This window comes from Bos indicus, chromosome 21, assembly GCF_029378745.1.
Source record: "Bos indicus isolate NIAB-ARS_2022 breed Sahiwal x Tharparkar chromosome 21, NIAB-ARS_B.indTharparkar_mat_pri_1.0, whole genome shotgun sequence".
Classification (NCBI taxonomy): Eukaryota; Metazoa; Chordata; class Mammalia; order Artiodactyla; family Bovidae; genus Bos; species Bos indicus.
This window is the reverse complement of record NC_091780.1, coordinates 37692294-37836472: the sequence shown is the minus strand read 5'-3', so window position 1 is coordinate 37836472 and position 144179 is coordinate 37692294. Positions and strand designations below refer to the sequence as shown.

At 37.0% G+C, this 144179-nt stretch overlaps 1 long non-coding RNA gene across 1 annotated transcript; it reads right to left on the bottom strand.

Annotated features, from left to right (window-relative positions):
• Nucleotides 1–29075: 29075 nt before the first annotated feature.
• On the bottom strand, nucleotides 29076–141599 carry LOC139178355 (uncharacterized). The gene is made up of 5 exons (XR_011562774.1): nucleotides 140502–141599; nucleotides 113279–113357; nucleotides 93296–93419; nucleotides 80172–80269; nucleotides 29076–30180 (listed from the first exon to the last, which is right to left on the bottom strand). It is a non-coding gene; the product is annotated as an uncharacterized lncRNA (long non-coding RNA).
• Between the last annotated feature and the right edge of the window lie 2580 nt (nucleotides 141600–144179).

Sequence of the window (144179 nt, the reverse complement as noted above, 5' to 3'; positions counted from 1 at the left end):
TTACTTTCTATATTTTTGCAGGAATCATTGTTGCTTACCTATTCATTTCTACATCAATGAACCCTTTCTTCCAGGTTCCAGTAATATATTGATAGCTTTATTTTTAGCCCTCACACATAGCTTTCTGAATTATCATCATTCTTCTACATAGTTTTTCCAAGCTTTTAAAACCTTCAACATTTTCCTTTTCAAAATCCTACTAGTTTTATCCACTGGCCAGTTCCAAAGAGATTCTATAACTCTGTCATGGCAGTATGAAGAACTACTTCCAGCTACTAAATTTTGTGTTGATTATGACCTAGTCTTGGAAGTTATCCTCTGTGATTTCCACTATATTCTCTTTGTTAGAAAGAGTCATAAAGTACAGCCCACTCTGAAGGAAAGGGGATCTAAACACAATCTTTGGAAGGAGGAGTGCTAAAGTATTTGATTTGTGGCTATATAATAAAACACTACAGGGAGGAAAAAAAACAGGAATAAGACACACCGTTTTAAAGCTTTTATAACTAGTAAAAGTAACAAATACATAAAAGAAGCATGATAGAACATAAAATATACTTGAATAGATTTATGGGAAATATTTTTTAAGATACAGAGGAAGGAATAATATATGTAGCTTGAATGAGTTTGTAAACTTTAAAGATGAATAGCAATTCACAATTCAGAGAAATGGGAAATGGTATTTTATGCAAAGAGAACAGCATGAGAGTTCAGAGATGAACTCTGGAAAGTTTGAACATGGGAATGTTGAACATGGAAACATGGGAAGTTTGGGGAATGGTACTAGTGGTCTGTCAGAGATAGCTCAGAGAATGAAAGTGGTAAGGAGTTGCAGGATATGGTGTTAGCTGGTGTCCAATTGTTAAAAGAATTATACACTATGATAAGGAGATTGAACACAAAATCCAAAGAAGATTGATTTTACAAGCATGACATTTCTTTGAGGCTTCTTCTCTTAATGTGAAAATCATATGGCATTTCACGCTATTCTATAATAAATCAGTATTTTTTTGTTTAAAGAGTTTATCCAACTTTTAAGTAAAATTACCATTCCCGGAATAGGTGCAATTGTTTATGATCTGGCTTCACATACTGTTCACATATTACAGGGAAATCTTAGAGCAAGCCACAGTAAAGCTGCTACCCATGGCACAGACAGCCAGCAAGGCTAAAACATAAGGAGGTATTTTTAAAGAGGGTATCTTGGTAAGATCTACATTTGAGAAAGTTAACTCTGGGGATAATAATGACTACAATCTGCATCTGGGGAAATTGGGAAGGGCAAGTTGAAAGTTATTGTAAAAGCTGATTGATGCTTAAACAATAAGAGTAACCTGAGAAAAGCAACAGCTTCAAGGGAGTAACAAAATAAGGGACTGCTTGCTGAAATTAACTGAATTATTTATATTTCATAAAATGTTTGTTTCCAAACAACTGGCTGAGATAACCATGTGCATAGAATGTGTTTCTCTTGGGGAGCCACTCATTCATTTCTTGGTCCATCTTGTAACAATACACAGTCAGAGCACATCCTACTCCAGAGATTCTGCTTCATTTTTCACTAATGACTAGCTATTTCCATAGCAAGTTTGAAAGAAGTCTAATTAAATGAACTTATCTTTATTTATTTATTTCGCCAGGAAAAATAAAGGGTGTAATTTGTCATTTTAAAGTTGGTGTGTTAAAGAGGCCAAAAATTAGTTCAGAGATGAGATGCTGTGCTTATATACTCCTAATCCATCAAAATCTTAATTCACGAGTTAATTTTCACAGAAAAGGAATTAATTTCTGTGGCTAACGCTCTACTTTCAAATGAAAAGGTAAGTTTTTTTTCCAAATAAAATTAAATTATAGATTATATTTAAAAAACTAGCTCTTTGTATACCCCTATAACTTCTACTTTAGCAGGTCACTTCTGGCCCTGGAAGAACTCAAGTAGAAAAAAAATCTGCTTCTCAATCCATCCCACACACCCAATTTCTGATGTGATGGAGAAAAAACAAACAACGCCCCCCCCCCAAAAAAAAACAGAATGACTGCTACCTAAATCCTGTTTTTTAAGAGGGTGATATAAATCATGTATACTTATTTACAGAAGACGCAGATGTTTAAATGCCTTACTTATCTTCCATTAACAGTCAATTAGCCTGAGGAGAAAACTTTTAGCGGAAGGTGTGGGAAGAATTGTTAGAATGCTTACTGGAGGCAGATCAAAAAGTAATAACGATATCTATGCCAGGATGCCTCCTACTCCCCAAATCCCCATGAAATTTCAGCAATCCCTGAGTTAAGCAAATGTAATTCTGTATGCTTAAAACAGAGAGAAGTAAAAGGGAAAAAAATAGAACCCTTAGAACTAGTTATTCAGAAAGAATTCACTTGGGGAGGAAGAAGTAACTTTAAACATTTCAGAATGGAAAATGAAGCTAAAACAGAAAAAGGTCTTTATGTTAGTGGTTTCATGAAACTGTAATTCAGTTCATTTCAGTCGCTCAGTAGTGTCTGATTCTTTGCAACCCCATGGACTGCAGCATTCCAGGCCTCCCTGTCCATCACCAACTCCCAGAGCTTGCTCAAACTCACGTCCATCAAGTCAAGGATGCTATCCAACCATCTCATCCTCTGTCATCTCCTTCTCCTCCTACCTTCAATCTTTCCCAGCAAAAGGGTCTTTTCAAATGAGTCAGCTCTTCGCATCAGGTGGCCAAAATATTGGAGTTTCAGCTTCAACATCAGTCCTTCCAATGAACACCCAGGACTGGTCTCTTTTAAGATGGACTGGTTGGATCTCCTTGCAGTCCAAGGGACTCTAAAGAGTTTTCGCCAACACAATTCAAAAGCCTCAATTCTTTGGCATCTAGCTTTCTTTATAGCCCAACTCTCACATCCGTACATAACCACTGGAAGAAACATAGCCTTGACGAGACAGACCTTTGTTGGCAAAGTAATGTCTCTGCTTTTTAATATGCTGTCTAGGTTGGTCATAACTTTCCTTCCAAGGAGTAAGCGTCTTTTAATTTCATGGCTGCAATCACCATCTGAGTGATTTGGAGCTCCCCAAAATAAAGTCAGCTATTGTTTCCCCATGTATTTGCCATGAAGTGATGGGACCGGATGCCATGATCTTCGTTTTCTTAATGTTGAGCTTTAAGGCAACTTTTTCACTCTCCTCTTTCACTTACATCAAGAGGCTCTTTAGTTCTTTTTCACTTTCTGCCATAAGGGTGGTGTCATCTGCATATCTGAGGTTATTGATATTTCTCCCAGCAATCTTGATTCCAGCCTGAGCTTCATCCAGCCCAACATTTTTCATGATGTACTCTGCATAGAAGTTAAATAAGCAGGGTGACAATATACAGCCTTGATGTACTCCTTTTCCTATTTGGAACCAGTCTGTTGTTCCATGTCCAGTTCTAACTGTTGCTTCCTGATCTGCATACAGGTTTCTCAAGAGGCAGGTCCGGTGGTCTGGAATTCCCATCTCTTTCAGAATTTTCCACAGTTTATTGTGATCCACACAAAGGCTTTGGCATAATCAATAAAGCAGAAATAGATGTTTTTCTGGAACTCTCTTGCTTTTTCCATGATCCAGCGGATGTTGGCAATTTGATCTCTGGTTCCTCTGACTTTCCTAAAACGAGCTCGAACATCGGGAAATTCAAGGTCACATATTTCTGAGCCCTGGCTTGGAGAATTTTGAGTATTACTTTACTAGTGTGTGAGATGAGTACAATTGTGCAGTAGTTTGAGCATTCTTTAGCATTTCCTTTTTTGGGGATTGGAATGAAAACTGACCTTTCCCAGTCCTGTGGCCACTGCTGAGTTTTCCAAGTTTGCTGACATACTGAGTGCAGCACTTTCACAGCATCATCTTTTAGGATTTGAAATAGCTCAACTGGGATTCCATTATCTCCACTAGCTTTGTTCGTAGTGATGCTTCCTAAGGCCCACTTGACTTCACATTCCAGGATGTCTGGCTCTAGGTGAGTGATCACACCATCGTGATTATTTTGGTCATGAAGATCTTTTTTGTACAGTTCTTCTGTGTATTCTTGCCACCTCTTCTTAATATCTTATCTTCTCCTTCTGTTAGGTCCATATGATTTCTGTCCTTTACTGAGCCCATCTCTGCATGAAATATTCTCTTGGGTCTCTAATTTTCTTGAAGAGATCTCTAGTCTTTCCCATTCTATTCTTTTCCTCTATTTCTTTCCATAGATTGCTGAGGAAGGCTTTCTTTTCTCTCCTTGCTATTCTTTGGAACTCTGCATTCAAATGGGTATATCTTTCCTTTTCTCTTTTGCTTTTCACTTCTCTTCTTTTCACAGCTATTTGTAAGGCCTCCTCAGACAGCCATTTTGCTTTATTGCATTTCTTTTTCTTTGGGATGGTCTTGATCCCTGTCTCCTGTACAATGTCACAAACTTCTGTCCATAGTTCATCAGGTGCTCTATCAGATTTAGTCCCTTAAATCTATTTCTCACTTCCACTGTATAATCATAAGGGATTTAATTTAGTTCATATATGGTGGCCAAAATATTGGAGTTTTAGCTTCAGCATCAATCCTTCCAATAAATATTCAGGACTGATTTCCTTTAGGATTAAATGCTTGGGTCTTCTTGCAGACCAAGGGACTCTCAAGAATCTTCTCTAAAACCAGAGTTCAACTGAAGCATCAATTCTTCAGTGCTCTGCTTTCTTTATTATTTTTTTTCTCCTTTTTTTAATTTAATTTAATTTTTTTAATTTTACAATATTGTATTGGTTTTGCCATATATCAAAATGAATCTGCCACAGATATACATGTGTTCCCCATCCTGAATAGGCCAACTCTCACATCTATATGTGACTACTGGAAAAGCCATAACTTTGACTAGATGGACTTTTTTTGGCAAAGTAATGTCTTTGCTTTTTAATATGCTGTCTAGGTTGTTCATAGCTTTTCTTCCAAGGATCAGGCATCTTTTAATTTCATGGCTACAATCACCATCTGCAGTGATTTTGGAGCCCCAAAAAATAAATGTCACTGTTTCCATTGTTTCCCCATCTATATGCCATGAAGTGATGGGACTCGATGCCATGACCTTAGTTTTCTGAATGTTGAGTTTTAGCCAAATTTTTCACTCTCCTCTTTCACTTTCTTCAACAGACTCTTTGGGTCTTCTTTGAATTCTGCATAAGGGTGGTGTCATCTGCATATCTGAGGTTATTGATATTTCTCCCAGCAATCTTGATTTCAGCCTATGCTTCATTCAGCCCAGCATTTTTCATGATGTACCCTGCATATAAGTTAAATAAGCAGGGTGGCAAACAATATACAGCCTTCACATACTCCTTTCATGATTTGGAACCAGTCTGTTGTTGCATGTCCAGTTCTAACTGTTGCTTCTTGATATGCATACAGATTTCTCAGAAGGCAGGTCAGATGGTCTGGTATTCCCATCTCTTTAAGAATTTTCATTATCTTCATTAAATCCACCATAGTTTGCTCTCAGGTCAATCAACAGGGAGGGAATACAACTCTACCCATCAATAGAAAATTGGATTAAAGATTTGCTGAGCATGGCCCTGCCCAACAGAATAAGACCCAGTTTTCCCCAAAATCAGTCTCTCCCATCAGGAACTTCCATAAGCCTCTATCCTAATCCAACAGAGGACAGATAGAATGAAAGCCGCAATCACAGAAAACTAATCAAACCTATCACATGGACCACAGCCTTTTCCAACTCAATGAAATTATGAGCCATGCTATGTAGGGCCACCCAAAATGGACAGGTCATGGTGGAGAGTTCTGACAAAACGTGTTCCACTGGAGAAGGGAATGGCAAACCACTTCAATATTCTTGCCTTGAGAACCCCATGAACAGTATGAAAAGGCAAAGAGACACTGAAAGATGAACTCCCCAGGTCAGTAGGTGCCCAAAATGCTACTGGAGACGAGTGGAGACATCACTCCAGGAAGAATGAAAAGATGGCAGCAAAAGCAAAAGCAACACCCAGTTGTGGATGTGGCTAATGATGGAAGTAAAATCCAATGCTCTAAGAGGATTATTGCATAGGAACCTGGAATGTTAGGTCCATGAATCAAGGTGAACTGGAAATGGTCAAACAGGAGTGGGCAAGAGTGAAAATCAACATTTTAGGAATCAATGAACTAACATGGACTGGAATGGGTGAATTTAACTCAGATGACCATTATATCTACTACTGCCCTTAGAAGAAACAGAGTAGCCCTCATAGTCATCAAAAGAATCTGAAATGCAGTTGAGTTCAGTTCAGTCACTCAGTCGTGTCCGACTCTTTGCGACCCCATGAATCGCAGCACGCCAGGCCTCCCTGTCCATCACCAACTCGCAGAGTTCACCCAGACTCAAGTCCATCAAGTCAGTGATGCCATCCAGCCATCTCATCCTCTGTCGTCCCCTTTTCCTCCTGCCCCCAATCCCTCCCAGCATCAGAGTCTTTTCAAATGAGTCAACTCATCGCATGAGGTGGCCAAAGTACTGGAGTTTCAGCTTTAGCAGCATTCCTTCCAAAGAAATCCCAGGGCTGATCTCCTTCAGAATGGACTGGTTGGATCTCCTTGCAGTCCAAGGGACTCTCAAGAGTCTTCTCCAGCACCACAGTTCAAAAGCATCAATTCTTCAGCGCTCAGCCTTCTTCACAGTCCAACTCTCACATCCATACATGACCACTGGAAAAACCATAGCCTTGACTAGATGGACCTTTGTTGGCAAAGTAATGTCTCTGCTTTTGATATGCTATCTAGGTTGGTCATAACTTTTCTTCCAAGGAGCAAGTGTCTTTTAATTTCATGGCTGCAATCACCATCTGCAGTGATTTTGGAGTCCAAAAAAATAAAGTCTGACACTGTTTCCACTCTTTCCCCACCTATTTCCTATGAAGTGATGGGAAAGTGATAGACCAGATGCCATGATCTTCGTTTTCTGAATGTTCAGCTTTAAGCCAACTTTTTCACTCTCCACTTTCACTTTCATCAAGAGGTTTTTTAGTTCCTCTTCACTTTCTGCCATAAGGGTGGTGTCATCTGCATATCTGAGGTTATTGATATTTCTCCTGGCAATCTTGATTCCAGCTTGTGCTTCTTCCAGCCCAGCATTTCGCATGATGTACTCTGCATAGAAGTTAAATAAGCAGGGTGACAATATACAGCCTTGACGTACTCCAAAATGCAGTACTTGTATATAATTTCAAAAATGACACAATGATCTCTGTTTGTTTCCAAGGCAAACCATTCAATATCACAGTAATCTAGGTTTATGCCCTGACCAGTAATGCTGAATAAGCTGAAATTGAACAGTTTTATGAAGTCCTACAAGACATTCTAGAACTGACACTCAAAAGAGATGTCCTTTTCATTATAGGGGACTGGAATGCAAAAGTAGGAAGTCAAGAGATACCTGGAGTAATGGGCAAATTTGGCCTTGGAGTACAGAATGAAGCAGGGCAAAGGCTAATAGAGTTCTGCCAAGAGAATGCACTGGGTATAGCAAACACTGTTTTCCAACAACACAAGAGAGACTCTACACATGGACGTCACCAGATGGTCAACACCAAAATCAGATTGATTATATTCTTTGCACCCAAAGTTGGAGAGGCTCTATATAGTCAGCAAAAACAAGACCATTAGCTGACTATGACTCAGATCATGACCTCCTTATTGCCAAAATCAGACTTATGTTGAAGAAAGTAGGAAAACCACCAGACCATTCAGGTACGACCTAAATCAAACCCCTTAAGATTATACAGTCAAAGTAACAAACAGATTCAAGGGATTAGAACTGATAGACAGAGTGCCTGAAGAACTATGGATGGAGGTTCCTGACGTTGTATAGGAGACAGGGATCAAGACCATCCCCAAGAAAAAGAAATGCAAAAAGGCAAAATGGTTATCTGAGGAGGCCTTCAGATAGCTGAGGAAAGGAGAGAAGCTACAGGCAAAGGAGAAAAGGAAAGATATATCCATTTGAATGCAGAATTCCAAAGAATAGCAAAGAGAGATAAGAAAGTTTTAAGTGAACAATGCAAAGAATTGTTAGAGGAAAACAATAAAATGGGAAAGACTATATAACTCTTTGAGAAAATTAGAGATACCAAGGGAACATTTCTGCAAAGATGGGCACAATAAAGGACAGACATGTTATGGACAAAAGAGAAGCAGGAGATATTAAGAATAGGTGGCAAGAATACCAAGGAGAACTATACAAAAATGATCTTCATGACCCAGATAACCACAATGGTGTGATCATTCACCTACAGCCAGACATCTGGGAATGTGAAGCCAAGTGGGCCTTAGGAAGCATCACTACAAAAAAAGCTAGTGGAGGTGATGGAATTCCAGTTGAGCTATTTCAAATCCTAAAAGAAGATGCTGTTAAAGTGCTGCACTCAGTATGCCAGCAAATTTGGAAAATTCAACAGTGGCCACAGACTGGAAAAGGTCAGTTCTCATTCCAATCCCAGAGAAAGGCAATGTCAAAGACTGTTCAAATAACCGCACAATTGCACTCATCTCACACGCTAGCAAAATAATGCTCAAAATTCTCCAAGCCAGGCCTCAGCAATACGTGAACCATGAACTTCCAGATGTTCAAGCTGGATTTAGAAAAGTCAGAGGAACAAGAGATCAAATTGCCAACATCTGTTGGATTATCAAAAAAGCAAGAGAGTTCCAGAAAAACATCTACTTCTGCTTCATTGACTACACTAAAGCCTTTGACTGTGTGGAAAATTTTTAAGTTATTAAACTGTAATTGAGGTAGAAAAATAGTTCTGTCCTTTAAAAACCTTTCAGGAAGGTAGAATATGACCATTAATAACGAAGATGTGCCAACAGGTACATTGGAGGCTTTCCCCTAGAATTCCATCTCAACACAGTTTATAATTTGTAGTGAGCACAGGAAATGTGGTTCAGGAAAGAAAAGAGGAATTCACATTTTACTAAGGTTATCATGAGCTTCCCTGTTGCTCAGATGGTAAATTATCCACCTGCAATGTGGGAGACCTGAGTTTGATCCCTGGAAGATCCCCTAAAGAAGGGAATGGCTACTGACTCCAGTATTTTTGCCTGGAGAATTCCATGGACAGATGAGCCTGATGGGCTACAGTCCATGGGGGAGCAAATTGTCAGACATGACTGAGTGACTTTCACTCACTAAGGTTATAAATTCAACTTACCACATAACATGGGGTTTCCCAAATGGTAGATCAGTATATCTCTTTAGTTACAGAATTTGTATACCTGATAATAAGTTTCACAACCTGACATTGTCCTCCTACCCCTACACCAGAACATTACTTGCTAGAAGTTTGGCGAGTATAGTAGGCGAAGAGCTCTAGCCCTGGAGAGGTTAGAAAGCCAGAAGCATCTTCTTCAAGCTATAAGCATGCTAAGTTGCTTCGTGTCCAACTCTTTGTGACCCCACAGGCTGTAGCCCACCCAGGCTCCTCTGTCCATGGGATTCTCCAGGCAAGAATAGTAGAGTGAGTTGCTATGTACTGCACAAGGGGATCTTTCTGACCTGGGGATCGAACCTGCATCCTTTACATATCCTGCCCTGGCAGATAGGTTCTTTACCACTAGTGCCACCTGGGAAGCCCTCTTCAAGCTATGTAGGATCTTAAATGAACTGCTGACAATTCTGAAAGATTTATTTTGAAAAATTATAGATGCACAGAAAGTTGCAGTGGAATGTAAAACAGGGTCCAATTTACCACATATCCAACACTCTCTGTGTTGGTATCTTATGTAATAATAGCACAATACCCAAATCAGGCAACTATTACTGGTTCAACTCAGAGTTTATTCATATTTCACCAGCTATACATGTACTTATTTGGATGTGTATGTGTAAATTCCCATGCAATTTTATGACATATTTTCATGTAACTGCCACCACAATCAAGAAATAAAATTCTACATCACATAGGGCTCCCTTGTGTTAATCTTTACAGCTACAGTCACTCCCACCTTTTAATAAACTCTGCCTACCACTAATCTTTTCTCTATCTCTATTGTTACATTATTTCAAGAATCATATACTGATTAGATTTTTAAGAAACCTATAATACGGTCTTCCCTGGTGACCCAGTGTTTAAGAATCTACCTTCCAATGGAGGGGACAGGGGTTCAATCTCCAATCTGGGAACTAAGATCCCACAAGCTGGGGGGCAACTAAGCCCTAGTGCCACAATGCAAGGTCCCACATGCTGCAACAAAGATCCGATGCAGTCAAATTAATTAATCAAAAAACTGTTACATGTAACATTATATATGTATTTTATATATATTCACTATATATCAGAGTTTGATATTTGGTTATAGTTTTTCACTCTGGATAATTTCTTTAAGCTTTATCCAAGTTGTTACATGTATCAGTGTATTTTCCCTTTTAACCACTGAGTAGTATTCCATGGTATTGGTATGTTACAGATTGTTTAACACACTGAAGGATATTTAGGTAATTTCCAGTTTGGGCCTATTACAAATGAAGTGCTACGAGCACAGGTATACATGTATCTTTGTGACTATAAGTTCTCATTTCTCTGGAATAAATGCCCAAGAATACAATTGCTAGGTCCTATGTAGTGTCCATTTTTAGATTTAAAAGGAACTGCCCAATCAGAATAACTGTGCCATTTTACATCCATACCAGCAATTATGAATGATCTAGTCTCTGCAAATCCTTACATGTATTTGATTTATATATATATATATATATATATATATATATATATATTTAATTTTAGTCACTGGATAGATGTGTAGTATTATCTCATTGTGATTCAATTGCATTTTCCTAGAATGGCAGTCCATGGGGTCGCTAAGAGTCAGACACGACTGAGCTACTTCACTTTCACTTTTCACTTTTATGCATTGGAGAAGGAAGTGGCAACCCACTCCAGTGTTCTTGCCTGGAGAATCCCAGGGATGGCGGAGCCTGGTGGGCAGCCATCTATGGGGTCACACAGAGTTGGACACAACTGAAGTGACTTAGCATCAGCAGCAAAATGGCTAATGATTTTGAACAACATTTTCACATACTTACTAGATGTCTACACATCTTCTTCAGTGAAATATTTTCTAACTGGATTATTTGTTTTTTAAACATTGACTTTTGAAGGTTCTTCAGGTAGTCTAGGTAAAACCCTCTGTTGAATATGTAATCTGCAAAATTTTTTCCCAGTCTGTAAATTTTATTTTCATTTTCTTAAGGGGAAAATATTTCTATATTTGATGAGGCTTAATTTATTAAGTTCTCTTTATGAATGTGTTTTTGGTATCAAATTTGAGAAATCTTCACTTAGTTCTAGGTTGTAAAGATTTTCTTTTTTTCCTCTAATATCTCATACTTCTATATTTAAATATGTTATCCATTTTGTGCTGCTTTATTAAGATGAGAGACATAGGTAGAGGGTTTTTTTTTTTTTAATATCTTTGGATGTAAAATTGCTCCAAAACAATTTTCCTCCATTGAATTGCTTGTGTAACTTTGTCAGAAATCAATTGAGTATACTTGTGTGGATCTATTTCTGGTTACTCTATCTGGTTCCATTGGTCTATGTGACATTCTCTGTAACAGTATTACAATATCTATTTTACTCTGCTGTACAGCTACTTTAACTATTCAGTGAGTCTAAACAGTAGAAGAGTAATTTCTTTCAATTTATATTTCTTTTCCAAAATTGCTTTCAGTACTCTCAGGCCTTTCCAATATACATTTTAGAATAAGTTTATCTACGTGTGCAAAAACCTTGCTGGGAATTTGATAGGACCTGCATTAAATTTATGTATCCTAGGTCAAATCCTCCAATTCTTGAGCATGATATGTATTTCCATTTACTCCGGTCTTCTTTTATTTCTTTCATCAACATTTTATACACTGTAGCCTATAGCTCTTGTATATGTTTGTTAGATATATGTCTAATCATTTTGTATTCTTTGGAGCATTTATAAATGGTACTGCATTCTAATGCAAGTTTAATGTGTCCCTTATTAATATATAAAAATGCAATTATTTTATGTGTGTGTATGTATTTTGTATTCAGCCATCTTGTTGAACCTACTTATACAAGCTTTTTTTGTTGTTGTTAAGATGACTTTTTCTATCTAGGCAACCATGTCATCTGCAAATAGGCATAGTTGTGCTTTTTCTTAACAAACTGACATTATTTCCTTTCCCCCCCTAAGTGTATAGGCTAGAACTCTTAATCCCATGTAGAATAAGAGCAATAAGAATGGACTTTACAATCTTCACAGTCTTACGGGGAAAGCAACCAGTCTGTCACCACTACCTATGATGCCAGCTGTAGATTTTATTTATAGATGCATTTATAAAGTAGAGTAAGTTTCCCTCTTCCTAGTTTCCTGATTTTATTGTTTATCATTAATGGTATTGGTTTTTCTCAAATATGTTTTCTGTATCAATTGATATGATCCTACAATTTTCTTATCCTATTAATATGATAGATTACATTTATAGGGTATGATATAAATAATTTCACTTCGTTGCTGTGTATAATTTTTTTCTCTATTTTATTGGATTCAATTTTCCAATATTTTGTTGGTGATTTTTATATCTAGATTTATGAGAGATTTTGATCTGTAATTTTTATTTATTTTTCTATTTTTTTTTTGTAGTCTTTTATCTGGTTCTGGAATTAGGGTAATGTTTGTCTCAGAAATTGAGTTTAGAAGTGTTTAGTTAACTTTATATAGACTTACCAACCCATCATCTTTTAAATGAAAGTAAGATTCATGATCTTTTTCTATCTGTAAAATAAACTTTAAAGTTAATTAGAATAAAAATAAAAATAGTGTTTTTAATTTTTTAATAAAAAATTAAAATAGCATTAAAAGTGTTAAATGAGGACCTTGAATAGAGAAAATGCTCAATGAATGGAAACTAGAGCTGTTTATATTGATCTAATACCCAAAATAGAGAGGGAAAGCTGAAACTCAACAGTACCCCTCCTTTCTGTACTCTGCTTTGGAGCTTCCTCCAAACTTCATGCTATATTTGCTTACAGGTTTTACTCATGATAATGTCAGAGAGGAAGAAAATTCTTCTGTCTTTCTAGGTTCTTTTAGCTGTTCTAAGAATTAAATTGACATGAGACAGATTAACAGTAGTAAATCAAATCTAATTTCATAAATACAAGAGCACCACATACATGAGAGTTTGCAAAACAGAAGGTAAAATAAGGTATATATACTGTCCTGAGCTAAGGAATGGGATGGAGGCCTACGGCTTCCAAGAATAGGAGGTTATTCACAGATGTTTGGTAATTAAGTGTTTGCCCTGCCATATATAGATTGGGCCACTTAGATAATATTTATCTCTGGTAACAATATTTTAGGGGGGGAAATCCACAATTAAAATTGTTCTAAGTAGTTAATGAAGGGGCAGTAGTTTTCTTAAGCCATGGTCTCCATTGCCTTTAGCTCAAAATAATCCATATGCCAAAATGGCACGTTAGGGGAGGCCTGTTCTGAAACACTACAATTAACCATCATACTGCATCACACTCTCCACTGCTCCCTGTTAATACCACAATTAGGGGTTCAAAAAAATTAAAGAGTAGAATATTTCTGGCAAAAAGATACATAAATCTAATGTAGAATGCCAAGATAAACTAGCCAATACTGAGAGGATTCACATGAGAATGAGGAGGTGGTAGATGGGCCTGCTGGGGTAAAGCAGTTGAAGATTGCTAACTTTGGACTGAAACTCCAAAGTTATCAATAGCAGGATGATTGAGAGAGGAGGCCAGACCACGTATTTCTCATTCTCGAAGTCAGGAGACCTCCCTGATTACACATGCACAGAAAGGCTCCTTGGAGGTCAAGAGGGGAGTGATGCTAAGTGATGTTCTACCCATAGGCCCCTTCGGTGAAATCCATCTTGGCTAAGAGATTCGTGTGCACACTTGGAGGATCCTGAGATATTGTAAATGTGGACTCTGAACCAGGCAAATGAGAATGACTGGCCAAAGGAAAGCAGGAAGAAATATCCCATAAAATAATTCAAAATACCACAAGGGTATGACTCAGCAACTCTCTCTGAGTCCGCCTGTGTGTCTATCCATAAGTACTGTACTCTGTTTTTCCTCCTAATGCATACTTTACTTGTTTGACTACTTTCTGTCTTTGTGGAAATTCTTGTTCTGCAAAGTTTAAGGGCCAGGGCCCGATCATTGACCACTGGTCTGGAGGTCAGGATTTGGTGGTGTTACCACTGTGACCTGACCTCAATCTCTGTCCAGGAACCAAAAACCTTGCTTCATGCTGCTGCAGGCTGAGGCTATCCATGATTGAGAACTACTCAAACATTAGGAAGACAGTGTAAACCAAGAATAAATAGTATTGCTCAGCACCCAGCTCTGTCATTGGCCATTGTAGTTACTGACCCACAGTGTACTTTGAGAGGAATTTGGGAAGAGAAACAGGATGAGGAGAACTGTGTTTTGGGAGAACAGGCCCCTTAGATGTGTATCTCAGGAAATACTTTAATAAACCCAGATTCTTGCATCTTTCCATACAAATAAAAGCACTAAAGTCATTAAGTTGAGTTAATCTCTTCTTTGTGAATAGCCGTCATCTTTTACCAAGATGTATGTTTGATTGTATATATTCTATTGCCAAAAAATCATATATAAACTAGGCTTCTCCCTTTAGAACTACTGAGAGTGTGTCTCAGGCTATAGTCCTCAGTAAGGTCCCTGAATACAACTTAAATCCACAACTTTTGTGTTGCTCATTTTTCTTTAGGTCAACAGCATCAAGAGAAGAGTAAAGAAACTAAGATAAGAGACCCTTGTGAATTAAAAGTGTGATCTAGGTCCAGAAACATCCCCATAACCTGAATAAATTAGAAATGAAAATCTCAGCCTCCCCGGTCCAGATTTATTTCATCAGAATCTGCATTTTAATAGAATCCCCATATGGTTCCTATGCATGTCAATATTTGAGAAAAAGACACTTGCTTAGACTACAGAAGACAGAAATGAATATATATATATATGGATATGGATATTAATTTCAACTTCAACTTTCTTTATTCTCTTCTGTTTGAGTTATGGCCGCAGTGGTTCTACTGGCTTAGCTTTAAAGAATGGGAGAGTATGAAGCTAAGCTGATGAACTTACTGCTGAGTTATTTAGAGCTTTTCTTTTTTCTTATCATTTGTAAAGTTTATGATAGCCAAATAGTATTTATGCCTTGAAATTTAAGTACACTGATAAATCCTCAATTTCAAACTCTAAAGGCTTATTAAACTTGGCAAATACTTGCTTCTCTTATCTCCAAAGAAATGAAAAAGAAGAAAGTTATTTTTTGCTTGGGGTAATGCACACCACTGAATGGCACTGGCAGTTAGAAATTTCAGAAATATGCTCCATCTAGGTTCTCTATTCTTTCCACGAATGAAGCATAAAAAGTGAACCTAAAGGCAGTTGTAGGGGAGGAAAATAATTTTCCTTCTACTTTTTAGGTTCTTGCTGAGACCACCCTGTATTAAAAGATAGATTAACAGGAAAAAAAAATCGGAAGTATGATAGCATGTATACTTGCTGCATAATTGGGAGAGACTCTGGAAAACTGATTGGCTCCCTAAAATAACCCAATCCACCTTCTTAAATATCATCTCCAGTTAAAAGACACAAGAAAATGCTGGGGGGTGGAGGAGCCAGCTGTCCTTGTTGGTCCTTTACTTGCAACACACACCTGAGCGACTAAATAACAACAGAGACTGAGCCACCCTTCTCTGCCTGCTGGGGACTTCCTAGGTGGCTCAGTGGTAAAGAATCTGCCTGCCAGTGCAGGAGATATTTGATCCCTGGGTCAGAAAGATGTGCTGGAAGAGGAAATGGCAACCCAGTCCAATATTCTTGCCTGGAAAATTCCATGGATAGAGGAGCCTGGTGGGCTACAGTGCATGGGGTTGCAAAGAGTCATTCACTATTGAGGGAATGAGCACATTCACACACACACACACACTTTCTGGTATATTAATAGTAAGACTCCCTTACAAATGGAGATTTCCTTTATAAACATAAATGTATCTTGCTGCTGCTGCTGCTGCTAAGTTGCTTCAGTCATGTCCAACTCTGTGCGACCCCATAGACGGCAGCCCACCAGGCTCCCCTGTCCCTGGGATTCTCCAGGCAAGAACACTGGAGTGGGTTGCCATTTCCTTCCCCAGTGCATGAAAGTGAAAAGTGAAAGTGAAGTCCCTCAGTCATGTCTGACTCTTCGCAACCCCATGGACTGCAGCCTACCAGGGTCCTCCGCCCATGGGATTTTCCAGGCAAGAGTACTGGAGTGGGGTGCCATTGCCTTCTCCAAAATGTATCTTACAAAAGGGTAGTTTCTACTTGGTTTTCAGAGCTTCTCCCCTGTCTGCTGTTTTTTGAAAAATAACCAAAGCAAAATATCCTATGACAGAGACATATTTTAGGGTGGCAAGTTCTGTTACCCTTCACAGTTTTGGGGGCTGGAAAAAACAAAGAGAAGTATAATTGTAAGATATTAATTAGCACATGAAATCAAACCATGTAAAATATTAATTAAAACACAGTTGACATGTTTTGTAAAGGAGTTACAGTTAAAATGTATGAATTTAAAAATAATACAAACTGCTGTACAATGACCTGTATTCTCCCTTTGGGTTTTCCATTTTAAATATAAATTTGTCTAATGAAAGTGGAATTGCTCAGATTTTCTGTGCTGTCTTTTTCATTGTTGTTCTTTTTCACCTTAATCTTCTAGAGGTCACCCTGGGAAATAATAATTAGAATAGCTAGGTTTTTCTAACCTTTTAAGCCAGAATCTGTGTGGAATCTATTGGCTAAACTTTTAGCAGAATAAACGGTGAACATACTTCATGTCTCTCCCGTGGTGTTCGTTTATGGGAAAAGGTTTAGAGTTAGTGTCGATTCTTTAACTAACAGTAACCTTGAAATAGAACTATACCTCTGCAAACTCAACTATTTTGTTTTCCAAGTTCCTTTTTTGTTCAGTAAGTCTAAAAGTGTCTGGTTCTGACTCTACTCTCTTTTTGCAAATGACCCTGAAAATATTTGTGTGTCAGTATCACTTAGCATTTCCAACTACAGCCTCAGTGACATGCTGGGCATTGATGGGTTTTTAATACTAATGATGTCAACTCTTCTCTCCTGCAGGGAATCAAAATCATACATCTAACTCCCTTCTTAATGGCAGATTTCTCTCTTAACTAAAACAAGCAACATATTTGTGTCCCAATGGACTCCTATTTAGAACTACGGTATTTTTGTGAGAAAATATGAGAGCTGAAAACCCTGCACCTTGAGCTTAACCTAACTTTTGTGTCTTTATTTAAATGCACACCTTGCAGTAAAATAAAATGTTACAATTATACCTCATTGCTGTATAAAATATGCTATTTAATACTCTTACCCAGTGCTTGCTTTATTTCTCAAAACTTCATTTGTGTTTTTGTCATTGAAACTCAAGTTACTTAAATTGACTATATCCCCAATTCTCTGCTAGCCATGAACTGAGTAATTTTAAAGAAATAAAAGCGTCCATGCTATGTATTTCAGTACATTGTGCTAAGATTAATACAACAATAAGGTCTTGCAAGGGATAATAGAAAACATCTTCTGAGAGACTCAAACAGCATCCTTCACACCAGAACAACATCCACTCCGGATAAGAATCTGCCAGAAAGAAGTGGGGCCCAAAACTTACCAAGCATCCTATTCTGCTGATGAGCAGTTTGAATGGATAGAAAGAATTTGTTTATATTGAATACTTAGACATTAGGCCATTGGTTCTATCTCTTAGAACTAAACAGAAAAGTATAATCTCCCTTCTGAATTCTACATTCTGAAATATTTAAAAATTTTTATAGGTTTCTTCCTTCTCTAGGATTAAGGTCTCATTTATTATTTGACAGATACTCAGTGTACAAAGTTCCTGGCACATAGTAGGCAGTTACAGATACCTGTTGGATGAATGTCAGGTTCTTCAAATCATGTAGAGTGGAAATAAAACTCCCTTCCTATGTTTACTATGCTTCTATTTTGTAAATTTGAATTTGAGTCATCTGACAAACCTTAGATTTCTCCTTGCTCAACTTTACTTTAGTCATTCCATATTTATTTCAATAGAGAGATTCATTATTGCAGAACAATAGGACTTTCTGAGCTGTGTCATTATGAAATTCCATAAACATGCCTTTATGATTCATCAGAATCACGATAAAGACTTTGAGAGTGCCAGCTACAGAACAAGACAACAGCAATCTGTCCATTGCCCTCACTAGTGTTTGGCAAAGAGGTCAGAATGCTCATGATTCTATTTACTCATCAACCTAAAAATTTGCTACAATATGCATTATATGAGAGTATGTTAAATTTTTTCAACTCAGAAATATAATTCCAGTAAATAAGTAACATTAGTTCAGCAAGACTGGTTGTTACTGTATTAGTGCTGGTTCTTAATACCCCTAAAATTCCTTTATGATTACTCTAATACCTTTGTTTAAGAGTTCATTTTCTAACATTTTTTTCCTAGAGATGATTATTTTGTTTAATTTATAAATCTTGGAATTCATATTTTTTGCAAACTGCAAACTTCAGTTTTGATTCTATTCCCAATCTCCATGATTTCTTTAATATTTCCAACAACCAAGTATATGATGTAAGAGAAAGAGAGGTACAGATATAAACATATATTTTTTATACTATTTTATTAATCTATACAAGCCTGGTGTTTATGATGAAATTAAATTATATATGTAGTCTCTTCATGTACCCCTAACTATCTCATTTGTTTTCCTCATTAAAGCGAGATGTTATTGTTCTCAATTTGAAGAACATCTTTGATGCAACAAAATAAAACTGAGTTCTGTTTAATTTTGTTTTCTATAAACATCGCCTCAATTGTTGGTCTCTCTTTTTTATGACCAAAACAAAATTTAAAAACCTTCTGTTTCTGGTTTCTCATTTATAGTCTAATCTCATTGTCAATATCCTTTGAGATTTAAGTCAGTATTTTTTATTTGCTTTTGTGTTTCTTGATCCTTTAAAAATCCAAACTGATGGAATAGCAATCTATATGATTCTGGAAAAATTTTCAGCTGCCTGTTTTCCTTTTATTATTTCTTAGATATTTTAACATTACTTTGTTACTTTGCAAATAGCTCTTATCTTCAATCTATCTCTTTTTATTATTTCAGTCCATGCTGTGATGCTTTTTATTCTGTGAAGTTCTTAACATATTTCCTGAAGTTCACATATCTGATTACACATCCTAATAGGGCCCAGTGTTAGTTGCTGTCGTGTCTAACTCTTTGCAACCCCATGCACTGTAGCCCATCAGGCTCCTCTCTCCATGGGATTCTCCGGGCAAGAATACTGGACTGGATTGCCATTCCCTTCTCCAAAGGATCTTCCTGACCCAGGGATGGAACCCAGGTCGCCTGCAATGCAGGCAGAATCTTTACCATCTGAGCTACAGCAAAGATCCTTTACATCCTACTACATATTTCTATTTTTTAATCATGATCAGTTGTGCCAATAATTTAGTTCCATGCTCTAACTCCTGTTTAGTAATCATTCATTAGTCAAACAGAACAGATCTTGAAATTCTTGACTTTCAGCCTTGCAAATAAAAAAAGATCAATTCTTCTGCTTTAATTGAATACAACTTCCAGTCAAAATGTAAAGTTTTATTTCACATATGTATTTTCCGTAATTGCTAAAACTGAGCTAAACTGTGCTTTCTATCATTCTAATAATCTTTACTAAGTTCATTCATGAATTTATCTTGATTAGGTGGTCATGTTGCACTAGTAAATTAACCATAACATGTAAATTGCTTATAAGCAACAACACAGAAAGTATATTTCCTTCTCATGATACATGCTGAAGTAGTCTGGTAGTGAGGAGAGTTTCCTTTTCCAGGTTTCAATCTCCAGGTTGATAGGATCTCTACTACCTGGAATTTCACAATTCACTGATTCACTATGTGCCAGCTAGAAAATCATATGTATATTTTCAGTGCTCTGTCTCAGAAACATTACACATCATTTCTGTCTGTAATTTATTGCTCAGAACTAGGTATATCATTAGTCTTGCCTAATTGCAAGAATTGGGGTATAAATTGGATATCTAGTGAGTACTACTGTCCCAACTGGGTTTGTAGATTACTTTGCATCTATGTACATCCAACTTCTTTGACTAGAAGTGTTTCTTCAAAGCAAGAGCCATATTCTGAGCTCTATTCCACTGAATTTCTGGCATAATACATACACTTACTTTTACAAAAATATCAGGTCTTCACTTCATTTGCATAGTTTTGGTAAACAATTACTGACACTCTGAATATCATATCTTTATATCTCTATATGACCTGTTCCTCACTGCCATGATATTTTATCTGACATATCTCCTTCTTTTATGAAACCTAGTTTGTTTTGAAAACTCTTTCCTCTGATATTTCAGCTAAAATTATTTTGATCAGACAGAAATGCTTTTCTAACTACATTATTCTGCGTACTGTAAGATCTAATGTCTTCAACAATGAGAATTTTAAAAACCTATTTTTAACTTCATATCCACAGCCATCTGTTCACTGCTCATAATACATGTTCTTTCAAATTTTAACCTTCAGTTGTAAGTGGCAAATATTCTACATATGTTCCCAAATGCTTCTATTTACTATTATATTTACTAATTTGCTCATCAATATCACTAGAAAGACAGTCAAGATTTCTTTGTTCATTTATTCATTCATTCTTCATGTGTTAGCTAATTTAGCAAATGCATATTGAGAATTAACTCTGTGCCAGACATTGTAATGGTGTTAGTATAATCTTCCCAATATAGTTAAAAAAAAAAAGCTGAAGGTAAGTATAAAGTAAGGATAGCTGATTGAAATTCTACCAAATGAACAATAATGTGAATTTTAAATAATTAACCCACAAAAATGAAAACAAAGAGAAAAAAGACAGTAGCATCACAATTGTGGAGGCTGGAAAACATTAAAATGAGTGAGAATATACATAACAAAGTTGAGAAACCTGAACAAAAAGGATCAATTCAGAGCCAATTTAATATTTTCCATAGAATCTTGAAAGTCACTAGGCAATCTTGGATGCAGGGTGAAGGACAAGGATAGAGTAAGGAAAACTATTAATAGCTGAAAACCTGTTCAAGAATCACTCGAGAATCCAAATTCCTTTCTCTGCTTTGCTTAGCAAGGTGATTTCTTCTCCATTTTGCAAAACAAATGTATGTTTATTATGGGGATAAAAAAGTTAAAAAGACTAGCAACAGAGCCTCATAATAGGCAAGTTAGGCACCATACTTTAGACTGAAGAAAATGTGAGCATTCCCATAAGGGGTGCTCATTTATATTTGGTACCCTTCCTTCACTGGGTGACCAAAACACTGAAGCCAGGTCTTTACTCTCCATGAAAAATATTTGAAGAGTCTTCTATCAGGAATTTTAGCAATCTAAGAGAAGGGAAGAGATGGAACAGTACTGGACAGAAAGGAAAGGAGAAAAAGGAGAAGAAAAGAAGGAACATGATAGTGCATCCTCAATTAAAATATCGTTAGATCACTCCAGACGAAAGCTTGTATCTGCATTTTCCACTCACAAGCTCAGCACTTTCACAGGCTGTATAGTGCTACAGTCTTAAATATGAGAAAGCAACAATGAATACTAGAAAGATTTGAAAGCTACTGATAGGCAAGATGCTAATCAAAAAAGATGAAAAGAAAGAAAACATAAAAAAAAAACTACATACAGAGGAAAGAAAATGTAAAAATAATATACACCAGAAATATATAAGATAAAGGAACTATGAACAAGAAAGAAATCCTTTGGTAAAGAAACATTCAGCAAATGTAAAAGGAATTTTTTACATTAACATTTTGATGTTAGTGCTAAAATACGCAATAATATGTTCTAAGTAAATGCTAAAGATATCTCCTAGATATTATGGGAAAGAGCGAAAGAGATGGATTAAAGGAGAGAAAAGAGCACAATATTAGGTCTTTCCAAAAGGCTCAAATAATGCCCCCAAACTGGACTTCTGGGTAGGAAAAAAAAAAAAGGAAGGGAATATTTTATTGGCTTCCCTGATAGCTCAGTTGGTAAAGAATCAGCTTGTAATGCAGGAGACCCTGGGTTGATTCCTGGATGGGGAAGATCGCCTGGAGAAGAGATAGTCTACCCACTCCAGTATTCTTGGGCTTTCCTTGTGGCTCAGCTGGTAAAGAATCTGCCCACAATCTGGGAGACCTGGATTCGATCCCTGGGTTGGGAAGATCCCCTATAGATGGGACAGGCTACCCACTCCAGTATTCTGGCCTGGAGAATTCCATGGACTGTATAGTCCATGGGGTTGCAAAGAGTTGGACACAACTGAGTGACTCACACTTTCACTTTTCACTTTCAGGGAAGACAGACCCAAACATCATGCGGAAATTATTGAAAACTGGGGGCAAAAAGAAGCTTCTAAAAGACTCTAGAGAAAGAAAATGAGTCCTAAGCGAAAGATCGGGAATCAAATTGCATTTACTTCTTTACAGTTCTAAAAATGATTTATGAAAGATGGTATTTCCTACCTAAAATTCTATAATGGCCTAATATATCAATTCAGCATTTCTGGAGAATAAAGATATTTTAATTTGTACAAAGTTCCAAAAATTTACCTATAAACATCTTTTCTCAGAAGGAGTCAGAGAACTACTTGGGAAACAAGAGTTAATTACTAATATTATACTTCAGACTATTTAGGGGGAAAAAGGTAAATATGTAAGATATAGTACCATTCTCTTTAATGCAAACTTATATCTAGCTTTGGGATTTTGATTTTGATTTCATGGATACTTGAAGGTGAAGACAATATTAATGGCACCTTTGCTTTTCTGTGTTTTTCTTTTCCTATTTAATTTTATTGGTATTTTTTTCCCTTCAGTACATATAAAACAAAATTATTTAAATAAATACATGTTTTCCATGGTCCTCAAAGTTCACATAACTCATTTTTAGTCACTAGAAAAGTTCATTAATACTTTTTTGTAGAAAAATCTTACTGAAGCTTCCAAAGTTTCTGAAAGAGATTTCACCTTTAGGGCCTCCCAAACACTATTGGGACAGTAGAGTAAACTCTAGAATGGACTAGTAAAGATGAAAAGTAAGGAAATTCTGTTGGATTTCTCAGATTGTTTTCTCAAACAGAACATGATAAACTCTGATCATGTATTTATCTACCAAATACCATGAGTCTCTATTTTTTTCTTGTACTTGGTATTAGGCATCCACATAGAAGCGGAGATTATTGAAGGTTATTCCCTTTTGACTGAAAGATTGAATCTGGGAAAGATTGAACGTGGGAGGAGAAGGGGATGACAGAGGATGAGATGGCTGGGTGGCATCACCGACTCAATGGACATGAGTTTGAGTGAGCTCTGGGAGTTGGTAATGGACAGAGAAGTCTGGTGTGCTTGCAGTCCATGGGGTCACAAAGAGTCGGACATGACTGAGTGACTGAACTGAACTGATCATATAATGCCAATGAGAGCGATGAATTTTGTTGCCTCCCCCTACCCCAGTATACAGTGCCTCCCAAATTGCTTACACAGTCAATAAATGTGAATACATGAAATAATGGATGGATAAATGAAAGAAACAAAGCAGTATGTTAAGAAGCCCTCTAATGATGTGCAAAGGAGATTCCAGGATGACAGATACATGGGGCAGCCCATCCAGATTGTAACATAGGTGAGATGATTCTGAAAGAGACTTCCTCATAAAGATTAAGTCTTCAGAAGACCTGTTGCACCAAAAGGCCTTGAGAGATGATATAGGCAATTGGCAAAAGTTTGGGCTGAATTAGAGACATGCACATATGAAAACTGAACAAACAACAAAGCAAAATTAACTCCAGAAGAAAAACCAGAGTAAACAGGGAAGAAACTGCTAAGCCCTTATTCTCAATAGTGAGAAGTCAAAAGGTAATGTTCCAAAACTAAAAATAAATGAACAAAAACCCAAAACAACAATAAAATACCAAAAAGAACTAATAATAGAGGGCCATTATCTGGATACACTGAGTCAATTTTCAAACTAATCAGCTAAAAGAAATAGAAGCAATTGCTGCTGAGAAAGAATGGCAGTGGGATGCTGTTTCTCAAAATTAACCTGTTGAAACACTTGACACTTTTTACTATGTGCAAGGATAACTGATAAAAGTAAAAACTTCTAAACAAATAAACAAAAGAGTATTAATGTGTTTGAGGATGGCCTCTGTTTGCCAGGCACATGCCCTCAAACTTAATTCCACTGCAGGAAAGTGTCTACATCCATTTTCCTTTGGAACCATCACTGCTAGTTACCTTTTCCTTCTGAGGTTAACACCATTTTTTTCAACCTTCTCCTGACTGCAGAATCTCATTATTGTTCCATTAGATGTTGAAGGGCTAGTTCTTCTTTATTTTGAAAATGTTTTATAATTTGTGATGAAACTATATTAATCCTTGACTCTTTTGTTTCCATTTTTTCTCATGGTTTTTCATCTACCAAGCTGCTGAGAATTATCATGGACTTTTTAAACATAGCATTCTTTCTGTATTTCATCCTGAATTACTTTTGCATCCAGTGGCGCTAAGAATCTGCCTGCCAATGCAGGAGACACAGGAGACACAAGTTCGATCCCTGGTTTGGGAAGATCCCCTGGAATAGGAAATGGCAACCCACTTTAGTATTCTTGCCTGGAAAATTTCATAGACAGAGGAATCTTGCTGGCTATAGTCCATGGAGTTGTAAAGAGTCGGACACAACTGAGCATGTGCAGGCCTGTGCATATGCACACCAGGAACTTTACTTGTTACCTTTTACATTTGTTTTACATCAAAACAAGCTTTGTTCCAAATCTACTAATTGATAACAATTCAAGTAGGAATAAAAACATAGCACCTACATTTCAAGTTATTGAAGTGAATAGATTTATGCATATTTTCTTGTGCTTTTTTCACACCTTTCTTTCCAAGATGGCCACAACCTATCGAGACATATTCTTGTCTTTTCTCCATATCCACTCCTTTCCATTCCTAGAGCAGTCTTGAGAAAGACATCCCAGTTCTGTACCAACTAGTGGAATACTTGAGCAATTTGTTCAATCTCTTTAAGCCTTGGTTCTTTATCTGTAAATTGGAGATAATAATAGCATTTAAATCATAGAATAAATGTTAATTGATGTAATACATGTAAATGGTTTTAGCCTATTTTCTGACACTGATGCATACTACTTTTATTCTTAAGGAAGTAGAAGACTAGAAAATATATTTCCAAAGTGAAAAAGAAAAGTAAAAATAGGTAAAATGACAAAGAAAAGAAAAAAAAAATTAGTATGTTAGAAATGGTGCAAACTCAAGATCTATAGAACATTTGCTTTTATCACTTCATCATGCCTCTGTGACTGTGATCAGATTCATTCTTTCACATGATATTTATGATTTTTTTTCCTCTCTTTGAGGAAACTTTTCAAAAATTACTTTCTTGCAGGTAGGTTACATTTAGTAATATTTTCAAATATTGTTGTAGTAACTTTTAAAACAGTTGCAATTCTACAGGCTAGACTAGAAAGTGAATTTCTGTCAAACAAATCAGGTTTTTGGATAGAATTCTAATTTAATTCAGGGATGTGTTTCCACCTTGCTGATGACAACGTGCAGTAGAAGATGCCAAGATCTCAGCTTCAGCTATCATCAGCACAAATCAGGAAGAGTCAGCGATGCAAGCGTCAGCTCTTCACATAATGTTTTCTTTTTTTTTTTTTTTTCCAGGATGCAACAGATGTGAACAGCAGGGAAACAACTTTTATGTCTCTAGCAGAATTCCATTAATTTAAGTCTTCAGAGACCACTTTTCAACTTTGTCATTGATTTTCTAATTCCTTTTTGGCAAGTATCTATAATGTGTATTGCCAAATAATAGGTTTACTCAGGTATATAGTCCACTAAAAAGTACATGCTGTGCAAAGTTATATCTTTATACTCCTTCACAGTAAAGAAATCAATTTAGACATAGGCAAAGCGGCATTTATAAAACATCATGTTGTCCTAAGTATCATATTTTAATTTCAAATGTGGACAGAAAGGCTTTATTGTTCAGTCTTGTGCATTTTCATGTTAGTTATTCACTGGAAAGAAAACAATGCTAAAATGTACACACTCTAAATATGTTCATGCACATTTCGATTTGGCTTAATTTTTATCTCATTTTGGGCTTTTTAATTGAAATTGATTCATCCTTCTAAAAATATTAATGGAAAGGGTTACAACTGAACTCAGAAAAGAGTGCTTTGAGGCTTTATAACCTTATAACCTTTAGCACTCCCCAGAACATTTTAAGATACTCTTTAAAAAAAGAAGAAATACAGAATGTTCTGCCCACACATAAGCATATGGGCCTCCCCAGTGACTGAAATCATGGGAAATTTTTCATTTTCCCCCCACAGCTTCAGTTAATACATGTAATAGAAATGGATATTAGAAATCTATTCTCATTTATTGTAATATGAATGCAAGCAGAGAAAACACTAAAAATCTGCAGTGTCTGCACATTTCCTAGCACTCTGGCTTTTGGGAGAGTAGGAATTATTTATGGACATTCTTGCACAGCTTTGATATTTAAAGGGCTCCATGTTTTTCTCTATCAGGAATTGCAAGTTTTAAAGTGTCCTATAGAGATTTCCATGAATTAACCTTCTTAAAAGTAAAGGGAAGACAAATCTGCTTTTTCATGGATTAAAAAGGACTTAGATCTGTGATGTTGGTGTAAGTGTTCTATTTGCATTTCTTTATACAAACTTACCATGTGATTTTATTAAAGAGAAATAGAGGTAGTTATCTTCAGTAGGAAAGATTAGTGAGAAACAAAACTATTCTGGCATTCAAGATTCCCTAAAATCTCGTGTTTATGCCTGTAGTTTTGTGTTATTTGTCCGCCACATACACTGAAAAGCAGAAAAGCAATACTTTTTTCCAAAGAACTAGCTTACCTTTTAAAAAATATGCTAAAAATAGTGGAATTAATACTCTCTTAAATAAGGAGTATCTTCCCTGGCCTATTAGAATAAAAGGTAGTTTAATTGATATTCTGCTTTTTAACTGATTATAAAGTGTGTCAATTTCTACATGCACATCCCAATCACCAATGGTGACTCACATGTGCATTTTCTTTTTTTCTTTTTTTTTTCATATTGAACTCTAGGACTATAGAATAGTATCTTAAATAAATCTGCCAAGTCATCTGACCTTAGGGACAGAGCCAAGTGTTACTATCAGAATAAAGATGAACAAACAAAGAAAACACAAAGACTTGAGCAAGCAGGTGAGCCTTCCCATCTTAATTCATACAACTGAACATATAGCAATACAATTTTCATTGGGAATAAACTAGAAATCTATGTAGAACAGAATATGAAAAAATGGGACAGGTAAGTAAAATATTTAACATTACTATAACATGTGTCTGGTCCCATCGCTTCATGGGAAATAGATGGGGAAACAGTGGAAACAGTGTCAGACTTTATTTTTTGGAGCCCCAAAATCACTGCAGGTGGTGATTACAGCAATGAAATTAAAAGACGCTTACTCTTTGGGAGGAAAGTTATGACCTACCTAGATGGCATATTCAAAAGCAGAGATATTACTTTGCCAACAAAGGTCCGTCTAGTCAAGGCTCTGGTTTTTCCAGTAGTCATGTATGGATGTGAGAGCTGGACTGTGAAGAAAGCTGAGCGCTGAAGAATTGATGCTTTTGAACTGTGGTGTTGGAGAAGACTCTTGAGAGTCCCTTGGACTGCAAGGAGAAACAACCAGTTCATTCTAAAGGAGATCAGTCCTGGGTGTTCTTTGGAAGGAATGATGCTGAAGCTGAAACTCCAGTACTTTGGTCACCTCATGCGAAGAGTTGACTCATTGGAAAAGACTCTGATGCTGGGAGGGATTGAGGGCAGGAGGAGAAGGGGATGACAGAGGATGAGATGGCTGGATGGCATCACAACTCGATGGACGTGAGTTTAAGTGAACTCCGGGAGTTAGTGATGGACAGGGAGGCCTGGCGTGCTGCAATTCATGGGGTCGCAAAGAGTTGGACATGACTGAGCAACAGAACTGAACTGAACTGATAACATGTGTAGTTGGGAAGAAGCAGCTATTTTGCTGAAGAAGGAGATTCTTTATCTAGATAGTAGAAACCTTTGTTGATTGACAATACCTTTAAAGATATCTGAGGAGGGGTTTGGGAGTGGACAGGTATCTATACAATTAAAATCTCAGTTTTCCATTGCCTTTGACAAAGAATAATTACTTTCATTGTCAATATCAACCTTCAGAGGAATCTCCCTGATATTAGAATAAAAGGAAGACTTCCAATCATATTCTTTTTTACCTGTATATACTTTATATTATACAGCATAGGCTTTTTACTTGGTATATGCAATACAGGTATGAAACACAGATTTAAACTTATTCAAGATATTGTCTGAGGAAAAAAAATAAACAAATTTAGAAGAGTAACAAAAATAGTGTGTGAAGCATTTTTGGTGCTTTTGGTTACCAAATTCTTTTCCTCTTTTGCAAAACTCAACCCACAGAATAAATCTTGTATGAAAATATAAGGTATTTAAAAAAAAAAGAAAATATAAGATATTCTCTCCAACTCTTACTGCTCCCATATTGTCAGTTACCCTAAATGGCCCTACTTCAAACTGGCAGTGTGTCTAGACAGTTATCTAAGGAGATTTTTGTCTTTCTTTGGTTATACTATAAGGCAAATTCTCTATTAATTTCCAGTAAAATACTACCTGAAGAGTGATACAGGCTTAGTATGTGATCTTCAAATTAGATTTACCTGTTTTGAAGGCAAATTACTCACCCACACTATCTATCTTTTCCCTTCTGTGTAGTCATGTCCTTATTTAATAAGACAATGGAAATATTTGGAGATTGCCTTTAGCGTAAGGCAAATAAACAAATACTACATTGTTAGAAAGAGGTGTGCAATATAAGCTTGAAACAGAATTATATATATTTAATGGACAAATAAACATATATTTGAAGAGTGTTTGAAATCATATTTGACATTTGCAGAATTAAACACAGGGGAAGTATCAGTGTGTGTTTGCCTCTAGAATGAATACATTTGATTTGATAAATCATAGTACAATTTCAGCTTTACTTTTTTGTAATTCTCTGATTATGTACTTTCAAAAATTGATAAACAAGGAGTAATTTGCAAAGTCCCAAATTATCATAAATTGTAGTTAATCTTTTGAATTCAAAGTTCCAGGAGATAGAGCTTACCACTGGACATTTTAGCTCTTAATTCCATACTACTGATTTCAGTCATTACAACCAAGAAATTGACCTTTATAAACTGTGATTCCACTTCTCATCTGGAGTCCAGAGCCTCGCATTTTTTTTTCCCCAACTAATACTTGTATTGATTATAGTCAATGTTGCAAATGGAAAACCTTCTAAGTCAAACAAGTTCTGTTAAATGATTTATTGTGTACCTTTATTATGAGAAAGTGAAATTGTTTGTTGCTCAGTCATGTCCAACTCTTTACAACCTCATGGACTATAGCCCTCTAGGCTCCATGGAATTCTCCAGGTGAGAATACTGGAGTGAGTTGCCATTCCTTTCTCCAGGGCATCTTCCCGACCCAGGGATTGAACCTGCATCTCTTGCATTGGCAGGTGGATTCTTTATTACTGAGTCACCAAGGAAGCCCTGACTTCTTCGCTAAGCTAGTTTCTTCCTGGAGAGTCATGCATTCGTGTTGTCTTGGCATTGATGCTTTATTACCTTACTGAGATAAGTTATGTTTTCAGTCATAACAAAATAAAGTAACTCCAAGTAAAATTCATTCATATATGGAGCTTTAAAGAATTTCAAGTAACAAATCAAAAGTAATAGAATTACTTATCTGAGAGAGAGGAAGAAAATAATAAAGAACTTTTCCTTGTTTCCATCCTTGTTCTTTCTGTTTTGGTCACTACTGTTTCCTCTGCTCAATGAATTTAACATAATCAGATATCGTAAGGATGTGATCTGTGCAAACTTCATTTTGCCTCTCATATAAATGAAACCTGTAATAAGTAAAATATTGTTAAAAAGATGGAGGCATAGGCAGGATAATATAAAATATTGTAAAACCTGAATATCCAATGAATAGTCATAGAGTTAATAATAGCTGCATCTTTCTAGAAATCAAGCAGACATCTTTAGCACAAATCTACAGAAAAAAAGGCACTGGAACTGAAATCATCTTCAGATGATGTCACCACCCTTCAATAAAACTTTAGAAGCAGGCAGATAAGTTAAATAGTCCATAAAAAATGTTCATCGTATTGCTTTGGCCATTTTCAGAGCTCTTTGAAATAACTGAAAACAATATCATATGGTGCAATGGCTAAATTAGAGAAAACTCACAAAAGGCAAATGTTGACAAACAGGAGGTGCAATAGCTAAATTAGAGAAAACTCACAAAAGGCAAATGTTGACAAACAGGAGGTCTGGAATAAGAAAATACATGAGAAACTCATTCTGAAAATATATCTCAGGTTAGAACAGTAGTTTTTGTTTTAATTCTTCTGAGTTCTTTGGTCTCTCTCTCTCTCTCTCTCTCTCTCTATATATATATATATATAAAATTCTTCACACATCCCAGCAGCAGACTTTGGCCTTGGGTCTGTCTCAGCGGAGTACAGAATGAGAGTGATTAGAGCAGTTGAAGATGGGGTGGATGACTGATGAGGCAATTTGCCCTTTCTATATCCGCACAAGCTTTCCGGAATCTAACCTTCTGTCCTGAAAAGAAAGGCAGCAAAATCCCTGAAATGTGACCTGAAAAACCCAATTATAATCGCATTCACTCATTCTTTCTTTCTACTACCCTCCTTCACCGTAACTAAAATCAGAGGTGTAGTTATACTCTCTCCATAGGACAGTCAGTTTCTAATTGCATCCATTTTCAATTAATGTTTGATGAACCAGCTTTCTTCAAATTTCCATCCAGTCTATGTAAAAACCAGTTGCATTTGATCTCCACATTCAAATGATAACATTCTGTCTTGTGCTCAATTTTAGAGGTAAATGCTACAGCAAAAGAGAATAGTTTGTGGTCAGAGAGTTTGCAGGATGAATATAATTTGCCCTGAGTGAAACAGGAATGAATATCCATGAGATACTCATCAGTCCTCTTTTTAGCTCAGTTTCTGACAAAGGCAGATAGAATAGTGTGAACACATTTATTTTCCATGTGACCTGGTCAGTTACTTGGTAATGGCAGTGGCTGACATTTCTCAGGGAAAAAAATCTAACAACTTAACTTTAATTGAGTGCACTGTAAGATAGCCACCAACATGATTTTATTTTTTGAAGATTTCCCAGGATGGGAGAAATGTTCATAGATAGACCTGACAAGCATAGTGATTGCTTTTCCTTTGGGTAATAAAACCAGCTACATTTTTCTTGCTTTTGCCTGTAGTTCCTAAATGCAAAAGAAAAGCAATTATCACATGAAATATATGCCTAAGGTTACCCTCCCTGCATTAGTCAATAAGCATCTATTTCTCTTTCCATTCCAAGTTTCCCTTTGAAAGGACAGTAAAATTCCAGGCTATGTAATATATGTCTCTCAAATAAAATATTTGTGAGACTCAGTGGGTTTCTTTTTAATCTGTTTTAGTGACTCTAATCTAGACTGAAGTCAGTTTTTCTCTAATTATAACAAGAGAGATTACCATAAGCCTATTATTTTAAAGGAAAAGGACGTAGAAACAAAAATTCTCACAATCACCTTCTAACAGTTATTCTCTTTCATTTTTGAAAGCTTAAATATAAAACAAGCATCTGAGACAGATAATTAACTGATTCAAGATTTATGTAAAAAATCTTATCCTCTGTTTAAAATTTGAATTTCTTACTTACAGATTTTTCATAGATGTTTCCTCTTTGCTTCAAACAGGAAATTTAACTTAATATGCCATTGTTTCCTACTTAATATCCATAAGAGATAAAAACAAAGTTATATTATGACTTAGGTTTTAACTATTTATACTAAATCTCAGGTTGAGAAGAAAAAGTGAAGTCACTCAGCTGTGTCTGACTCTGCGACCCTGTGGACTGTAAACTATCAGGCTTCTCCATCCATGAGATTTTCCAGGCTAGAGTACTGAAGTGGATTGCCATTTCCTTCTCCAGGAGATCTTCCTGACTCAGGGATTGAACTTAATATCCATAAACGATAAAAAACAAAGTTAAATTATGATCTGCTGCTGCTGCTGCTGCTAAGTCACTTCAGTCGTGTCCAACTCTGTGCGACCCCATAGACGGCAGCTCACCAGGCTCCCCTGTCCCTGGAATTCTCCAGGCAAGAACACTAGAGTGGGTTGCCATTTCCTTCTCCAATGCATGAAAGGGAAAAGTGAAAGGGAAGTCGCTCAGTCATGTCCGACTCTTCGCAACCCATGGACTGCAGCCTTCCAGGCTCCTCCATCCATGGGATTTTTCAGGCAAGAGTGCTGGAGTGGGATCCCATCGCCTTCCAAAATTATGATCTAGATTTTAACTATTTATACTAAATTTCAGGCTGAGAAGAAAAAATATACCTCAAATGCCTTTGAGAAAAAGTAATGAGTTTGATTAGGTAGTAAATATTCAGTTTCTATTTTGGCATATCGATCAGTAACTCCATTTCTCAATCTTATATGAAAGGCCACCTACCTGGATCTAGTGGATTTTTTAAATTTATAGAGTCTTCAATAAACATGTGTTTAATAAATAAGTGAAAAGATTAATTTGTGGAGTATATGCCACACAATACCTTTCTGAGTATTCACATATACTGAAACACACTTCTGCACATACATGAGGAACTGTATGCTAAAATGCAGAGAATCCAACGATGAATGAGACAAAAATTATCTTAGCTATGTCATTCCCAGTGAGGATGAGAAATCATAAACATATTTTTTAAAAGACAAAAAAATTACAACTTTTGATAAATTCAATAATATCAAATTAGTACAGAACTGGAGTGGGAGTGATCACATATTTCCTTTAGAGTTAGGGAAAGTCTTCTGAGGAAGTGAATCTCTAAGTTGAAATCTCAAAGAAAAAAGGAGCTAGCCAATCTCAAGGAAAAAAGGAACTAGCAAATTCTGGAACATTCATACTCTAGAATTACTCTTCTCCAGCAATGTTCTTCCTATGCAAGGCTCTTGAGCAGAGAACTGGAAAGGAGTCCAAAAGGAAGGTGAGAAAAAGTCCTGGCTTTCACAAATAAAAATATATTCAATTCTGAAAACTAAAGATGAATAAATATTACATGGATCCTAATAAAACTTATGCAGTACATTTTAAAATATATTGAATTTCACTTAAAAGAAAAATTAATCACTTGCAATTAGCATCTGTTCATTAATAACAAGTGTAGCCAAATTCAACTAAGTTTCTATATTGATCATGCTGTAAAATTGCCAAGGACAATTTCTGAACTTCCACAGGGCATTTGAAATCCTATAGTGTACATAACTGAGGGAAACATATCTCAGGGAATAATAAAGTTATGTAGATATATAATTGACAATTGGTAATAATGCTAAATTAAGAAGTTTTCTCCAGTGACATGCTGTAGAAGCCCACCTCCCTATTTTAAGTATTAAATAATAAACTCAGATAATGACACAGGCATTACTGGTAGCATCTATGACCTCTGGAAGGAACTAGAGCATTACCAGCTAGAAAGAATGTTTACCAACAGGTCTTTCTGTAGCTTTTACCTCTGCACTCCAGTTTGATCATCTGGAAAGGTACAGAATACTTTCAATCCTTCTTCAATGTAACATCCCCCTGAACATTTGAGGGAAAATATCAAATTGACACCCATTTTTTTTTTGTGGTTAATGATTCCTTATATCTTTGCCTCTTTCTCTTATTTTTTACCATTTTGGTTAAGCTTCTCTACACACATTTCAGTTTACCTATATGCAACTTAAGGTGTGGTTCCAGGCAGTGAGAACAGTATGCCCCAAAGATGGTCGGTCAGTTCTCTAATATTTCAAACTAGGAGCTAGATAATGACAAGGAGCTCAGTCACCAGTAAATTGGCTTCATAGCTTTTAAGGTCTCTAGCATGGTAAACTGGAGAAGGCAATGGCACCCCACTCTAGTACTCTTGCCTGGAAAATCCCATGGACGGAGGAGCCTCACAGGCTGCAGACCGTGGGGTTGCTGAGAGTCGGACACGACTGAGCAACTTCCCTTTCACTTTTCACTTTCATGCATTGGAGAAGGAAATGGCAACCCACTCCAGTGTTCTTGCCTGGAGAATCCCAGGGACGGGGGAGCCTGGTGGGCTGCCGTCTCTGGGGTCGCACAGAGTTGGACACGACTGAAGCAACTTAGCAGCAGCAGCAGCATGCTAAACATCATCCATTAACAAAATTCAATGAACATTAAGATTATGTGAACATAAGAATGAATTAAGTACTGTATAATTTGTTATCAGTAATTCTGAATCCACAGATACAGAGAAATATCAGGAAAGGAATATCAGATTAAACAAAAAAAATTTCAATTAAAAAATTCTACCAGTAATATGATATAGTGAAGCCTTTTTCACGTAAGTTTCTCTGTTCTTAATTAGTAAAGCAGTTTCCTATGTACTATTCTATGCTTTGGGTTAATGCTTTACCTCTATCGAAGCATCTACATTTGCTCATTGATCAGGATAACTGAACCTGGTTTATGGGTGTGACATAGCAATTAAAAACATTTTTAAATGTCACTGAGCTATTTCTAGGTGGGCTGAATTAATTTATCTTTAATGTGTATTATACTAAATACAACTGTGACAACTTTTCAAAAACATATTGGCACTGAGAAAATGTGATATTTATATCAAAATAGATCACATATCTTGAGTTTAGGCTCTCAATTCTTTTCTACCTTGATTTTCTCATCTTTGAAATATATTTTGAATCTATTACCATACTCTTCCCAGTGTAGTTTTGCAATTATTCCTTATCTTTTGTGAAGAAATAAAGATCTGAATGACAAAATGAGTGATTATATAAATAACTGATTGGATAAATGCAATGAGTATTTGTTGAGCACTTGGTTTCTGTGAGAGATAAAGCTCAAGAAAAACAGAGCCTTGAGATTTCACTAAGCAATTGTTACAAATTGGATACAGTTGAAGTCAATTGAATTTGTAATAGTTAACATATATTCCTTGAAGTGTATATTAAGGTTGCCAGTGGGAATCAGGAGGTCAAAGGGTCAGAATAGATGCATGATTATTCTCCAGTATGGCTCAGCACACACTCTCATAACTGTAGATTTTATAAATTCCTAAAGTCCTGAGAAAGGGATGGTTCTAATAATCATCTAATAATCATCTTATGAATTACAAAAGAATTTAGTACTGTGGGCATTTGAGAATAATTGTGAATTGTTTGAATAGCAAACTGATTATAAGATTGTCCTCATCATAACAATAATTGAGCATGACAGCTTGATAATAATGCATCTGTGAATTTGAAAGGCAAAAATATATGCCATGTATTTCACAGATGTAATTGCCTTTGTTCATACAAATACTGAAAGCAAGATTTGTTTATCTCCATTTTTAAGAAGTACAAAATTGGTGATTTTTTAATTATTATTATTATTTGAAAATGAACCCCTCCCATACACACAGATATGAATCCAAGAGTAAAAATTACCCATTGTAAATAAAAGGAGCAAATGAAATTTGCCTTGCTGTTTGTCCACCAAAGGAATAAGTTTTACGTTTTTGATATATATTATTTCATATTTCTCTCTAGGCCTGCAAAATTCATAGTTTTGGTATATTTTAAATAAAGTCAGATATACACGAATATGCAGTATATATATTACAATACATATATTTTTCAATGTTTTTCAACACAATAGAATCAAATTCTTCCTTAATGCTTTAAAAAAATATTTTTATGTATTTATTTTTGGCTACACTGAGTCTGTTGCTGTGAGGGCTATTCACCAGTTGCAGCGAGCAGGGGCTACTCTCTGGTTGCAGTATGCACGCTTCTCATTGTGGTGGCTTCTCTTTTGTGGAGCATGGGTCTAGGGCATATGGGCTTCAGTAGTTGTAGCACATGGGCTCAGTATTGCAGCTCATGAGCTCTAGAACATAGGGTCAATGGCTGTGGCGCAAGAGATTAGTTGCTCCGCGGAATGTAGAATCTTCTTGGACCAGGAGTTGAACTTGTGCTTCTTGTTTTGGCAAGCGGATTCTTTACCACTGAATCACCAGGGAAGCCCTTTTTAAATTCTTGTTTTCATTTTTTAATCTATTTGGCTGTGCTGGGTGCTGCACCAAGTCTTAACTGAGGCACACAGGACCTTCGATCTTCGTTGGGGGCATGTTGGATCTTCAGCTGCAGCATGCAAACTCTTAGTTATGGTAGTTCCCTGACCAGGGATCAAACCCAGCCCCCTGCATTGGGAGCTTGGAATATTAACCACTGGACCACGAGGTGTCTCCTCGATGCTTTTTAAAGCTAAAACGTTTTGTGTATGCCTTTTCAGGAAAGTGTATATATAAAGATTCATTCCTTTTTAATTGACATAGTATGTGGCATTTATGTTCATACTTCATTCAGCCAATTTCCTACTAAAGTCAATTTAGACAGATTCTAATGTTTATTAAAAACAAGACTGAAACAAATACTATGCACATATTTTTCTACTTAAAAAAATTTTTCAAGTTATTATTTTTGTAGAACCATTTCTTAGGATTGTTGGGTCAAAAAGTTTGGGAAATTTGTATAAAAACTGACTTGAAGTGTAAAGTGTAAGTCATTCAGTTGTATCTGACTCCTTGTGACCACATGGACTGTACCCCACAAGTTTCCTCTGTCCATGGGATTCTCCAGGCAGGAAAACTGGAGTGAGTAGCCATTCCCTTCTCCAGGGAATCTTCCCAACCCAGGGATTGAACTTAGATCTCCTGCATTGCAGGCAGATTCTTTACCTTCTAAGCCACCAGGGAAGCCTGTTCTAAGATATACACCTATCAAAATTATTACCCCCCATTCTTTCAAAAATAAATGTCCTTAAACTTTAATTTATAAAATTTCTACTTTACTAGAAAAACAAAATTGATAACCCGTCACTGTTTTTATTTCATGTTCAGAGAGACAATTTGTATTTAAAGTCAACATACAGGTAGTGAACAACTAGATTTGTCCTCAGGAGATGATTTTTGACTGATCTTTCAGACACAGACAGTGGGATTAGCAAAGAGCAGTGAATAATGAAATAATGACAATTTATTTGACTTTTGATTTCTCAGAACCTTTCAGTACCCTTTCATTTACTTCCTCTGTTGAGGGTGAGACTTAGGTCTTAAAAACCAAGGTTTGTGGATAAAAATGTTACTCACCCCTCTTACATCAAAAACAATCATTTTTACCCTTGAAATGTTTATAGTTTAGTGATGAGTCTCATATGTAAACCAAATAAAAATTTTAAATGTAAAACCATAGGGATGGCATTGTATAGAATTCACAGATACAGAAGTAAAGTAGGAGAAAATTAGTTGCAAAGCCCTCAGTTAACAGGACAGCTAAAGATTTGCTTTTGGTTTTAAATCAGAGAAAGCACCTTTAGATCTTCATGTTTATCCTTGTTATCAAAGAGAGCATTATAGGAAGTCAGAAAATTGTGCAGTCATCAGCAAGTAAGCTAAACTCATTGTGGCTAGTAAATTAGAAAGATAAGAAAGCAAAGTTTAGCCCACAAATAGAAACTGATAAAAGAAAGAAAGCAATCACTTTCCCTCAACACTGGTCACCAACAAAGAGTGCAAAGGGAAGCATTTAAGATCTGTGCAGTTTTAGGTTTGCAGCTATATTTACCATGCACTCTATCTCTGTTGTTGTTCTGCTGGCAGAATTTGACCTTCAGAACCACCTTTTAGAGATAATAATAATGATTTATACACACTTAAAAATCAGAGGAAAATAAGAGTTTTACACAAATAGTTTGTATCTTCAGAAAATTAAGCTCATGTCCAAATACAACACTATCAAGTAAGTAGGCAAAATGTAAATATCTTTGAAAAATACACCTCTAGCAGCCAAACTGAATATTTGGTGGGGAGTAGAAGCCGTCAACGGAGAAGGCAACGGCAACCCACTCCAGTACTCTTGCCTGGAGGGTCCCATGGGCGGAAGAGCCTGGTAGGTTGCAGTCCATGGGGTCACTAAGAGTTGGACACGACTGAGCGACTTCACTTTCACTTTTCCCTTTCATGCATTGGAGAAGGCAATGGCAACCCACTGCAGTGTTCTTGCCTGGAGAATCCCAGGGACGGAGGAGCCTGGTGGGCTGCTGTCTCTGGGGTCGTACAGAGTCGGACACAACTGAAGCGACTTAGCAGCAGCAGCAGCAGAAGCCGTCAAAAGCCTAAGCATGTACAATAATTCAACACATGGAGATAAACATACACATATACATACTTAGTTTTAGCCACTGAATCTCTCATCACATTGATCTCAAACATATATTCACACATCAGGTCATGTTTATAATATGGATGAATTTCTTTAGCTCTGTTTCAAAACTGAAAGACTGTCTCCTTGGAGCTAATCTGACCCTGACTTAAAGCTCCGGACACACACTGAAAAAAACCCTCTTCTGATGTGTCAAGTTCTTTTACCTGAATATCTGACTTGATAACCCACCAAATACCAAGGCTTTCTGGGACGGAGTATTTGTTTTCTGATTGAGTTGCTGCTTCAAGTGGGATGTGGGATCTTTTCTTGTAGCATGTGGGCTCCAGAGAGCAGCGGACCCAGTAGTTGCCACACATGGGCTTAGTTGCTCCATGGCATATGGGATCTTAGTTCCCCAAGCAGGGATCAAACGCACATTCCCTGTATTGCAAGGTGAATTCATAACCACTGGACCACCTGAAAAGATCTGCTATAAGATTTTTAATGACCTCTTACTGATTACCAAAGGCCAAGGTAAAGAGTAAAATCACATGGACCTTTGGATATTTTAAATTTAAGAAGTGTAATTAGCCTAATGGAGAAGAAAATGGCAACCCACTCCAGTATTCTTGCCCGGAGAATCCCATGGACAGAGGGGCCTGGTGGGCTGCTGTCCATAGTGTCACACAGAGTTGGACACGACTGAAGCAACTTAGCATGCATGCATGCATTGGAGAAGGAAATGGCAACCCACTCCAGTGTTCTTGCCTGGAGAATCTCAGGGACAGAAGAGCCTGGTGGGCTGCCGTCTATGGGGTCGCACAGAGTCTGGCATGACTGAAGCAACTTAGGAGCAGCAGCAGGGTCAATTAGCCTAAAGATGTCTTTATTTCTTAAATTCATACTCTTTACTGTATCAATATGAGCTTTTCTTTTTTAATTATGGAGGAGCAGATTGCTTTAAAAGGGGTACAGTTTAAACTCTGAAGTAATAGATGAAAGATTCACTGATTCAAAGCAAGATGCATGTTGTATGTGCTAAGGCACGTAAGTCATGTCTGACTCTTTATGACCCCACAGACTGTAGCATGCCAGGATCCTCTGTCCATGAAATTTTCCAGACAGGAACACTGGAGTGGGTTGCCATGCCCTCCTCCAGGGGATCTTCCAACCCAGGGCTCAAGCCCACATCTCTAGCATCTCCCGCACTGGCAGGCGGCTTCTTTACCACTTGCACACTACCTGGGAAGCCCATCAACTTTAGAGCACGGGCCTAATCCACCTCAAACATAAAAGGTGAGCGGAGATGGGGGTGTAGGGAAGGGATATTGAGTTGTCGTTCACAGGGGATTAATCAGGAAACCAGGTAAGGCCCAAGCAGTGTGATGCACACTTATGTTAGCACTGCATAGACTTTAGACCACTCTCTTCCAACAAGAGCAGGCGTGTACTTTGGAAAATTAAGAGGAATGAATGGAAAGAACACATTCTGAAAAAATAAAAATAATAAAAAAAAGAACACATTTCAAACTTGCACAATAGAAAGCACATAAAACAATAAGTGCCTATATAAACTGTAAAGATTTTCTTAGGACAGAAGCAACTCCACATTCTCCAAACAACTTCATTTCAAATGGTTGGTGAAGGTACATTCTTTATCTTCAATACTAGTTCATTTATTATAGGCAGTGTAACAATTGTCAGATATTTTAGAAATAGTGCTAATATGGGCACACACTAGAAAATCTTTAATGCTTAACAAGAGGAAAACTTTATAGAGTGTGAAAAAATCCTATTGCAATCATATCTTCATTTTTCCCTTGGTGATTTTTATGTTAGAATGACTGCTGTGATTTTAATACTAACACAATCTGTTCACCCAGACCTAGGAGAGAGTGATTAGAGTTTTATAATAATACACAAGATTCTTTATTAGAAAGATTTAACATTGTCAGAAAAACTTGAAGTTGCAGCTGTTTCACTCTACACAGGTTTATCCTCTAGGTATCCCTTTGCTGTGCTATGCTTAGTTGCTCAGTCATGTCCGACTCTTTGTGATCCCATGAACTGTAGCCAGCCAGAATCCTCTGTCCATGGGGATTTTCCTTGCAAAAATACTGGAGTGGATTGCCTTGCCCTCTTCCAGGGGATCTTCCCAACCCAGGAATCAAATGGGGTCTCCTGCTTTACAGCAGATTCTTTGCCAGCTGAGCTACCAGGGAAGCCCAGGTATCCCTTTATTCAAATATAACTGATTGAGGATAGAAGTGTAAACAAACATGTTAATTTATTCATTTTGCATTATGTTTTTCCTGACTTTGGGCAACGACCAGATTTAAAGGTTAAGTTTTTTTCAACTTAATTAATAATTCCTCACAAAATTCCAATATGATGACAATAAATGGGAAAAGAAGTAATTGAGCACAAAAGTTTTGTTTTTATTTAATTATCTGCTATGCATTTTGGAGTAAGACTGTCCCCAATAAAGGATACAGCTAAAGGATAAATTTCTTTTAAAAATAAATTTAGGATAAATATCATTAAGCATTAATCACTGAATCAATTAAAATTTCACATATGTATATATATGCATATATATCCAAAGCCTCTTTTGAGTACTTATGATGAACAAGTGGTACTGACGGAAAAGAAAAGTAGTGAATAGATTTGGATGTAAAATTTGCCTCTGCCTTTCAGGAATTTATATTCTATTACATTTTGGAGTAGTCCCAGACCTTAAAGAATGTACAGTCTAGCAGAGTGTTAAACTTAACACAAGTGAACAAAATTACAGGACAAATAACAGTTTAATGTAGTGTAGTAGAAAATACATGTGCTGCAGAAATTCAAAGACTGGTTGGTTTGTTAGAGGAAGCTTCTCAGAAAAGGTAAGACTTGGGTCAGTAGCATTTATCAATGTATTATTTATGTTTGGTTGTATGAAACAGAGACTTGATGGCAGTATAGCTTAACCAAAAGAGAGATTATTTTTCCCATGAAACAAGGAATATAGAGGTAGACAGCTTAGGGAAGTAGAAAGGCTCCAAGACACTGTTACATCCTGGATACTTCTCTCACTCTGCCAGTCTTACCATCTTTAGCCTACTGGTTATAACTAAGTCTGGCACTGCCAGCAGAGCATCTCTGTTCCAGACAGATGATAGGCAAAGGGAAGCCTGTTACTACTAATGTTAGTCACTCATTCATGTCTAACTCTTTGCAACTCCTTGGACTGTAGGCCACCAGGCTCCTCTGTCCATAGAGTTCTCCAGGCAAGAATACTAGAATTGGTAGCCATTTCCTTATCCAGGGGATCCTCCCAACCCAGGGATTGAAGCTGGGTCTCTTGCATTGCAGGCAGATGCTCTACCATCTGAGCTGCCAGGGAAGCCCAGAGAAAAGCCTACCTTTTCTGAAAGCTTCTAGTGAATTCAGCTCTCATTATCGAATCATGTCATACAGTCATCTCTACATACAAGGGATCAGGGAAAACGTGTTCTATTTTAACTATCTACAGTAGCATACTTATGCAACAGAAAAAAAGGAATAAGGGTGAAATGTATATTCAGAAAGCAACATGCATTATCACTTAAGACATGTCCAAAAGTTTCAAAAAACAAAATGTAATGTGATGGTGAAATCAAACAGGGACCTGTGGGGCTCCTGGGCATGAAAGGCTTTCCATGTCCCCCCCCCTTCTTTTAGGAAACAGATTCTAGCCTCCATGATCTTCCTTGAGTTCCAAAGGGCAGATGTGAACGGTTACTAGTCCAGGAAGGAAAGGGATAGAGAGTCAAGAGAGGAACAGCCAAGAAACATTAGTCTACCCTTGGGGAGGGTCCTGGTTCCCCCTCTAGGGATACACATAATAATGTCTTTAAGTTCTTCATTAATGTCCTTTCTTTATAGGGAACTGGAATGCAAAATTATTTTTCATTCCAATCCCAAAGAAAGGCAATGCCAAAGAATGTTCAAACTATCTCACAAATGCACTCATCTCACACACTAGTAAAGTAATGCTTAAAATTCTTCAAGCCAGGCTTCAACAGTACATGAACCATGAACTTCCAGATGTTCAAGCTGGTTTTAGAAAAGGCAGAGGAATCTGAGATCAAATTGCCAACATCTCTTAGATCATCGAAAAAGCAAGAGAGTTCCAGAAAAATATCTAATACTGCTGTATTGAACACTAAAGACTTTGACTGTGTAGATTACAACAAACTGTGGAAAATTTTTAAAGAGATGGGCATACCAGACCACCTTACCTGCCTCCTGAGAAATCTGTATGCAGGTCAGGAAACAACAGTTAGAACTGGACATGGAACAACAGACTGGTTCCAAATAGGAAAAGGAGTACATCAAGGCTGTATATTGTCATCCTGCTTATTTAGCTTATATACAGAGTACAACATGCAAAATGAGGGCTGGATGAAGCAGAAGCTGGAATCAAGATTGCTGGAAGAAATATCAATAACCTCAGACATGCAGATGACACCACCTTTATGGCAGAAAGCAAAGAAGAACTAAAGAGCCCCTTGATGAAAGTGAAAGAGGAGAGTAAAAAAGTTGGCTTAAAACTCAACATTCAGAAAACGAAGATCATGGCATCTGGTCCCATCACTTCATGGAGAATAGATGGAAACAGTGGCAGATTATTTTGGGGGGCTCCAAAATCACTGCAGATGGTGACTGCAGCCATGAAATTAAAAGACGCTTGTTCCTTGGAAGAAAAGTTATGACCATCCTAGACAGCTTATTAAAAAGCAGAAACATTACTTTGCCAACAAGGGTCCATCTAGTCAAAACTATGGTTTTTCCAATAGTCATGTTTGGATGTGACAGTTGGACTATAAAGAAAGATGAGCACTGAAGAATTGATGCTTTTGAACTGTGGTGTTGGAGAAGATTTTGAGAGTCTCTTGGACTGCAAGGAGATTCAACATGTCCATCCTAAAGGAAATCAGTCCTGAATATTCATTGGAAGGACTGATGCTGAAGCTGAAACTCCAATACTTTGGCCACCTGATGCGAAGAACTGACTCATTGGGAAAGACCCTGATTCTGGGAAAGATCGAAGGTGGGAGGAGAAGGGGAAGACAGAGGATGAGAATGAATCACCAACTTGATGAATATGAGTTTGAGTGAGCTCCGGAAGCTGGTGATGGACAGGGAAGCCTGGTATGGTGCAGTCCATGGGGTTGCAAAGAGAGGCTGAACTGAACTGAAGCTCTTCATGGGCTTCCCTGGTGGCTCAGAGGTTAAAGCGTCTGCCTGGAATGCGGGAGACCGGGGTTCGATCCCTGGGTCGGGAAGATCCCTTGGAGAAGAAAATTGCAACCCACTCCAGTACTCTTGCCTGGAGAATCCCATGAAGGGAGGAGCCTGGTGGGCTACAGTCCATGGAGTCACAAAGAGTCAGACAGGACTGAGCAAGCAACTTCACTTTCAAGCTCTTCATATAATTAAACCCATCAAAGGAAGATGTCAGCATTCATCATACCAGAGATTACCTGAGGTTAGACTAAAGGAATGGAGAAGCTTATCAAAAGATTATCTGAGACCAGATTAAAGGAGTGGAGCACTTTAATTTATCAGCAACCCCACCTTTGAACTATCCCTATAAAGTGAAAATGTTGGTTGCTCAGTGTGTCTGACTCTTTGCGACCCCAAGGACTGTAGCTGGCTAGTCCATGGAGCTCTTCTGTCCACAGAATTATCCAGGCTGTAGTGGGTAACCATTCCCTTCTTCAAGGGATCTTCCTGACCCAGGGATCAAACCTGGGTCTCCCACATTGCAGGCAGATTCTTTATCATCTAAGCCACCACGGAAGCCCATCCCTACAAAATGTCTCACTAAGTCCTCCCACGCTAGGACACACAGTTTTTGAGGCCAGGAGACTGCTGCATCCCCCTTTGCCTGTCAAGGCAATAAAGCTATTCTTTTCTACTTCACTCAAAACTCTGTTTCCTGGATTTGATTCAGCAACAGTGCAGAGGCATCAATAAGTAGTAATGAACTATTAGAAGTTCCTTAACAAGGCAATTTGGCAGAGAACCAGTGCTTCATAAAACTGAGTTTGGCAGCAATGATATGGAAAACAGAGAGGCAATCATGGAAGGATGCAGGAGAATGACCTAGAACAATGCTGCAGTCTCATATAAAATGTTAAGGAGAGTCTGTTTGTATACTGATAGAAATAAGGAAACAGTAGAGGAGATATTTCCATATCTGAACAGGATGCCATTTTACACAGGTGTTGAAGGACAGAGAAAAGTAAAGAGTACACATTTTCCAATCTGTGAAAGTTTTAAAGTATTAATAAGATTGGTCTGCTGATTTGAAAACTAAAACATAGGAAAGGTCAGATATGCGTCCAACTTTACAAAGCATCAGTGATACAAACTTGACCAAACTCATTTTCCAACTCAGTCTAGTACTACACCATTTTCATGTATCATTTTCATGATATATTATATTTTACATATATGTATTTTTAATAAGAATTTACATTTTATAGATATATAAATTCTTTTGACTTGCATGATGATTAGGAATCTAGAATCTAGTAAGTTTTAGATTATTTTTATGACTATTTCTTATCTTACAAAATATTTATGCTACTATAGTATAAGAATTTTGCTGGAAATTACATTCCTAGCCTGCAGGAACAAGAAGTAAACAAGATATATGGGCCTCCTGTAAAAGATTAGAGAGTGAAGAGAATTATCCTGTGCTGATAGAGACTGAGAATACTTTATTTGCATACTTATCATAGAAAAGTTGCTACAAGCAAAGAAATTATTATCGAGGAGTTATTTGAAAAGTTCCGGTGTTGACTTTTTGATAAAATGCCATTCAGTGTTATAGTAGTTACGTTATGAAAGTTTTACCCCTGTTTCCCAGCCCTGTAGTGCTCTCTGTATCCCTACAATTCTCAAGACCAATTTACTCTAAAGAGAGAAGACATTTCACAGAAGACATACCTCGCTCTCAAGGTTTTCCTACTACAGATTCTGACCAAAGTAGCAAAAACCACTGATTTCTCATCTACTTCTCCCACTTCACACTCATTAAAATTAACCTCTGCTATCTCCATTTTTTTAGGTCTTCACTTTTTTCTTAAGAATGGGTCAATAAATTTGGGTTGATATGTTTACTTTCAATAATGACATATTATTTCCTCCCTGATTATGTTTCTTTTTAATCATGCACCTTAATGGAATAAATAAAATGGTATTTCAGACTTAATAAGAAAATAGGAATTGTACATCTCTTCAGGTGCAATCACAACACATCATTCATTTATGCAATTAACAAATATATCTGAGTTATCTACTACATGTTAAACACCAAAGATACAAGTTCAAGAAAACTAGTCAAGATTCCTTCCCTCATGACGCTTAAAGTAGGGTGGAGACTAGACATTAACCACATAAACAAATGTAACATTCCAAACTGTGATAAATTCTATAAATACAAAGCACAAGCTTCCGTGAAAAATGGTAAAGGTGAGACTTCTGGGGGACAGAACAGGGAGAGAGATTTACTTATGAATATTTCTGCACTTATATGATTTTTAACCCCAAATTTCACTAAATGGTCTTTTCTGTTTCTTATTCTGGAATTATTATGACACTTATAATTTGATATAAATACCTTAAATTTGGTATTTATAAGGAGGCAATGGCACCCCACTCCAGCACTCTTGCCTGGAAAATCCCATGGATGGAAGAGCCTGGTGGGCTGCAGTCCATGGGGTCGCTAAAAGTCAGACATGACTGAGCGACTTCGCTTTCACTTTTCACTTTCATGCATTGGAGAAGGAAATGGCAACCCACTCCAGTGTTCTTGCCTGGAGAATCCCAGGGACGGGGCAGCCTGGTGGGCTGCCGTCTCTGGGGTCGCACAGAGTCGGACACGACTGAAGTGACTTAGCAGCAGCACCTTAAATTTATAGCTAAAACAGTTTCTCCTCTATGTGTGTTTGAAGACAGTGCATCGATTGCAGTTTACAAATAATACAGTAGTTTTTTTTTTGTTTTTTTTTTTAAGTTCATGCTGAAAAGAATTATCCTAAAAGTGATATAGCATATTTTAGGTCACAGTCTGAATTTTTCCAGTATATAAACTCTGGAAAGCATAATTTCTCCACTTGTTCATGAACGATGTTTAGCATTTTCAGAAAATCCTAAAAGTTTCTAATTTTGAGTGAGTTTAGAGAAGTAAACAGAGGCTATATACATGCCACACAAATGATTAAGGAGTTGGCAAATAGGTCTTTTGAGTAATGCTAAGATGAAAGAAACTGAAATAATTTAGCTTACAGTAGAGAAAATTTTGTGGTATATATTAATAGTTTTCAAATGTGTAAAAGATTAGGAAGGAAGAGATGGTAACCAGATGTTCCTGATCTCTACAGTGGAAAGAACAAGATTAAATCAGCTTAAAGTTTAACTAGAGAGATCAAGGACAGATATAACTTTCAGAAAACAAGGGACTATAAGCACAACAGCAGACCACCAAAGGAAATTACACAGTCTCTGACATCTGCCTGATACTGTTTATATACAGATCTGCTTAAGGGTTCCTCTTGCCTTATTTTTGCTCTGATTATTTGCATACAATATCGGGAACAAGATTTCCTGAGAGGAGTCAACTAAAAACCAAACTACTAGTAAGATTTACATAGTCAGAGAAAGAAGAAAAGCAACAGATTTCAAAATCATTACAATGACTTCATATTTGCCCTCAGGAAGCAGAACAGGAGTGAAGTCCAAAATCAACTGAGATCATGTCTCTAAACTCATTTATTTTTCCACCATGGAATCCAAGATTATTTGGAGGTTAATTCCTTTTGAGGCACCAATATGGAAGAAATTTGACTCATGAACTCAAGGAGGCAAGAATATACAATGGATTAAAGACAATCTCTTTAACAAGTGGTGCTGGGAAAACTGGTCAACCACTTGTAAAAGAATGAAACTAGAACACTTTCTAACACCATACACAAAAATAAACTCAAAATGGATTAAGGATCTAAATGTAAGACCAGAAACTATAAAACCCCTAGAGGAGAACATAAGCAAAACACTCTCCGACATACATCACAGCAGGATCCTCTATGACCCACCTCCCAGAATATTGGAAATAAAAGCAAAAATAAACAAATGGGACCTCATTAAACTTAAAAGCTTCTGCACAACAAAGGAAACTATAAGCAAGGTGAAAAGACAGCCTTCAGAATGGGAAAAAATGATAGCAAATGAAGCAACTGACAAACAACTAATCTCAAAAATATACAAGCAACTCCTACAGCTCAATTCCAGAAAAATAAATGATCCAATCAAAAAATGGGCCAAAGAACTAAATAGACATTTCTCCAAAGAAGACATACAGATGGCTAACAAACACATGAAAAGATGCTCAACATCACTTATTATCAGAGAAATGCAAATCAAAACCACAATGAGGTACCATTTCACACCAGTCAGAATGGCTGCGATCCAAAAGTCTACAAGCAATAAATGCTGGAGAGGGTGTGGAGAAAAGGGAACTCTCTTACACTGTTGGTGGGAATGCAAACTAGTACAGCCACTATGGAGAACAGTGTGGAGATTCCTTACAAAACTGGAAATAGAACTGCCTTATGATCCAGCAATCCCACTGCTGGGCATACACACCAAGGAAACCAGAATTGAAAGAGACACATGTACCCCAGTGTTCATCGCAGCACTGTTTATAATAGCCAGGACATGGAAGCAACCTAGATGTCCATCAGCAGATGAATGGATAAGAAAGCAGTGGTACATATACACAATGGAGTATTACTCAGCCATTAAAAAGAATAGATTTGAATCAGTTCTAATGAGGTGGATGAAACTGGAACCTATTATACAGAGTGAAGTAAGCCAGAAAGAAAAACACCAATACAGTATACTAACACATATATATGGAATTTAGAAAGATGGTAACAAATAACCCTGTATGCTGCTGCTGCTGCTGCTAAGTCGCTTCAGTCGTGTCTGACTCTGTGTGACCCCATAGACGGCAGCCCACCAGGCTCCCCCGTCCCTGGGATTCTCCAGGCAAGAACACTGGAGTGGGTTGCCATTGCCTTCTCCAATGCATGAAAGTGAAGAGTGAACATGAAGTCGTTCAGTCGTGCCCAACTTTTAGCGACCCCATGGACTGCAGCCTACCAGGCTCCTCCATCCATGGGATTTTCCAGGCAAGAGTACTGGAGTGGGTTGCACGAGACAGCAAAAGAGACACTGATGTATAGAGCAGTCTTTTGGACTCTGTGGGAGAGGGAGAGGTTGGGATGATTTGGGAGAATGGCATTGAAACATGTATAATATCATATAAGAAACGAGTCGCCAGTCCAGGTTCGATGCATGATACTGGATGCTTGGGACTGGTGCACTGGGAGGACCCAGAGGGATGGTACGGGGAGGGAGGAGGGAGGAGGGTTCAGGATGGGGAACACGTGTAGATATTAAAGAAGAAGGAAAATTAAAAAAAATAAAAAAATAAAAAAAATAAAATAAAATCTGAGCAATTCTTCAACAGTTCTTGGATCTTGATAACACATAATAGAGCCTTTGAGAAACAAACTTAGTACTACAAAACTAATTTATTTTTCATGCCTTTATAAGTTAGTGATTAAGAATTAAAGTAAATGGAGCAAAATAGAGCCATGAACAATACAGGAGCAACAAATGGTGAGTATCTACCATGTTTTGAAGCTTGATATTTATGATAATAATAGCAGTTATACTATTGTGTACATGGGTACCAGTAAATGTGATACATAGTTTATTTAATCTTTACAACATCCTTGTAAATTGAGTACTGATTACCTCTAAATTACAGATAAGTAAACTAACTTAAATGAAAGGGTAAATTTGCCAAGTAAATTACAGTACTTGAATGAAATATAGGTCCTTTTGATTTCAGAGGATAAATTCTCAACTGCTATAAAATACATTTACCAAAATTCAATGACGTTTACACTACTCTGTTGTAGAGAAACTTCCAGAAGAAATTCCTCTTGCCATTCAGATGCTAAAAATGACTTTCTCTTGAAGAAATGAAAGTAAAATTATAATTTATTATGATCTATTTCCTACTTTAATATGTGTCCTAAATTAAAGTCTGTGAAATTCAGTTTTTCAATTAATAGGATTATTACTGCCAATCTTTGAAAGACTTTATGTAAATTGATTGAGATGAAGGTTTTAATTACTTTAATCCACAGCACCAGAGAGGGATGGCAAGAGTTTCAGGTGTGACCAAATAGTTTATAAAATATAAGCAGTAAGCAAAAGGAATTGGATTAAAAAAATAGACTAACAATTAAACACAAAAGTTCATGATACTTCAGATTAAAAGAAATTTTCTCCGTGATTTAATATTATGTCTATAATCTTCCCCATATCCAAATTGTCACTATCCTTAATTGAGCCTTTAAAAAATATCTAGAATATGTATTTTTTTTATAAAACTGTGCTCCCTCTTCCTATATCTTCACTGTTTAGTTGCATTTATATACTATTCTTGGATTAATTTTCTTGAAATATGGCTATAGTCATACTCACTGCTCAAAATTTCTTGATGATTTCCCATTGCCACCATAAAATATCATAATGTCATCATTATTGATTTCAACTTTCTTTTCTTTTACTTACCACATTCTATGTGCCAAAAACTATAATAAACACACTGAACATTCTGTCTCACTTTATTCTCATAAATATGTTGAAATCTATAGGTTACTATCATTATCTTATAGATGAGAAACTGAGGCTCTAGAGATGTTTCTGTAGATTGGCTGAAGCCATAAGACAGAACTAGGATTCAAATAAGCTTTTGCTCTGCTCCTACCAGAATAAACTCCAACTTCTTTCTCCTGGAATCTTAGATTTTAACTAATACATCCTAATGTCCTGGGTTTCATATAACTCTTCTTCAAGCATCGACATATCTCCAACTCAGCTCTTCTCAAGAGTGTGTTCTTGTTCCTCCAACTGAAAAAAACTGAACATTTCTGTGAATAGTAATACCACTATGTGCAATTTTTTTTGTCATTAATTCCATAGCTGTTTAATTATGCAGTTTATTTCTTTTAAAGGCTAAACTATTTTATAATGACAAGATCTGTGTCTGACTGAAATACTCATACTTTATTCCACTGTGACCTGTGGGGAATATATTTGATTTGGAATGAAGAAATGAAATAGATGTCAATTATTATCAAGATTTTAGCTAGGCCTTAGACAGTACTACAAGAAATGAGAGATGTAGAATAAATGTTAAAGAAGGAAGTAGACTTTTCACTTCTGAGAATCTTAAGAAACAGGACAGATTTTTACCTTCCATGACAATTTCCAAGTGGTTCTATCTGAAGAATGGGGATGGGATGTAAAAGCACTGAAAACTTCTTTCCAATTATTTAACTGTCTAAATGAGTGAAGAAAGTTGAGTCCATTGAAATTAACTAAGCAGAAAATGTAGAAGAAATATAGCTATTAAGAATATATCTCAGCTTTTTTTGGGTGAATGATGAGTTTGGAGGGCTTTCCTGGTGACTCAGTGGTAAAAAAATACACCTGCCAATGCAGGAGACATGGGTTCAATCTCTGGATTGGGGAGATCCCCTGGAGAATGAGGTGGCAACCCACTCTAGTATTCTTGCCTGGGAAATCCCATGGACAAAGGAGCCTGGTGAGTTACAGTCCATGGGGTCACAAAAGAGTTGGACATGACTTAGCAACTCAACAACAATGATGCGTTTGGAAAGAAAACTGCTCAAATCACGTCATTGCTTATCTCTTTCTGTTCATGGCAAAAACACAAACATAAAATATAAGACACAGGAAATAAATTAAATGTGTTAATATAGATTGTAGTAGTTTAAAATAATTTGCAGTAAAGCTGAGGCTATAAAGGAAAAAGGAGTTATTTCTTTAACTATTTAACCCAGAGACTCCGTGCCTCAGATTGAGTAAAGATATTGCAGAGAATGTAGTTCTGAATGATGGTGAAGTAATACTAAGTGTAAACCTCTGATGGGTTCCTGATGAGAAAACATGCCTTAGTCACAAGTAATAAAGTCAATACAGAAGCTGTAAAAATCCATCACCAGAGGAAAACAATAATTTAAATGAGTGATAAAAAAGGCATTTCGTCTATGCATGATAAGAAACCACTGAACAAAACAAATTATACACCACTCCAGAATGGCTCAGTGCCCAAAGAAATTGCAAACAGCTTATGATGACAGAGAAGAGAAAACCACAGAGACTCAGAAATGAAAGAAGAGTGTTCCTCATATCAATAATACAAATATTCTGTTCCTGAAAACCCCACCCAGAGTATACTGCTCAGTTGCCAAAATTGTATGTAAGGAATGCATGGCCATTAGTGATGAATATTTTGGATGAGAGAGCAGTACCATTAACAAGGCATAATCTGTCATACACATCTTGCACAGTACCTATATCACAGCAGTATCTCCAAGTTAGCATTTCCTTCTGGTAAAATTCAAATAGTTAGACAAAATATGACATGGCCTTTGCTGTTTAGAATAATATTTGTTTTTTGATAGCCATTTTTGCAGGTGTTTTGTGCTTCTTAATGCCTTAAATAAAAGCAGTTTTCAGTTACTCAGATCTCATGAACTCCTCAGACATTAACGGCTATAACATCAGTTATACTTTTTATTACCAGTATTTTACATGTTTTTATTTCAGGTGTTTATTTTATTTTATTACAGTATTTACATATTACATGTTTTTATTACAGGTATTTTGTTTTTATTGCTTTGTAATTAGTATTTAGAGAGAAATTCTCACAAACTCAGAATCTAACATAAGAAGTTTAGAAATCACAAAGTTGTCAAGTGGTCATATATTTAAGAGAAATTCACAAGATTAATGGATAATAATTTACAGTATATAACTGAGTGGAAAATGTACTAGATAATAAGATCTAGGTTTATATGGTAATTCATTTATATTGAGAAAATCATCACAGCTACCCATTGAATAAGACTCTGGGGAATTTTGATCACTTCATAACATGGAGAAAAATGGTGAGAAAAACTTCTAAGAAAAAATTAGGTGGTTCAGAAGAGTTTTCTCACTTTGTATCATTTGACTATCATCATTCCTTTATTCCCCTGAGCCACAGGTCCTGGAAATAACCATTATGTTTTCTGCTTGTACGAACTTGACTTTTTAAGACTGTATGTATAAATGAGAACATATGATATTTGACTCTCTGTGTCTGGCTTATTTCACTTAACATAATATTCTCCATGTCTATCCACATTGCTACAAACGGCAGGATTTTCTTTCTTTCTTTTAAGGCTAATATTCTCTGGTATATATCACATCTTTATCCATTCATCCGCTGATGGAAATGTAGGTTGTTTTTCCTATCTTGGCTATCTTGAATAATGCTGCAATGAACACAGAAGTGCAGATATTTCTTCAGGATCCTGATTTCGTTTCCTTTATATACAGACCCTGAAGTGAGGTTGCTGGATCATATGACAGTTCTAATTTTCATTTTTGAGGAAACTTCATACTGTCTTTCATAATAGCTATACCAATTTATCTTCCTATCAACAGGATACAATAATTCTTTTACTCCATTTCATCTCTAGCACTGACGACTGTAGTTGTATTTTTAATGAGTCATGTAAAAAGTATGTGGCAATATCTCATTGTGGTTTTGATTTTTATTTCTTAATAATTACTGATATTAAACATATTTTCGCATGCCTATTGATCGCTTTTATGTCTTCCTTGGAGAGATGTCTATTTATGATCTTTGCCCAATTTTTATCAGATCCTTTCATTTTTGCTGTTGAGTTGTAGAAGTTTCTTAGGTATTTTAGATAGTAACTCCTCATCAGATACATGGTTTTAAAATATTTTCTCCCATTATATAGTCTGCCTATTCATTTTGTTGATTGAGTTTGATATAATTCCAATTGCTATTTTTGTGCTTGTTATCTATGCTTTTGGTGTCATATCCAAAAAATCTTTGCCAAAACCAATGTCAAGGAGTTTTTTACCCACATTTTCTTCTAGGAGTTTTGTGGGTCAGGTCTTACATTTAAGTCTTTAATCTATTTGAGTTGATTTTTGTATAGTATAAGATAGGGGTCCAATTTCATTCTTTTGTAAATGGATATCCAGTTTTCCCAACATTATTTCTCAAAGAAACTATCCTTTCCTAAGCTTGTATTCTTGGATCCCTTGTGAAAGTTACTGAACTATAAATGTGTGGATTTATTCTTGTGTTCTCTATTCTGTTCTACTAGTCTATGTGTCAATTTTATGCCAGTACCATAGATTTGTAGTATAATAGGAATTGGGAATTGTGATACCTCAAGTTTTTATTTTGCTTGCTTTCACTACTCAGGGTCTTTTGTGGTTTCACATGATTTTGGAGACTTTTTTTTCTATACCTCTGAAAAAAATGCCATTGGAATTTTGATAAGGATTCAATCTGTACATCACTTTGGTTAGTATGTTTATTTCAACAATATTAATTCTTGAAATCCATGACCTTGGAGTGAGTTTCCATTTATTTCTGGCTTCTAAAATTTCTTTCCTCATAGTTTTATAGTTTTCAGTACACTGATATTTCAAATTCTTGGTTAAGTTTGCTCCTAGATATTTTATTTTATTTTTTAGATGCTATTGTAAATGGGATTCTTTCCTTAGTATTTTCTTCAGGTAGTTCATTGTTAGGATTGCAACTGATTTTGTATGTTGATTGTATCTTCTGACTTCACTAAATTCATTTATCAGTTCAAATAGTGAGATTTTAGTGGAATATTTAGGATTCTCTATAGGAAACAGTATCAGACTTTATTTTTCTGGGCTCCAAAATCACTGCAGATAGTAATTGCAGCCAGGAAATTAAAAGACACTTACTCCTTGGAAGAAAAGTTATGACCAACCTAGATAGCATATGGAAAAGCAGAGACATTACTTTGCCAAAAAAGGTCCATCTAGTCAAGGCTATGGTTTTTCCAGTGGTCATGTATAGATGCAAGAGTTGGACTGTGAATAAAGCTGAGCACCGAAGAATTGATGCTTTTGAACTGTGGTGTTGGAGAAGACTCTTGAGAGTCCCTTGGACTGCAAGGAGATTCAACCAGTCCATTCTAAAGGAGATCAGTCCTGGGTGTTCATTGGAAGGACTGATGCTAAAGCTGAAACTCCAATACTTTGGCCACCAGATGCGAAGAGCTGACTCATTGGAAAAGACTCTGATGCTGGGAGGGATTGTGGGCAGGAGGAGAAGGGGATGACAGAGGATGAGATGGCTGTATGGCATCACTGACTCGATGGCCATGATATTGAGTGAACTCCGGAGGTTGGTAATGGACAGGGATCACAGGAATGTGCTGTGATTCACGGGGTCGCAAAGAGTTGTACACAACTGAGCGACTGAACTGAACTGATATATGACTATGTCAACTACAAAGAAGGGACAATTTTATATCTTCTCTTTTGATTTGGAGAATTTCAGTTATGCAAATATGTAAAACTTCAAGTGTAAATATCTAGTGGATAGCATGGTGCCTACAGCCAACAATACTGTATCATGTATCTAAAATTTTACAAGAAGGTAGACCTCATACAAAGTGTTATTTACACAGGAAAAAACTAATAAAAGAGAGTAGAAGGGAATTTTGGGAGTTGATGGATATGTCTACAGCCCTCATGGTTGTGTTGTTTTCATGGGTGTTTGCATGCATGTGTGCTAAGTTGCTTCAGTCATGTCCAACTCTGTGCAACCCTTGAACTGCCAGGCCCTTCTCCATGGGATCTTCCAGACCCAAGGATCAAACCAGCTCTCTTGCATCTCCTGAATTGGCAGGTGTGTTCTTTACCATGAGCACCACATGGGTATACACCCATGAAGCCCTTCATGGGTATATACTTATTCCCAAACTCATTGAGTTGTATATAGTAAATAGATCCCTGGTCAGATGGTAAAGAATACACCTGCAATTCATACAATCTGGGTTTGATCCCTGGGTTGGGAAGATACTCCAGAGAAGGGAATGACCTTTCACTCCAGTATTCTTGCCTGGAGAATTACAAGGACAAAGGAGCCGAGCAGGCTACATCCAAGAGGTTTGCAAAGAGTCAGATATGACTGAGCAACTAACACACAACACATAGTAAGTAAGTCCAGCTTTTTACATGACAAAAAAAAAAAAAAAGTAAAATAAAAATTACTTGAAGGCAAAAAAGAGAGAGATAATTGCATGATAAGTGAAGTAAAACATATAAACTAACCAACTAAAAAAAGAATTAGAGGAGGTGAATTCAAAAGTCACATGAGTCAAAAAAAGGAAATACGGGGTAAAGAAGTTTTACAAATTAGGAGACAATTTAAGAGGACTTAGCATCAGCAAAATCAATTTTGTTAAAGAAAAAAAGGGTTTTTAATTATCCTTAGTGATATTGTGATGAAAAACACCATAAAGAATAGATTAAAATGGCAAAATGGCTACAAAAGCATAACTCATGGTCTAAAATCTCTAGCTTCAAAAGTACATAGAGTTTTTGTAAAAGGTAAAATGATCTGTAATAACACTGAAATACAAATAAGCAAAATACTATCAGAAGACTATAAAGCTTTAGAAAGCCCTATCAGCCATATAGGGTGATGGATCGCAAGGCAGAAGCATGCCGGCTGCGACGGACCACGAGTCCGAGGTCAGGGCAGCAGCTGAGAGGAGCTACCCCACATCCGAGGTCAGGGGCGGGGGCGAGAGGAGCAACCCCACATCCAAGGAGCAGTGGCTGTGCAGGCGCAGAAGGGCCGAGAGGAGCTACCCCATGCCTGAGGTCAGGGGCAGGGCCGAGAGGAACAACCCCACATCCAAGGAGCAGTGGCTGCGCAGGCACAGAAGGGCAGAAAGGAGCTACTCCACATTCAAGGTCAGGAGGGGCGGCTGTGAGGAGATACCCCTCATCCAAGGTAAGAAGGCGGCTGTGCTTTGCTGGAGCAGCCGTGAAGAGATACCCCACGTCCAAGGTAAGAGAAACCCAAGTAAGATGGTAGGTGTTGCGAGAAGCATCAGAGGGCAGACATACTAACCATAATCACAGAAAACTAGTCAATCTACTCACAAGGACCACAGCCTTGTCTAACTCAATGAAACTAAGCCATGCCATGTGGGGCCACCCAAGATGGGCGGGTATTGGTGGAAAGTTCTGACAGAATGTGGTCCACTAGAGAAGGGAATGGCAAACCACTTCATTATTCTTACCTTGAGAGCCCCATGAACAGTATGAGAAGGCAAAATGATAGGATACTGAAAGAGGAATTACCTAGGTTGGTAGGTGCCCAATATGCTACTGGAGATCAGTGGAGAAATAACTCCAGAAACAATGAAGGGATGGAGCCAAAGCAACAACAATACCTAGTTGTGGATGTGACTGGTGATAGAAGCAAGGTCCGATGCTGTAAAAAGCAATATTACATAGGAACCTGGAATGTTAGGTCCATGAATCAAGGCAAATTGGAAGGGGTCAAACAGAAGATGCCAAGAGTGAACATCGACATTCTGGGAATCAGCGAACTAAAATGGACTGGAATGGGTGAATTTAACTTAGATGACCATTATATCTACTACTGCGGGTAGGAATCCCTCAGAAGAAATGGAATAGCCATCATGGTCAACAAAAGAGTCCGAAATGCAGTACTTGGATGCAATCTCAAAATAACTATGATCTCTGTTCATTTCCAAGGCAAACCATTCAATATCACAGTAATCCAAGTCTATGCCCCAAACAGTAATCCTGAAGAAACTGAAGTTGAATGGTTCTATGAAGACCTACAAGATCTTTTAGAACTAACACCCAAAAAAGATATCCTTTTCATTATAGGTGACTGGAATGCAAAAGTAGGAACTCAAGAAACACCTGGAGTAACAGGAAAATTTGGCCTTGGAGTACGGAAAGACAGGGCAAAGGCTAATAGAGTTTTGCCAAGAAAATGCACTGGTCATAGCAAACACCCTCTTCCAATAACACAAGAGAAGACTCTACACATGGACATCACCAGATGGTCAACACCAAAATCAGATTGATTATATTCTTTGCAGCCAAAGATGGAGAAGCTCTATACAGTCAGCAAAAACAAGACTGGGAGCTGACTGTGGCTCAGATCATGAACTCCTTATTGCCAAATTCAGACTGAAATTGAAGAAAGTAGGGAAAACCACTAGAGCATTCAGGTATGACCTAAATCAAATTCCTTATGATTATGCAGTGGAAGTGAGAAATAGATGTAAAGGACTAGATATGATAGATAGAGTGCCTGAAGATCTATGGATGGAGGTTCATGACATTATACAGGAGACAGGGATCAAGACCATCCCCATGGAAAACAAATGCAAAAAAGCAAAATAGCTGTCTGGGGAGGCCTTACAAATAGCTGTGAAAAGAAGAGAAGCAAAAAGCAAAGGCGAAAAGGAAAGATATAAGCATCTGAATGCAGAGTTCCAAAGAATAGCAAGGAGTGATAAGAAAGCCTTCCTCAGCGATCAATGCAAAGAAATAGAGGAAAACAACAGAATGGGAAAGACTAGAGATCTCTTCAAGAAAATTAGAGATACCAAGGGAACATTTTATTCAAAGAAGGGCTCGATAAAGGACAGAAATGGTATGGACCTAACAGAAGCAGAAGGTATCAAGAAGAGGTGGCAAGAATACACAGAAGAACTGTACAAAAAAGATCTTCATGACCTGAAAATCACAATGGTGTGATCACTCACCTAGAGCCAGACATGCTGGAATGTGAAATCAAGTGGGCCTTAGAAAGAATCACTACAAACAAAGCTAGTGGAGGTGATGGAATTTCAGTGGAGCTATTTCAAATCCTGAAAGATGATGCTGTGAAAGTGCTGCACTCAATATGCCAGCAAATTTGGAAAACTCAGCAGTGGCCACAGGACTGGAAAAGGTCAGTTTTCATTCCAATCCCAAAGAAAGGCAATGCCAAAGAGTGCTCAAACTACCGCACAATTGCACTCATCTCACATGCTAGTAAAATAATGCTCAAAATCCTCCAAGCCAGGCTTCACCAATACGTGAACTGTGAACTTCCAAATGTTCAAGCTGGTTTTGGAAAAGGCAGAGGAACCAGAGCTCAAATTGCCAACATCCGCTGGATCATGGAAAAAGCAATAGAGTTCCAGAAACACATCTATTTCTGCTTTATTGACTATGCCAAAGCCTTTGACTATGTGGATCACAATAAACTGTGGAAAATTCTGAAAGAGATGGGAATACCAGACCACCTGACCTGCCTCTTGAGAAACCTATATGCAGGTCAGGAAGCAACAGCTAGAACTGGACATGGAACAATAGCCTGGTTCCAAATAGGAAAAGGAGTTCATCAAGGCTGTATATGGTCACCCTGCTTATTTCACTTATATGCAGAGTACATCATGAGAAATGTTGGTCTGGAAGAAGCACAAGCTGGAATCAAGATTGCCAGGAGAAATATCAATAACCTCAGATATGCAGATGACACCACCCTTATGGCAGAAAGTGAAGAGGAACTCAAAAGCCTCTTGATGAAACTGAAAGTGGAGAGTGAAAAAGTTGGCTTAAAGCTCAACATTCAGAAAACAAAGATCATGGCATCTGGTCCCATCACTTCATGGGAAATAGATGGGGAAACAGTAGAAACAGTGTCAGACTTTATTTTTTGGCTCCAAAATCACTGCAGATGGTGATTGCAGCCATGAAATTAAAAGACGCTTACTCCTTGGAAGGAAAGTTATGACCAACCTAGACAGCATATTGAAAAGCAACAAAGGTCCGTCTAGTCAAGGCTATGGTTTTTCCAGTGGTCATGTATGGATGTGAGAGTTGGACTGTGAAGAAAGCTGAACGCCGAAGAATTGATGCTTCTGAACTGTGGTGCTGGAGAAGACTCTTGAGAGTCCCTTGGACTGCAAGGAGATCCAACCTGTCCATTCTAAAAGAGATCAGCCCTGGGATTTCTTTGGAAGGACTGATGCTAAAGCTGAAACTCCAGTACTTTGACCACCTCATGCGAAGAGTGGACTCATTGGGAAAGACTCTGATGCGGGGAGGGATTGGGGGCAGGAGGAGAAGGGGACGACAGAGGATGAGATGGCTGGATGGCATCACCGACTCGATGGATGTGAGTTTGGGTGAACTCCGGAGTTGGTGATGGACAGGGAGGCTTGGCGTGCTGCAGTTCATGGGGTCACAAAGAGTCGGTCATGACTGTACGACTGCACTGATCAGCCATATAAATCAGCCAGTCGCTTTCTGAACATGATACCAAGTGTTGGCAAGAGAATCGCTTGTCCTTGCACTATAGCAACACATATTTATAGCAATTCTCATTGAAGGGACAGGCCAGTGGCAAGAATTTGGAAAAGAAATGAGGTTTATACCCCAAATTCAGAATTCTGGTGTCTGGTAGCACGTGTCACTGTTACTCATAAGCCTCTGAATAAGAATTTCTGAGACTAGTAGAGCAACAGAAAATAATCAGGGGAAAACTCAAAAACAAAGATGAGCATATAGGAAACTTTAAAAAATAGTATTAGAGGAACACCAAACTTAATAGTCAGAAGAGTAAATAGAGAAAACATTTAATTGGACAATAACAAAAATTTAAATATACTGGGGTAAAAATAATATTAAACCCATGATACTGCAGTTATTAAAAAAGATTATGGGCTTTAGAACTCAAACCAAAGTCATTTACCTACAAATACCTTTAGGTATAGCTGAAAAAGATTAGTAACTTAGAACATTTAAAGGGCAGTCTCTGGAAAAATAAGATGAAAAAAACCAAATTGATTAACATAACTAAAAAAAAAATTGAGATGCACAGAGATTAGTTTTAGAAATCACATCTACCATCTATGATGTGGAGAGTACAAGTAAGAAAATAATTAGTTATATAAGGCTTTAAAAAATAAAGTTGTATTTCACCAAATCAAGAAAGTTCATGGTTTAGAGCAGGAAGACAAGGAGATAGAGTACCTTCAGTCTTAGACTTTTCAGAAATGAAATAAACATCTAAACAGGAGAAACTCTGCTTTAAAATTTTCAAAATAGATATCTGGGCAAAATAGTAGATTAGAGATAACTAAAAATAAAAAGAAAATGTCCAGACTCTAAGATATATACTTACCAAATTAAAGACAGACTAAGAAACATAAAAGCAGAATAAGATCTAAAGAGAGATTCTGGAAAACAAAAAGATGATATTAAAAAAAATTATTTGTAGACATGATGGCTAAAAATTTTCCATAATTGAAGAAACACATGAATTTTTAGATTTGAGACACAAACATATGGCAAGGATAGATGGACAGATAGTAATACAACTGCAGAAATCAAAGACAATGAAAAATTTGAAATTAGCTGAAGGGAAAAGACAGATTATCCATAAACAAATGAAATTCTACAGTGAAAACAGGTATTTACCAGAAGAATTCATGAATAAAAGAGTTTATAACTAAGCGACTTTTCATTTCAAAAAAAAGAGAGATATCCTAAATGTCTACCACCAGGAAATTGAGTAAATAAGTATTTGAATACATGTCTAATCTTATACTATATAGGTGTAAAAATTTAAAAAAAAACTAATGTTTAAAGTGTCAACATAATAATTTTTATGCAGAATTATAGGTACTTACAAATTAAAATAAGTAATTATCTATAAATATGAGTCTGGGCATTTAAATACCCAAGTGAGTTTAGTGAGGTTTCAAACTATGCAGGCTTATGCTATCCGAAACAAGGGTGGGGTTATAAAAGGTTCAGCCAAAAAGTAAAGGCTACTCTGTTTTCCTCTAGCATTGCCCAGGGGAGGTGGGTGCTCGCCAGCGGACACGAGTTTCTGATCAGCCTGACAGACCCCACCCTAAAGTGACCACAGAATCACCTGGCATAGCCTCAAGCATTAAGGTCATTCAATAAACACTCCTCCCAATTACATTCAGTTTGAAGGAGAAATGAAGAAGGAAAAAGAAAAAAATCAAGTAGGAATAAATGTTGAGAATTTCATTGTCATTATTATTTATGTTTCCAGAGTAGTATAAGCATGAGTACTTGCTTAGAAAACAGAGTTACAGAGTGGATGGGGAAAGGATACTTAAAGTAAACCAAAGGAAGGACAATACTGCCTCTAAAATGTGCAGGGCAGGCAGAACAAAGGAAATGAGAAGTAATTTAAAATGCCATAGATATCAAGACCACATCACTGAGAATGATTGTGTATCTAGTTTTTTGTTTAGTGTTGTTTTCGTTTGTTTGTTGTTCTTGTTCAAGTGAAGTAAGAAAATCATGTTACTTTGAGGAGCAGGGGTAAAGGATATGAGAAAAGCAATTATGTTGTTCATATAAGGGAACAAGGAACAAAGACATATCAGAGACAAATACAAAGACATTTGAGAAATCTGACCTACAGCCAGACATCCTGGAATGTGAAGTCAAGTGGGCCTTAGAAAGCATCACAGCAAACAAAGCTAGTGGAGGTGATGGAATTCCAGTTCAGCTATTTCAAATCCTGAAAGATGATGCCGTGAAAGTGCTGCAGTCAATATGCCAGCAAACTTGGAACACTCAGCAGTGGCCACAGGACTGGAAAAGGTCAGTTTTCATTCCAATCCCAAAGAAAGGCAATGCCAAAGAATGCTCAAACTACCGCAAAATTGCACACATCTCACATGCTGGTAAAGTAATGCTCAAAATGCTCCAAGCCAGGCTTCAGCAATATGTGAACCGTGAACTTCTGATGTTCAAGCTGGTTTTAGAAAAGGCAGAGGAACCAGAGATCAAATTGCCAACATCCGCTGGATCATCAAAAAAGCAAGAGAGGTCCAGAAAAACATCTATTTCTGCTTTATTGACTATGCCAAAGCCTTTGACTGTGTGGATCACAATAAACTGTGGAAAATTCTGAAAAAGATGGGAATACCAGACCACCTGACCTGCCTCTTGAGAAATCTGTATGCAGGTCAGGAAGCAACAGTTAGAACTGGACATGGAACAACAGCCTGGTTCCAAATAGGAAAAGCAGTACATCAAGGCTGTATACTGTCACCCTGTTTATTTAACTTATATGCAGAGTACATCATGAGAAACGCTGGACTGGAAGAAGCACAAGCTGGAATCAAGATTGCCAGGAGAAATATCAATAACCTCAGATATGCAGATGACACCACCCTTATGGCAGAAACTGAAAAGGAACTCAAAAGCCTCTTGATGAAAGTGAAAGTGGAGAGTGAAAAAGTTGGCTTAAAGCTCAACATTTAGAAAACGAAGATCGTGGCATCTGGTCCCATCACTTCATGGGAAATAGATGGGGAAACAGTGGAAACAGTGTCAGACTTTATTTTTGGGGGCTCCAAAATTAGTGCAGATGGTGACTGCAGCCATGAAATTAAAAGACGCTTACTCCTTGGAAGAAGTTATGACCAACCTAGATAGCATATTCAAAAACAGAGACATGACTTTGCCAACAAAGGTCCGTCTAGTCAAGGCTATGGTTTTTCCTGTGGTCATGTATGGATGTGAGAGTTGGACTGTGAAGAAGGCTGAGTGCCGAAGAATTGATGCTTTTGAACTGTGGTGTTGGAGAAGACTATTGAGAGTCCGTTGGACTGCAAGGAGATCCAACCAGTCCATTCTGAAGGAGATCAGCCCTGGGATTTCTTTGGAAGGACTGATGGTAAAGCTGAAACTCCAGTACTTTGGCCACCTCATGCGAAGAGTTGACTCATTGGAAAAGACTCTGATGCTGGGAGGGATTGGGGGCAGGAGGAGAAGGGGACGACAGAGGATGAGATGGCTGGATGGCATCACTGACTTGATGGACGAGAGTCTGGGTGAACTCCAGGAGTTGGTGATGGACAGGGAGGCCTGGCGTGCTGCGATTCATGGGGTCGCAAAGAGTCGGACACGACTGAGCAACTGAACTGAACTGAACTGAAAGGTCTAAGTGAAGATAGAGAGAATACATTTTATTGGGTCAGTCTGCATGGTATAATTCTTCTCTAGAAAGTCAGTGCAGTTCAGTCAGTTCAGTCACTCAGTCGTGTCCAACTCTTTACAACCCCATGAATCGAAGCATGCTAGGCCTCCCTGTCCATCACCATCTCCCAGAGTTCACTCAGACTCATGTCCATCGAGTCGGTGATGCCATCCAACCATCTCATCCTCTGTCGTCCCCTTCTCCTCCTGCTTCCAATCCCTCCCAGCATCAGAGTCTTTTCCAATGACTTAACTCTTCGCATGAGGTGGCCAAAGTATTGGAGTTTCAGCTTTAGCATCAGTCCTTCCAAAGTAATCCCAGGGCTGATCTCCTTCAGAATGGACTGGTTGGATCTCCTTGCAGTCCAAGGGACTCTCAAGAGTCTTCTCCAACATCATAGTTCAAAAGCATCAATTCTTCGGCACTCAGCTTTGTTCACCGTCCAACTCTCACATCCATACATGACCACAGGAAAAACCATAGCCTTGACTAGATGGACCTTTGTTGGCAAAGTAATGTCTCTGCTCTAGAAAGTGGCTGATAGCTTTAACCCAAGGTTGGTTGTAAGTAGGGAAGAAAAAATTTTTAAATGTATGGAAAACGAAAAAGTTAGTTAGAAAATAGTTGAGATATTAAATTACAGAGCTTTAGTATATAAGAAAATAAATGAAACTGGATCAAGTGTGCAAGTGCTACTGATATGAGACTGAAAATATCTAGGAAATGAAAATTCTGATGTGATCAAAGTGATAGAAATAAAGAAATGAGAAGTTTGCAAGAATAGGATAATATGATGAGAAATTAACTTCTCTCACACAGATATTCTCTATCTCACCACTGTGTTGGTTTTATCACCTATTAATATTTGGTAGGCTCTTCTTTCTTGAAGACTAGGATCTTATTTCTTGCATTTACTAAACATATCTCCAACCACCTAGAGTGCTTACTCATCAAGAGTATTCAATAATTATTTTTGAATATCTGAATAGTTACTGGAATTAAGATCTCATAGATACTATGAATCTTGGTATAGGTGATGAGCTAGATGAAAAGGTTTGCAAAAGTAAGATGACTTCATCTGAGAGAATTACATGGGAAACAGTGGAGACAGGGTTGAATGGAGTATCTCATTCTTATAAGAAACAGCATGGTATATTAGTTTACATGTAGCCTCTGGAATAGATTTTAAAAACAATGGATTTGGCACTGGCTCCACAATGCCTAATCAGTAGGATATTGTACAATGAACTTGATAATTGTGAGTCCTCATTTTCTTATTCATAGAAAAGATATATCACCTTCATAACATTTTTTGAGGATAAATTAGATCATATGCCTTGTGCCTGGCATATAGGAATGCACACTAGGTATTTTCAAATGCTCCTCAAATCACTGTGATGTAATCTATATCCTCTTTTCATACAATAATATTATTTTGCCAAGATATTAAAGAATTTAAGTTTAATAATATGCCAGCTCGCAAAGTCAAAAAATTGCACCTATTGAGCATTACTAATGTTTCTTTTAGTATTTTTCTCAAGAAGAACATCACCGTGGCAATGATATTGACAGACTCAACTGTGTATTGTATGTAAAGATGTATTTTGCACTACAGAGCTGGTGCTGACACTGTTGGTTTCAGTGCTTAGTAAAACCAACAAGTTCACAAAACACTTCTGAAGTGATAACTCTGTGTCTTTAAACTGGATCTCATCACATTGGAGGTTTTCCTTGATGGCTCAGATGGTAAAGAATCTGCCTGCAATGCAGGAGAACTGGGTTCAGTCCCTGGGTCTGGAAGACCCCTGGAGAAGGAAATGGCAACCCACTCCAGTATTCTTGGCTTCAGAATTCTGTGAATGGAGGAGCCTGGTGAGCTACAGTAGTCCGTAGGGTTGCAGAGTCAGGTACGACTGAGTAACTCACACTTTTACTTTCACGCTTACCTGGTGGTCTGTGGTGGCAGTGAGTGCACTTAGTCATGTCTGACTCTTGCAACGTCATGAACTGTAGCCCACCAGGCTCCTGTGTCCATGGGATTTTTCAGGCAAGGATACTGGAGTGGATTGCCATTTCCTCTAGGGACTGAACCCACATCTGAATCCATTTCCTGCATTGCAGGTGGTTTTTTTTTTTTTTTTACTTGTTAAGCCAGCCCTAGTGGTGTAGTGGTTAAGAATCCACCTGCCAATGCAGGAGACACAGGTATGATCCCTGGGGTCTGGGAAGATATCACATGCTGCAGAACAACTAAGCATGTGTGCCACAACTACGGAGCCTGTGCTCTAGAGCCCAGGGGCCACAGCTACTGAAACCCGCGTGCCTGGAGCCTGTGCTCTGCAACAAGAGAAGCTACCACGAGAAGGCCATGCACCACGAGGAAGAGGAGCCTCTGCTCACCACAACTAGAGAAAGCCTGCACGCAGCAATGAAGACCCAAAGCAGCCAAAAATAAACACATTTTAAAAAGAATGCACATTTTACCTAAAAGTTATGCAATATAAATGTCTTGTTCTTAAGTAAAAAAGATAGTAGTTGCAGAAAAGATATGAGAAGCAGTTGTTTTTTAGCTGGTGCATTCTTTTATTGCACTATTTTCATCACCAATTTTTCACCCTCTCTATGGCTCATGGTTGTCCTGTACCCAAACATCACTTAATACATTTAGAGCAAAACAGAAAAACAAACAAAACAAAAAAACAAAAAAAAACACTTTGAAATACATGGAAATTGTTCATGTGCACAAGAGATGCATGAATAAACAAAAGATGCTATTTCTTCATCCATTTTCCTGGCATACATACAAAAGAAAGCATTTTAGCTTCATCCAGACATAGGACACAATTCAATTATTTTTTTCTATTATTTTTCTAGGAACTGTTTTGTCAAGTAAATTATTGTGTCTTTGCCTGAAATTAAAATGTCAAAGTATTACTTTTTAGAGCACATTAATTTACTGTGCCTTTAACTGAAAAATCATCATACTGGAACAAAAAGAGATTTTGGTAAAAACATAGTAACAATATTCAAGAGCTATTGCAGTAAGTAGTTGTTAGCTGAACAGTTATTATGTTCATAGGCTTGGTTTTCTTTGTTTTTAGCTTTGTATATTTTACTGAAATGTAAAACTGAGTCATAGACATTAATAAAATACCTGTGATATTTTAAGGGAGTACAGATTTCAAAATACTGAGCTCTCTGAAAACAATGCACAGTAACTTTTTCTTAAGAGGGCCACACCGCTATTCCTGGTGGAAAAGGAACAGTTTATCACATGCTTATCATATCTGTTGACATCAGAATTGGAGAAGTCAAAGATTTCTTTGCTTTCACTAAGGACTCAGAAACTAGTGAGAAAGGGCTGAAAGTTTTGTTTGAGGACTACTGCTGCTGCTGCTGCTAAGTCGCTTCAGTCGTGTCCTACTCTGTGCGACCCCATAGACGGCAGCCCACCAGGCTCCCCCATCCCTGGGATTCTCCAGGCAAGAACACTGGAGTGGGTTGCCATTTCCTTCTCCAATGCATGAAAGTAAAGAGTGAAAGTGAAGTCACTCAGTCGAGTCCGACCCTCAGCGACTCCATGGACTGCAGCCTTCCAGGCTCCTCCATCCATGGGATTTTCCAGGCACGAGTACTGGAGTAGGGTGCCATTGCCTTCTCCGAGGACTACTGCTAGCTAGGTACAATTACTTTTTGTTAAGTTTATCTGAAGATTAAATAATATGTTGCTTCCTGATCCTACACTGCTTACATGACACACTTAGTCACAACAGCTGTCAGGAAAGAGCTCATGTCCGCTTTATCAATTTATTATCAAGAAGATCAATAGGATTAGAGTAGAGATTTTATCCACTTCAGGCTTAGGAACGTTGTGCACAGTGTTGCTATAGGCAGGGCATAGTCGTCACTGACCTATGAGATGAATATACTGTTTTTCCTTGCGATCAGAATACTTTCAGCATCACAAAATTTGCATGTCAAATTAATTTATGCTCTCTTCACCTCACACTGATTAAGACAAATTAAGTTTCACACTCATCACCTAGAGCAATTAATAAGTAGTAGTATCAAATCCAATGACTTTCCTCCACTATAATTCTTTAAACTGTTCTTTCCACAATGCCTTCTTAATAGAAGCCTATAGTATTCATTGTAAAGCAATCATGTGAAATGAAAGTGCTCACAGCATGTCTCAGATTTTCTCAGTGTTGGAAGATACAGTCTGGGAACACATATGTATTTTATAGCTAACTGGGTTTCAAAGATGGATTCAATAATTAAACAAGTGTGGTCTTAAACATCTTAAACATTCTATAAATTTGCATCAAGGAAACCCAGAGGCATATCATCAATCCCTGAATTCTATTCATTTACATTAAAAAAAAAATAAGTAGAGGAAGCACATCAAAGCAAATCCTAATATGAACAAAACATTAGGTTTTAAACTGCTCTACTTAAAAATATTATGTTTTCTATTGCCTTGAAAGGGAGTTAATGAAGGAAGAATTTTGCTGAGAGTCTATATTTTAAGTGTTCTTATAAAATTCCCTTTATGTTAAGGTTTCATAAACATAAAAACATGGAGAGATACCATGAGAGACCTATAATAAAGCATATGTTAAATATCATAGGGGAAATACATTTTATTAATATACAAATACGGTTTTTATATTTTATGATATTATTAAAGAACATGAGGATGATATGGTAATAAAAAGTCAAATTAAACTGTTTTATAAAGTTATAAACAAAAATTATTAAAACCTACATAAAATAAGACTGCAAATAAACACTCTTTATCTTTGTTATTTGGAAAGCATTTGCTAATTCATTAAGATAATATGTTCTCCTGTAAGCACAGAAATTTGTTTGTAAGAGAGGGAGTATGGGGGGGAGGGGAGAATAATTAGAAAGGATTCCATCAAAATATCAAAGGCAAACTCCAAAAATGGTCTCCAGTTTATCCACACCATAAGCATAACGATATTGTGGAATGTTATGATACTTTGTGGTTTTCTATCTTTCCATCTGGACACTAATCTGGAAACTAAACTTGAGGATCAAATCAATAATTTTCATTCCTTTGTCTGATTATCTTCTACCCTCGATGCTTGTAAAATGTTAAACCTCAAGAAATATCCTCTTTATTCAGTTACTAAAACTAGATGTTCATTTACATTGTGCCTTGTTATGAACCAAATGCTTGTGTCTCCCAAAATTCATATTTTGAAGCCCTAACTTCCCACTATGATGGTATTTGGAGATGGATCCCTTGGGGGGTAATTAGGTTTAGATGAGGTCATGAATCCACTGAGGAATTAGTGTCCTTATAAGAAAAACATTACAAATAAATGAAGAAAAATATTTACCTCTGCCCTGTGAGGATACAGCTAGATGGTGGTCATCTATAAACAAGGAAAAAAGCTCTTACCAGGAATTGAATCTGTCAGCAGCCTCTCAGCTATCTATGGTACGTTGTTATGGCTGTCTGAGCTAAGACATGTTTGATCCTTAAATATAAAAATCTTACTTTTTTATTTAGTCATTATGTGTGTACTCAGCCACATCTGACCCTTTGCGACGCTATGGTCGCCCCATGGACTACAGCCCTCCAGGCTCCTCTGTTCCTGGGATTGTCCTGACAAGAATACTGGAGTGGGCTGCCATTTCTTCCTCCAGGGTATCTTCTAGGCTTAGGCATTGAACTGAGTCTCCTGCAGCTCCTGCATTGGCAAGTGGATTGTTTACCACTGAGCCATCCTGGAAGCACAGTCACTGTGCTTTCCTTCAAATGACATCCATTTCATGTACTCAATTACACTTCCATTTTTTAGCCAACAGGGAAGGGATCTAGAATATTCCTATTATCATCAAATATTAATACTAATTCTGATACTATATTCTATACCCTAGTCTTACAGAAGAGACCCAATGTCAGTTAAAATTTTCATAACATTTTCTGTCTTTTTCAACTGCAGAACATAGTAATCTACCTGTAAGTTAGAATATTTTTAATAACAAGTGTTTGGAAGACACCAAAATATTTTTCTTAATTTATATTTTCTTGGTATGTTATTATCTTTATTTATATTTAGTTTTTTATACTACTTCAATATTGAAAGGATTCAACCATTATTATTGATGAACTTGCAAATTAGCTGGATCATTTCAGCTTAGTAATAATTTCAATCCCTTGAGCTTGTATCTCTATGGATCTCTATGAAATTTTCTTTTTGTATTTTTATATAAATCACTTCATAATTTTACTTTATGTTTTAAATGTTTATTTATGTATTTATTAAATCGTCTCACTTGAAAGATTTATTTATTTATTTATTTGGCTGCACTGGGTCTTCATTGCTGGGGGTGGGCTTTCTCTAGTTGTGGTGAGTGGGGGCCACTTTCTAGTGGCGGTGTGGGCTTCTCATCGTGGTGGCTCCTCATTGTGGAGGACAGGTGTTGTGGTGTGCACGCTTCAGTAGTCATGGCATGTGGACTTAGCAGTGGTGCTGCATGGGCTTAGTCACCTCTCAACACGTGGGATCCTTCCGGACCAGGGATCAGACCCGTGTTCTCCGAATCAGCAGGCACTCTCAACCAGGGGACCACCAGGGAAGCCCTGATTTTTTGAATGTATTTTGACCATGCTGTATCTTTCTCATTCTTTGTTGCGGTATGTGAACTTTCTCTAATTGTGGTGCACAGGCTTCTCCTCTTGGGAAGCAGGGGCTCTAGGGTGTGCAAGCTCAGTAGTTGTGGTACACAGGCTCTCCAATTGTGGTTGCTGGTTGAGTTGCTCTATGGCATCTGGGATCTTAGTCCCTGACCCACAGCCCATGCATTGGTCCATCTTAACCACTGGACCACCAGGGAAATCCCCTGCAATTTTAATAGACATACAAATTAAGCACACTGTAATGCTTTATTTTCAATATTCTATTAAGGTCTCATTTGTTCTCTTTCGTACTAAGATGCAGGAAAATTTAAACACATAAGAATATATTGTGCTAAGGATACAAATGAAGAATATTCATTAAATTTCTAGGACAAATAAGGGCTTCAAGAGTACACTTTTTTCCATCTTTTATCTCTGGTATAAGTAACAGTAACTGATATATACTAGGTTCTTAATATATTTTCTAATGAGTAAGTAACAAAAAGTACAAGACACTTTACAAGATGTGATATATTAATAACTGAACACACTGAAGACTCAATCTTCAAAGAATTTATAGTCTAAGAAAAGATTTCATAGATACTTAGAGCTAATTACACTAATTAATACTGAGAATAAAATACAAATCTATGAAATTTAGATAAACACAAGTCCATATTTTAAAGCATTAAAATGATAGGCCTAAAATATACTACTGAAAAATCAGAACTTTTCTTTATAACTTTGAGTAGTCAATGCAGGTCTGAAATTGTACTGTGGAGCTGTGAAGTCATGGAGCAACTACAGTGATCCTGAACTAGACCAGAGCATAAGTAGATATGTCCTGCTATCCAACACTGGGAATAACGTTTACTCTGAATCATTTACCAAGTTGTTTCCTATTAATGCAATTCAAATGATAATATCAAATTGCTACATGTAGTAGGTCTTTCCTGGTGGCTTAGTTGGTAAAGAATTGGCCTACAATGCAGGAGACCCAGTTTTGATCCCTGGATTGGAAAGATCCCCTGGAGAAAGAAATGGCAACCCACTCCAGTATTCTTGTCTGGAAAATCCCATGGACAGAGGAGCCTGATAGTGATAATATCAAATTCCAACATGTAGTGAGAGATTTAATATTCCTTGCTTTAGAATTAGGTTAAGAAGAAGAAAGCATTTCTGAAATGGCAGAGTAAGGATCTCTGAAAAACTGTTCCTTTGTAGAAACCAAGCAGAAGACAAAAAAAAAAAAAAAGTTTGTCAAAATCAGCTCTTTCAAAATTCTGGAAATCAAAAGAAGCTTTAAAAATCCATGAAGGGTTTATACCAAAAACCAAAAAAACAATAGCAAAAAAAAAAACACCTAAAAAACAGCTAAATCTCAGTAAGAACAATAAATATGATGTTTTAACTTGCCCTATCATATTTTCCTCTTGCCAGCTCTGTGGTAGCCTTAAAAACCAGCCGTCTAATGGACATGGAGCTGCCATAAAAGACACAGAGAATTGTCACCAGTTTATCTATCTAGTATTGGGTTTTCCCTGGTGGCTCAGGTGGTAAAGAATCAGCTGCAATGCAAGAGATCCAGGTTTGATCCCAGAGTTAGGAATATCCCCTGGAAAAGGGAATTAGCTACCCACTCCAGTATTCTAGCTTGGAGAATTCCATGGACAGAGGAGCCTGGTAGGCTACAGTCCACAGGTCACAAAGAATCAAAATCAACTGAGTCTCTTTCACTTTGCAGTATTTATCTAGTAGATCTCAGGAAAAGTTCCCCTCACAAAGCTTTTCATCTGATCTGAATTGGAGCTTTCTAGTGGGAAAACTCTACCCTAGAGTGTTTGCCAAAAACAACCAGCATCAACTGTTTACTCTTGAAGTTGCCAGACAAAGTGACACTGGTTTAATCAAATAAGAGTGTAGCCAAAGAACTTAAAAGGAAAATATGTATTATGAGATGTCTATATGGGGCTTTGATAGGCTCCAAATTATTCCTGGGTATGTGTTTATGTCCCAGAATACCTAAGTGTTTCCTAACCTCTCACCTCTAGTTGAGGATCTACACAATCTAGAAATGAAGGATAAGGCATAAAATTCAGCAGGAGACTTAAAATCACACCCCATCAAACACAGAAAGCCTCTCTGCAAAGGTTGGGAGACTTACCGGTTCAAGGCATTTAATAAAATCTCTATTCCATCATTAGTTGACAACTAAGTTAGCTGAAACTTCAGTGGCCACACATGACAAAAAATATAAGCTTCATAGAATTAATCTAGGAAAATCACTGACAAATAACAACAACAAACTCTGATGATGAATAGAAATCTCATTTCCAGAGTATCCATATTATTTCAAGTATTCAGTTTCCTATTTAAAAATATGCAATATACAAAGGGAAAAAAATGTATGGCCCATACAAAGAAAGAAAAAAAATTAATCCAACAAAAAAAAATTATCTTTTAGGAAAACCAGGTGTTGGACTTACTAGAAAAATTGTATAAATATGCTATTATAAATACTTTCAAAAAGTAAAGGAAGTCATGTCTGAAGAATTAAAGAAAAGTATGAGAACAATATCTGACTGTATACAAAATATCAAGAGGTAAAAACAATTAAATATTGAAATAAAAATCCATTAGAAATACTCAAAAACAGATTTAAGCTGACAGGAGATTAACACTGCTGCTAAGTCACTTCAGTTGTGTCCGACTCTGTGCGACCCCATAGATGGCAGCCCACCAGGCTCCCCCGTCCCTGGGATTCTCCAGGCAAGAACACTGGAGTGGGTTGCCATTTCCTTCTCCAATGCAGGCAAGTGAAAAATGAAAGGGAAGTCACTCAGTCACGTCCAACTCTAGCGACCCCATGGACTGCAGTGAATCGGGCTCCTCCATCCATGGGATTTTCCAGGCAAAAGTACTGGAGTGGGGTGCCATTGCTTTCTCCAGATTAACACTGAAGGTAGGTCAATTAAGATTTTTTCAATTATTTCTGAGGAAGAGAAAGAGGAAAGAATACATAAAATTAACCAGCTTCAAAGAACTCTTGAACACCTTGAAATGTACCAACATGTGCATAATAGTAGTCAAGAAGTGGAGTCCAGAAAAGAGGAACAGAAAGAACATTAGAAACATGATGTTTCTAATCATGGGAAAGTGAAAATTTTCCCAATTTGATAAAAGATATTCATCTGCATTATCTGAGAACCTCAATCAACTTCAAATAGGTTAAACTCAAGATATCCATACCCAAATACATCCTAGTCAAGTTGTGAAAGGTCAAAAATACAGAAGGGATCTTGAAGTCAGCAAGAGGGGAAAAAATCATATACAAGGTATCTTCAATAAGATTAAGAGTTGACTTTGCATCAGAAAGAGTGGAAGCCAGAAGGCAAAGTCTGAAAGGGGATATTAACCAAGAATTCTATATCTAGCTTCTGGGCACAGAATTTGTGTGTAGTATTGAAATTAAGTTGACATTAAACTAGACTATTATAAATTAAGATGTTACTTGTAATCCTCAGACAACAATTTTAAAAGATATATCAAACTACAATAAATCAACAACAAAGAAATGAATATAGTACCCAAGAAAAATATCTATTTAGCATCAAAGAAGGCAGTAATGAAGGAATAGAGGACTGATGAAGATATAAGGCACATAGAAACAAATTACAAAAGAGCAGATCTAAACTTTATCATATTAGTAATTACACTAAATGTAAGTAGATTAAGCATTCCAAACAAAAGATAAGAATTGGCTGAATTTTTAAAAAAGGATCCAATTTTGACCTGCCTATAAGAGACACCCTTTATATACAAAGACACAGACTGAAGATAAAAGAACGGAAAAAGATATATCATGCAAACAATAAACCAAAGAGAGTTGAAGTGGCTATATTATTGATAATTTCAGATTCAATAAACTTTCAGGCAAAAATTGTTACTAGGAAAAAAAAAAAAAACATTTTACAGTGAAAAGGGGACCAATCATCAAGAAGACATAACAATTATAAACACATATGTACTTAGTAACAGAACCCACAAAATGCATGAATTGAAAACTGACATAAATGAAGGGATAGATGGACAATTAAACAGTAGTTGGAGAAGCTTCAATACTCCACTTTGAATAATAGAGAGCAAGACTCAGCGTAAGATTAACAAGGAAACAGAAGACTTGAACAACACAATGAACGAAGCAGATCTAAGACACAACTATAAAACACTCACCCAACAACAGAAGTAAACATTTTTAAGCACATATAGCACATTCCCAAATATAGATCATATATTAGGCCATAAAGGAAGCCTTACTAAATGTAAAGTGCTATTTATTACAAAATTAAGATGGCATAAATCATGAAAAATGTGTTCTCTTACTACAGTGAAATGACATTAGAAATAACACATACAAACTAGAGAATTTCAGAAATGTGTAGAAACTGAACAATGTAGTCAAATTCCCAGTGGGTTAAAGAAAAATAAAAAATACTTTGAGATGCATGAAGATGAATATACAACATGACAAAAATTAAGGAATTCACTTAAAACTATGTGTGGAGAGAATTATTATTTATGAATACCGAGAGGCCTCCCTGGTGCCTCACTGGTAAAGAATCCACCGGCAATGCAGGAGATGCTGGAGACACGGGTTTAATTTCTGGATTGGGAAGATTCCCTGGAGGAAGAAATGGTAACCCACTCCAGTATTCTTGCCTGGATAATCCCTTGGACAGAGGAACCTGGTGGGCTGTACAGTCCATGGGGTCACAAAGAGTCAGACACAATGGAGCACACACATGAATAAAACAGAAAGATATCTAATCAACTTCACCTTCCACATTAATAAATTAGTAAAAAAGCAATGTAAGCCCAAAGTAAGTACAAGGAAGGAAATAATAGAAATTAGAATGGAAATAAACCAGAAAATAGAAAAAAAAAAATTCACTGGAATCAAAAGTTGGTTCACTAATCTTTCATTATTGAACCAAAGAATGAGAGACAGAATGTGGGAGAGAGTAATCAAACTACTAAAATAAGTACTTAGAAAGTAGTTGTTACTACTGACTTTATAGAGGTAAAAATTATAAGAATACTATAATCAACTGTATGTCAACAAAGTAGAAAGGAAATTTTCCTAGAAACAGACTACTGAAAGTGACTCAATATACAATATGAAACCTGAAATAAATTGTAACAAACAAAGAAATTAAATTTGTAATTTAGAAACTTTCCACAGAGAAAAACCCACATCAAGATGGTTCACTGGTGAATCTTACTAAACATTTAAAGAATCAACACCAATTTTTCAAGTAATCTTCACGTTATCATCCAAATAAAAGAAGAGGAAGAACTATATCCCAACTCATTCTATTAGGTCAATCAGTTCAATTCAATTCATTCACTCAGTCGTGTCCGACTCTTTGCGACCCCATGAATCGCAGCACGCCAGGCCTCCCTGTCCATCACCAACTCCCGGAGTTCACCCAGACTCACGTCCATCGAGTCAGTGATGCCATCCAGCCATCTCATCCTCTGTCGTCCCCTTCTCCTCCTGCCCACAATCCCTCCCAGCATCAGAGTCTTTTCCAAAGAGTCAACTCTTCGTATGAGGTGGCCAAAGTACTGGAGTTTCAGCTTTAGCATCATTCCTTCCAAAGAAATCCCAGGGCTGATCTCCTTCAGAATGAACTGGTTGGATCTTCTTGCAGTCCAAGGGACTCTCAAGAGTCTTCTCCAACACCACAGTTCAAAAGCATCAATTCTTCGGCGCTCAGCCTTCTTCACAGTCCAACTCTCACATCCATACATGACCACAGGAAAAACCATAGCGTTGACTAGACGGACCTTTGTGGCCAAGTAATGTCTCTGCGTTTGAATATGCTGTCTAGGTTGGTCATAACTTTGCTTCCAAGGAGTAAGCGTCTTTTGATTTCATTGCTGCAGTCACCATCTGCAGTGATTTTGGAGCCCAAAAAAATAAAGTCAGTAAATAATATTAGGTCAATATGACCATACTAAAACCAGACCAAGAAATCATAAGAAAAGAAAGCTGTACACCAATATTCCTGTGAACATATATGCAGAAATTCTCAAAAAATACTAGCAAACAAAATTTGATAGCATATTAAACTAATTATGACACTGACTGTAAACAATGCAGCTGACATCTTACTTAGTGGTAAGAGGTTTTCTCTTCTAGAGAACAATTCAATAGTCACCTCTCTATCCATTCCTATTCAGTAGTATGTGAGAAGTTGTAGCTATTACAGTAAGACTACAAATGTAATTTTAATATATGCAGATTGAAAAGGAAGAAATAAAACAGTCTTTATTTGCATACAACATGACTGTCTATGTAGAAAACTCCAAAGAATCTTCAAACAAACCTTGAAACTATGTAAGTATAGCAAGGTCCCAGGATGCATGGTCATTCTATAAAGCTCTATTGCTTTTATATATGCCAGCAATGAGGAACTGGAACTTGAAATTCAAAAAAAATCAACCAAAGAATGAAACACTTAAGGGTAAATTTAAAAAGTATGCATGGTATCAGTATGCAGAAAACAACAACACACTGAGGAAAGAAATCAATATATAAATAAATGAGATAATCCATGTTCATGAATTAAATAACCCAACACTGATCATTGTTCATCTATACATTCAAAGCTATCCTTATCAAAATCTCAGTTGCATTTCTGCAAGAATTGGCAAAGTGATCCTAATATTTATATGGAAATTCAAGAGACCCAGAATAGCCCAAATCATTTGGAAAAACAAAACTGGGAGAGTCATTCTATCTGACTTTAAAACTTACTACAAAGGTAGAGTGATCAAGAGAGTGTGGTATATATATAAAGGTACATATAAGTGGTCAGTTCAGAAAGGGGAACATATAGATTAATTTGTGGTTAATTGATTTTTGACATAGGTACCGAGACAACCAAACCAGGGAAAGAAAAACCTTCTGAACTATTGAATTGTGTGAGGACAACTGCATAGCAACATGAAAATAATGAATCTGGACTACCCACCTCACACCATAAAAAGTATTAACTACAAATGGCTCACAGGCCTAAATGAAAGAGCTAAAACTATAAAACTCAGAAGAAACCATGATCTTTGTGATTTTAGATTAGACGATGATTTCTGATCATCGTCTAATCTAATATAATCATTAGACAATGATTTCCTAGATTATAATACCAAAAGCACAAGTAACAAAAGAAAATATAAATAAGTTCGTTTCAATCAAAATAAAATTTCTTTTTCATATCATATATCGACTATTTTTTTAAGATTATTTTCCCATATAGGACAATAGAGTATTGAGTAGAATTACCTGTGTTATACAGCAGGTTCTTATTAGTGATCTATTTTATATATAGTAGTGTATATATGTCAATCCCAATCTCCCAATTTATTCCTCCCCATTCCTCATACCCTGGTAACCATAAATTTGTTTTCTGTATTTGTGAGTCTACTTCTGTTTTGTAAACAAATTCATCTGTACCCATGTTTTTTGATTCCACATGTGAAATCATATGTTATTTGTCTTTCTGTGTCTGAGTTACTTCACTTAGTGTAACTGATTCACTTTGCTGTATACCTGAAACTAACACAACACTGTATATAAACTATACTCCAATAAAAATTAAAAAAGAAATAAAACTCTTAGAAGAAAATATAGGGCATAAAGTTCATGATATTGGATTTGGCAATGATCTCCTGGGTATGACACAAAGGATGCAGAAAAAAAAAAAAAAGTAGACAAATTGGGCTTCAATAAAATGAAAAACTCCTGTATCAAAGGGCACAATTAACAGAGTAAAAAGGCCATCCATGGAATGGGAGAAAATACTTATTTATGTATATCTGGTAAGGGATTACTATGCAGAATGTATAGAAACTCCAACAAAAAAATCAAGCAATTCAATTCAAAAATTGGCAAAGGACTTGACTAGATTATTCTCCAAAGAAGACATACAAATGGTCAACAAACACATGCAAAAATGCTCAACAATTTTATTCATTAGGAAGATGCAAATCGAAATCACATTGATGTACCACTTCACATCTGTTAGGATAACTGCATCAACAGTGTTGGCAAGGATGCAGACCTATATGAGGTATCTAGAGTAATAGTCATGGAGACAAAAAGTAAAATGATGCTTGCCAGGAGTTAGAAGGAGGGGGGAGTGGGGAGTTTATCAATGAATGAATATGGAGTTTTAGTCTTAGCAAGATGAGAAGAGTTCTGAAGAGATGGTGATGGTTGCACAATATGAATGCACTTAATACCACTGAACTGTATACTTTAAAATGGTTAAGGTGGTACATTTTATGTTATGTGTATTTTACCACAATAAAAAAAAACTGAGGAAATGAAATTTCTTTTTCTGATTCAAAGGACACCACCAAGAATGTGATAAGACAAGGCATTTATATCCAGAATATAAAAAGAACTCTTACAATCCAATAATACAAAACAAACCAATTAAAAAAATAGGCAAAGATTTTGAACAGGTTCTATTTCAAAGAAGACAGACAAACGGCTAATAACTGCACCAAAGATGTTCAATATCATTAGTCGCTGCTGCTGCTGCTGCTACTGCTGCTGCTAAGTTGCTTCAGTCGTGTCCGACTCTGTGCGACCCCATAGACGGCATCCCACCAGGCTCCCCCGTCCCTGGGATTCTCCAGGCAAGAATACTGGAGTGGGTTGCCATTTCCTTCTCCAATCATTAGTCGTTAGGGAGTTGCAAATGAAACCAGCAATGAGATACCCACTAAGATGGTTAAAATTAAAAAGAGAGGCAATAACAAGTGTAAACAAGAATGTGGAGAAATTATAAACCTCATATATTGATGATGAGAGTGTAAAATGGTTTAGCTGCTTTGGGAGACAGTTTGGCATTTCCTCAAAATATTAGATGTAAGTTATAGTATAAACCAGAAAATTCACTCCTAGAAATATATCAAAGATAAATTTTAAAAAATGTATACATTAAAGACCACGTACTTGATTGCTCATGAAGTCCTTGTTTATAATGATTCAAAAGTGGAAACAAACAACAGTTCATAAAATAATGAATGGGTAAACAAAATGTGGTATACTCATACAATGTAATATTATTTTGCTACAAAAAGGAATGAAGTATTGATACATGCTACCATATAAATAAACCTTGAAAACATCCTAAGTGAAATAAGCCAGTCACAACAGAGCACATATTATATGATTCAACATATACGAAATTTCCAGAATAATAAAATCCATAAGGACAGTAAGTAGATTATATGTCAGAGCTGGGGAGATAGAAAGTGAATAATATACATGTGATTTATTTTAGGGGTAATAAAAAAAAGTTCTAAAATTAGACAGTAGTGATCATTGCAGAACTCTGTGAATATACCAAAAACCAATGAGCTGTGCACTTTGAAAGGGTAATCTTTATGGTATGTGAATCCTAGCTAGCAAGTTAGCTAACTACCTGTTTAAAAGGAATAGAGAAGATGAGAGGAAGGCAGCTACAGTTCTCTTGTACTTGAGGTTAGATCCTCCTATAATTGCTCGAGTTTCCATAATGACAAAACAACCACTACCATGTTCATTTTCTGATCATGTGCAGCCAAAATATTGCATATTTATAACAAAGCACATACACGATTTGCTATGTTTGAAGAATGTTATGTCAAAAAAAATTAAGTTAACAATAAGTCAAAAGCAACTTCTGAATAAGAAGTACAGGTAACAAATTTAATTACAACAGGACATGAGATGATACTGTCAGCTCCCTGCTTTGATCCACCAGGGAGAAAAGGGAGCCAAAAACAAGGAAGACTAGAAACACTGACCTGTATACTCGAACCTTGGCTGATGATTTTAAACATTTCCAAAGACGAGCTCTCATATGTTTCCAGCATCAGAGCTTCTAAGGTAAGGAGGAGAATTTCTGGATAGGAGACAAGGAGAAGACATGTTTTGCTATGGACACAAAATAACCTCCAGGGCAAGAATCAATAAAAATACATCAAATGAGAAAGGAAAATAAAGTGTTAGGAAAGATTGCTTAAACTGTTTTCATTTGCAATTGCTTTTTCATATAATCTATACCAGAATGATTGCTTTCCCTATCATGTAGCTTACGGTGAATTGCAGACCATTGTTGTTTAGTCACTAAGTCCTTTTTGACTCTTTGCAATCCCATGGACCACAGCACTCCAGGCTTCCCTGTCTTTCAATATCTCCCAGAGTTTGGTCAAACTCATGTCCATTGAGTTGGTGACGCCAGCAAACTATCTCATCCTCAGTTGCCCCCCTCACCTCCTGCCCTGAATTTTCCCCAGCATCAGGGTCTTTTCCAATGAGCTGGCTCTTTGCATCAAATGGCTGAGGTATTGGAGCTTCAGCTTCAGCATCAGTCCTTCCAATGAATATTCAGGGTAGATTTCCTTTAGGATTGACTGGTTTGAATTCCTTGCTGTCCAAGAGAATCTCAAGAGTCTTCTCCAGCACCACAATTCAAAAGCATCAATTCTTTGGCACTCGGCCTTTTTTATGGTCCAAACACTCACATTCTTACATGACTACTGGAAAAACCATGGCTTTAACTATAAGGACGTTTGACGGCAAAAGAGAAGTCTCTGCTTTGTTAATATACTGTCTAGGTTTGTCATAGCGTTTCTTCCAAGGAACAAGCATCTTTTAATTTCATGGCTGCAGTTACTGTCCACAGTGATTTTAGAGCCCGAGAAAATAAAATGTGTCACTGTTACCACTTTTCCCTCTTCTATTTACCACGAAGTGATGGGACCAGATGCCAAGATCTTAGTTTTCTGAATGTTGAGCTTGAAACCAGCTTTTTCACTCTCCTCTTTCACCTTCATGATGAGGCTCTTTAGTTCCTCTTTGCTTTCTGCCATTAGACTGGTAACAATTGGATATCTCGTGTTGTGGGTATTTCTCCCAGCAGTCTTGATTCCAGCTTGTGCTTCATCCAGCCCAGTGTTTCTCATGATGTGCTCTGCATATAAGTTAAATAAGCAGGGTGACAACATATAGCCTTGACATACTCCTTTCCCTATTTGGAACCAGTCTATTGTTCCATGTCCAGTTCTAACTATTGTTTCTTGACCTGCATACAGGTTTCTCAGGAAACAGATAAGATGGTCTGGTATTTCCATCTCTTTAAGAATTTTCCAAAGTTGGTTGTGATCCACACAGTCAAAGGCTTTAGCATAGTGAATGAAAGAAGTTTTAGTTTTTTTTTTTTTTTTTGGACTTCCTTTTCTTTTTCTATGATCCAGTGGGTATTGGCAATTTGATTTCAGTTTCCTCTGCCTTTTTAAAATATAGCTTGCATCTGGAAGTTCTCCATTCCTATACCATTGAAACCTAGCTTGAAGGATTTTGAGCATCACCTTGATAGCATGTGAAATGAGCACAATTGTATGGTAGTTTGAACATTCTTTGACATCACCTTTCTTTGGGATTGGAGAGAAAGCTGACCTTTTCCAGTCCTGTGGGAATTACTGAGTTTTCCAAATTTGCTGCCATATTGAGTGTAGCACTTTCACAGCATCATCTTTTAGGATTTGGAGTAGCTCAGCTAAAATTCTATCACCTCTGCTGGCTTTGTTCATGCTAATGCTTTCTAAGGCCCACTTGACTTCACACTCAATGTTTGGCTCTAGGTGAGTGACCACACCATCATGGTCATCCTGGTCATTAGGACCTTCTTTGTACAGTTCTTTGTATTCTTGCCACCTCTTCTTAATGTCTTCTCCTCTGTTATATCCTTACAATTTCTGTCCTTTATTGTACCCATCTTTGCATGAAATGTTCCCTTGGTATCTAGTTTTCTTGAAATCTCTAGTCTTTCCCATTCTATTGTTTTCCTCTACTTCTTTGCATTGTTCACTTATGAGGACTTTCTTATCTCTCCTCGCTATTCTTTGGAACTCTACATTCTGTTAGATATATCTTTCCCTTTCTCCTTTCACTTTTCTTCCTTTCTCAGTTATTTGTAAGGCCTCCTCAGATAACCATTTTGATTCTTGTATTGCTTTTTCTTTGGGATGGTTTTGGTCACCACCTCCTGTACAAAGAATCTCCATCTATAGCTCTTCAGGCACTGTCTATTAGATCTAATCCCTTGAATCTATTTGTCACCTCCCCTATATTAATCACAAGGGATTTGATTTAGATCATACTGGTGACTGCAGCCATGAAATTAAAAGATGCTTACTCCTTGGAAGGAAGGTTATGACCAACCTAGATAGCATATTCAAACGCAGAGACATTATTTTGCCAACAAAGGTCTGTCTAGTCAAGGCTACGGGTTTTCCTCTGGTCATGTATGGATGTGAGAGTTGGACTGTGAAGAAGGCTGAGCGCCGAAGAATTGATGCTTTTGAACTGTGGTGTTGGAGAAGACTCTTGAGAGTCCCTTGGACTGCAAGGAGATCTAACCAGTCCATTCTGAAGGAGATCAGCCCTGGGATTTCTTTGGAAGGAATGATGCTAAAGCTGAAACTCCAGTACTTTGGCCACCTCATGCGAAGAGTTGACTCTTTGGAAAAGACTCTGATGCTGGGACGGATTGGGGGCAGGAGGAGAAGGGGACGACAGAGGATGAGATGGCTGGATGGCATCACTGACTCGATGGACGTGAGTCTGAGTGAACTCTGGGAGTTGGTGATGGACAGGGAGGCCTGGCATGCTGCGATTCATGGGGTCGCAAAGAGTAGACACGACTGAGCGACTGATCTGATCTGATCTGAATGGTCTAGTGGTTTTCCCTGTCTTCTTCATTTTAAGCCTGAATTTTACGATAAGGAGCTCATGATCTGTTCCACAGTCAGCTCCAGGTCTTGTTTCTGCTGATTGTATAGAGCTTCTCCAACTTCACAGGATGTAATCAATCTGATTTCAGTATTGACCATCCAGTGACGTCCGTGTGCAAAGCCGTCTGTTGTGTTGTTGGGAGAGTGTGTTTGCTATGACCAGCATGTTCTCTTGGAAAAATTCTGTTAGCCTTTGCTATGCTTCATTTTCTACTTCAAGGCCAAACTTGCCTGTTACTGCAGGTATCTCTTGACTTCCTACTTTTGCATTCCAATCTCCTTTGATGAGAAGGACATCTTTTTTTGGCATTAGTTTTATAAGGTCTTGTAGGTTATAATAGAACCTTAATCTTCGTCAGCATTAGTGGTTGGCACACTGACTTGAATTTCTCTCATATTGAATGGTTTGCCTTGAAAATGAACTGAGACATTCTGTTGTTTCTAAGATTGTACCCAAGGACTGCACTTCAGACTCTTTTGTTGACTATGAGGGCTACTCTGTTTCTTCTAAGGGATTCTTACCCAGAGTAATAGATATAATGGTCATCTGAATTAAATTCACCTATTCCTGTACACTTTAATTCTCTGATTTGATTCCTAAGATGTCGATGTTCAATCTTGCCATCTCCTGCTAGAACATGTCCAGTTTACCTTGATTCATGAACCTTACATTCCAGGTCCCTACACAATACTCTTCTTTACAGCATCATACTTACTTTCATCAGCAGACACATTCATAACTGAACATCATTTGGCTTTGGCTCAGCCTCTTCATTCTTCCTGGAGGTATTTCTCTGTTTTTCCGCACAGCATATTGGACAACTCCTAATCTTGGAGGGGGGGGGGGGGTGGCGCTCATCTACTGGTGTCATATCTCTTTGCCTTTTTGTACTGTAACATGGCGTTCTTGAGGCAAGAATACTGGAGTGGTTGGCTATTCCCTTCTCCGGTGGATCACGTTCTGTCAGAACTCTCTAACATGACCTGTCCATCTTGGGTGGCCCTGCATGGCATGGCTCATAGCTTCATGAGTTACACAAGGCTTTGATCCATGTGATAATTTTGGTTAGCTTTCTATGATTGTGGTGTTTGTTCTGGAGGCTGTGGAATTGTACTTTTGCATCTTCTATCTGCCTTCCAATGGATGAGATGATACAGACTATTACAGTATTATATATGTACAAATGAAATATCTAAATTGTTTCCCAATCGAGTTGGTCAGAATAATCTGTAAAGTTATTGCAACACAGATTCCATAACCGCATCCCAAATTTACAGAATCATAATATCCAGAGATGATAACTAGTTAATGATAATGATGAAAATAATAACATCAACAATAATAATAAGAGTAATAATACACATTGAGTATGATTTTTGTGATCAGCCAGGTTTGAAAATCACCAGGTACCATTATGAACAATAAAACACTCACAAATCATAAAGTGCTTATATCTATAAGACATAGCTTGAAATCGGAATTGTGTAAATTAAGGGTATAGAGACAAGAAGTAGTTTCTGTAATATATGGCCAGTGGCAGCAATACTGGATAAGAATCTAACTTTCTTAAAATATTCTTCTACTGACTGGGCTCATTGCTTCCCTTTTTTTTTTTTTCAGATCACAGATTGTCCATGAAATTTAAGACATAACATTACATAGTACAGTAGTTGCTTGCATTAGCTTTCAAATCTCTCTAAAACCAAGGATCAATAAACATTTTCTTTTTGTACATGACAAATATTAGAAAAAAGTTTAAAATAATTTTAAATCTCCATATAGATTTATGAATTTGGAAGACTATTTTACCAGAGGTAAAAATGTGAAGCAGTAAATGGTGACTGCCTCTGGGGAGTGTGATGAAGCTGATATATGTATGTAGAGTGATACATTATATAAAGCTTTGTGATTTTAACAGTTTCTAAAAGTTCATATTCATAAATTTGTTTTCATATGTTTTAAAGAAATACAAAACAAGGAAAAAATGGAACTTAGACAAGGGAATTTATTAGATCAGTTTTTCTATTGCTGCATAACAAATTAGCATAAATTTAGCAGCTTACAAGACATAAATGTATTATTCCATTGTGTTTGTGATTCTGGAATCTAGTTATATCTTAACTGGGGTCTTGGGAAGAATGCTATTAATATAATGGCCAAGGCTGGATCCTCTATGGAGGAGAGAATAGGGAAGATTCTGCCTCATAGCCACTAGAACAGACAGAGAACTTCATTTTCTTGTGATTATAAGCTAAGGGCACTGACTTCTTGCTCCCTGTTGGTTTGAAGGTGCCTTCACCTCCGAAAGGCATCCCTCAGGTCCTTGCCAACTAAGCCCTCTAAAATGGTTATTTACTTCTTCACAACCAGCAAGGGAGTCTTATATAACACAGTCACTGAATGAGCTCATTACTTTTCCCATATTTTATTGATTAAAAGAAAGTCACAGGGTGAATTTTGACTCAGTTTTTCTGGATCTTGTTGACAGAGTACATTTTGAAAGGAAAGAAAAAATTTATTGAGACTCAATTTTGTACTCTGCTAAGCACTAGAAAATATTTACATATAGTATTTCTTACAACATCCCTATAAAATAGGTACTGCCAATGCTATTTTTTGATGATTATTTTTCTTGCATGAAACAAGTAGCAAGTGTTAGAACATGAAATTTAACCAAAGACTTCTTCAAGTCAAGGTTTTTCTCTTTTCATTCTACTACATTATTATATTAGAAGGCTAGAGACTAATAACTCGTTTCATCTGCTTGTCACTTTGAACAAGATGGTATATGTTAAAAGGGCAGAAGTGAAAAGAAAGGGAGGTAAACACCACAGAAGCATTATTAAATTAACTCTTAAGATTTCATGTATATGAATCCACTTTGTATTATTTTTAACTACTTAATTGCAAATACACAACTTTGATATTGAAGACATTCCTTAGAAATGATCATTGTGGTTTAAGTAGCTCAATTGCTAAATCTGGGTTTTCTAAGAAACAGCTGAAGAACTTACAGCTTTCTCCAAATGGAGCTTTCTTTGACAATTAAATAGTAATAAAATCCACTTAGAAGTTTCAAATGTTTTCATAATTGGCAACAGTCTACATTTTAGACTAATTGCTAAGAAGTTTCATTTCCCATGGGTGGCAACACAAACTTCAACAGAATATTTACTATTAGTTATAGTTTTAATCTTCTATCATAATGGCAGCAAAGTACTATTTTGAGGGTTTTCTGATTTCATTGAGTTCATTTTTTGAATCTATTTAAATGCTTAAAGAAGTAAATGAGTAATTTATCTTGTTAAAGTACAATAGTAAGTGAAAGTATAATTCTGTGTCATTTTTTGAGAAAGCTTTTAGCCTTACTATTTAACAATGAATAAATGAAAATAAAAAGCTAAGAAAAAAATAAAAAATTAATAATTGTTTTAATTGGTATGTTGGGAAGTCAATACACCCCTGTCATAATGGACAACATAAGGAACATAAGGTAATACTATAATGATCAATGAATTCTCATCATGTATTGAATTCTCCTCTTTGTATATGTACAAGAACGCATGTATATGTAATATTGCGTGCAATATTTTGATTGAACCTGCTCTCTCAAACTTTTATTTATTTTTTAAATTTTATTTTATTTTTAAACTTTACATAATTGTATTAGTTTTGTCAAATATCAAAATGAATCCACCACAGGTATACATGTGTTCCCCATCCTGAACCCTCCTCCCTCCTCCCTCCCCATCTCTCAAACTTTTAAAAGTTTGTTCATTTCTTTGAATTTCTGGGTAGTCCCATAAAGGTTTCACATTTGCATTTTAAGGAATGCCAAAGATTCAATCAACTGTAAGCTGATTTTTACATACCCTTTGAAACAGTGGAAAAATTTTCACTCTCCCAGGTGTAATATTTAAATTCTACTTAAATTCTAAAAAAAGAAAAAAAATGACTTCAATTGCAGTTAACCTTAGGTTAATGTTCAGTTGGAAAGATGTTTTACCTTAAAGTGTCTCTGAATTTGTTTTCAATTTGTTTTTTTATTTTTTTAGATCCCCTTTCTTCTCTCTTTCGTATTACATCAGCTCTTGAGACTCCACAGTATACTGGAGAAATGGAATAATTCAGAGAAAGCATCTTCTATTTTAAGATGGGAATATTTGAATATATTTGCCTTCCTTTAGGTATCCTGCTTTATGTTTCAAATGCATGGTAGCAGTTCAACACTCAAATATCTGCCTTTTATAACCTATCTCCTAGGATATGTTCCAAAACAATGAGGTATATTGTTGACAAAGAATTAAATGTAATAATCAGGCAATTAACCAAGGGTATTTGCAGCACTACATAAAAAGACAAATTAAGAAGACTACCGTGGTATCCAGAAGCCATCTGTTAACCAATGTCAAATTGATGATAAAGAAAATTGAGTTCCCTTGGCAGTTGGTTTTTCTCCAGCTGCATGCAGCTATAAAAGAGCCATCAAACACAAATCTGCATTTGTTGTTAATTCAGAAATGCAGTAGAAAGGCACTGGGAAACCTCTAGTGACAACTTTTTATTCTGAAAGTTGACTCTAAGATTCTCAGAAAAGTTATACATTGGACTTTGGATCAGCATTTAAGACCATCTTGAGAGGATGAAACTAAGATGATCAGAACAATTCTCATATGTGTGTGCAAACACACAAATACACTAAAATATGTTCAAAGCATGAAATAATGAGTGAATTGCTTCTAATCAACCATAACGGTTAGTTAATAAACTTATATACGCACCCTATTTATCCCATTTATTATTGCACATATCCTAATGTCAGCCTCACTTTAAGGAAAGAGTCACAATAGAGCAGTACCAGAAAATAACCATAAATTTGGATAAATTTGGATTATTACTAAGCCCTGATAAAGACCAGTTTGAAAGATATACTAAGGTGCCCTTCAGAACAATTATTATACTAATGTTCAATGGAAACTTGAAGAAGTTAACTTAATGCCTTGAAAATGGTTAGGATCTGGAGTCAGGCAAAAGTGATGCTTCAAATTCATACTTCATTCCTTATTAGTTATATGACCTTGGGCATAATACTTAATCTGTTCTAATGTGTGTATAAAAATGAGAATGATAATAACCTTCAGGGATGTTTAAAGGATAAAATGAATTAATGTGTGTCAAAACTTCTTTCTGTCAAATAAAGAATTAAATGTCTTATCAATGGATTATTGAACCAATACTAATTGCTAAGGACTTTAAGCTTATTGTGGAAAGGTCACTGGGCTGGAGATCAGGAAATCTAGCTTATTCTTCCAACTTTGCCATAAATTAGCTATGTGACACTATACAAACGATTTACATTCTCTGGACCACAATTTACTGTTTCCAAAATTAAGCTTGGGATGGCATGGAATTAAAATGTTCCTATTAATCCTAAAATCCTATAATTCCAAGGACTTGAACTAGATTTCCAAAACAAATGCCAAATAAAAACTCAGAAATTTGTAGGAAATTCAAATCATTAGAATCACTTGTGTTTATTACTGATTTACCTTTAAAAGAAAAAATAGTGGAAAAAATTGAAGTTTAAATTTATTACACATATTTTTATTAAAAGCATGTAGTTTTAAGGAAACACATATTTAAATTAGTCACTAAAGCTGCTGAGTTGAACTAGATGAACCCAAAATTATGGTTGACTTGTACTAGAAGTTTAGAATTTTAAAAGCCGAAGACCAAACACACACACACGCACACACACACAACTACTTATTCACTCTCCAATTTATGTTGAATAAAACAGATACTTTTAAGTGACAGCAACATGGTTCTAGAACCTGTCTGTTGACTCTTATACAACCTTTTCCACATCATATTTCACTATTTTTACTTTTATTTTTAACAGTCTTGTAAATACATTCTCTCTGACACATTCTCTGTTCCCAACACCATATCTGGAATTGTTAACTTTGACTGAAATTGCCACATTTAGTTTACTAGTGCAGTGTCGAACAAGCATTTCATAGCAAATGATATCAAAATATAATTTATGGTTCCTCTTACACTGCCAGTTTAAAATGCATGCAGAGAAGAGGCTTACCTCCACCCCCACTACCATGGTATGAAAACTCAATGATCCTCATCATTTTTAAGTTCATTCCTCAGTATCAAACATTCAACATTTTCAGGTTTTTTATAGTTTCAGCTCAGAAATACTAATTGCTTCTTAAAAACAGTGATCAATATTTGCATCTTTACTAAAACAGGAGAACTTTTCTCCTTTTAGGCATAGTAAGCTTCTATTTCCATTAGTTAGATGCTATCAGTTCAGTTCAGTTGCTCAGTCATGTCTGACTCTCTGAGACCCCATGAAATGCAGCACGCCAGGCCTCCCTATCCATCACCACCTCCCGGACTTCACTCAAACTCATGTCCATCGAGTCAGTGATGCCATTCAGCCATCTCACCCTCTGTCGTCCCCTTCTCCTCCTTCCCCCAATCCGTCCCAGCATCAGAGTCTTTTCCAATGAGTCAGCTCTTCGCATGAGGTGGCCAAAGTACTGGGGTTTCAGCTTTTGCATTAGTCCTTCCAAAGAAATCCCAGGGCTGATCTCTTTTAGAATGGGCTGGTTGGATCTCCTTGCAGTCCAAGGGACTCTCAAGAGTCTTCTCCAACACTACAGTTCAAAAGCATCAATTTTTCGGCACTCAGCTTTCTTCACAGTCCAACTCTCACATCCATACGTGACTACTGGAAAAAAGCATAGCATTGACTAGATGGACCTTTGTTGGCAAAGTAATGTCTCTGCTTTTGAAATGCTATCTAGGTTGGTCATAACTTTCCTTCCAAGGAGTACTGCTGCTACTGCTAAGTTGCTTCAGTCGTGTGTGACTCTGTGCGACCCCATGACGGCAGCCCATCAGGCTCCACCGTCCCTGGGATTTTCCAGGCAAGAACACTGGAGTGGGTTGCCATTTCCTTCTCCAATGCATGAAAGTGAAAAGGGAAAGTGAAGTCACTCAGTCGTGTCCGACTCTTAGCGACCACATGGACTACAGCCTACCAGGCTCCTCTGTCCATAGGATTTTCCAGGGAGTAAGCATCTTTTAATTTCATGACTGTAATCACCATCTGCAGTGACTTTGGAGCCAAAAAATAAAGTCTGACACTGTTTCCCCATCTATTTGCCATGAAGTGATGGGGCCAGATGCCATTATCTTAGTTTTCTGAATGTTGAGCTTTAAGCCAACTTTATCACTTTCACTTTCATCAAGAGGCTTTTCAGTTCCTCTTCCCTTTCTGCCATAAGGGTGGTGTCATCTGCATATCTGAGGTTATTGATATTTCTCCCAGCAATCTTGATTCCAGCTTGTGCTTCTTCCAGACCAGCATTTCTCATGAGGTACTCTGCATAGAAGTTAAATAAGCAGGATGACAATATACAGCCTTGACGTACTCCTTTTCCTATTTGGAACCAGTCTGTTGTTCCATGTCCAGTTCTAACTGTTGCTTCCTGACCTGCATATAGGTTTCTCAAGAGGCAGGTCAGGTGGTCTGGTAGTCCCATCTCTTTCAGAATTTTCCACAGTTTATTGTCATCCACATAGTCAAAGGCTTTGGCATAGTCAATAAAGCAGAAATAGACATTTTTCTGGAACTCTCTTGGTTTTTCGATGATCCAGAGGATGTTGGCAATTTGATCTCAGGTTCCTCTGCTTTTTCTAAAACCCGCTTGAACATCTGGAAGTTCATGGTTCATGTACTGCTGAAGCCTGGCTTGGAGAATTTTGAGCATTACTTTGCTAGCATGTGAGATGAGTGCAATTGTGTGGTAGTTTGAGCATTCTTTGGCATTGCCTTTCTTTGGGATTGGAATGAAAACTGACCTTTCCCAGTCGTGTGGCCACTGCTGAGTTTTCCAAGTTTGCTGGCATATTGAGTGCAGCACTTTCACAGCATCACCTTTTAGGATTTGAAATAGCTCAGCTGGAATTCCATCACCTCCACTAGCTTCGTTTGTAGTGATACTTTCTAAGTCCCACTTGATTTCACATTCTAGGATGTCTGGCTCTAGGTGAGTGATCACACCATCATGATTATCTTGGTCGTGAAGATCTTTTTTGTACAGTTCTTCTGTGTATTCTTGCCACCTCTTCTTAATTTCTTCTACTTCAGTTAGGTCCATACCATTTCTGTCCTTTATCGAGCCCATCTTTGCATAAGATATTCCCTTGGTATCTCTAATTTTCTTGAAGAGATCTCTAGTCTTTCCCATTCCGTTGTTTTCCTCTATTTCTTTGCATTGATCGCTGAGGAAGTCTTTCTTATCTCTCCTTGCTATTCTTTGGAACTCTGCATTCAGATGCTTATATCTTTCTTTTTCTCCTTTGCTTTTCACTTCTCTTCTTTTCACAGCTATTTGTAAGGCCTCCCCAGACAGCCATTTTGCTTTTTTGCATTTGTTTTCCATGGGGATGGTCTTGATCCCTGTCTCCTGTACAATTCATGAACCTCCATCCATAGTTCATCAGACACTCTATTTATCATATCTAGTCCCTTAAATCTATTTCTCACTTCCACTGTATGGTGGAGAAGTCTGACAGAATGTGGTACACTGGAGATGGGAATGGCAAACCACTTCATTATTCTTGCCTTGAGAACCCCATGAACAGTATGAAAAGGCAAAATTATAGGATTCTGAAAGAGGAACTCCCCAGTTCATTAGGTGCCCAATATGCTACTGGAGATCAGTGGGGAAATAACTCCAGAAAGAATGAAGGTATGGAGCCAAAGAAAAAACAATACCCAGTTGTGGATGTGACTGGTGATAGAAGCAAGGTCTGATGCTGTAAAGAGCAATATTGCATAGGAACCTGGAATGTTAGGTCCATGAATCAAGGCAAATTGTAAGTAGTCAAACAGGAGACGGCAAGAGGGAACATTGACATTCTAGGAATCAGTGAACTAAAATGGACTGGAATGGGTAAATTTAACTCAGATGACCATTATATCTACTACTGTGGGCAGTAATCCCTTAGAAGAAATGGAGTAGCCATCATGGTCAACAAGAGTCCAAAATGCAGTACTTGGATGCAATCTCAAAAATGACAGAATGATCTCTGTTCATTTCCAAGGCAAACCATTCAATATCACAGTAATTCAAGTCTATGCCCCAACCAGTAACGCTGAAGAAGCTGAAGTTGAGCAGTTCTATGAAGACCTACAAGACGTTTTAGAACTAACACCCCCAAAAGATGTCCTTTTCATTACAGGGGACTGGAATGCAAAAGTAGGAAGTCAAGAAACACCTGAAGTAACAGGCAAATTTGGCCTTGGAATACAGAATGAAGCAGGGAAAAGGCTGATAGAGTTTTGCCAAGAGATCACACTGGTCATAGCAAACACCCTCTTCCAACAACACAAGAGAAGACTCTACACATGGACATCACCAGATGGTCAACACCGAAATCAGATTGATTATATTCTTTGCAGCCAAAGATGGAGAAGCTCTATACAGTCAGCAAAAACAAGACTGGGAGCTGACTGTGGCTCAGATCATGAACTCCTTATTGCCAAATTCAGACTGAAATTGATGAAAGTAGGGGAATCCACTAGACCATTCAGGTATGACCTAAATCAAATCCCTTATGATTATACAGTGGAAGTGAGAAATAGATTTAAGGGCCTAGATCTGATTGATAGATGCTATAGTGAACCTAAAAGATCCATGAATTTAGAAGGAAATTCTAAAAAGCTAGTAGGCAGAATCGTTTCTTTTTGGTTAGTTACTGTTAATGCAGTAGCAAGTTTAAACTAAGTTTAGACCATTAAAAAAATGCATGCAAGACATAATATTATTTTGAATATAAAAAACAAATAACAAGAAACAATAAAAATTATGTTAACAAACCAGGTTGATTTTGTCCAATGCACAGCAAGTTGAACACAGCAAGTTAAAACACTGAGGTTTACAGCAAAGAGGGTTTATCTCCAAGGTCAAGGAGACCAGAGAACTAGTCTCGAATCTGCTTCCCTAAAAGCAAGGAGTCAGGGCTCTTATAGATAATAAATAAGGAAGCAGGGTGAGCTGAGGTGTGGGAAAAGATATAGGAATCATTCCACACACAGACATACCTGAGTTACAGGTCTCTGCATTTCAAAAGGTCACCAAGCATGCCCAGTTGAAGGGTCAGTGGTCTGTGGTCCTATCCAGTCTCAATCAACTCATCTTGAACTAGATGCAGCTGACTCCAAGCTTCTGGAAAACAATTTGGGCAAATGGCTTATTGCTTAGGCTAGTTGCTGCTTGGCACACATGCAAGTCTTAAAATGACCTTGATTAGTGAAGGCAGGTGAAATGGACCAATCATTACACTATTTCAAGTAAAACACTGATCTTTGACAAAGGAGGAAACACAATACGATGGAGAAAACATGGTCTTTTTAACAAATGGTGCTGAAAGATGTAAATAGCCACATGGTAAAAAATGAATTTAGACAGACTTTATACCATTCACAACATAGATCTGAATATAAAACACAAAACTACCAGAAGATAAGATAGTAGGAAATATAGATGACCTTGGGTTGAGTACGGATATTTTAGATACTACATCTAAAGCATGATCAATAAAATAAATGATTGATAAGTTGGACATAATTAAAATAAAAATCTGCCATTCTGTGAGAGACACTACGAAGTGAGAAGATAAGCCACAGACTGGGAGAAAGTATTTACAAGAGATAAGTTTGATAAAGAACTGTTATTCTAAATGCCTGGGTTGGCTAAAATGTTTGCTTGGGTTTTTCCACAATATTTTATGGAAAAATATCCAAATGAACTTTTGACCAACCCAATACAAAAGGCTCTTAACACTCAACTTTAAAAAAAAAACAAACTGATTTTAAAAAAAGATCAAAAGCCTTAACAGACACCTTACCAAAGAGGATACATAAATGACAGGTAAGTATACGAAAATATGTTCAACATCATATGTCATCAGAGAAATGAAAGTTAAAATACCAATGAGATACCAACAAACACCTATTAGGATGACAACAGTCCAAACATTAACAGCACAGAATGGCAGAGATGATACAGAGCAATAGGAACTCTCATTCACTGATAGTGAGAATGCATATTGCAGAGTCATTTTGGAATATAGATGTGCACTTAATATATGATCCAGCAACTACACACCTTGGTATTTATGCAAATAAGTTGAAAACATGTCCACACAATAATCTGCACACAGATGTTTACATTAGCTTTATTCCTCATTGTCCAAAACTGGAAGCAACCAAAATGTCCTTCAATAGGTGAATGTATAAATAAACTAGGGTACATCTAGACAATGGAATAATATTGAGTGCCAAAAATAAATGAGCTATCAAGTCATAAAAATACACGGAGAATCTTAAATGTATATTACTCATGAAAGAAACCAATCTGAAAGGCTACATACTGAGTTTTCTGACAGTTGAGAAAAGCCAAAACTATGGAGACAATAAAAGAATCAGTGGTTTCCCAGAATTAGAGAAGAAGAAGGGATAAATAGGCAGAGCACATAGAATTTTTAGAATGATAAACTATTTTGTATGATACTATGATGGTGGATATATGTAATTATACATTTGTTAATACCCATAGAATGTACATGGATCATGGATAAAGCAAGGGAATTCCAGAAAAAAACATTAATTTCTGCTTCATTGACTTTATGGTGAAGCTTTTGACTATGTAGATCACAACAAATTGTGGAAAATTCTTAAAGAGATGAGAATACCAGACCACCTTACCTGTCTCCTGAGAAACCTGAATACAGGTCAAGAAGAACAGTTAGAACCAGACATGGAACCGCTAACTGGTTCAAAATTGGGGAAGGGGAGTACAACAAGGCAGTATATTGTCATGCTGCTTATTTAACTTATATGCAGAGTACATCATAAGAAATGTGGGTTGGATGAATCCCATGCTTGAATCAAGATTGCTGGGAGAAATATCAACAACCTCAGAAATGCAGATGATACCACTCTAAAGTAAAAAACCAAAGAGGAACTAGAGCCTCTTGATGAGGGTGAACAAGGAGAGTGAAAAAGCTGGCTTGAAACTCAACATTCAAAAAACTAAGATCATGGGATCTGGTCCCATCATTTCATGGCAAATAGGAGTGGGTGGGGAGTGGAAACAGTGACAGATTTTATTTTCTTGGGCTTCAAAATCACTGTGGATAATGACTCCTGTCATAACATTAAAAGATGTTTGCTCCTTGGAAGGAAAGCTATGACAAATCTTGATGGTGTATTAAAAAAGAAGAGACATCATTTTGCTGACAAAGGTCCATATAGTCAAAGTTAGGATTTTTCCAGTAGTCACATACAGATATGAGAATTGGACCATAAAGAAGGCAGAGTGCTAAAGAATTTATGGTTCTGGCAAAGACTCCTGAGAATTCCTTGGACAGAAAGATCAAACTAATCAATCCTAAAGGAAATCAAGCCTGTATATTGATTAGAAGGACTGATGCTGAAGCTGAGGCTCTAATACTTTGGCCACATGATGGGAAGAACTAACTCAGTGAAAAAGACCCTGCTGCTCGGAAAGATTGAAGGCAGGAGGAAAAGGGGGTGGCAGAGGATGAGATGATTAGATAACATCATTCTTCACTCAGTGGACATGAATTTGAGCAAACTCTGGGAGACAGTTGTGGACAGAGTAGCCTGGTGTGCCACAGTCCATGGGGTCACAAAGAGTCAGATATGACTTAGTGACTGCAAAAAAAAAAAAAAAAAACAGTGGAATGAACACCAAGAAAAACCCTAATATAAACTATGAACTTTGGATAGCAATAATGTGTCAATGCAGTTCATCTGTTGTAACAAATGTGCCGATTTAGTGGAGAAAGGTGATAGTGGAGAAGTGGGGCTGGGGTGCTGGGAGGGCAGATAGTGTATGGGAACTCTCTATACTTTCCATTTAATTTGGATGTGAATATAAAAGTGTTCTAAAAATTAAAGTCTATTTGAAAAGGTAAAACAGAAGAATCTAACTTGATCCATTTTAAAGGGGGATTTTTTTCCAGAGAAATTGACATTTTTCCAAGTAATAAGGTAATCATCACATAAACAGTTAGTTTGGGGCATATTCAGTAGGAGGTAAGAGAAAGATTTTAATGAATTTTTAAAATAGATGCATATCCTATTGCAAAATGAATTACATTACGAAACAGAGGGAGAACAAAAACAAAGATAAGGCACTCATTGTAATTCATATAAGGCAACCCATCTCAAATCTATTTTGAAGAACCTCTAAAGATAAAAATTAATATAGATGATATATCCAAATATAGGCAATTCCATCAAGACCACTCAAACAAATTTTTACAGACTATGAACCAAAATATATCTACTTCACATTCACAAGCTAAATTGGATATGACTATATCATATTTATGGCTACCCATTCTAGTATTCTGCCTGGAGAATTCCATGGACAGAGGAGCCTGGTGGCTACATGTGCAAAGTGTAGGACAGGACTGAGTGGCTAACACTTTCACTTTTTTTCACATATCATAAGTATACTGTACAGGGAAAAGTGTGAAGGTAACATAAATGGTTAGAAGCAAAATGTGTCAAACTGTGAAGATTCAACATTAGGATGTCAACTTTCAGACTAGCTAATAAAGCATATTAGCTTTTATCCTTTAGAAGTCAATACAATGGTCAATTAGTGCGTGTGTGCTCGGTCATTTCAGTTGTGTCTGACTCTTTGCAACCCTATGGACTGTAGTCCACCAGACTCCTCTGCCCATGGAATTCTCCAGGCAAGCATACTGGAGAGGGTCACCATGCCTTTTTCCAGGGGATCTTCCCCACCTAGGGATGAAACCCGCACCTCTTGCATTGCAGGCAGATTCTTTACCACTGAGCCACTGGGGACGTCTGGCCAATTAGTAAAGAAGTGCAAAGTAGATTATATACACACCATTGAAAGTTGAACAACATGGGTTTGAATGGCATGGGCCTACTTGTATATGGATATTTTACAATAGCAATTCCTAGAGTACTACACAGTAAGTAGTTGGTTGAATCCTTAGAACCAAAACTGCACATAAGGAGTAACCATGGATATGGAGGAGACGGGGGTGGCAGAGGATATGAGATGATTAGATAAGTTATATTTGGATTTTTGATGCACAGAAAGTCAGTGTCTGCAAACCTCTAAGACATATGGGTTTAACAGAGTCAGTTGAAAGGGGAAAAAAGTGACTAGAGCAAAGTAAAAGCAGTGTGCCAAAAATCCTCCAGTAAACAGCTGTAAATAAGTAAGTTGCTATGACAAGATTTATGAAAAAATGTTCCCTGAGAATTCTGGAGCCAAAAAAACTGTGGCTTTGATGTTACTCCTGGGGAAACAGTGAGATTATTATTCCATTGTCCTTAAGGTGTTTGCTGTGTAGGTCATCCCTAACTGAGATAGGCACTGATGATGTGTGGTATAAATATAAACTAGTCACTCTGATATGGGAAGCAGACAGGGTTAAGGGACAATGTTCCATGTTGGTTTATTGCAGAAAATGAAGAGATCCTAATACAATAGACAAGATTACACATGAAAGGCTAAAAAGAATATTCTGATGGAAAAAGAAAGGGAAGTTACAGATTTTACATGATCTGTGCCTTCTGGGTTGCCATTTCCTTCTCCAATGCATGAAAGTGAAAAGTGAAAGTAAAGTCACTCAGTTGTGTCCGACTCCTAGCGACTCCATGGACTGCAGCCCACCAGGCTCCTCTGTCCATGGGATTTTCCAGGCAAGAGTACTGGAGTGGGTTGCCATTGCCTTCTCCTCTTTGCTCCTTAGCAGACATGATTGAGAAATTTTTATCTGCTTAAACATTAAAGAGTTGTAAACCAAAGTTCAAGCATGGTTATTTTAATCAGTGAAATTGATAAATAATACCAGACTTGAAATTACTTGCAGATGAAGATATAGCCAAGGAAACACTGCTACCTATCAAAAGGAAGGAATGGGTCTGAGGCTCAACTATCTGGTACCTAATATGATTCTTGTGTCTTTGCAGAAAGAAAATATTGAAGAATATTTAGGTGTGGCAATCAGCGGAGGCCAAGAATTTGTCATGGTTCAAAGATAGCATGTGACTGGGTATATCTAGAATAGTGTCTCCTAATGGGATCTCTTCATTTTGCTCTTTCCTAAGGTAATTTCAGCTTTGGCAACTAAGATGTGTGCATAAAATCAAGGCACCCATCTTGCCAAGTTGTAGTTAGCCATTTAAAAATAAAGTTTACGATAAAAATGAGTCAAGTTATTGACAAAAACACATGTAATCAAAAAAAGAAAAGTAGCTTAACATAGCTAGTACTAGATTCAGGCCCATCTTTGGAAGAATCTAAAACTTCTGAAGTCATACCATGTCATCTGAACACAAAATCAGAAGCCAGAATGAGTTTTTATGCTACAGTCAACAAGTATTTGCAAAGTCAGGAGAACAAAAAGGCATATCTTAGCTTTTTTCAGTACAAGAAAAAGAAAGGATCAACTTACTGAATCTTCTCTAAATGAACATTATATTCAAAACAGCAAAACAAACATGAAAAATAGACAATTCCAAGGCAGAGAAGAACACAGTAAAAGATTACCTTGGTGTTTAGTTTACAGTTCTATGCCATGGTTAATTATAAAACAGAAAACTATAAAATAAAAATAAAAATTGGTACCATTATAGAATGATTCAGAATCATTCTTCACCATGTTTTGGGTCTTATGTAAAATAGAAAATATACAAGAGAGACAAGTATTACCCTAGCAGTTTAAGTCCTTTTTAGTTTAATCATTTTTTTTTTTTGCCCATATAATAATCGTAAAATTTTCCCAATGGGAAGAAATTTTTTTAAATGATGAGATTTGAAGGCGTGCCTTTTGTCTCAATACATATTTAAAACAAGATACTATTCTGTGTCTGCAGATAGTGAGTTCCCATTTACAGAAATGGCCAAGAAAAAAATGCATTCATAGCACCCTTAATGTTTATTCTTGACAACTTGAGTTTTTAGTGCATTACATGTATTTTGATTAATAAAAAGATACATAGGAATCTTTTCTAAGGAAGAACAAATGTTGTAAAAGTATCTCCTCTTAATCTCTCCCAGCTCAGCAAAGAAACACCAACAGCAGCACCTCCACAATAACTGTGTCCCTTGCAAATGAGTGGTTATAGTATTACGGTGGGAGGAGAATGGATTTGAAGTCAGAAGACATTTGGCTTATGAAAACTGTGAACAATTCCTTCTGAGATAGGTTTAAACGGGAACTCACATTATCAACAGGATTTTCTAATATTCTGCCTGACAGGTAATCTCCTTAATTTTAAATTAAAAAAAAAAAAACACACACACACAGTCAAGACATTTGGTTACTATAACATAAATCCTTTCATAAAGTATATATATATATATATAATATATATCACTGTGTATATTATAAAATTATTTTCTTAAATGTAAAAGATACACAAAAGGCACTTAATAAATATTTTTGAAAGAACAGGTAAGATTATCTCTTAGTTGTTCACTAAAATAATAAATTTCAGTCTCCTCTAACTGACTTCCAGAACTAGTGAACAAATACATGGATATAGAAAACAATACATTGTATAATAACTCCAATACTTTGGCCACCTGATGCAAATAACTGACTCATTGGAAAAGACCCCAATGCTGGGAAAGACTGAAGGCAGAAGAAGAAGGGGACAACAGAGGATGAGATGGTTGGATGGCATCACTGACTCGATGGACACGAATCGAGTAAGCTCAGGGAGTTGGTGATGGAAAGGGAAGCCTGGTGTGCTGCAGTCCATGGGGTCGCAAAGTGTCTGACACGACGGAGCAACTGAACTGAACTTATACCAATTACAATGTGCAGAATCTTAGAAGTGGATTGTAACTTTCAATGGACTGATACTGCTACTGCTAAGTCGCTTCAGTCGTGTCTGATTCTATATGACCCCATAGACAGCAGCTCACCAGGCTCCCCCGTCCCTGGAATTCTCCAGGCAAGAACACTGGAGTGGGTTGCCATTTCCTTCTCCAATGCATAAAAGTGAAAAGTGAAAAGTGAAAGTGAAGTTTCTCAGTCGTGTCCGACTCTTAGCGATCCCATGGACTGCAGCCCACCAGGCTCCTCCATCCATGGGATTTTCCAGGCAAGAGTACTGGAGTGGGGTGCCATTGCCTTCTCTGGACTTTCATTGGAAGTGGTCTATAATTTCCAGTTTTAGACATATGAACAAGAACAAAACATTAAAATAGGACAATTAATTAGTTGTCAACATGAACTATAAATCAAGAGAATAAACAGGCAAAATTAGTCATACTGTGCTTAGTCACTGAGTAATGTCTGACTCTTTGTGACCCTATGGACTGTAGCACTCCAGGCTCCTCTGTCCATAGGATTCTCCAGGCAAGAATACTGGAGTGGGTTGCCATGCCCTCCTCCAGGGTATCTTCCCAACCCAGGGATTGAACCCGGGTCACCTGCATTGTGGGCAGATTCTTTACTGTCTGAGTCACCAGGGAAGCCCTTACAAATCCCAACCCAGGAATCAAACCCAGGTCTCCCACATTACAGGCAGATTCTTTACCAGCTGAGCCACAAGAGAAGACCATAAAAGCCATAAAGAAATTGTAGGTTGATAAATATGAAGCTAAAAGTACAGTCCTAAGCCATTATACTAGAATTATTTCTCAAAATAAAATTTGAGAGATTATACCTTCAGGAAAAAGCCAACGGCTTCTTTCAATACAAGTTTAAGCGTAAGTTTTTATACAATATGTTGTTGAATGTGATTAAAATTTTGTGTGCTCTTCATTGTATTAAAACCACAGGCAAAAGTTTTTCTAAGCCTCCAAATGCCACACTTTGAAGCCTGTAGAGTGAGGAGTGTTTCAAGAGATGGTGGGTAGAAAAATAGAAATCAACATCAGCAGAAAAACCTAGGCTAATATTGAATCAAGACAGCAAGCAACTAACTTAAGGAAAATGAAAAAGGAGGGATTTAAAAGAAACTGAACACAAACAAACAAAAAAAAATCACAATTTCATGACAAACAACAGCACTATCTTGTGTTCACCCAGCCCATTTGATATATACCAAAAATCTTGGTAGAAATTATTGCATTAATCCACACACCAATTGGTCTCTGATATGGATTAGAAACTTATAGTATTACTCCTGTTTAACAGTTGTTAAAAGTTGTAATTTCAAAAGCAATTCAGAGACTTTCTGAGTAAAATCAAAATCTAAGCAACCACAAATTCTACTTTACAAATCTATTTCCTATTACCTGTATTAAGGATATGAAAGGTTTTAAATTTCTTCCCCTATTCAACTGACTTAACATTTTATTATTTGCTAGTGTCAGGTTTGTTATTTTCAAACAACAACAAAGCTCCCAGTGAAAACCATTATTTCTCTTTAACTTCTGAGGAGTTCAGAGTGAACATACAAAAGAGACATAAGCAAGGATGTATTCATCATAGGCTTGGAACATCCAGTAAACAAAATACATTACTTTTCAGCTCTTTTGAAAGGAAAATATGTATTATACATCTAAACATCAAACTGATGGAATAATATATACTGATTTGTGACGATGATTTAAAATATTCCGCTAACACCATTTTTCATATTAGACCTTCATTGAAAGAGAACACTAGCATAAACCACACTACTATAATAAAAGTCAGTGATTTCCTCTCGAGGCAGCAAGGCAGTGTTATTTTACTTCACTGTGGTCATCACAGGCATATCCAAGGTAGCCATTTCTTAAGAGTCATGCTGTAAAACTAAGTTAAAAAAATAAACAACCAACTTGTGTAATGACTGATGGCCTCAGGGTAGCTCCATGATAGATAGATACAAGACAGATGACAGAGATAGATTAAAAGATGAATGTCTTCTTTTGATTATGTTGAGTAATTGATGCTTATTAGATGAAAAACTATGATTCGTATTATTATTTTTTCAGCATCAGCAGAAGGGAAACAGAAAAATTTTAGCAGGGCAAGTTCAGCCTATATGTTAAGGATTCCCGAGTCTGCAAAGAACAATGCTCTCCAGTAATTATTAGCACAGAGAAGGTGCTTCTAGTTTTCCCAAACTTTATAACAACACAGTTATAATCATCATGCTTCAAATGAAAACATTCTGGAACCATCTTAAACTATTTAGCTTCTAAGCCATCCAGCCTGTTGACATCCAAAAATCAATGTTATCAGTGTCTCTTCTAGTGGGAGGATTACTTTAACAGGGGTATCTCCACAGTCATCCTTGGCATACCTGGTCACGGGAATGCATGATTTACACAGCTGCACAGTTGGGGTTTGTGTTGAAAGAGATTTTAGCAGATGAGGCATAAAATTTGAAAATATGCAGCCAGGGAGATGGGAGGTATGAAACCCTCTGTTCTGCAAACATTAGTCTTTTTCAGATTTTGTTTGTCAGTCTTTCCAGCTAAATAGAGAAGTGACAACACTCTGAAAGAGTTTATGCAGATGCTGAAAAATAAATAGATTAGCTATTACTAGCTGGCATAAATGCTTAGCATTTAGATATTTCATTATATGTAACAGAATTGACTAAACACATTGGCCAGGATAATATTGGACAACAGATGATACAAATATGAATGCCGGCACATGAAAACATATTAGGGACAGATTTAGAAAAGATAAACAAAGGTAGAAGAGCTTTATTTGAATTATTTTTTAAATGGCTTACATTTTAACAAGCAGTATTTTTAAATGGATGAATGATGCAGCAGTGAGAAGGTATTAGGATATCTGTCAGGGCTACTATTCTCTTCTGGGGCACCATGCTAGCTTATGAGGTTGTGGACAAAATTCAGCTTCTTGTGGAGCACCATGCTAGCTTATGAGGTTGTGGACAAAATTCAGCTTCTTGTGGTTGTAGAACTGAAGTCCCTGTTTTCTTGACACATTACTGTCTTCAAATTCAAGCAAAGAATCATTGAATTCTTCTTGTGCTTTGGATTTCTCCAAATTCCCTTTCCGCCTTGCCTTGTGCTTTTAAGGGATCATGTGATTATATTGGGCCTCTGCTTCTGGTCAATCTTCTTCTTTTGAATTCAATTGATTAGGAAATTTAACTACATCTACAAAGTTCTTTTTGACATGTTAAATAATATATTCACTGCCTGATGATCAGAGTGTAGAATTCTATTGGGAGCTAAATTCATGTGCCTGAAATTTCATCGTCTATTACATATTTATTTGAAACGTAAGTAGACTTATATTAGATTATTATTCTTAAACATGACAATATAGTCATTATTCACATTATATTTTAGTGTGAGTTTAGTAAGAATCTTAACTTTTAAGAACTGAAATTTGCCTTAAGGAATAAGTGTAGCCATGAAAAGAAAAATACAGGACAAAAGTCTGATTTTATAGCATGGAGAAGTATTTCCCAGGGGAAAACTAAAGACCGGCCTGAGTGGAATACTGAAATGTGACATTCTTGAAAAGGATGCTAGAAGAAAGTAGAAAGAAGTAGAAGAATGAGTGGTTCAGAGACAGTGAAGAACCAGAAAACAGTTTTCCCATGGGCTGTGAAAATAGTAATGAGCTAAGTAAGTTAACCAGACCCTAGCCCTATATGTCCTTCCTCTTTCATCAGTAACTCAAACACCACACACACACACACATACACACGCACACACACGCCCCTAAATAGAAACAGAGGTACAAGAAAAGATTCCAATAAGTTTCTGCAGTTGAGAAACATATTTCTTTCCCTTGGAGCATCGTATAGAGTTTTCATAAGTTAACAGCAGATTTGGAATTGAGGAAAAGAGGCATTTAGAATAGAAGGAAGAAACAATATACAACTATTTCTATTGGTTTTAAAATGCCCCTTAACTTCCAGGAATAACTTTGTCTATCCAATTATTGTAATGTATATTTAAAGAAAGAAAGCATTTTGTCTTGGAACAAATACTAAGTTCACAATAATCCAATCATAACCTTAACAGGGTGAAAAACCAATCTCTGCTTCACTTCACTGCACTATAGTATTTAATCTTTTTCTATTGATAGTGCATGCAATTTTCATTAGAAGAGCTTTAAACATCAAAAGTAACATTTGGAGGCAGCAGCAGACTCACAGCAGCTTTTTAATATTTGGTCACTTTATAATTAGATTATAACTTTACAAGGAAGCATATACAGGACACTGGGTCACAGTTTTAAAGTCATAAAACCAATAAAATCTTCCAGGGTGTATTATTATTTTGAAATGACTTATAAGCAATTTCATTTTACTGCCAAAACATTTTTATCATTTCTTTCCCAAAGACAAATGTGTTCAGTTCGATTTGTGTCTGTCTCTGCATTTAATCATGTTTGCAGGTTTTTTTTTATTTTTTGAGTTTACAATTAATTCTCTCTACATTTATGTAACACCATTCAAAACTTTTTCCTCCCTAAATTTGTCCTAGTGGATGATTGCTTATTATAATTTTGTAATGTTGTAATTATTATATATACATAGTACTCTGAGGATCCTGACAGAAGATATTATTTTATAATTTTATTTTTTTTATTGCTCAAACAATTGCAAATAACGTATTCATAAAGTCTAAAACATGTAAACGTAACCCAGATTCAACTGCTGTTCAGAAAACCACTAGATCAGGAATATTTTAGGTAAATGTAAAGTTAGTATTTTATATACTACTGGTCAAACTGCATCTGATGTGCACCTGAATTTAGTCACCTTCCTTTAAATGATTAATAGATCAGGCATTTGCACATCAACACAGAAAACAGCAATGTATAAGGTAAGTAAAGAAAATAGTTTTAGGAGAACAATGGGTATGCGAATGAGGAACTTGGTAACAGTTCTTGTAATAATTGAATTGATCAACATATCATTTAAGCTCTAGGATTTTTGTTAGCATGTGTGAGAAAGTGAGGCTAAGCTATAGCATTGTGCTTTTCAGTTCTGAAAATATAGGAGTCTGTGGATTGAAGTGTGCTCTCCATGTCTTTAAACTGTCATATGACTTTTTAAAATTTAATTTTATTTAATTTTACAATATTCTATTGGTTTTGCCATATGGTAACTTGGCAGAAAAATTAACTCTTTTAAAACACTGGAGTGATTTAAAGGAAAACCATACACAATAATGGTTGATAATGCGAACTTCAAGTTTATCTTTCTGCCATAAGTTAACTTTCTGCCCTGAGTAGCTTGATTAACATCACTGCTTCATTCTAGCAGTTCAGTTCAGTCACTCAGTTGTATCCAACTCTTTTCGACCCCCATGGACTGCAGCATGCCAGGCCTCCCTGTCCATCACCAACTCCCGGAGTTTACTCAAACTCATGTCCATTGAGTAGGTGATGCTATCCAACCATCTCATCCTCTGTTGTCCCCTTCTCCTCCTGCCCTCAATCTTTCCCAGCATCAGGATCTTTTCAGATGAGTCAGTTCTTCCCATCAAGTGGCCAAAGTATTGGAGCTTCAGCATTAGCATCAGTCCTTAAAATGAATATTTAGGACTAATATCCTTTACGATGGACAGGTTGGATCTCCTTGCAGTTCAAGGGACTCTCAACAGTCTTCTCCAACACCACAATTCAAAAGCATAATTCTTCAGTGCTCAGCTTTCTTTATAGTCCAACTCTCACATCCATACATGACTACTGGAAAAACCATAGCTTTGACTAGACAGAACTTTGTTGGCAAAGTAATGTCTCTGCTTTTTAATATGCTGTCTAGGCTGGTCATAAATTTTTTTTCCAAGAAGCAAGCATCTTTTAATTCCATGGCCTCAGTCACCATCTGCAGTGATTTTGGAGCCCAAGCTTCATTCTATACCAGTGGAAATATTTTGAGATAATTAACAAGCATATTTGTTATTTAAAATAAGAACATCAAGAAGTGATAACTGGAAAGAATATTAAACATTTATGCAATTAGTTACAGGAATCCTGATAGGAGGAATGAACATAATCAACAAACTAGTTGACATGTGAGAAACTTGAAAAATGAGAGACACAGAAAAAAAAAAAAAAAGAAAGAGAAGTTTAGGAAAATTCACCCCCTCCTAGAGATAACTCATTTGCCAAACTTGGTCAGGGAGTGAGTATCAATAATTCCTTGTGGCGTACATGTGTGCTGAGTCACTTCAGTCGTATGCAATTCTGTGTGACCCTATGGACTGTAGCCTGTCAGGCTCCTCTGTCCATGGTGATTCTCCAGGCAAGAATACTGGAGTGGGTTGCTAAGTGCTCCTCCAGGGGATCTTCCTGACCCAGGGACTGAACTCATGTCTCTTATGTCTCCTACATTGCTGAGTTCTTTTCCACTAATGCCACCTGGGAAGCTCAATTCCTTATTATGAGTAGTTTTAAGTCCACAGTAGAACTCCTTTATGTGTTTCTGATTCAGACAGTGAACTCTGCATATATGTCTTTTCTTCCCCCTTAACAAAAGCCCACTGAAATGGCAGATATATTAAAAAACAAAACAAAACAAAACATTCATTGTGAACAGGAGAACCAGTAGATATAATCTTCATAACAGATGAAATAGAGTAAAGAAAGCTATAGCCCACAAAAAAAAGCAAATGAAAATAACAGACATGGGAGCAGTGATCTTTAGTGGGCCTGAAAAGATTCAGGGGTACAAGCCTTATGACAGTGGTTACATTGTGCAGAAGTCTGAATGGGACAGAAAAAAATTTAACTAATTTAAAGGCTTTGTAAGTAATTGCAGGACCAGGCTGCTTTTTGCAAGCTATTCACATGCAAGCCCTGCATTGGCAGAGACACTGGTTACTTTCAGACATAACTAAAGAACTCCCAAAAGAAAGTGAACAATGTCTTGGGGAGTACTAGGGATTCTAGCACTGGTGTTAGTATGTCAGATATTTTCTACTTTTTATTTAATTCAATTTTATTTATTTTTGGAAATTAGAGTAAAAGCTAGCTTTTATATTTGCTACCTATTTACATGTCATTAATGGAAATGCTGAGAATCAGCCCTCCCATTCAAAGGAAAAACAATTTGGGAAACTAACTTACACAAAGGTAGAAGTCAGTGTCAGTCCTGTAAAATGAGAAACTGGTGAAGATGTGCCTCAGCCTATGTGATGGAATGTCAGTGAAAGAGGAAGCATAATCCACAATTGTAAGAAAAGAATTCTAGGATGACAATAGTGCAGCTTACAAAGAAATTAATAACATTTAGTGTTAGCTTTGTCCAACATTTTTTCCCTTTTTCCAGCATGTAAAATGAAAGTCGCTCAGTCATGTCCAACTCTTTTTGACCCCATGGACTGTAGCCTGCCAGGCTCTTCTGTCCATGGAATTCTCCAGCCAAGAATACTGGAGTGGATAGCCCTTCCCTTCTCCAGGGGATCTTCCCAACCCTGGGATCAAACCTAGGTCTCCTGAATTGCTGCTGCTGCTGCTAAGTCACTTCAGTCGTGTTCGACTTGGTGTGACCCCATGGACGGCAGCCCACCAGGCTCCCCCGTCCCTGGGATTCTCCAGGCAAGAACACTGGAGTGGGCTGCCATTTCCTTCTCCAGTGCGTGAAAGTGAAAAGGGAAAGTGAAATCGCTCAGTCGTGTCCGACTCTTAGCGACCCCATGGACTGCAGCCTACCAGGCTCCTCCATCCATGGGATTTTCCAGGCAAGAGTACTGGAGTGGGGTGCCATCGCTTTCTCCGAATTGCAGGGGGATTCTTTATGGTCTGAGTCACCAGGGATATGAACCTCCTATTTCATTTGGGAAATGTGTTAATATGTTACCCTTGGGGGAACATAGTAACAAATCAACAACTCTACACGGCATTCCATTGGCAGTGATATGGTATCCACTATCCAGAAGCAGTAATGTCGTTGTTGCCATGTCTGATGGTATTTGAGTTAGCATCAATGCCCAGTTAATGCTACAGTATCTCTCCAACCGTTGCATTGTAGTGACACTGGCTATAGTCCTGGCTTTTAGTGTGGGCTTATACTGTCCATAAACGTTTCTCAGGAATTTTCTCCTGTCTCTGTAACAATATGATTATTGTAAATATTGACAAGATGACTCTATACTTTATATAGAAAGGAAAGAGAGAACAAAAAGTTGGTTTTTTTAAACAGCAAAGTTGGAAGACTCACACTATCTGATGTAAAGCTGCAAAGATCACAATACCATGGTATCAATGAAAAGATGGACATGTCGATCAATGGGAGACAATATTCAGAAATAGAGAAACACAACTATGTTCAATTGATTTTTGTCAAATATGCAAAGGCAAGCCAATGTCTAAAACAAATTTTTTAAACAAAATTTGATGAATTATTTCATATCTGCATGAAAAAAAAAACGCTTTGACCGGATCTCTCAGCTTATATATTGGGTTGGCCAAAAATTTCATTTGTTTTTAAAGTAAAGATAAAAGACATATTTTTCATTTTCATCAAGAACTTTATTGAACAATGTATTCACCATTTTGTTCTACTACCTTCTGCCATTTGTCAGGCAAATTCATAATTTCATCTTCCCCAAACTTTTTATATTTTTTTGAGCAAATAACTGTTCCAGGTGCCTGTTATAGTCTTCTAGAGAATTGAAAATTTTTTTATCCATGAAGAGAATTTTATAATCGAAGTGAATGGAAAACCCAAAGGTGCAGTGTCTGGTGCCTATGGTAGATGAACCCAAATTTCCCAGGCAAGCTGTAACCACTTTTGCCTGGTCATCAAAGAGACGTGTGGTCTTGCATTATCCTGATAGCAATACTCGGAATTAATCATTTGGTTTTCCAGAATGGCTCATAATAGAGGACTCCCTTCCAATCCCACCATACACACACATCATCTTCTTTGGATGAAGATCGGTGTTTGGCGTGGCTGGTGTTGGTTCATTTCACTTGCTCCACAATTTCTTCCATTCCATATTATTGTACAGTATCCACTTTCATCACTTGTCATGATTTGTTTTTTAATAGTGGAATGATTTCATTAAGTTTCAGTAGAAAATTACCTATGGAAATACAGTCAAGAAGATTTTTTTCGCTTAACTTATGTGGAACCCAGATATCAGAGTGATTAACCTAATCATGCTGATTTGAATGATTTTCAACAATTAATGTGTATATTTTGAGTATGTCAACTATCTCCTATGTGGTATAACAATGATTCTTCTCAACTTACTGTCTCAATTTGACGGCTATCAACTTCAACTGGTCTACCTGACCAGAAACCACCATTCAGTGAGAAACCTCCAGTACCAAACTTCTCAAACCACTTTTGACACAACTGATCAGTTGCAGCACCTTCTCCATACACTGCACAAATCTTTTTTTGTGTGTGTTCAACTGATCAGTTGCAGCACCTTCTCCATACACTGCACAAATCTTTTTGTGTGTGTGTTTCAGTTGCATTTTTACCCTTCTTCAAATCATAAAGCATAATATGCCAAAAATATTTGTTTTCTTTCATCTTCAATATTAAAATGGCCACACAAAAATTCACCAGTTTTGATAAGCGTTTTTAATTCATGCTGATATGACATCTGTCAAAATACAATCTAACAAAATTGTTTTTAATGAAACTAAACACAACTATGCACTACTAGAGTCATCTCATGGGAGAAAAAAAATGAACATTATGGCCAACCCAATAATAGTTAACTCAAAACAGATCATAAACATATAAAATGTAAAACTTTCAAACTTACAAAGAAAAACATAGAAAATCATTTTCATGACCTTTGGAACAGACAAGGAATTCTTATATGGAATATCAAAAGCACGATCCCCCAAAGAAAATATTGATAGATTAGACTTCATCAAAATTAAAAACACTTTTTTTCTGTGAATGATACTGTTAAAAGAATTAAAAAACAAATTACAGATTGGGAAAAACATATTTGTAAATTATTCCTCACAAGGAACTTGGATCCATAGAACATAAAAATTTCTAAAACTCAAAAACAAGAAAACAACCCAATAAAATAATAAATATTTGAATTAAAAAAAAAAAACCCACTTTACCATAGAAGATATACCAGTGGCAAATGGGTATAGGTAAAAATGTTCACTATCATTAGTCATTACAGGTAATGTGAAGTAAAACCCAAAATAGACACCACTGCACATCTATCGGATCAGCAAACAACAGATATAAAAAGAACCTGATAAAGTCGCATGCCCTGGCAAGTTTGCAGAGCACTCAAATTTCATACATTGCTGCTAGCAATGCAAAAGTGATACAGTCAAGAGTTTAGCAAGTGTTTACTGATGTACAAAAATATAAAGGTTCGGTGATACACATAGTGGAACACTACTTAACCATCAAAAGATTGAAATCTTATTCAACAACATGGATGAATCTTGAGGGTATTATGCTAAGTGAAATAAGTCAGACTAAGAAAGACAAATACTGTTTATTTTCACTTATATGTGGAATTAAACAAAGCCAAGCGATAGAGAGAACAGACTGGTGGTTGACAGAGGTGGTAGCTGAGGGAGTGGATGAAGTAAATGAAGGGATCAAAATGCACAAACTTCCAGTTATAAAATAAATAAGTCATGGGGATAAAATATACACCATAGTGACTAGAGTTAATAATATTTTACTTAGAAAATAGAGAAAATGCATATTGTTATTAAGAGCCATACATAAAACCCCCTGTAAAATTTCACAAAGGTAAAAATCTTTGATGTATATAATACATGTTTCTTTGTTGCTTTAGCAATACTAATAAAATTAATGACTCCTGAAGAAAAAGTAAACATACTTATCATATGACCCAACAATCTTCCTCTTAAGTATTTACCCAAGGAACTAATACTTATGTTCAAAAAAATCCTGTACATGAATGTTCACAGTAGTTTTAATCACGCGTTCTAAAAACTGGGAACAACCTAAACACCATTTGACTGATGAAAGGATAAATAAACTTTGGTAAATTAATACAGTGCAATAATACATAGCAATGCGAAGGCGTAAATTGTTGATACAAGCAACAATATACACACTGAAAAGTGAACGTGAAAATGTTAGTTGCTCAGTCATGTCCAAACCTTTGTGACCCATGGTTCTGGATTATAAGGGAAAGATGCTGGCTTAAATGGCCATGTGCTTCCTGATTTCATTTGTATGACATAATGGAAAAGGCAAAACTACAGAGAATGAAGTTAAGTGGTAGATGTCAGATTTTAGGGATGAGGAAAGGGGTTGGTTGCTAAGGGCACTGGGGAATATTCCAGATGATGGAATTGCCCTAGATCTTGCTCATTTTGGTAGTTACACAACTCTGTGTATTTGTCAAAACTCAAACAAATATATCAAAACTGAAACCAAGTAGAACCCTTCAGGACCCTCCCAAGTGTCAAGACTCCTCCATGTCCCCTGCTTCTGTTTATAGGAAAGCTAAAGTGTCTCAGACCTCCTCACAAAAGAGTATGCACAAACAGTTAATGATTTGCATGATAGAGTCATAGAATCTTCCTGTGTCTGATGCACAATCCTGAGTTGTTTCATAAATACTGTGACTATCACCAGAGGGAAAAAAGCTAATCTTAGGATGACCAGAATGTAGCCATGGCAAATATAAGCTGCTCCATCTTGAATAGTACTGAATCTATGGCTAGCACAATTCTAAAAACAGGCCTCAAGAGAACAGGAATAATAAACACTATTGCTCATAATAATGTGTATCTTTGTGGGCATCATCAAAATAATTACAGCTTGTTCTACAGGTATATATAAGTAGGTAACTAAAATTGTTAGCAAAGAGACACTACAGACCCATATCAACCCACTCTAAGAATGTGGTACCCTGTGTCAACATGAAGAAGTTACATAGGGAGACTTTTACTCATAATCCAATAGAAATGGGATAATGTCTGAGTATGGGGATTTGTAAGCAGCTCTTTGCAGGCAGCAGCTTTCTCCAGACAGCCCCTTTCATCTCATCACTTTAGCAAAACTATATATTTACCAACCTTTATACCAGATGCCCCATGCTTAACTAAACTTTCAAATCTTTCGATAACAACGTACCTTGCCTAACCTGTTGATTCCTTTTTTTTTTTTTAATTAAAGAAGTAGAAATGAATAATAAATAATTAACAGACGACTAGATCTCTTTCCCTAGTTTCTTCCCTTGGCAATCTCATGAGCAGATGGTGGGAACAAGATAGCATCTAAAGATCACAAGGAATCAACAAGCTTGTACATAGTGGGAATTGGCAAAAATCCAACCCCCTAACTCAGGGATTAACTGAGATTACTCCCCTTTTTCCTTTACAAATTTCCATGGTAAAATCATTAGAGTTGGTTCTGGACAGGACACAATTCTGCCTTCTCCCTAGTCACCAGCCACCTAAATAAAGCAGTCTTTCTGTTCCTACCAGCACTTGTCTCTTGAGTGTTGACTTTTGAATAGTGAGCAGCCAAACCTGAGTTTGGTAACAGAATGAATGAATTTTACTTTACATAAACTTGAAATGAGTAGGTAAAAATTAACAGGAAAAATTTTTTAATATAGTACTTAAATTTTTAAACATTATCAGTGATAAAACTGGAAAGCAGCAAAACTGTTGAGGAAATACCATAATGTCAATAGATGTTTATGTTTCATTTATAAAGAGAAACAATAATGTACCCATATTATTTAGAGATAGTAAAGTAAACACAAAATTAAAAAGGGAAAATATTAATCCCTGGAAAGGTATTATGGAGATAGTTTTATATAATAAATATATACATATATAAACATATATGCACACACAGTATGTATTGTGTACATTGTATAGGTGTATTCATAAGAATTATATTGAGCTAAGACAACAAATGGATAATAGCAAACTGATCTTATTTAATGATGTGAGTTTAGTAATATTTACACAATCTTCATATTATTTGAGTAAAGAAACCACTTTTGGGGGTTTGTTTAAAGTTTATTTCTGGATCTGTTAGACCCCAAATCACAATTATTTGTGAATCTTATAAGTAAAAAGCAAACAGACAATTTTAGCAACATTCCTTACACAACCATACCTTAGTCTTCTTTCTCTCAGTTTGTGTTGTATGCTTCTTTGCAGTCTGTAAAGCAGTTCATGTGGGTACTTGGGGTGTTCTGAAAATTATAGCAAACAGTAATTATTCCACTAAAAGATGATTGTGTTACAGACTTTAAAATTCTCAGTACAGCAAAAACACTATGGCTCATGCCGCAAAGGACACAGATTGCAAGACCAGGCTGGAAAGACAAGCTGCTGTTTGGAAGTATAGCATGCATCTTTTACATCTTTATCCAACATTTTTTACACATTTTTTTCCTTTAAACTCTCAGGAACCCCTGCCAAATATTATTCGGGCCCTGATAAATATATTATTGTCCTTTCTAAATATATCATGTTTCTCATAGCAAAGATGGTTTCCATCATAAGGTATTATTACATAATATACCACTGTCATGAGAAGTGCTTAGAAAGCTGTCCATATTTTATTGTTTTTTGTTTTGCATATTTCAATCCTATTGGAACCAATTTTCTGTCAACTTTCTTCTTGGAAATCAAAGAATACCTATTGAATCTGAAAAAGACTCTCTGACTGCTAAAACAAGCCAAAGTTACAAGAACCAGTAAGTTAAAATCACTGACCTCTTTATAAAACCTTCAGTTCTATTTTGGGGAATGCATTTTTTATTTAACATGGATTTTCCACATTTAATACAGTTCTTTGCATGTATATACTGAATTCAATTAATTTCATGATAAAACCATAAAACCAGAAAGAAGATCCCAAGTGTGCCATTATGCAAACAAAACATTTGTTGAGAAATAATTCACAGTCCCTTTATCCTTTTCCTTATGATATAAGGCATGCTGATTAATATATCAGAATTCTGAACCTGTCTTTTTATTTGAACAACATTACAGCAATAAACCAGAGATGGAAAGCTTATTGAGGGAGGGGGAATAATTACATTCCAACAAAGAAATAGATTTCATTATAAGTACCCAGGGGGTTATTTTATAAGAAAGTAGAAAAATATGTTTTTAAAAAATATGGCTTGGCAATGGCCTTTATGTCTAGAATATTATTTTCTCAATATAACCCCCATTGAGGCAAAAGTAATATTAACAAATAATAAAGTTTTGCTGTAATTCTTAGTGTTTTAATAAACATAGTTATAACATGCCAAGTAAATTAAACTCCTTAATCTTTTCCCTCTATTTTACTACACCATTGCATTGCTGTACTTGGAAAATGATCATTCCACAAGCAAAGTTACTAATCATCTTAGACTGATTAAAAAGAAAATGTCTTCTTGATTCCTCATGACCCCTAAGCTAAAGTCTTTGAATCAGAGATTAAAGCTTAATTATTTTGATGTACCAGTTCAGTGTTATCAACCTGGCCTCTTCACCACTTTGAAAGTGTAAATTGCTTGAGTAAAATAGGTGAATGCTCTGTCCTTTGCTTTTATTTTTAAAGAACTCATATTTTCAATTTCTAGATGAAGAATAATACCTTCACTAAATTCTAATCATACTTTCTGCTGACAGAGATAGAATAAACCTGGAGATTATCTAGAATACTAAGGGAAGATCACTGTGCATAAATCAATATTGCCTCTACCTGTATTACTAATCTTCTTTTAGACATAAAACACAATGTGTTTTTTTTTTAATGTAGACCACTTTGAGATAAGGTTTAAAGTGCTCTCTCACTCTTAAAATACAGTTTTCTTTACTAAACTACTTTCAGTAGAACTGTTTTAAGTATAAAAAATAATCTGAGAACAGTCAGTGCCACCAACCCCATAACTATCGTCTACCCAATACTTCTATACACAGGTAACCACGTCAGTTTCATGTGTGAACTTTCAGGAATATTCTGTGCTGCACAAATATTGCTTTACAGAATTTCCAACATGAAGCAACATGTTGAATTTTTTTCTTTAAAAATATAGCTTAAAAGAAGATCCATATCAATACATATAGATTTGGTATGCTACTCTGTTATATAAATATTCCATGATTTGTTTAAATCATCACTTAGGATGTGTACAGAAACAGGTAAGTCCTAATGTTGATTGCAGTCCACTTTTTAAAATTTAAGTATAGTTGATTTACCCTGGAGAAGGAAATGGCAACCCACTCCAGTATTCTTGCCTGGAGAATTTCATGGACAGAGGAGCCTGGCAGGCTATTGTCCGTGGGGTCACAAAGACTCAGGCACATAGTTGATTTATAATACTATATTAATTTCAGGTGAACAACATGATGGTTCAATATTTTATAGATTATACTTAAAATAATTATAAAAGATTGGCTGTACCTCCATGTAACTTATCTTTGTAGCTTATTTGTTTTATACATAGCCCATCTATTTTTGTTCTTCCTTATGGTGACTTATCTTCATGGCCTCTTGATTCTTTGTCTGCCAGCCATGCACAAGAAACATGAATCTCATGTAAGCTTGCTTGAGGTCAAATTTTGACACCACCAGTTTTTCACCATGCGAATGTGGGGTAAGTTATTGAGCTTATCTGAGCCTTAGTTTGTACTGGTATAATAATGCCTCCTGAGTTTTATAAATCATAAAAATCATGAAACACAGCCCTGGCACATTCCAAAGTGCCTTATAAATAGAGTGAATACTGATATGATCACTTCCAGAAGCCTTCTGGAACAGGAGGTAAAAGGCTCACTATATATTATAACAAGTTTCAAACATAGTATCCTCCAAAAGTAGCCATAGACCTGGCCCTGACCGACGCCAGTCTAAAGAATGGATTTCTTTTCACTGCTCTCCTCAGGATAGGCACGAGTATTCCTGACATCCAAAACCACAATGAGCAGGTGGGTCTTGTCACAATAGGATCCAGCTTTAAGAATGATTAGGCTCTTCCCATTCAGGGGGAGCAAGTTGCCAATATCTCTTAAATTGCAGATTCAAGCTCCAAGACCTCACTGCTGCTAAGTCACTTTAGTCGTGTCCGACTCTGTGCGACCCCATAGATGGCAGCCCACCAAGCTCCCCCGTCCCTGGGATTCTCCAGGAAAGAACACTGGAGTGGGTTGCCATTTCCTTCTCCAATGCATGAAAGTGAAAAGTGAAAGTGAAGTCGCTCAGTCGTATCTAACTCTTAGCGACCCCATGGACTGCAGCCTACCAGGCTCCTCCATCCATGGGATTTTCCATGCAAGAGTACTAGAGTGGGGTGCCATTGCCTTCTCCTCAAGACCTCACAGGCCCAAGTAATCTCTATATGAAAATTAATTTACAGATCAAACAGTCCAACTGACCAGTTTACATTCAGATGACTTGTATGCATAACAGTTAATGTCTCTTTCCCCGCACTGTGGATTCAGCTGTGCCCTCCCTATAAAGTGGTATGTCATTCCCTTGTCCCCAGAACTAAACAGACAATCCTCATTGGGCTTGCATTTAATTGCTCTATAAATAAAGGAGGGTGGCAATAAGGTGAGATTAGTCTCCAGTCCCTTTTGCATGCATATAACTTGGAGTGAGCATGAAGCAGAATCTAATCCTCACATTCTCGCGTAGTCCTGGTTCTTGTGTGGCACTAATGTTTGTGTTTTACATCATCAACTTCTATGATATCCATGTGTAAAGTGGTTACTATTATTCCCATACTATAGAAAAAGGATCAGAAGCTTAAAAAGCATGGATAATTTCCTCAAGATCAAAAGAGTATTACATGACAGAGCTAGCACACAAATCTGGGTTTCACTGACTTCCGGGTCTGTGTTTTTCCACCACATTCTTACATTGTCTCTAATGAATAAAGAAAGATATTCTGTGTGCAACTGACTGAATTCTGTAAAGGTCTAAACTAAACTTTTTTTTTTTTTTTTTCTCTTTCACCAGAGAAAAACGCTATGTCCAGGAAATCTAAATGTAATGCTACGTAGAACATTATGCTAAATGTAAAACACAGTAACTATTGACACATTTCCAAAGGTGTCAGTCAGGAAGATGACCAAGTAGTGGTCACAGGCCAAAGGTAGACTGATAGACACTGGAAGTGAGTAAAGATGACAATACAGGACAACTCACACAAAACAGTGTAAGTGATCAAATCGGCACATTAAATCCATGGAAACTAAAGACTCTCAGACCTCTAATTACAATACTGTATTCTTTCAAAATGTTTGTATATTTGGCTCCTACATGTACGCTTTTAAATGATCACACTTGTTCTGTAATCTAGAGAAAACAGATGAACACTGGCTAGTCCCCAGGAGATAAAACCCTGCTAGGCCACTGAACAAAACTTTTGCATAAAGGAGTTAAATGTATAAAGTTGTCTTCATTGCCTGGAAAATCCCATGGATGGAGGAGCCTGGTAGGCTGCAGTCCATGGGGTCACTAAGAGTCAGACACGACTGAGTGACTTCACTTTCAATTTTCACTTTCATGCATTGGAGAAGGAAATGGCAACCCACTCCAGTGTTCTTGCCTGGAGAATCCCAGGGACGGGGGAGCCTGGTGGGCTACCATCTGTGGGGTCGCACAGAGTCGGACACGACTGAAGCAACTTAGCAGCAGCAGCAGCAGCAGTCCTCATTAGAATTTTGCTCTAAATCAGTGTTTCCCAGTTATGGTCCAATCTTAACAATGATAACTTACAATGTTCAAATTGCCTTCACATCCATTCACTCATTTACATCACATTCATTTACTCACAAGAATCCTTTCCTGTTGACAAGGTGAATACCATATGCCATATTTCTGAGATCACAGCATTGAATTTGAAGTTAATGCATTTGCCCAGAGATTCTTTTTTCCATTATTGAAAAAGAATACAATTTCCTTACCCTTAGCCAAATGTTCTTCTAGTGATAATGGCAGTTATGATGACAAAATAAGAACATTACAAAAATACAATAGCCTTGAGTTTCCAAACACATGTGTGAAAATCACTACAGTGTGGGCTTAATGATGACATATTACTTCATCTAATCCTCATAACAAAGCTATGAAATGAATATTATCTTATACAAAGCAAGAAACTGAGGCTGGGAAAGGTTTAAACGACGATCCTAGATCACACAGTAAAAAAAGTACCAGAGTGAAAACACACTATAGATGCTTCTCAAGGTAAAATTTATTAGAGACAAATGTCAAAAACAGTCAGTGCGCTGGTCCCTTCTTGTTTTAGTGTTCAAAATAAGATAATGACTGTGTTCCAGTTAGGACATGAATTATTATCTCATAACTTTCTAATATTAAAGTCCTATATCATTGTTCTTTAAATATCATAAAATATTAGTTTAGACAAGAATTTTTGGGGTGTTTGGATATAGCTGCTTTGGAGTATCTTCTTTTCTGACTGTAGTCAGAAGAGATAATACAAATGACAAATGACATAATCTTTTTTTAAGGCAGAAGAACATGTCCTTTTCCACCTCTGTAAGCCCTGTTCTCCCTGTATTTCTCTCCATATTTCCCCAGATGTTGCCTTCTTTCTCTTGTCTCTTGTTCTCTCAGTGCAGATCACCGATATACTCAATTACAAATACTCTTTGACATCACAGGTCAATCAATAGTTAATAACCTAAAACACTAAAGTACTTTATTAAGTGCTATGAATACAGCAATGAATGAAATGAACATGGCATCTTACCTTATAAAGGTATTTACATAAAGACACTGACATTAAACAAATTCATTAATAACTGAATTATGGTCAAAAGATAAGAGGGGAAAAAATAGGATGTAGGATGATTTGTGATCTTTAGTAAGAGAGGTTCATCTAACTAATAAACTCAAGAAACATCTCCCTGATGAAGTAATTTTAGCTGAAATTTGAAATATGAATAGGAATATGCATACAAATATGGAAAGAAACTTGTCCAAAGGCCCTAAGTCATGAAAATCCTAAATGAGGGTTGCCGGAACTAAAGATTAGTGAAGATGAGAGTCCACTACATCACTGAGGTAATCAAAGTCATGTACACTTTATTCATGATAGTCACTTTATTTATAATTGAAAAAACATTTGAAGGGCTGTAAGCAGGGGAAACAGTGGAAACAGTGGCTGACTTTATTTTTTTGGTGCTCCAAAATCACTGCAGATGGTGATTGCAGCCATGAAATTAAAATATGTTTACTCCTTGGAAGGAAAGTTATGACCAACCTAGACAGCATATTCAAAAGCAGAGACATTACTTTGTCAACAAAAGTCTGTCTAGTCAAGGCTACGGTTTTTCCAGTGGTCACGTATGGATGTGAGAGCTGGACTGTGAAGAAAGCTGAGTGCCGAAGAATTGATGCTTTTGAACTGTGGTGTTGGAGAAGACTTGAGAGTCCCTTGGACTACAAGGAGACCCAACCAGTCCATTCTAAAGGAGATTAGTCCTAGCTGTTCATTGGAGGGACTGATGTTGAAGCTGAAACTCCAATACTTTGGCCACCTGATGTGAAGAACTGACTCATTTGAAAAGACCCTGATGCTGGGAAAGATTGAGGGTGGGAGGAGAAGGGGACAACAGAGGATGAAATGGTTGGATGACATCACTGACTTGATGGACATGGGTTTGGGTAGACTCTGGCAGTTGACGGACAGGGAGGCCTGGCGTGCTGTGGTTCATGGGGTCACAAAGAGTCAGACACAACTGAGCGGCTCAACTGAACTGAACTGAAGCAGGAAAGGATTTTCTGTTTAAAAGCACACATGGGGGAAAATAGTTTAGGGACCCCCGAGACTATGTTTGGAGATTAATTATGCGAAAGTTACAAAATCTTAGGCAAGAAATACTGCTAGATAAATTAGAATGGCATCAGTGATTATGGAGAAATAGAGCACATGGTTAGGACAGAATTAAAGGGTTTAGACTACACACAGTAATAATCAGAAGAGGAAAAGAACAAGAAGAGCTGGGGCTTCCCTGGTGGTCCAATGGTTAAGAATCCACCTTGCAATGCAGGAGACACCAGTTTGATTCCTGCTCTGGCAAGATTCACAAGCCATAGGGTAACTAAACCCATGTACCCAACTAACAAGCACAAGACTTGCAACTCCTGAAGCCCATGCACCCTAGAGCCTGTGCTCTGCAACGAGAGAAGCCACTGCAATGAGAAGCCCATGCACCACATCCAGAGAAAATCCCATGCAGCAGCGAAGACCCAGAACAACCAAAAATAAAGAAATAAAATTTTTTTTAAGTACAAGAAGAATCAAGAATAATCTCAAATATTTTAGTATAAGAAATTGGATACAGGGCTTTGAAATTTTTGAAAGATTAGAAATAAAGCTTAACACATGTTCACTCTAAAATACCAAAGAGAAATAAGGAAATTGAACTTAAAAACCTGTGAAACAAAAGAGAAGCATGTAAAACCAACTTGTGGTGTATTTATACAGCTCAGCAGTTAAAGCAAAAAACCTTTAGTACATGAAAAAATATGGATGAATCTTCAAAATGTTATGTTAAGCAAAAGTAGTGAGATGCAAATTACAATATTAACATTTAATTTATATAACTATCTAGAATAAATAAAGCTAATTTATAGTGTTAGAAATCAGATGAGTGGTTGTCTAGAGCAGAAAGAAGTGGGTAAAGGAGAACTTAGAGACAGTTCTCAGGGACAGTCTGAAGCCTTTGGGGATGGTGGCAATTATAAGCAACCTGATTAAAAAATGGTCAAAGATCAAAGAAGATACAAAGATGGTAAATAAGCACATGAAAAGATGCCCGTCATGTGCCATCGGGAAAAATGCAAAAACAACGGCAAAGCATTATACACTTATTAGAATAGCCAAAATTCAAGACATTGACAGCACTAAATGCTGTTGAGGATGTGAAACAATGGAAACTCTCATTCATTCCTGGTGGGAATGTAAAATAGAACAGCTATTTTTGAAGATAGCCCAGCAACTGAATATTTTGGTGTTTATTTGCCCAAAGGAGTTGAAAATTCACACAAAAACCTACACAAAGATGTCTGTAGTAGTTTTATTAATAGCTGCCCAAAGTTGCACAAACCAATATGTCCTTCAGTAGCTGAACAAATAAGTAAATTGTGATACATTCAGAAAACAGATATTTAGTGTTGAAAAAATGAGATTTCAAGTCATGAAAAGACACAAAGGAATCTTAAATGTTAATTACTGAGTGAAAAAAGTCAACCTTAAAAGGCAATATTCTATATGATTCCATGTATGTGATATTCTGGAAAAGTTAAAACTATATAGATAGTAAAAATCATTGATTGCCAGGGGTTCAGAGGAAAGGAGAGATGAACAGGCAGAACACATAGGATTTTTAAGGCAGAGAAACTATTCTGTATGGCACTAAAATGGTCGATACCTATTATACATTTATCAAAACTCAGAGTGTGCAACATCAGTAGTGTAAAAAACTGAGATTGGTGATTATACTTTAGTTCATTTGGTATAATTGAAGAATCTTGCTTCTAAGACTGCTATAAATGATCTTCACGAAGTATTTTTAAAAGTTGCATGTTATATGTGATTTGTCACTCAAATAATCTGCTTCTATTCCTGGAAATGTTCCATATCTTCACAACTGTTTCAAATTCAGAGGAGATTATTAATCTCCCCTGTGTATCCAGTAGCATTCAGTATTTCATTCGCTACTGGAGCCTGAACTGATTTTCAAGTATAGATATTACAGCAGATTAATTTTATGATATTTCAACAAAATTTAAGTTTACATCATTGTGATTAGTAAACACAAAGAGTGAATGTAATAATATTCAAATGGTTTAGTATTTAAAGCACTTTGGTGAGCTCAAATGGGATAATATTGCTTTTGGAAGAGTTGTGAAGAGGTTTATATATGATCAAATGGTTTGACTTTATATAAACAGTTGCATTGTGTTTACACTTTAGGTAGAAGTCACCATGTGCCCCAATATCTGTCAGTTTTTGAGTGGCTCTTACAAAGAGGACATCACATGCTGAAAACATAACTACACAGTTTGGTTATCTGTCAAAACACAAAGCCATCAGAAAAGGGACAGAGCAAATATATCATACACCGGATATACAGCAGGCTGCTACTATGAGGAAGAAATTGCTAGAGTTCTTTGCTTGATTAGAGCACAAGATGAATAGAATTTGCCTGATTTTAATCTTTAGACTCTAGGGATATTTTCCCATATTTACCACTAAGAATATTCACAAAATAAAACAATGGAATCATGCCCAGAAAAGAAAATTAAAAGTCCAACTTTAATTATTCATACGATTTAACATGGAAACTGGAAAACGAATGGCAGCTGGAAAATGAAATGAATGGAAAGGGAGAGCTAATAAAGATGTCTATTCTCATTAGAAATGTTTTATGAAAAATGAGAAAAATGAATATTGCTAATGTAAATATAAGTGTGCTTACTGCTTACCATGAAAACCAATTCAGAAGGATCAATAAGTGGAATGGCAACCACCTTAAAATTGACAATAAAGATATAAAGAACACCAGATAATTTTGTGATTGCAAAACTTTCAGACTTCAAGATAACTTTAAGAAAAATAAAGGTGTATTCTATCATTTTCTAAATAAAGGATGATTGGCTCATAATAAAATGATGAAAATTCACACCCACAGAAGAAAATGTTACAGCTAAGGACAAGATAATCAGTATAATCACAAATCTGACAAATCCCCAGAAAAAGAAATTATCCACACATCTTTTCTTCTTTAGTATAAGTAATATCTTCTACTCTATTCACCCCAATCTATAGTTATCTAGTATAATTCCATAAGAGAAAAGAGAATGATTTCACTCCTGTCTCAGTGGGTTAAAGTACTTCATCATGAATTGGTTTTACATTCATTAGACTGACCCTGTAAAAGCTGTGTGAATCTATATGTGATTCAGGCAAAAAGAAAGAAAATTTGCAACTTATCTTCAGGTAAAATTCATTTACTTTATTTTTTAGGGTTTATTCTTTCATTTAAAGTATCTAGAAATAATTTTTATGCTCTAATGCTTAACTACCTTAAATTTTATTCTAGACAATAGACATAAAATTTGTAACCCCCTAAGAACAGATGCAAGATCAGTTTTGTTTACATTTTCCACAGCTGTTTGTCTGGCAAAAAAACTCTCAATAATATATAGCTTTTTCCTTTCCTCAAGCTTTATTGAGGCCATCAGGGAAATGCAAATCAAAGCCACAATGAGATATCACTTCACATATGTTAGAATGGCTAGTATCAGAAGACGAGAGATAATAAGTGTTGGTGAGGATGTAGAGAAAAAGGAATCCTGGTACACTGTTGATGGAAAGGCACATTGGTATAGCCAGTATGGAGAACAGTATGGACATTTCTCAAAAAACTAAAACTAAAAATACTATATAGTCTAGCAATCCCACTTCAGGGATTCAAACAAAGAAAATAAAATCACCATTTCAAAGAGATATCTGAACCATCATATTCACTACAGTATTATTCACAATAGCAAAATATGTCCAAGCACAGCCAAGGAAAACACTAATTAAAAAAACACAAAAACAAGACCACCAACAACAACAAAAAACTAAATAATAGTCATTAGAGGATAATAACAGAACTAAGAATCCACAAAATGTAATATTCATAATGTCCAGGATACAGTCCAGAAGGTCATGACATACCAAGAATCAAGACAATGGAATACAGAATTAGAGAAAAAGAAATCACTTGAATGCAAAACCAAGAAAACCTAGATGTTAGTACTAACAGAAACAATATAGAAGTGGCTGCTGCTGCTGCTGCTGCTGCTGCTGCTAAGTCGCTTCAGTCGTGTCCGACTCTGTGCGACCCCAGAGACGGCAGCCCACCAGGCTCCCCCGTCCCTGGGATTCTCCAGGCAAGAACACTGGAGTGGGTTGCCATTTCCTTCTCCAATGCATGAAAGTGAAAAGTGAAAGTGAAGTCGCTCAGTCGTGTCAGACTCTTAGCGACCCCATGGACTGCAGCCTACCAGGCTCCTCCATCCATGGGATTTTCCAGGCAAGAGTACTGGAGTGGGGTGCCATTGCCTTCTCCAATAGAAGTGGCTACTACATTCTAAATGAAATAAAAGACAATTTATTTAATCAATAAAAATTTTACCCCCCAAAATGGAATATCTCAACAAATAAACAGAAATGATAACAAGTAAGGAATTCTAGGAGTGATAAAGTAAATATACAGTAGGAAACAGGAGGAATTCTTTTTGATACGTAGTAGGACAATATTTTTAAGAGTATACAAATCACAAGAAAATTTATAATTTGGAATTGACTAGAAATGTGCTTTAAAACACACTGAAATCAGGAAAATGCAATTCACAGACTGGGAGAAAATATTTATAATACAAATGCCTGATAAAGGGTGTGTAACCAGAACACATAAAGAATATTTCAATTAAATAATGAAAAACACTGCCCATTATGGCAAGTATGACATTTAAACAGATAATTCATAAAATAATATACCTATATATATATCCAATTGGTAGATATTAAAATCCTCAATATTGCTAGATATCAGAGAAATCAAAATTAAAATAATAAGATTCCTCTATATGCTCATTAGAATATTGAATAAAATTGACTTAAAATAATCAATGTGTATATGAAACAACTGAAACTTTCATACATTGTCAATGAAAATATTAAATATGACAATTTTTAACAGTGTGTTATATTTATCAATGTGTTAGATTATAGGGCTTCCCTGGTGGCTCAGAAGTTAAAGCGTCTGCCTGCAAGGCTGGAGACCCAGGTTCAATCCCTGGGTCGGGAAGACCCCCTGGAGAAGGAAATGGCAACCCACTCCAGTATTCTTGCCCGGAGAATCTCATGGATGGAGGAGCGTGGTAGGTTACACTCCACGGGGTCTCAAAGAGTTGGACATGACTGAGCAGCTTCACTAGATTATCACAATTTTTATATTATTATAAAGTTTAGCATCTACTTAATATTCAAATCACACACAACCTAGAAATTCTATTCTAAAGTATTTCCCCCAAAATAATGAAAACATCTAGCTAAAGACTTGTACATCATTGTACTTAACAATTTCAACAATTATCACCCCTAAATGCAAACAACACAAATATGTCCATCAGTAGGTAAATGATAAACAAACTGTGGTATAATCATATAGTAAAATTATGTTCAGCAACAAGAAATGGAAGACAAATAACCAACACATCCCCAAAACGTTATGCAAAGTGGGAAGAAGAAGACACAAAAGAGCATAAATTGTATGGCTTCACTTACATGAATTTGTAGGTCAAGTACAATGAATATATACTAATAAGAATCAGACCAGAGTTTGCATTGCACTGGGCAAGGGTTAACTGTCAGTAGCTACAGAGTTGTGAAGGAAATTTTCAGATCAGATCAGTTGCTCAGTTGCATCTGACTCTTTGCGACCCCATGAATTGCAGCACATCAGGCCTCCCTGTCCATCACTAACTCCCGGAGTTCACTGAGACTCACATCCATCAAGTCAGTGATGCCATCCAGCCATCTCATCCTCTGTCGTCCTCTTCTCCTCTTGCCCTCAATCCCTCCCAGCATCAGAGTCTTTTCCAAGGAGTCAACTCTTCGCATGAGGTGGCCAAAGTACTGGAGTTTCAGCTTCAGCATCATTCCCTCAAAAGAAATCCCAGGGCTGATTTCCTTCAGAATGGACTGGTTGGATCTCCTTGCAGTCCAAGGGACTCTCAAGAGTCTTCTCCAACACCACAGTTCAAAAGCATCAATTCTTCGGCACTCAGCCTTCTTCACAGTCCAACTCTCACATTCATACATGACCACAGGAAGAAACCATAGCCTTGATTAGACGAACCTTTGTTGGCAAAGTAATGTCTCTACTTTTGAATATGCTATCTACGTTGGTCATAACTTTCCTTCCAAGGAGTAAGCATCTTTTAATTTCATGGCTGCAGTCACCATCTGCACTAATTTTGGAGCCCACAAAAATAAAGTCTGACACTGTTTCTACTGTTTCCCCATCTATTTCCCATGAAGTGATGGGACCGGATGCCATAATCTTCGTTTTCTGAATGTTGAGCTTTAAGCCAACTTTTTCACTCTCCACTTTCACTTTCATCAAGAGGCTTTTGAGTTCCTCTTCACTTTCTGCCATAAGGATGGTGCCATCTGCATATCTGAGGTTATTGATATTTCTCCCGGCAATCTTGATTCCAGCTTGTGCTTCTTCCAGTCCAGCGTTTCTCATGATGTACTCTGCATAGAAGTTAAATAAACAGGGTGACAATATACAGTGTTCACGAACTCCTTTTCCTATTTGGAACCAGTCTGTTGTTCCATGTCCAGTTCTAACTGTTGCTTCCTGACCTGCATACAATTTCTCAAGAGGCAGATCAAGTGGTCTGGTATTCCCATCTCTTTCAGAATTTTCCACAGTTTATTGTGAGTAACGTAAATAATTCTAACTTTTAATTGGGGTTGTAATTACAAGGAAGTAATACGTTTGCAAGGAGATCCAACCAGTCCATTCTGAAGGAAATCAGCCCTGGGATTTCTTTGGAGGGAATGATGCTGAATCTGAAACTCCAGTACTTTGGCCACCTCATGCGAAGAGTTGACTCCTTGGAAAAGATTCTGATGCTGGGAGGGATTGGTGGCAAGAGGAGAAGGGGACGACAGAGGATGAGATGGCTGGATGGCATCACTGACTCAATGGATGTGAGTCTGAGTGAACTCCAGGAGTTGGTGATGGACAGGGAGGCCTGGCATGCTGCCATTCATGGGGTTGCAAGGAGTCGGACACGACTGAGTGACTGAACTGAACTGAACTGAATACATTTGAAAAGCACATTGAACTGTTTTAAAGTGCATGCATATTTACTGCATGTAACATATATCTCAATAAAGTCAATTAGAATGAAACTTTGATTTCATATACAAAACAATGCAATCCACTATATTAACAAAATAATATAGGAAAATTCAATATCACAGTAATCCAAGTCTATGCCCCGACCAATAATGCTGAAGTTGAATGGTTCTATGAAGAACTACAAGATCTTCTAGAACTAACACCCAAAAAAGATGTCCTTTTTATTATAAGGGAATGGATGCAAAAGTAGGAAGTCAAGAGATACCTAGAGCAACAGGCAAATTTGGCCTTGGTTTACAAAATTAAGCAGGTCAAAACTAACAGTTTTGCCAAGAGAACGCACTGGTCATAGCAAACATCCTCTTCCAACAACATAAGAGAAAACTCTACACAAGGACAACACCAGATGGTCAACACTGAAATTAGATTGATTATATTCTTTGCAACTAAGATGGAGAAGCTCTATGCAGTCAGCAAAAACAAGACTGCGAGCTGAGTGTGGCTCATCATGAACTCCTTAATACCAAATTCAGATTAAATTGAAGACAGTAATGAAAACCACTAGACCATTCATTCATTCAGTCAGTCAGTTCAGTTGCTCAGTCATGTCCAACTCCTTGTGACCCCATGGACTGCAGCACACCAGGCCTCGTGTCCATCACTAACTCCCAGAGTTTAGTGAAAAAGCATCATTTTTTCAGTGCTCAGCTTTCTTTATAGTCCAAATCTCACATCCATACATAACTACTGGAAAAACCATAGCCTTGGCTAGATGGACTTTTGTTGGCAAAGTAATGTCTCTGCTTGATAACGTGCTGTCTAGGTTGGTCATAGCTTTTCTTCCAAGAAGCAAGCATCTTTTAATTTCATGGCTGTAGTCACCATTTGCAGTGATTTTGGAGCCTCCCAAAATAAAGTCTGTCCCTGTTTCCACTGTTCCCCATCTGTTAGCATGAATTGATGGGACCAGATTCCATGATCGTAGTTTTCTGAATGTTGAGTTTGAAGCCAACTTTTTCACTCTCCTCTTTCACTTTCATCAAAAGGCTCTTTAGTTCTTCACTTTCTGTCATAAGGGTGGTGTCATCTGCATATCTGAGGTTATTGATATTTCTCCAGGCAATCTTGATTCCAGCTTGTGCTTCATTCAGCCCAGCATTTCTCATGATGTACTCTGCATATAAGTTAAAAAAGTAGGGTGACAATATACAGCCTTGCTGCACTCCTTTCCCGATTGGGAACCAGTCTGTTGTTTCATGTCCAGTTCTTATTCTTTCTTCCTGACCTGCATACAGATTTCAAGAGTCAGGTCAGGTGGTCTGGTATTCCCATCTCTTTAAGAATTTTCCAGAGTTTGTTGTGATCCACACAGTCAAAGCTCTCGGCATAGTCAATAACGCAAAAGTAGATCTAATAGACAGTGCCTGAAGAACTATGGACAGAGGTTCGTGACATTGTACATGAGGCAGGGATCAAGATCATCCCGAAGAAAAAGAAATGCAAAATGGTTGTCTGAGGAGGCCTTACAAATAGCTGTGAAAAGAAGAGAAACAAAAGGCAAAGGAAAGATATGCCCATTTGAATGCAGATTTCCAAAGAATAGCAAGGAGAGATAAGAAAGGCTTCCTCAGTGGTCAGTACAAAGAAATAGAGGAAAACAATAGAATGGGAAAGACTAGAGATCTCTTCAAGAAAATTAGAGATACCAAGGGAACATTTCAATCAAAGATGGACACAACAAAGGACAGAAATGGAATAAACCTAACGGAAGGGACTATAAAAAACGCTGAGTGCCAAAGAACTGATGCTTTTGAACTGTGGTGTTGGAGAAGACTCTTGAGAGACCCTCAGATGGCAAGGAGATCCAACCAGTCAATCCTAAAGGAAATCAGTCCTGAATATTCATTGGAAGGACTGATGCTGATGCTGAAGCTCCAATACTTTGGCCACTTGATGCAAAGAATTGACTCACTGGAAAAGACCCTGATGCTGGGAAACATTGAAGGTGGGAGAAGGGGATGACAGAGGATGAGATGGTTGGATGGAATCACTGTCATGACGTACATGAGTTTGAGTAGGCTCAGGGAGTCGGTGATGGACAGGGAAGCCTGGGGTGCTGCAGTTCATGGGGTCTCAAGGAGTCGGACAAGACTGAACGACTGAACTGAAGTGAACTCAATAGAGGGAAAAACAGATAACCACCTCAATAGACAAAGAAAAACCATCTAACTATATCCAACACATTGTTTCCTGATAAAACATCTCAGTAAAATAAGGATAGAAGTGAATGTCTTCAACTTGATAAAGGCTGTTTCCAAAAAGTCTAGAGATAAAATTATCCTTAATGGTGAAATACCAAATACTTTTCCTGTAAGACCAGAAAGAGTAAAGCTGAGGGGCTACAAAGCAAAGAAAGGGGATGAAAAAAATACAAGATGTCAGAGTAATTACTTCTTGGTACCCTTGGAGAAAGTTACTTAGTTGATATCAAAGATAATTAGATGCTTTTTTCCCTTAAATCAATGAGTACTTTTTGAATTATTATTCTTTATGTGTTACATGTATATAACATGTTCTTTTCTGTATGCCATAATATAATAAAAATTTTATTTGGAGTATATCTTAATTGCAAATACATCATATTTATCTTAATTCTAATAAGAGTATATAATTAAATAAAAGATATCATAGAAGTTTGAGTAATATTAGATCATTGTGGATTATTGTAGGGAATTGTTTATGAAATCATAAAATAACAATTTGAAATTTTGGATGGTAATTCAAATGCAACAGGAATAGCATCAGTTAGAATTATATACATGTATATATGTTGTGCATTGTTGGTGGCACTGTAAAGTGGTATACAGAAAGTATGGAAGACAGTACAGAATTTTCTCAAAAAGTGCAAACAGAATTACTATATGATTCAGCAAAGCAACTTCTGGGTGTATATATGTTTCCTTAGCTCTTAACTACATGAAGTGGTCCTGTCCTGCTAGAAAGGCTTTTACACAGTTCAAGGTGGAAATTATTCTTTGAATTGCCCAGATGCTTAGTAATAACATCCAGGTAAGTGGCTCCTAATAATACACTTTAAAATACAAAAATAATGACATTATATGGTGATTGGTTTATATAGCTCTTGTCATTTTCCCGAGTCTGTGTATGCATGTGTTAGGCATTCAGTCATGTCCCACTCTTGCAACCTCATGAACTGTAACACACCAGGCTTCACGGTATTCTCCAAGCAAGCATACTAGAGTGCATCGTCATTCCCTTCTCCAGGGGATCTTCCCAACCCAGGGATTGAACCTGGTTCTCCTACATTGCAGCTGGATTCTGTACTTAAAATAGCAGAACTAAGATTACAGAGAATTTTTACTTTTATACACGTTAATCAAAATTTTTATTTCTTTTCTTCACTAAAATCTTACATATTGAATAATAAAACATCAAGATATTTTAAAAATAATTTTTATCATGTTATGGGTCATGGAAGTATATTTTTAGTAAAATTTGATTTACTATAAATCAGTGTTTTACTGACAGAAGAAGACTCCTACCTTCTACTTGGATAAACCTAGAGGATAGAGTTTTGATAGAGTCTTAAATTTGCAACATGATTGTCATGTTTTGGTATTAAGTTTTCACTAGCCTCATAAAATAAATTGGAAAATGTTCGCTTCTCTATTTTCTGAAAAAGTTTGTATAAAACTGCTATTACTTATTCATTAGATGTCTGGCATAATTCCTCAGTGAAAGCATCTAGGCCTGGAGTACTTTGAGAAAACTTTTTGATGATGAATTCAATTTTTATTATAGATATTGAACTCTTCTGATTTTCTATTTCATCTTGTGTCAGTTTTTGTGTTATAAATATAAGAAATATGTACATTGCATATATTTGTCAAAGTTACTGGTATTAAGGCTTCCCTTATTATCATTGTAATAATGATATGATATGTAATGATATATCTTTGCAGTTTAAGAGTGAATTCAGATCATTATATGAGATGAAAAGATAAGAAATGATTATTTGATTACCACAATTAATTGATTGATGAATTCAATTTTTTTCAGTTCTAAGCATTTTCATTCCAAGTGAAAAATTAAGAAATAAAAGAAACAAATAAGACTAGTTGATGTTACATATACACATAAATGTATGTGTATATATGTGAAACTTTTATATATTTATATTTTATATAGATTCATTTACTGAATGAGAAGTTTAGATATATATATATAATATTCTTTAATTAGTATATTAATATAATACTTTCAAATGTAAATGGAAGTTCTCAACCTCTTGTTAGAACTTACAATTGGCAATGTGAATATAGAAATATATAGACATTGCCAGTTTGGTGAGTCAATTTCTATTTTTTTTATATTGACTTAGCAATTAGGAATCACAGAAGGTCATACAAAGTGTTACAAATTCTTAAACAAAACAAAGCAAAATTAAAAAATTAAAAACCTCATACAACTTATCCTATGTGTTTTATAAGAATTCAGTTAATTTTTTGTGTATCATTTACTTTCTTAACTGGAGAAATAGAAAGATACAGGAGATTTTAGCAGGATGCCAGAGAAAAAAAATAAATTATTTAAAAACAAAATAAAAAGATACATAAGATACTGTCTCTCCCATTTTCAACACCAGATGGCCCACAGAGATGACTTCAAAAATAATTTTTTAAGAAAGTCCATTAATATCATGCATTGTTCAGATTAGACCACACCTTCTTAGAAGAGATGGCCATTTTGTTGTTGTTGTTGAAGTTCTTTCTTTCATAGACAATCCTCTAAGTTTTAAGAAGCATGAATTTAAAACTTTAGTTTTGCTTCACGCTTTCTCCAAAAATAAAGTCCTCTGGAAAATCTGTGTCCTGATAGATACTTACGTTTTCTCCTAGTCATCATACAGATTACCTCTTTCCAAGTGCTTTGGGGAATATTAATATTATATCCAATACAAAGTACATGGAATGCATCTAAGAAATATTCTGCAAGAAATATCCATCCAGCGTAAGGGATAATGCCACACTTGACAGGGGGTTGGCCCTGACACGTTATTAGTAATTATAGCATGAAAACGTGCTTTTGTCTTTATTGCTTTAACACATCTGAATAAACACAGAACTGAATCATAAAACACAGAAAGTATTTTCCTTATGCCAGGGCATCCTCTGTCATTAGACCCAGAATAGGCCCATTCTTCAAGCATTTTGTGTGAAGGGCTCCTTTGAGGGATATCTTGAGATCCTTTTCGAGGTTTTTCCTGCATTGCTTAGCACATCATGTAGATGGTAGGCCCAATGATAATTTTCAATATTTAGAATAAATACTCATCTAATTACTTTGATAAAAACAATGATCATCCTCCTGTTATTGTTCAGTCTGTTGTGTCCGACTCTTTGTGACCCCATGAACTGCAGCACACCAGGCTTCCCTGTCCTTCACCATCCTCCAAACCTTGCTCAAACTCATGCCAAATGAGTCAGTGTTGCCATCCAACCATCTCTTCCTCTGTCTTCCCCTTCTCCTCCTGCCTTCAATCTTTCCCAGCATCAGGGGCTTTTCTAATGAGTTGGCCCTTTACATCTGGTTTTGGAGTATTGGAAATGCTGCCTAAATATTGGAGCTTCAGCTTCAGCATCAGTCCTTCTAATGAGTATTCAGGGTTGATTTACTTTTGGATGGACTGGTTGGATCTCCTTGCAGTCCAAGCAACTCTCAAGAGTCTTCTCCAACACCACAGTTCAAAAGCATCAGTTCTTCTGTGCTCAGCCTTCTTGATGGTCCAACTCTCACATCCATACATGACTACTGGAAAAACCATCTTCCTGTAGGCAAGAGCAAAGACAGTTCCAAGTATAGTCTTATAAGGCCCTTATTTTTTATTCCTTTTTTAAGGGGAAATTTTTTATAAAAAATTTTATTTTTGGCTGTGCTGCATCTTCATTACTTTGCATGAGCTTTCTCTAGTTGCACTGAGGGGGGCTAGTCTCAAGTTGTGGTGTGCAGGCTTCTCATTGTCTCAGGCTTCTTTACAGAGCATGGGCTTCAGGTGCGAGGGCTTTAGTGGTTACAGCACACGGGCTTATTACCCTGAGGCATGTGGAATCTTCCCAGACCAGGGATCAAACCCATGTTCCCTGCATTGGCAGGTGGATTCTTAACCACCCACGGGACCACCAGGAAAATCCTCCTTTATTCTTTAAATCATGCTAAAATTTTTTTAGATTAACCCATCAATCAGAAAATTAATATAATTCCACCCAAGATAATTTTCAAAGTAACCCACTAAGATTCATTTTTTAACCACACAATAAAATTCAGCTAGAAATATGGACTTTTATTATTTGAAGTTTTTTGTTTTGCTTTTTAAAGAAAACTTTTTGAAAATTTGGAAAATTAATCTTAACTATCATCAGGAATGTAATCTAACGTTATGCAAATCCCTAGATAAAATTCTAATGTGTCATTTTCATTACTAATACTCTTAAAATAGCATTATATATGCATTGTGAATAATGCAGAGATGATTTTTCAATCACCTTTATACTAGAAAAGTATTTAAACTTAGAGATATTAATAGAATAGCCACTCTTTCCTTTTCCCTATAGATTATTGAGTGCTTATGGGAACAAAGGAAATAAAAATGCCTTTTTAATATACTTATTAATAAAATAGGATGACTTCTTAGGTTCAGTAGTGAAAATATTTCATTTAATGATTAATTTAAATACATTTTTGAGCACTTTTTGGTGTTAGAGTGTAGTTTAGACACTGAAAAGTATAATACTAAAATAACTCTTCAACACTTGCTACATCAGTTAGAACATCAGTTGCAAGATACAGAAATTCAAATTAAAATGGTTTAAACAGTAAGTGGATATATTATCTCAAGAAACCAGAAGTTCAGACATCAGGAATATTACACTGTTGGTGAATTTATACTCACTGTCAGGATCAAGAGTCCATGTTTTTTCCATGTTTTTGTTTTGACATGTTTTTCATGATTGCATGATGGCTACAATTTCGTATAGAGCCAACAACAACAATAAATGAAGAAAGGTTATTTCTCATTGACTACTTTCTACACCAGTGGAAACTCTTAGCTTGAGAAAATTTCAAATGCTTTAACATTGGCCAATAATGGTCACATTTCCTATCGTAATCTAATCCCTGGCAAGAAAAATTTCATTATCACAAATGCTTTAAAGTAATAATTTAATAAGTTGCCATCTTGTTATAAAGAGAGAAGGTAAATGTTTCATATGGGGGTGGCTTATAAACATTTTCAAGAAATCAATAATTTATGTCATCCCATTTATATTCTCCACTTTAAAAGTAGCTTTGGAATCAGCATGTTTTAAAATAATTGAACATGCAGGTAATGTTTCTACCTAACCATGAACCAGTTGCTCCATACCCAGGTAACTCAGTAATGGCAGGACACTTCAACAAAGGCTCCTTGGACTGCAGATAGTATGATGTTTTATTAACATGTGGCCAAATAACAGAAATTTTTCCATCAAAAGAATCAGATTGGTAAAAACAGGCTTAAGTACATTGCCCTGAAAGAATTAGTTTCTCAGGTAAACTTGCTCTGACACCTGGTTTTCCTCCTTTCTTACACTTCTCCCAACTCGAATATTATCTATCATTTGAACTCCTTTCCAGCATTCACTATTCAACTGTAAGTTAAAAACTAGATAAAAAATCTAATTATATTTTTTTTAAAAATCACAAAAACAAATCATGAGAAGCCTGTGCATCATTTTGTTCCGAATGTACCAAGAACTGTTTACTATTTTAGAAAATTTGTCTGCAATGGCAATTTTGCTCATAATTTTTGAGTCATCACCACAATTCAACTGTATTAGTTTAGATTTATAACAGAGTGTTTCTTCTTTTGTTATGTCTTCTAGTACAGTTGTGTCTGAGTATTTACATATTTAAATATCATGCTAGTAAAGTAATGCTCAAAATTCTCCAAGCCAGGCTTCAGCAATATGTGAACCGTGAACTTCCTGATGTTCAAGCTGGTTTTAGAAAAGGCAGAGGAACCAGAGATCAAATTGCCAACATCCGCTGGATCACAGAAAAAGCAAGAGAGTTCCAGAAGAGCATCTATTTCTGCTTTATTGACTACGCCAAAGCCTTTGGCTATGTGGATCACAATAAACTGTGGAAAATTCTGAAAGAGATGGGAATACCAGACCACCTGATCTGCCTCTTGAGAAATTTGTATGCAGGTCAGGAAGCAACAGTTAGAACTGGACATGGAACAACAGACTGGTTCCAAATAGGAAAAGGAGTCCATCAAGGCTGTATATTGTCACCCTGTTTATTTAACTAATATGCAGAGTACATCATGAGAAACGCTGGACTGGAAGAAACACAAGCTGGAATCAAGATTGCTAGGAGAAATATCAATAACCTCAGATATGCAGATGACATCACCCTTATGGCAGAAAGTGAAGAGGAACTCAAAAGCCTCTTGATGAAAGTGAAAGTGGAGAGTGAAAAAGTTGGCTTAAAGCTCAACATTCAGAAAATGAAGATCATGGCATCCGTTCCCACCACTTCATGGGAAATAGATGGGGAAACAGTGGAAACAGTGTCAGACTTTATTTTTGTGGGCTCCAAAATCACTACAGATGGTGACTGCAGCCATGAAATTAAAAGACGCTTACTCCTTGGAAGAAAAGTTATGACCAACCTAGATAGCATATTCAAAAGCAGAGACATTACTTTGCCAACAAAGGTCCGTCTAGTCAAGGCTATGGTTTTTCCTGTGGTCATGTATGGATGTGAGAGTTGGACTATGAAGAAGGCTGAGCACTGAAGAATTGATGGTTTTGAACTGTGGTGTTGGAGAAGACTCTTGAAAGTCCCTTGGACTGCAAGGAGATCCAACCAGTCCATTCTCAAGGAGATCAGCCCTGGGATTTCTTTGGAAGGACTGATGCTAAAGCTGAAACTCCAGTACTTTGGCCACCTCATGTGAAGAGTTGACTCATTGGAAAAGACTCTGATGCTGGGAGGGATTGGGGGCAGGAGGAGAAGGGAACGACAGAGGATGAGATGGCTGAATGGCATCACTGACTTGATGGACGTGAGTCTGAGTGAACTCTGGGAGTTGGTGATGGACAGGGAGGCCTGGCGTGCTGCGATTCATGGGGTCACAAAGAGTCGGACATGACTGAGTGACTGACCTGATCTGATCTGATTTTATTATAAATTGATTTTTTTGTTTCTTATTTGAAAAATAAGTTATCATGAGCTGATAGCTTTCTGTTCTACCATGATATGAAACTAGGTGTGAATAGGAAGAATCCATTACTATGAGAATACAGTGAAAGTCAGGTCTGCAATGCGGGAGACCCGGGTTCGATCCCTGGGTTGGGAAGATCTCCTGGAGAAGGAAATGGCAACCCACTCCAGAATTCTTGCCTGGAGAATTCCACGGACGGAGGAGCCTGGTGGGCTACAGTCCATGGGGTGGCAAAGAGTCGGACACAACTGAGCAACTTCACTTTCACTTTCAGGATGGCTCTTGGAGGTTAGAGAAAGAGATGGCTAAGAGTAAATAAATAGAAATGTCAGAATTTCTATAAAAGACAGTTGCAGAAGAGATTAGAATTCTCAGAGAAATGGATATGCTTAAGTAGACACTCTACCTATGGTCAAAAAAATTCACCAACTAAGTTTTATACTGAGGGCTCAGTAAAAGACACTTGAAAAAAGAAAAAAGGAATGTCCTAGGGAAAGAGGCATTAATTATCACCAAGAAGCTCAATGTGATTTACTGGTATTGAACTTAATAGAAGATGATGTTTCAGAACAGTAAACCCTGATAGCAACGTGGATGATAGGAACCCTAAGTGACAGAGGCCAGATGGCAGTACTAAAATGACTTTGAGCATCAAAGTGGCAGCCAAAGGGATATAACCCCTTGAGAATTAAGGAGATGGTTAATATATCACTATGTCCCAAGTCACAACTAATGAGCTTCCAATAAATAAACTCTTCAACCTAAAAATTAAAAAAAAAAAAAATTAAGGAAAGGTAGCCAAGATGTTGAAGTTGGCTGTCCTTTTAAGAACCAGTCCCTTGCTCAGTTGTTTGACTTAAGCCAGTTTCAACCTTGAATTTCATGACCACAGGAAAGACTGAGTCTCCATGAAGAAGGGCTCTTCAAATCAATAGAATAATGACTTCCCCACTCTTCTCTCCAGAGGGACCTACAATGAGTTTACAGACACAAACAGCCATGGAGAGAGCAATAAAGACTATGTATAAAATCCAACTGTAGGGACATCCAACCTCTGCTGCTGACAAAGTCAGCAATAGAGATTAATTCTGAGTTCCTGATATAATACCATCCTTTGGGCTTCCCTTGTGGCTCAGCTGGTAAAGAATCTGCCTGCATTGTGGGAGACATATGTTTGATCCCTGAGTTGGGAATATCCCCTGGAGAAGGGAATATCCCCTGGAGAAGGGAAAGGCTACTCACTCTAGTATTCTGGCCTGGGGAATTCCATGGACTGTATAGTCCATGGGGTCACAAAAAGTTGGACACAACTGAGTGACTTTCACTTCACTTTGAAGAGACAACCTGTTACTTGATGGCAAGTTAATTACATTAGATCCCTTCCATACTGGAAAGGGCAGAGATTCAGCTTGATTAGAATTAATACACATTCAGTAGGGTATGCTTTACTCCTTGTGAGGCCTCAGATAGAATCATATCTGGTGTGATCCACTTATCCACTATCCCATATAACATGACTCCTCTTTATAGAAAAGAAAGTATGAAACTTGACCCATATACAGAGGTTCAATTGGTTCTATTATCCATCTCACTGCCTAGAAATTGTTCACCTGATGGAGAGACGGAAATGCCTTTTAAGGGTATAACTGAGACAGGTAAGTTTGGATGTGATAGCTGATAAATATGGGGAGACCTTTGTCAATATTCACTTTTATGCTAAATCAATGATCATTTAATGTTTCTGTGTCTTAAATAGATAGGATAAGACATGGGTTTGGTTACCAAAGATAGAAGTCATTGTAGCCTTGCTTAGCATCAAACTCAATGTCTTTGTTGGAGAATTTAAGCTTCCTGTCCCCATGGTAATATGGGTTTAGACCTCTTGGTTCCCAGAGACAAATATTTCCCCACAGGGAATAGAAAGAGTACCACTAAACTTTAAGTTATGGTAATCACTCGGTCACTTAAGTTTCCTTACATCAAGAAACAAGCAGGCAAGGAAAGGGATTATCAGCTTGGAAGAGATAATTGACCATAATCATCATGAGGAGGTAGGGCTGTTCTTAGATAGAGGGATAGTAAGGATTATGTTTGATACTCAGGGCGTCCATGTGTATGTGCTTTGATATATGTTTGCCCACTTTTGAAAACAAATGGACAAATGCAATAGCTATGATTTGAGAAGATGTTAAGAATTCTAAAGGATAAGCGTCTTGGTAGGTACCCTATACTGGCAGAAGTGCTATCCAAAAGAGGGCATCTCAAATAGACAGAAGTGATGAAGACAAGGCATATCATTTTCACTCCTAAGACCAGCTACAGCAGGGGTTGTAATCTTATCCTACTAATCTTCTTATCTCTCAAGAAAAAAAGACCAAACAAAATCATAGCAGAGCTTCTCATTGAACTTTTGATATAAAATAAGAGGCTGAGAGCAGCATAAGAGTAGGACAGTAGTAGATGGGGGGTCCGGAACCCAGACTACTCCTTCTGGACTGAAGCACTCATGCCCTCACTTGTTGGGAGTGCTGGTGGCTAAAGGCTCCCAGCTGAGTCTCTTTCTATACTGAATGGAGAATACCAAGAGGAACTTGGGTTGCCACTACACCATATAGGAAGGGAGGAATGTGTTTGGAACACATTTTCTGAGGGGTCTTCTAGTACTTTGATGTCATGTGGTAAATTGAATGCAAAACCGCAACAACCAACACAAACAGGCCCCAAAAGAACTGTTAATAACTCAGATTCTATAAAAATGTAACTTTGGTTTGAGGTCACTTTACCAAAGAACACTTACCAGCAATAGTACTATTGAGACCAAAATAAAAATGTGGCAGAAACCATTATTTTTTGAAGACTGTCATACAAGCTTCACTATACCTTCATAGCAATATTCACAGACCTCCCTACTTGCTTCTCTAAATCAATAAGCCAAATGTGAAGACTTTTCTAAAACTTTTTTTAAGCTTCAGTTTCTCCAATACATCTAGATATTCCAATGGAAGCCATTTGGTTACTATTTCTTTTATACCCCAATTGGAGCCCCTCTGTGCTTTCATTACCCCATCTCTTCCCCATCCTTGTGACTTCTAAAACCTATATTAAATCCCTAATTACTATAATACTTAAATTGGAATAATATGACATGGAATGAATGGTAATGGAAACTAAATTGTATCCAAAACTGTGAAAAGCTAGAGCAGGACTTAGATGTATATATTAGAAAAGAATAGTTTATTACAGAAGAAAATCTTTGACTTTGAAGTAGTTGAAGATTTCTTAAAAAGGCAATGAGAGCAAAGGTAAAAGGAAAAAAGGTTAAAATGTTGTTTAATTGAACTTCAAATTAATCTAGATTAAAAATATCAAGAGATATAATTAAGAAAGTAAAAAAGGACTTTACAAACTGGAAAATACTTCCAATACCTGTACCCTACAATAGATCTATACACATATATATATATTTAAAACTATATAAAGTTAATTGGAAAAATACAGACAACACATTTTAAAAAACAGGAAAAGGACTTAGACAATTCTCAAAAGAGGGTATCCAAACCACAGATAGACTTTAAATATATAAATTACAATCAAAATGCCAAATTACTGCAAACCGATTATAATAATCAATTATTTTAGTTGACAAAACCAAGTGTTGTTGAGAATGTAAGCAAGTGAAACTCATGGACTGTTAGTGAGTGTGTGAGATAATAAACCAGTTTTTGAAAATTGGCATGATCACTAAAGCTGAACATACCTAGAGCATGGTGTTTAAGTTATTTTTTTAAACTGAGATGATACATGCAATCAGATCAGTTCAGTCGCTCAGTCGTGTCCGACTCTGGACCCCATGAATCGCAGCATTCCAGGCCTCCCTGTCCATCACCAACTCCCGGAGTTCACCCAGACTCACGTCCATCGAGTCAGTGATGCCATCCAGCCATCTCATCCTCTGTCATCCCCTTCTCCTCCTGCCCCCAATCCCTCCCAGCATCAGAGTCTTTTCCAGTGAGTCAACTCTTTGCATGAGGTGGCCAGAGATATGACTCAGTATCAAAACATACCAATGATTCAAAGGTTAGAGGTAACTGCATAATGCAACCAAAATGAACTCCCAAACATCTTAAACATAATGACTCACTTGTTGGTGCCTGATTCCAAAGGGCTGGGAATGTGCCTAGAAAAAGAGAGAACCGGACATAGATGATTTTTAGAATTAGTTATGGGGTCTGACAGAAAGCAACATATACAGTTCTTTGCAAAATCTGAGTAAACTGTTGAAAGGTTGTTGTTGAATCACGCAAAGACGCCGGGATTCTTGGCCCCCGGATGAGAAGAATTCAATCTGGGGCCAGAGACGAGGCTTGATCGCTCAGAGCTTTTGTGTAATAAAGTTTTATTAAAGTATAAAGGAGATAGAGAAAGCTTCTGACATAGGCATCAGAAGGGGGCAGAAAGAGTGCCCCCTTGCTAGTCTTCAGCTGGATGTTATATAGTCACTAGCAGTCAGGCTCCTCCGTCCATGGGATTTTTCAGGCAAGAGTACTGGAGTAGGGTGCCATTGCCTTCTCCGTAATGAAAGAAAGGAATGTCTTAAAACTCAGAATGGCACCAGGCCCCTCACCCATAAGATGCATTTTGGGATAATCTTGGCACCAAATGGTTCCTCTTGGGCCATAAAGTGATTAACTTGAATCTTGAAGAAGGGCAGATCACCATACAAATAGTTTTGTTTATATAGATTAGGGGAACAATATCTGAGTATAACATACTGGTTTCTCAAGTAGGTTCTGAGCCAAGAGGTGGAACCAACTTGAAGACAGAGTTTGGGGTAAATGAATAGTACATTAGCATAGCTTAAGCTAAACATTCCCATAAGAAAACTGCATTGGTTATCTCTAGGTTTGAGAATAGTTAACTTCGGGTGAAACCAGGTGTCATTATGGCAACACAGTATTTTTGAGAAACCTCCTTTTAAATTTGTATAGAGAAGGAAAAAATATCGCTAGCTTTTTCCTCCTGCCGCTTCAGTTCAGTTCAGTCACTCAGTCGTGTCCAACTCTTTGCGACCCCATGAATCGCAGCACGCCAGGCCTCCCTGTCTGTCCATCACCAACTCCCGGAGTTCACTCAGACTCACATCCATCGAGTCAGTGATGCCATCCAGCCATCTCATCCTCTGTCATCCCCTTCTCCTCCTGACCCCAATCCCTCCCAGCATCAGAGTCTTTTCCAATGAGTCAACTCTTCGCACGAGGTGGCCAAAGTACTGGAGTTTCAGTTTTAGCATCATTCCTTCCAAAGATATCCCAGGGCTGATCTCCTTCAGAATGGACTGGTTGGATCTCCTTGCAGTCCAAGGGATTCTCAAGAGTCTTCTCCAACACCACAGTTCAAAAGCATCAATTCTTTGGTGCTCAGCCTTCTTCACAGTCCAACTCTCACATCCATACATGACCACAAGAAAAACCGTAGCCTTGACTAGACAAACCTTTGTTGGCAAAGTAATGTCTCTGCTTTTGAATATGCTATCTAGGTTGGTCATAACTTTCCTTCCAAGGAGTAAGCATCTTTTAATTTCATGGCTGCAGTCACCATCTGCAGTGATTTTGGAGCCCCAAAAAATAAAGTCTGACACTGTTTCCACTGTTTCCCCATCTATTTCCCATGAAGTGATGGGACCGGTTGCCATGATCTTCGTTTTCTGAATGTTGAGCTTTAAGCCAACTCTTTCACTCTCCACTTTCACTTTTATCAAGAGGCTTTTGAGTTCCTCTTCACTTCCTGCCATAAGGGTGGTGTCATCTGCATATCTGAGGTTATTGATATTTCTCCCGGCAATCTTGATTTCAGCTTGTGCTTTTTCCAGTCCAGCGTTTCTCATGATGTACTCTGCATAGAAGTTAAATAAACAAGGTGACAATATACAGCCTTGACGGACTCCTTTTCCTATTTGGAACCAGTCTGTTGTTCCATGTCCAGTTCTAACTGTTGCTTCCTGACCTGCATACAATTTCTCAAGAGGCAGATCAAGGGTCTGGTATTCCCATCTCTTTCAGAATTTTCCACAGTTGATTGTGATCCACACAGTCAAAGGCTTTGGCATAGTCAATAAAGCAGAAATAGATGCTTTTCTGGAACTCTCTTGCTTTTTCCTTGATCCAGCGGATGTTGGCAATTTGATCTCTGGTTCCTCTGCCTTTTCTAAAACCAGCTTGAACATCAGGAAGTTCATGGTTCACATATTGCTGAAGCCTGGCTTGGAGAATTTTGAGCATTACTTTATTAGCGTGTAAGATGACTGCAATTGTGTGGTAGTTTGAGCATTATTTGGCATTGCCTTTCTTTGGGATTGGAATGAAAACTGACCTTTTCCAGTCCTGTGGCCACTGCTGAATTTTCCAAATTTGCTGGCATATTGACTGCAGCACTTTCACAGCATCATCTTTCAGGATTTGGAATAGCTCAACTGGAATTCCATCACCTCCATTAGCTTTGGTCATAGTGATGCTTTCTAAGGCCCACTTGACTTCACATTCCAGGATGTCTGGCTCTAGGTCAGTCATCACACCATCGTGATTATCTGGGTCGTGAAGATCTTTTTTGTACAGTTCTTCTGTGTACTCTTGCCACCTCTTCTTAAAATCTTGTGCTTCTGTTAGGTCCATACCATTTCTGTCCTTTATCGAGCCCATCTTTGCATGAAATGTTTCCTTGGTGTCTCTAATTTTCTTGAAGAGATCTCTAGTCTTTCCCATTCTGTTGTTTTCCTCTATTTTTTTGCATTGATCACTGAAGAAGGCTTTCTTATCTCTTCTTGATATTCTTTGGAACTCTGCATTCAGATGCTTATATCTTTCCTTTTCTCCTTTGCTTTTCACTTCTCTTCTTTTCACAGCTATTTGTAAGGCCTCCCCAGACAGCCATTTTGCTTTTTTGCATTTCTTTTCCATGGGGATGGTCTTGATCCCTGTCTCCTGTACAATGTCACGAACCTCATTCCATAGTTCATCAGGCTCTCTCTCTATCAGATCTAGGCCCTTAAATCTATTTCTCACTTCCACTGTATAATAATAAGGGATTTGATTTAGGTCATACCTGAATGATCTAGTGGTTTTCCCTACTTTCTTCAATTTCAGTCTGAATTTGGCAATAAGGAGTTCATGGTTTGAGCCACAGTCAGCTCCTGGTCTTGTTTTTGCTGACTGTATAGAGCTTCTCCATCTTTGGCTGCAAAGAATATAATCCATCTGATTTCGGTGTTGACCATCTGGTGATATCTATGTATAGAGTCTTCTTTTGTATTGTTGGAAGTGGGTGTTTGTTATGACCAGTGCATTAAGAGAGACAAAAATGTCTGACACTTGCAGGCTACTTCCTCCATTTGGAGACCCCTGGCCTTCGTGCCTGTTACCCTCTCACTGTGTTGGATTAATTTATAGATTTTAAAGAGAAGAAATAATCATAGGGGAAGGGGGTCAATGTAACCTACTTAGACTTTTAAAATTATTTATAAAAATTATTTCAAAAGTCTTTTAAAGGACTACTGAATTATTGTGAAAAATCAAAATAAATTTGAGCATTGACAAAGCTGTTTAATATGTTTCTACTGCTTTTAAAAAATGCTATTGCTAACATAGACAGCATATTGAAAAGCAGAGACACTACTCTGGTGACAAAGGTCTATATGATTAAAGCCATGTTTTTTCCAGTTGTCATGTATGGATGTGAGAGTTTGACCATAAATAAAGTTGAGCACCAAAGAACTGATGTTTTTGAACTGTGGTGTTGGAGAACACTCTTGAGAGTCCCTTGGACT